General features: G+C 42.4%; 6 protein-coding genes across 6 annotated transcripts; 2 read left to right on the top strand and 4 right to left on the bottom strand.

Annotated features, from left to right (window-relative positions):
* Window positions 1-13,546: 13,546 nt before the first annotated feature.
* On the bottom strand, window positions 13,547-22,334 carry LOC308042265 (lipase member M-like; the record flags this gene model as incomplete). The annotated part of the gene is made up of 9 exons (XM_080347533.1): window positions 13,547-13,780; window positions 15,119-15,187; window positions 16,455-16,526; window positions 17,418-17,558; window positions 18,498-18,634; window positions 19,624-19,733; window positions 20,494-20,692; window positions 20,940-21,054; window positions 22,203-22,334. The coding sequence occupies 9 exons, from the start codon at window positions 22,332-22,334 to the stop codon at window positions 13,547-13,549; spliced, it is 1,209 nt and encodes a 402-aa protein (XP_080203659.1).
* Window positions 22,335-30,735: 8,401 nt separating this feature from the next.
* On the top strand, window positions 30,736-31,545 carry LOC308042638 (ankyrin repeat domain-containing protein 22-like; the record flags this gene model as incomplete). The annotated part of the gene is made up of 3 exons (XM_080348226.1): window positions 30,736-30,951; window positions 31,142-31,219; window positions 31,393-31,545. The coding sequence occupies 3 exons, from the start codon at window positions 30,736-30,738 to the stop codon at window positions 31,543-31,545; spliced, it is 447 nt and encodes a 148-aa protein (XP_080204352.1).
* A 1,659-nt stretch (window positions 31,546-33,204) lies between these two features.
* Window positions 33,205-43,711, bottom strand: LOC308042586 (lysosomal acid lipase/cholesteryl ester hydrolase-like; the record flags this gene model as incomplete). The annotated part of the gene is made up of 9 exons (XM_080348117.1): window positions 33,205-33,438; window positions 34,933-35,001; window positions 36,316-36,387; window positions 37,359-37,499; window positions 38,144-38,280; window positions 39,156-39,265; window positions 39,844-40,042; window positions 41,938-42,052; window positions 43,580-43,711. 9 exons carry the CDS (start codon window positions 43,709-43,711, stop codon window positions 33,205-33,207), a joined length of 1,209 nt encoding a protein of 402 aa, XP_080204243.1.
* Window positions 43,712-53,908: 10,197 nt separating this feature from the next.
* On the top strand, window positions 53,909-57,873 carry LOC308042639 (ankyrin repeat domain-containing protein 22-like; the record flags this gene model as incomplete). The annotated part of the gene is made up of 5 exons (XM_080348227.1): window positions 53,909-54,151; window positions 55,817-55,924; window positions 56,256-56,333; window positions 57,160-57,258; window positions 57,796-57,873. Exons 1-5 carry the CDS (start codon window positions 53,936-53,938, stop codon window positions 57,871-57,873), a joined length of 579 nt encoding a protein of 192 aa, XP_080204353.1. The 5' UTR covers window positions 53,909-53,935.
* Window positions 57,874-59,601: 1,728 nt separating this feature from the next.
* Window positions 59,602-84,115, bottom strand: LOC308042640 (lipase member N-like; the record flags this gene model as incomplete). Its single annotated transcript, XM_080348228.1, has 19 exons — window positions 84,020-84,115; window positions 82,755-82,872; window positions 81,844-82,042; window positions 81,026-81,135; window positions 80,199-80,335; window positions 79,493-79,639; window positions 77,333-77,404; window positions 76,023-76,216; window positions 72,841-72,922; window positions 70,737-70,795; window positions 69,048-69,186; window positions 67,660-67,774; window positions 66,383-66,581; window positions 65,802-65,911; window positions 64,370-64,506; window positions 63,680-63,820; window positions 62,694-62,765; window positions 60,809-60,877; window positions 59,602-59,835 (listed from the first exon to the last, which is right to left on the bottom strand). Exons 1-19 carry the CDS (start codon window positions 84,056-84,058, stop codon window positions 59,602-59,604), a joined length of 2,373 nt encoding a protein of 790 aa, XP_080204354.1. The 5' UTR covers window positions 84,059-84,115.
* A 20,281-nt stretch (window positions 84,116-104,396) lies between these two features.
* TMEM72 (transmembrane protein 72) lies at window positions 104,397-110,509 on the bottom strand (the record flags this gene model as incomplete). The annotated part of the gene is made up of 5 exons (XM_080347865.1): window positions 104,397-104,857; window positions 105,040-105,179; window positions 105,863-105,934; window positions 106,357-106,423; window positions 110,440-110,509. 5 exons carry the CDS (start codon window positions 110,507-110,509, stop codon window positions 104,397-104,399), a joined length of 810 nt encoding a protein of 269 aa, XP_080203991.1.
* Between the last annotated feature and the right edge of the window lie 33,670 nt (window positions 110,510-144,179).

Raw genomic sequence — 144,179 nt, forward strand, 5'->3', positions numbered from 1 at the left:
CCAAACTCAATGAATACATTCTTGCTTGATTTTATACCCATGTTTTCCATCTTCAAGGTGTTTGTTTTTTTTTTTTTCTCATCATGAGATACATCACAGGTCTGTAAATTAAATTTCAAGACCTGCTTTTTTCAAATTAAGGTATTCAAAATTCTTGCACAATTTGTGACAAAAAATGGAGCATGGCTTATATACCCAAGACATCAACATTAGTTGTGGCTGCAGTGCTAATGGAAACAGTTCTCTAAACTACTTAATTTTATAGACATGGATCTCTGGTGTAAGATCAGCTTGGCAGGAAAGACTATTCAGTGCCTATTCATGAACCGTAGAAAGGCCCCATGGGACTGAAATAATGAAATATTTTTGCTTTAGCCTACTCGAAGAAACATACTGCCTTATGGCCACTTCCACCCGAAACCCTTCTTAAGCTGGACTGCTGTAGATGTGGCAGACTATGAAAAGAGAAGACTAAAAGCTTGGCAGAACTCATGTTAGACTTCTGCCCCTGCAGCTCATATTCTAAGCAGAAATAAAATCTTCAATTTGAAAAGACTTCATATGCTCTATGTGACTCAGGAATAATGATTAAAATAAAAGGAAAAAAAAAAAAGAAAAAAAGAAATAAAAAGAGTATATATTTTAAAACCATTTATTCACTCACTTATCTGTCATTTGTGATTTCTCCTAGAAGCAACTCGGAGATCTACAATAGCTGAATGACAGGTTGTTTTTGGTCTCAAGTATTCATCCAAGTATGACAAACTGATTTTATTAAAAAAATATTGTTCAAAAGTAAAAGATGCAGGAATGTATTTCTATGCAATTCCCTATTTCAATTAGGAACTTTTGAGCAAGAAAACTGCTTTTCAAACACTTTCACACTTATGGACTTTCTCTAAAATCTAGTGAGGAAATGGACCTTTAAAATAATGCTCTTCAGATGCTTCCCTAGGGAGGACATGTAATATGGATCATATGGTTCTTTCAGCTATTACCACACCTTGAAAAATCTTCCAGCCTAGCTAGTAGGCAAGGAGAAAAATGTTAGTGCAGCAAGTGGGAAACAAAAAAGTCACTAAATGGTGTTCGGTTTTTTATGTGGGCCAGTATTCCCAAAGAGGTCTTTGTTAAAGAAACCTGTAGAACTGGCACAGGGAGACACCGTGGAACTCTTTACTTGCAAAGATTTCTCATCTTGATTGCGTCTAAGAATATTTAAGTTATATTTATAAGTTAATTTGGTGATTTTTTTTTTTTAACCTGACAAAGCATTAAAAATAAACAAAGACTGTGATACTAGGTATTTTAAAGAGGAGACATCTGGTAACAGAAGAAACTCATACTTCCTCAAAATTGTGTCAGAGCTTTGAAAGGATGAAGCAGCTCTGCAGAGAGCACAAGTCAAGTCACAGTGCAAGAGCTTAGCAGAAGAATTGCTGCAAATAAAAGAGGAAACAGACTTTTAAAATTTGCCTTCAGGGTCACATTAAAAACCAGACTCTACAAATAAAGAAGAACTACTAGGATGAATTTGTATCACCTTTACAAAAATGTCTGTTAAGGCTCAAATATATTAGCTATTATAGGTAGCAGTATAATTAAGAAAAAAAATCCTAAAAAGAAGGTAATCTGTCTTATGACTGCACTCCAATATATTATCCTTAACAAGTGGACACACTGGCCAGAATTATAAATTATTAAAATGCAGAAAGTCAAGCTTTACTAAAAACACCACCAGAGTCATGTCTGCCAGTTCCCTGGAATGCCTCTCTGCATAATGATCCTTCACAATCACCTTCAGCTGCTCAAAGGCCATGATGCTGCCCAGGGGCTCCCCTCACTCCCACCATCCTTCTTCACACTTCCACTTTGTTGACACCAGTGACTTCAAGGCTGGTTGTAGGTCATCCAAATTAAAATCAAATGGACTTTTAAAATTAATTACTTCCTTCTCAAACTCAAAATGTGAGGGAAGAGGCATAAACATGAAGCTAGCAAAACAGACAGACTGGGCCCTTTCTAAGGCAGTGCTGTCCTAGATTGGTATGAGCCAACTTTGAAAAATGTGCTCTCTGAGTTGTGCAGGGCCTGTAAGAATTGTGCAGTCCAGGTGAGTGACATTTTGCCTTCTGGAAATACTCTTATATTTTGCTCTACAAGAGCAAAGAGAAATTCAAATATCAAACCTTTCTGTGTAACTGAAACTAATTATATTCAAACATACAAAATAGTTATGCTAATACAGTAAAGTACACTCCAACCCCAACCACAGGGGATAAGCAGCGATGCTAGCTTGGAGCTATCTTAGTCTATTAGAGTGGAAAGTGCTCTAAATTCCAAGAGTAAAGATGCATTTTTCTGCTTTACAGTTTCAGGCATTCCAACTAACTTAGATGGACTTAGGTAACATTTTCCTAAGAATAAATGTCTGAACATTTGGCATGCAAATCAAGCTTTTTCTAATGATGAAATTTCTGAGAGTTGTTATGGGAATATAAGAATTTAACATCAATTCAACAGTTAGGAAACTTTATTTCATTGGTAGTGGCACTACTCACCAGATCCAATTTTTTCCTCAAAATCCACCTGTTTTTCTGTATCATTGAGCTTATTATACTATTTATTAATCTTTTGTAAAATCCAGCTTTATTAAATCAAAGGTCTTCAGCCACAGAAATGGAGCAAAGTGAGAAAAATCAGCATTTTAAGTGGCATTGAAAGTCATTCTTTCTGTTCAGGCTAACAAGCATGGTGCAAGTACCAGGGAAGTCAATAGCAGAGAGAGCAATCTTAACTTAAAAGTATATGTAAATAGTAGTACATGAAGATAGAATATGTATATCAAGATATATCAGGTACCTCAAGAGTAGGCTAATTAGACAGAGATGGTATGAGATCTGGAGAATGCATACACGAACTCTCATGGTTTTCTGAGAGGTATGATATCACAATTAATCAGAAATTCTACAATGTCTTCATAGTTCACTACATGTTGGTATGTTTCAAACAATTGCCAGGATGGATGGATGTGGACAAAGAAGAGCCCCTCTGCCTGTGTTCAGAGTCTGAGAGCCATGACCCAGCTAAGTTTGCAAACTACGTAACTGTGCTCTGTGAAGGAGGGAAAGCTGGTGCTCATGGCTGCACATCAAGGCTTATTAGCTCGAGTGCAGTATGAACTATTTAAGTTACACAGTTTGTGTTTGCAATGCCTTGCGTGGAGCCAGATCACAGTCTGGGCAGAAAGAGCTTGTGTCAGTCTATGCACCCCTATGCCCGGCTCCAAAATGTCTGTTGAGTATAAGTCTTTCACCAATATAACCTGACTATGCAAGACAGCTGTACCAGAAAAGACAATGAGGCCAAGCAGGATCATGCTTTGCCAAAATACGAACACAGTGACTGGTGGTACCCCAGCTGGAGTCGTGTTGCTTAAACTTTCTAAAGAAGGCACAGCCTCAAAGAGGGGCTCAGAGTACCAGTGCCTCTGAGAAACTAGTTGTCTGCAGAGCACGAGGACTGAATTGCAACTCATTGTCATAATCTCGAGGCTGCTTTTCCTTCCTCAGTTCTTCAGATAGGCTTGTAAATGTTGAATGACCTTTTTAGATTTATGAACAAGGAGTTGCCTGAGAGCAATAAGTATTAATCGTTAGTTTCCACATTGTAACACTGTTTACTGAGAAACATTGTTGCGGCCATGGGGAAACATTGTAGCACCCACTGTGAAACATTGTTGCAGCTGCTGTGAAACATGATTGTGGCTTTAATAATTTTTTGAGACATTGTTATTTGTTACTTTGAAACATTGTTATATAATCACTTGAAAACATTAGTTTCCCTTTGAAACATTTTAAAATCCCATCAGAATTAGTCATAGCACAATGCCATCACCGATGTCAGCAACATTTGTCAATATTTTGACTATTGGTCTTGCTAGAAAGCTGCATTGAAGAGGTCACTGGTAAAATATTCCACGTTTTCACATTTTTCATTCAAAGCTTAGCTTCTGTTAAAAATAATAGGGACTTGGGGCATTAGCAATGATTAATTATTTGCATATATTTTGATAGCGGATTATTTCAGAAATACCCTTTTGTTTGATATTTTGGTGGAATGAAAGCCCAGATGGGGTTCCCATCAAAATAATTCACTTGGGTTCATTGGATTCAGGATCCTTACAGTATATCTAGAAATAAAGCTTACTTCAATACTGTAATAAGAATTTAAAACAGAAATACCCTGGTTTAGTGCATTGTGAAGTGTGGCAATTATAGAAACCTAGCATAAAGTGTCTCAAACCATAAAGGGGTCAGGCCTCACTAAAACAGACAAATTAGCAAGTACAAAACATACCTTTTAATTATGCATAATGAACCTAAATTGTCCCAACAAATTTGAAATAATGCATATCCAATGATTGCCAGATGAAGATAAAGAACTGCTTCATGTTAGTAGGTCACTCATGGTGCAGACACCAGTACTTCTGTATTTTGAAGTGGATATTCAGGTGAATTTGGTGAAAAAATAGGTTAGAAATGCAGGCACCTAACTCATTCATCTCTTTTTGAAATGCCAGGCCATGTGTTGGCACAGCACATAATCATTTATACACACACTTGAGTTTGGTATAAAATATACTAAAACCCAGCCTAAGTAGCAAACTGCCTTCTGTTGGTTCTCTCCAAAAAGAAACAGCATGTTCATCTGTCAACACGTTTTTTTTGAAACAGCTGTTCACCATTGCAGTAAGTAATTCAGCTAGTATAGTAAGTAGTCTCTCCTGAAAACAAAACAAAACAAAACACCAAAACCAAAAACCAACAACAAAGCACTGAATGTCACGGCAAGATCATTCTCTTGTGCACAGAAAAAACCCTAATCAACCAAAAACAACAGAAAGGCTTTTCAATGAAAATAAACATTGCAAGGAGTCACTTGCTGACAACCCCACACCTTTCATTGGAGAAGTTGCTCTTCATAGTAGAAACTACCAAGCTTGGCTCTACAAAAACTGTCTCAGTAATGGTCTATAATTTAACACTGACCCTTAGCTCCATGGATCCATTGAAACAGCATTGCCAAGCCCTCCTCCCAGGGGCAGCTGCTGGGCTATACAATCATATATAGAAGCAGGCTGAGGTTACATCCTCTTTTTCACCTACTGTGAAGGACCAGTCCCAGTCACCTCCCAGCACACTGCCTAGAGGTCTCTGCAGACAGTGTCAGTGGCATTCAGACAGTACCATATTCACATCCTTGGGTAGAGAAAGGGAAAAATCATATGCAGAGGAGAAATTCCGCACACAGATTTGCCAAACCCAAGTCTTGGCTGTATGGTTGTAGCACTCAGTGCTGTATCTCACATCACAAAATTGAGCTTTATTTTCATGTAAAGAAAAATGTCTGTGACACAAGAGTCTGTTTTACTACAGTTAAAAAAGTTAGAAAAGTTATCTGAAGACTTAAAATTGTTGTGCTAATACTTGGATGACTGCAGTTAATGTTGCTGCTTAAATATCACTGACTGGCTGTTTTCTAGGGACAGTTTCTCTGTTGGAACAGATACAAACATTACTGTATTAAGAAGCGACATCAATAAAATTAGACTGCTCTTGGATGTGCTAAGGCTCTGATAAACCACTACAACATGCAGACAACATCCAACATGGCACATGCAAGAACCTGACTTTTACTCCCGACAGAGAATGTTAACGTAGAACCTACAGGCTCTTCCCATTGCTTCAAAGGACAGGAGAATTCTGACCTTCACCTATTTTCTCATTCATTTTTATGCAGACTATTTTGAAATCTAGTATGTTTGTGCTACTACAACATAACACTATGCATCGGAGCTGTACACATGGGTGATGGCTTGATACCAGACTGATTAATATGGTCTATCTACAAAGATATTAGTCGCTTTTAAGACAATGTCCTGGAAAAAAGACTGGAAATATTGAACATTGAAACATGGATTTGTGGACTGCCGACAGTTCTTTGTCTTGTAATTTCTTGTGTCAAAACAAAACACAGTCCTTCCCTCTCTCTTTTTTTGGTAACACCATTCAGTTTCAGCAGAAAAGCATTTTTTAATATAATGGATAAAGTATCACCAGTGTTAGAATGTCTTGGATTACAAACAACAGCCTTCTTAGGCAGTCACTGAAATATACTTATGCAACGCAAACAGCATCTTTCCAGTGACCCACTAAAAGGATGTTCTAGATGTGGTGTAGAAAAACAGTGTCATTTCCCTCCTTCATGAAATTCACAACAATTGCCCATCTAAAATTAGTTTACCAGGGCACAGTAAGCTTGACGAGGCCAGAATAAAGAGAAATAGCTGCTGTTATATAATTTATTCTTTAATGATTCAACTGAAACACTGAAAAAAGGGATACCTGCAACACATAACATCAGTGATGAAATTGACTTCCATCATGAAGACAAGAAGCTGTGTTGCTAAGGGAAACAAATGAGAGGTTATAATCAGCACAGAGGTCTGCAACACTTCATAGACTTACAAGAAACAAAAAAAGCATGATTCCTTGCAAAGTCTCAGGTTTCATAGATTTTTCTGTCCGTAGCCTTATTTCTCTCAGAGAAAAAGTCCCACTGGGATAAAAGTGTTAAGAACCTTTCCATTCTTTCTATAAAAGGTAACTATTTTTCTGGCAATATTTGCTAGTTAGTTTTACAACCTCTAATAAGGACACTTGTTAACTGGGTAACTGGTTGCAACAATCAGTTCTTGTTTCTATCTGATGACAAATTCCTACTCTGTCTTTCTTCTTATGGTTCATAAAGTAGGTGACAAAAAAAAAAAAAAGGGGAATTAAATTTAGTTGACATTTCTGACATACAAATTCACAGTACATCTGAAATCTCTTAAAGTGCCTATAAAGAATGAAGCTTGTCCTGTGGCCTCAAATCTAGAAAAAAAATAATCTAGGGCATTAGATCAATAGATTCCGATTATTTTGCACATTAATGGTTAAGTAAGCAAAGTGCAGGTAAAAATCTGATAGCAGTATTACCTACAGGATGGAGTGTGGTCAACAAGTACAAATAACTACCAGTTAATCTGGCATGTTTCTGCAGTATGATGCTTATATTTAGATAATACAGTTAGCTGATTTAATAATGAAGTCTTTGATCTCCTGCCCTATCCTAGATGATTCAGGATGTGTCATGCTATGAGCAGATGGGAGAAAAAACACAGTAATGTCTGGATCTATGGGAAGAATACAGCGTGCTTTAGACCATTTTTTCTACTTGGATAGTTAAAATATTTAATTTCTCTTTCATACCTTTGCTGAAATTGACAATGGTAAGCACATATTTTATAACAGCACTGACTGTTACACAGTCAGCTCATACGGCTGCTTGAAAGTCAGCTGAATTATCCAGAATAACAAAGCTGAGCACAATGATTTGTAGCTAACATTTTATGCACTTGCAGGCCAAGCAGCTATTCAGTCCAGTGAAGCTATGAGCAGACTGCCTTTGAGACTATTTCTAAATCATTTGCTTTTCCCTTCAGTATGAGATTTTGCAGCCTATCCAAGCTCCTTTCCATATCAGTAAACAGAGCTAGACATCTCTGCAGGCCCTTTGACAGTAGTTCAGAGATGTCAAAAGAGGAAGATACTTTCTAGGTGACTATGTAATGAGTCCACAGCTTCCCTAAATGCAATTCCCTGTGTTGTGTGCTGAACAGTGAGTCATCTAGAACTGCCACTAGGAAGTGGTAGGCAATGGGTTGTGTCTGAGCAGGTGCTTGACTCACAGCATTACCATGATATATCATCATTGCTGTAAGATTTAAAATGCTGTATTTTTGTAAGAGTGATGCCTCTGCAACAACAATATTAAGCCACTACACACAGAGCATTCAGGAACTGTACAAACAGGACCTGTACGAGCAAGATAATTTTCTTTCATGGACTTCTATTTATAATGGAAACTATGACTGGAAAATATGTTTTGTGGCATGGCAATCTAAATGTTACATTTTTATTAGAATTATATAGACAAAACCTTTCATTGCAAGGCAGCAAACTAAGTTTCAGAATACAAACTGGAAAAGTAACCTTTGATACAAAAAAAAAAAATCTCAGGAGTCCAATAAGAACAGAAAAAAACCTCACTAGGCATACAAGTTCGGCAAACAGAGATCAAATATTTATTTTTATACAGCATTTACTCAGTATCTTCACACATAAGTCACCTTGTTACTCCCTCAGAAGTTGAAGATTTCATGACAGCCCTCACCTTGAGCTATACTTTTCCTCAGCTTGATTATTAACTTCCAGGAAATGCCTTAAGGCCTGACCTTGAGCATACTTTATGCACACAAAACCACATGACAAATGCCTTCACAGTATTCCCATGGCAATATCAGTTCTACACGACTGCAGGATTGATCAAGACACTGAATACTATTTTTAAACATAATACTACAAAACAACCCCTATTCACTTACAGCTATTTAAAATACTATATATATATATATATAATATATATATATTTTATATATCTTTATATAAAATTGTGCCTACAGTACTATACAGCATTTGGAAATGATGCTGCCTACACTGTCCTGTGATCTATGAAACCCTGGATTTGACAACGCTGGCCTTTGGTTTAGTTATTCATATCTTTAGCATTTAGACATGCAATGTACTAGGCAGAAACGTCAGAAAATCCAGCTGTTACAGAGTAACACAATATGTTACCTCAGTAACACCTGCAACAACAAACCTGGACCCCATTCTCCTAGGAATATTTAATGAAGTTACAGGTCTGTATCCCATTTTCTAGGACAAAATGATCTAAGGCCATTTATCAAATATATGTTAACTACAGCTTTGGACAGTCTACCACTTTAGCATGCTATCAGGAGAACTCATTTCTGTGAAGACAGAACTTTCTCAAACCTGGTGTTTGCCTGAGGAGCTACAGTCCACCCGAGACCTCATAATCTCACCACTTTCATTCTCAGTAAAAGGTGAGGCTTTTATCTGCCCATGACTTCTCAGACAAGCATTCAGAACCATGTGCATATTAAATTAAAATAAAAAAAAAAATCCAAACCAAAAGGAATTCCCCCAGAAAATACTTTTTGCCACTGTTCCGGAACAGGACAGTGCTGAAACAAAACAGTGCATCCGTGCATGAGAGAAATGAATTATGTTCTTTGGTGCACTCTGGAGGGACACCTTAGATCCCACACAGGTCAGGATGAGGTACATGAGCAGAAATAGCTTATGAGAGAGTTACAGATGCCCAACTGACACAATTTCTTGTTTTACATTTTTTCACTTCCTGTTTCTATGATAATCTTTCACATGTATATGAAACTACTTAAAAATAGAATACTGTTATAAATTTGATTTCTCTCTGAAACACCATAACATTCCTATCTCTGCTCCCCACCATGTTATAATCACCTATTTTTGTAGACGCAGTGAAATCAGCAGCTTTACCCAGCCGGGGCTCGCTGCTCCCCACCCGCCCAGAAGTCGCCAGTCACACCGTGATGCCCACGCTGCATCCACGCACCAAGAGCTGCTCCCTCTCTCCTCCTCGCTCCAGCGCGCACCCCGCCTGGGGCTGTTCATACATAAAGTTCCGCCCTGTCCGGAGGAGGGTGATTTTCAACAGCCCTCCGGGATCGCAACACCTGACGCCCGGGGCGGGGGCGGGCCAGACCGATCGCGCACCGGGGACATTCTCCAAAGCAGTGGAGCTGATGGGGCTCGTACCGGTCCCGGCTTCAACGACTCGCCGGCCCCAGCAGGGGCAGCGCACGGCACGGGGCCATCGCTTTCTCGTTCTGTCCGCAGGCACCATTGGCGCAAGGCAGCGGGATGGAGGCGGGGAGGGAGAGCCCCACCAGCTCCTTGCCCGCGCTCCCCAGACCGGGGAAGGCGACGGCTGCTTACCGGATCTGGCATCCGTGTGAGCGGCCCCGGCGGACGGTGCTGGAGACAAAGCGAGGGGCGCCCACCCCGCCGCGGGACGGGGAAGCAGGAGCGGCGGGACGGCCTGGGCCTCCGCCGCTCGGCCTCGCCCCGCCGGGGCTCGGTGCCCTGGGCGCCCTGCGCAGGAGCGGCGGGCGGGGTGGGGCGGCAGGTGCCGGCGGCGCCGCGGAGAGGAGCCGAACGCCTTGCGCCGCCGCAGTCGGCCCAGGTTACGGTGCGGGACACAGGGAGGAGCATGCGCGGCGCGTGGCCGCCTGCAGCTCCCCTCCGCTCCGCGCGTTCGCCGCCGCTGTAGCCCAGCGGCCACGGGTGCCACCGCGCGTACGGGGCCGCCGTTGCAGCCCAGTGGCTGTCCGGGACGGCGCGGGGAAGCGGCGGCGAACGCGGAGCAGGGAGTTCCCTGGGGCGAGCGCAGGGACCCACAGCGGGGATTTGCAGCATGGCCCCTGCACATCTGGCATTTGTCGCCTCCACCTTTCCTACGTTCTTGCTGTCAGTCTAGCCAACGCTTAAGTGCGTACCTGCCCGAGTACAGTTGGGCACGCACGCCTCACCTGGGCTAATCTGCCCCTGGGATTTGGCAAACTGGTGGGAAACAGCACTGTTGCTGAGGAAGGTATCTGTGGGTAAGGAGGAAGAGGAGGAAGGTTTAAATGAAGGTGAGGTTGTCAGTATGGGGCTGTGATACCTGGGAAGAGGGATCGTTAGAAAGGAGAGGACTTTCTCCCCTAAAGCAGAGGAGGTGGGGGTTACAGTAGGAAGAGAGGCTGTTGGCCTGGGTTTCTGAAGAGGCAGAGCAGTGCAGTGCAGTGCTGTGGGCTGACCCAGATCTCTGCTGAGAATGTCTAGCCATCACAGTAGTCACTCTGTGAGAAGTCTGGATGACCTTCTTTGTGGCCTTCTGCTGAACTTTCTCAGCAGATATTGGTTGTATTGATGTCTTCCTGAGGCCCAAACTGGGACATGGAATTATAGATGTGGTCTAAGATATTTTTATTTAGCTCATCCTGCACTCCCAGGCATAATAAGAGCATTTCCCTTCCTTTCTTTCATTGTGTGCATTGCTGTTCTGGCTGCTTGGCATTCCAGCCTTGCTTGATGCTGGTGGCTGTGGTGTGAGGCTACAGGTCTTGGTCCTTGCTATAAGAACAGGAGGGACTGATTTGGGCAAGCAAGAAAAATCCAATTTGTTCAAATGCTTATCATGTTATCTTGAATTTTTCATAGAACACGGGTGGTTCACTGTTTTGGCTGAAAGTATAAAATAGACTCCAGTCTGTGCCATGGAGGGGTTCATTTGTGCTCAGTGGGGCTATTGAGTTAATCCCATCCTGAAACAAGGTGCAAGGAACCCTTACAGTGTTGCAAGGATGTCGCCTGGGTAGTTAGTAGTCTTCTGAGGGGAAGTGTGAGAAGTGAGTGTTCCAGTTGTCCAGACATTGGCCATTCCAAGACTGCGTTCTTAAGGGATGACAATAAGATAATGTTTCATTCCAGGAAACTGGCAAGTGAAGAGCCTATCTGGTGAGTATTTGGAAATTGTTGTCTTCCATTAGAGAATTTGGCAATCCTTTGTAAAACTCTGTTAGGTCAGAGGTGATGTTAAGTTGAACGTTAGGCAGATTCAGGTGTTCAGTATGGAAGATACTGCATGCTGTTCTCTTTCCCAAGCAGTGTTGGTCACTGGCCTGTGTATTTCCCTGTAACCTCTTGCAGGGTATGTCTGTGGCTGATTCTTCTTGTACATCACAGGAAGACCATCTAGAGAAGTTTGAATTTGATGTCATGAAGTGTTCTTGGTGGCTGCCTCCAAGCTGAGTGAGCTTAAACTCAGACCTGTGTCCACATAACCAGATTTTGAGGGACTGCTAGATTCCTCTTCATTCATCTCCCAGAAAGGGCAGTCCCCAGTGTCTGTCCTTTGCTTTCTTCAGTTGAGAATGAGTTAGTTCATGGGTAGCCCTTGGTGTTGCAGGGAAAAGGCACCACTGGTGAGGGTAGGAGGAGTTTGGTGTTGTGGTTCTTTGTTTTCCCTCGCTTCCATTGTGTTTTGTGCAGTGTTGTCTGATTCATAGAGTGCATCTTGTCTGAATGTTAAGTGGTGCTGCAGAAGTGTGAGTGAGAGCAGAAGTGAAGGCCTTTGCTGCCAGACAGGTCAAAGAGGCGCTCACTTCCCCTTTACCTAAGCTGGAGTTCTTGGTGCTGCTTCCCTTCCCTTCAGACCTAGAGCTCGTGTTTGTATTGGGTATAATGTTTGATGTGCTTGTGCCAGGTCTCCCCTGCTGTGTTTTGGAGGTGGGTTAGGTTTGTTCTGATTTCTCTGGGGTGGTCAGGACACTGGGGTTTATAAATAATCTGATGTGAGAGTAGCTGCTTAACAACCTCTGGGTCTTGAACTGTGAACCTGTCCAGAATATGTGAGCTCAGTTCTCAATGATACCACAGGCTAATAAAGGTGTGTCATCTTCTTAGCAGGTGTTTCTGCATGAGACAAACATGTTTTGCTTCTATGTTGATGTCTATCTCCCAGGTTATCATCAAATGGGTTTCATTTGCCACAAGTCTTGATTGAGAAATCTGGGTTTAAGCCCCCACCCAGAAACACCCACAGTGTCTGAGCTACCCTGTCTTGGCCTGCAATGGAACACCTTTGATGTGATCTTCACCTCCTGGAATAATATTGTAGGTGAGCAAGTGGAACACACTAACACAGTGAACTGGCAAGTTAGAAGAATTTAAAAAAAAATCCTTTGCTGACAGTGCTAGGAATATTTCTTGAGATGGATGCTGTTGTCCTTTGTGTGCAGGCTGCTGCTGTGTCTGCATCTCCTCAAGCCTCAGTTGCCAGGTTATGAGCGTGAAGACAGCTGTGTCCTTTGTAGTAAGAAGTTAAAAAAACATTAGTCAGTGTGAGGACAAGCAAGTATCTTCATCTGTCCAACAACTGAGTGAATTCTCTCTGACATGGGTTTTCTGATGTTAGATTCCTTGGCAGTTGGGACACCAAAACCAACTACCGTCTGCTTGGATGCCAGGGTAGTCTCACAAATGAAGGCCTTTTGGGTCTGACTTGCTACTGTTGGTAATGTGAGGAGAGGAAAACAAAACAGGAGAAACACTGTATCAAGAAGACGGATGCTTTAATTTAAACAAAGATTACTTGTACTTCAACAGAGAAATTAGCGTCTCCCATTTGGGGATTTTCACGGGATAACCCCTCTGTGTCAGTTGCAATATGTAATATTGATCTACAAGGGAAGATAAAATGAAATATTAGCTGTATCCAAATCTGTCTTATATAAGTAAAATATTCCAAAATAAGTGATCCCTGAAGTGCTTTTCCTAATATCAGCAGTCATCCCCATGTACCTCAACCTCCTCAGAGAGACTACAGTCACCAAAATAATGTAGCACCATGGAAAACAACATAAAAAAATTGCAAACTAATTGACAGTAGATTATAAATCCCTATACCAATCCCTACACCCATATTCTACTGCTAAATAGAAATCTTTGGGATTTTTATTGGATGAATTAATTCCCAGTGTGAAGCTTTAAGGATGTTTTCTTATTAGTTCAACGATTTTACGATACATTTTCTCAGTTGCATCAAGGCCCCAGACGAAGTCAAGATGTCCCCAAGCAGGAAAATGCTCATGGTAAATGAGATTAGTAATCCGAGGAAGTAGTTTTGCCATGTCTTTTGGATCTGCAAGTTTGTCTTGTCCACCACTCCAAAGAGCAACTGGTGTGGTTGTCTTCTCTATCTTGTATGCAGGAGGAGTAGACTGTAAGAAAGGGAAGAGACCTGAGTGAATGCTGCTGTGTCAGAAGTTGTGTTCAGAGAAAGGATTCTGTGTGAGTAGAATCTTTCCCTTCTGCACTCCGTACAAAAACCCAGTAATGATGAAGGCCACCAACCTAGTGTCCATTTCCCTAACCTCATTCCCTGTTGACTATGAAAGGAAACAACCCATCCCCTTCGTGTGTCTTTCTGTAATCAATGGCTCTGAGTTGTCCTGCAGTTTGACATCTGCTTGTGCCCTTCAGAGATGGGGATATGGAAAGAGCAGTGTCTGTGTTTATCAGGCAAGGACTGCAAAGTTGTTGTGTACATGTGTCCCATTTTGGGCTTATGTAGGGTCCTCTTCATGCCTTAAAGGGGTGTGGAGTGAAAGACTTTTAGTTGGGTTGTTCCAGACTTCACCTGACACTCTCTCGAGGTCACAGTGTTGCTACTGATGGAGTGACAGCCCGTGAGCATACTTGCCTTGGTTGTCATTGCAGAGGAAATCAAAGAAACACAGAAGAGTAGAATGGGGATCTGCTGAGACCTGAGCCAAACGACTTAATACAGGATTGTCAGTTGTCTATGGGATGGTAAGGGACCATGCACGAGATGGTTTTAAATTAACCCCTATTATTTATATGTGGTTCTGTCTTTTTCTCATTTTTGGGCAGTTTCGTAACCACCCGAAGCATTGGGAATAAACATTGCCCATTCCAAAATTTAAACTACAGTATTTAAAGGCTGTATGTGTGGATGGAAGGTATCTGAGAAAACTTTAGATTCATTCTCCACCTGTAAAATGATGTGTCACTTCTAAAACAACCTGCCCTGACTCAGAAAACTCCCTACAAGTCAACTGATCTGATCAAAATCCAAAAACTTGTCAGGCACATTATCAGTGTTGCAGGAGGAGTGCAGCACTTCGAAGTATTGAGGAGTCAGTGACCAAAGCTCATACAGAACAAGTTGTGGTTGTTTCCTTTTTTCCATACAGGATACATTAGTTAACCACAGCAGAAGCAGAAGTCTCCACTGTTCTGCACTGAATCATCGTGTCTGGTTTATGTTTGTGGTAAGCAGCTTCCCAAAACCAAGGTATGCATTTCCACTTTGTTTGTTTGTTTGTTTGTTCCCATTTCAGTATTTAGCTGAAGAGCAGACCTTGAGAATTATTGGGGAAGTGAAGAGCTCCATACTGACTCAGTCCTAGGACTTGAGTGTTGCGCAGACCACTCTCCCACTCCTTAGCCCTCAGAGGTGCTAAAATCTGAACTTTTCTCTTCTTAGTTTTGCCAGAACCCAAGGGTGAGTTTTCAGGAAAACTGCATTGCCTTACCTGGTTGTATTTCCTCATGTTTTCCTTAGAGCCATAGTCATAAGCTTGAAATTTGTCTGCATGTGCCATCTGTTGATATTGTAACAAGGACAGATAAAATGAAAGTGTTAAGAGACAGTGTGCAGGAGATGTTTTCTTGCCTGTGATTGAAACCAAGGCTCAGGCAGTGGGCAGACTTCCAGAGACACTGAGGATGGATCATAGGGTAAGCAGGTTCATCGCCTTTCCCATTGCTAACAATCCCTCCTGTTCCTCAGCCCTCATCCTTGGTATGTTCTGTTATTAATATTTCACCTGACTGTTGCAGTTAACTAAAGCTGGGGTCCCTGTTTGTGATACAGAGGTATGTCAGGGCTATTACTAGTCTAGTCTATATGATACCTCCTCACACATCTTGCCTTTTATGTGTCATTTTTGTCTGGTCTGCGCTTAGTTTAAGACTAAACTGTTGTCTTCTTGAATGTGCCTTGTCTAAAAGGAAAAACAAATGAAACCCAACAACAACAACATAATAAAAGACAAATCTGTCTTACTGAAAACATGTATGTATTTGTTTTTTCCAAACCTTTAGGTAAATGAGGATATGCTAGAAATCTGTTCGTTGGTCTCTGTTTTCTGGCTCTGGGTTCTGGTGATCTGGATCCTGGGAATTTTAGTCAGGGGTGTGTGCAGGAGCATGCATAAATTTAAATGTTGGCAGAAGTGGCCACGATTCTGTGCATGAATAGTGATGTGTTTCTGAGCTGTTGCTTTCTTGCCGTGGTCTGATTTCGAGCACAGGCAGGACAAGCTTAGGTCTGAGAATGGCATAAGATGCCAGAAGAAGAGGCATTTCCCCACATTGCCGTTGTGCCAGCAGAAGTGCTTGTGTGGATAACTGGCTTTGGGAGGTGATCCAGGCTGCAATTAGCCCTCTGGGAGAAAAGTTTAACCTGCATTATTTCTTTGTCTGGCTCATCCCCTGCCCGCTCAAGTTTCCACTATCCTCCTACTGCCTGCTAAGTGCCTGGATGATGCTCACGTTCCCTTCTGCAGCTCTCAAGGCAAAGATGTACATAAATAAAGCTGAAGCCTGGAAGCCATTGAAGCCCAACATGCAGAGCTGCCTGACGTGCCCAGGGGAAATCTCAGTGCCTGATGCCAAAGGGACAATTCAGGTAGAGTTTGGTGGGCCATGGGAAGCAGTGCTCCCTCTGTGGCAGGTGCTCAGGGTAGCATGTGAGAAGATGTGATGGACAGTTTCCCAGATCTGTTGCCTCTGGACTTCCCTGGGGGTTGTTGGCTGCATACAAAAGCCGTAGTAAGAGTCTGTTTATATGTCAGTACACAGTTATACCTGATGCCAATGAATAAAGTTTTGTACTGATGTTCCAGCAGGATGATGTGCTATGTATACATCCATTCGACTCTGGAGAGAAAGCAGAAGTGTTAGAAAGGCCGTGACTCTAGTGTTGTGACAGAATGAAGCTGTGAAGAATGTGAGACTCAGAAATACGGATTTTATAGTAGCAATAAGTATGTTTATTTTTATCCTTCCGGGAGCATCTTTCCCATGTTAGTCCTAAATTATACGGAAAACATCATTTGGGAATTGTGGATGACCTTTATTTTTGCCAGTTTCTATGATTCGTATGATGCTTTCAAACAGTGCTGCACTACACTGGTAGAGAAGGATTGTTTATAAATAGCATGTCTGCTTGTACCATAATCAGGCTACATATGTGGGAGGTTTTATGGGAATACTTGTTAAATAGTCTGAAAGACCAAAGGACACTGGAGAACAGAGATGTGGAAGGTCTACAAGAAAAAAAATGTAGCATCCAGAGTACAGAAATGAGACCTTGCTGTTGAGAGAAGTGTGAAGAAACAGCTTTGAGTTTTGGCTGGAAATGTATTGATGTGTGGCAACTAAAAAGAAATAAACTCTTACATTCAGATGTTCTGTGTGTCTTCCTATTTAGGAAGGAAAATTGTAGAAAAGAAAGAAGATCATTCTCCATTCATTTCTCCATTGTAAAAGGTTTGTTATCTGTCCAACTTTTCTTGGGCTTAGCCCCAGAAGAGGGGACACTGAGGGACGTTAATGAAAGTTGTGACCATTCTGAATTCTGCCTTTCTTCCTTGTGTGATTTTGGGTGGCACATCTCATCATTAGCTGAGGTCCTAGTTGGCATTACTTGAAAGACCCCATACATTTCTCTGTGTCCCTGCAACAGTATATAGGCATAAGGAAGAGAAATTGTTTGCCTTCAAAATTACTTTGCTTTAGTTGTATTAAGGTGTTCTTGGACATGCTTACCGTGTTCATATTTTTTATGCTGCCTCCACCTACGAAGCAGAGCAGACAGCCACAAACCTTTCCCAGAGAGTTGCAGAACTGTGTTAGAGGGCCTTTCAGCAGTTCATTCTGGTGAAGAGCACCTTTGCAGCCAAGTAGTAGCTAAGGAGAGGAAAAATGTACATTTTTTTTCTTGTTGCAGGATTGTTTTGTGCAGACAACTCTCCCTCCCTCTTCTCTAATAGCCTTGACTCTTAATTATTAACATTATAAGATGGCTGAAACTGCTACTCATCTTGGTGTCCTTTAAAGTGAGTTTTTTCCGAGTGCACACCATGTGTTCTTCCTGCTTCTTCTTATTAGGCAAGAGTCCTTGAGGTCACTATCCCTCTGGCTTTAGTGCGCTGACCTCAGTGACAAAGAGCGGCTGGCTGCACTCATGACTGCAGAGGAAAGGAAGTAGCTTTTTGACCTAATATTTATTCCAGGCAGGTGCACAGACTGTACCATGAGTATTGCTACTAAGTAAAGAGGGAGCAGAAAAATGAAAATTGTGTAGGTCTGGATTCTCTATAGTCCCATAATGGGTACAGCTTGGACATAGAGAGGATCTGCTCCTGCAGTTTGCCATAACATATAGCACCCAGAATTTCCACCATTCCCAGCAAATTCTATTAAATTGACAAACTCTGCTGTGAAATAGGTATTTCTCTTTAAGTGTCATGTATCATTTTACAAGAAAATGTTTCATGAGCAAAACTGAACTGCATGTCTAATAAAATTAAGATGTGAAATATCTTATTTGTAGTTTCCTACCAGTGCGTAAGGCTAGATTTAGTAGACTACGTTAGCCTCCTTTTATTTTGGTATTTGTGAGCTTCCTTCAAAAATGTTTGAATGAATAATGGTAGAAGTATGCCTTTTATTTTAAAGAAGCTGCAAAAGAGCTAGCACGTAAAGCCTTGCAGCCTAGCTCTTTGGAAAGTCTGAAGTCTAACAGCACTGTCAGAAGTCTGAGACACTGAATTAAATCTGTGTAGGTCAAGTGAGTCTGGTAGAAACAAAGCAGATAATTGTCTTTTAGAAAGAGGAATGACATACCCTGATCAGTGCTGGGGGAAGATTTGCAAATGTTATCTGAACACTGGTAGCATGTGTGACTGTAGTTACTGGTGCCAAAGCAAAGAATAATTTCACCCTTTGAGCCAACTCAGGAAAAGTAGAAAATGCTATGAAGCCTGTAAGCAGAGAAGACACAAGTCAATTAGTGAAGAGACCTCCACAGGTCAAATAAATTAAAAAAACACTGGGCAGCAAAGAAGTGAGACTAGATTAGCAGTCCATGGGCTGTTGTCAATCTCTGTACCGCAGACCTAAGGGAAATATTGGATTCTTGAAACTTTTATTTGGGAGATGGGATTCCTTCTAAGGATACAGGTTCATTAGAGCATGTCCAGATATAGATTTTTCTTGGAACTGACTATTTTGTGTTAAGGCCAGTTTTGGGAAGAAGATGTATGAATCAGATTGTCTTAATTCAAACACCCTCTAAAGTTCCCCAAACTCTAATAAAATAGTGAGTTTTTCAACTTGCAGACTCTATAAGAATGTATATGTTTTTTCTGGCAGGTAGTAATACAATTATTTTCTTAATTATTATATTAATTATTATATTAATTATTATATTAATTATTATAATCTTAATTACATTACTTATTATCTTAATTACATTACTTATGATCTTAATTATCTTAATAATTATCTGAAGATTAAGAGCAGAATTTTTGCTTGTAACTAAGTGCAAAGAGGTGAGAGTGAACGGACACATAAAGCAAGAGTGTGAGGCAGGAAGGAAGGAAGGACAAAAAGGCTGCATCCATCCTGTTTTCTGAACATGTCTAAATTTCTCCAAAGATGAATTTGGTGAGAAATTTAACTGGTTGCCTAAAACGTAAGGATCTAAAGACAAAGAAAGTAATGTCTTGGCCTAAATGATTTGTTCTGCAAAAAGATTCTTGAAATGCACAAAGGAGAAGAAAACAAAATAGTTGTCTAAGAATGCAGACACATGCTGCTTCCCCTCTTTTTCTTCTCTGTTTCTGAGTGTATTTTTGTAAAAGGACAATGGCACACCATGGCATAAACCCCAATACCTACTAATGGATCTTATATATAAATCATAAACACTAATAGCAACTGGTTTGTACCCAAGCGGTCTTAACATTACCTGCAGCTGAAGCCTCTGAGTGACCAGCATAATATACATGCTTCTGTCCTGTTTTATTCATGATGAAGTACAGCTCTGCTGGAACATCATATTTACCTATCTCATCGAAGCTACAGGGGAGAAACAGAAAAATAATAATTCAGTTGTCACAGTGTGAGTTACTGAATGTCACTTTTGTCCATTGCACCAAGCAGGACCCACAGAAAGACGAAGCTGCACGCTTTGTCTGCATTCTTGCTTGAGTTGGGGAAGTGGGTAGAGGAACACAGCTGTACTGCCAGGCTGCCTGACACCTTGGGCTCTCTGCAGAGGAGGTTTTGCCCATTAGCTGAGGCTCTTGCAGGACTTAGCTTAATTGTTGCTGCATGGGTAAAAAAGAAAAAAATAAAAATTCTCTCTCAGTTGTGACAGATCAGATTTTTCAACTGAGCTGAGCAGTCTCCTCTCATGTCTGCACTTGAGACATGGTATCTGGTGGGAAACTTCAAGGTTATAGATGCCTCCTTTTCCCTTTCCCAAGAAGAAACCAACAGCTTTTACGGACAAAGGTGACCTGTGTACTTCCAGCTTTGCTTTTGTATGTGCTGATTCCAGAAGGGCCTGTCCCAATCACATAGGCAAGCCTTTCTTCTGACCACCACACCCAGAAGAGGCTGCATCTGGGGAAAAGAGTCGGTCAAGTCTGCTTACATGTTGGATGTCTCACTGGAAGTCAGATTGTGTGAAAACCAGTAGGGTTTTCATCTAATCCAGAAGGGGATTTTTTCATATGACAAGAAGGGGAAAGGTGCTGCATTCCAATATTAACTGCCCAATCTTGCTAGTCCCCTGAAAGTTGCTCTCTTTAGTAATTCTTTCTCCACAGAGTACCTGAACTGCCAGAACTCCTTCTGGCAGGGCTTAAGGGTCTTGTGTTTTGAAGACCAAGTGTTCCCTCGACTGTTTCCCAACCAGACATCAAATCCAGCATCTGCAAGGATGAAGCCTAGGCTGTTGTTGGGCAGGTTAGAAATCCAGTGAATACAATCTCCAAAAGCTCCATGCTGTAGCAGGACTGCAGGCTTTTTCCCTGTAAAAGAAAAGGGTTTTCTTATACTATAGTAGAAAGAAATGTGTGGTTAAAACCAGGGTGCAGATTCTGGTTTTGCAGGATTTTTTTTAACTTATATAAAGAATTCAAGCCACTTCCTGTCCAGGTGCTCTTGCTGAGATGGAAAAATATGGAATATTCCATTGCATGTGCAAAGGGGAAAGATGGGAGACCCATGTAAGAGCTGGCTCTCTGACTTTCCTTCTTTCCCATAACTGTATCACACCTGTATTTTGGCTGTTCCTTCCAGCAGGAATTCTGAAGACGGCAAGAATGTATCCATCCTCTGTGGTAACTTGATATTCCTCACTGGGATATCCATGATATCTGATAATTTCACTCTGTGGGAAGACAAAGAAGAGTTTGTCAACATGCACGTGCAATATAGAGATGGGTGGAGAAGGTGTCTAGATGATGCTTCTGTCTAGGAATGTAAACTTAGCCAAGAACATACCAGGAAGATGAATATGATAACCTATCACTGACTTCTTCATTTCCACTCTGTGTCGTACTGGTAGGAGGGGACCCAAAAAAGATTCCTACAGGATAGCACAATCCATGCCTTGCTCTTTTGAGAATGATGATATTTATGCTATTTTTCTGGGTGCATATCTGTTCTCTTAGATTTTGGGAATGGTGCTATTAAACACCTTGGATAAAGCTGTCCTGCTTTGGACAGTAACCAAGCTGAGCAGCGTGGAAGTGGGCTGTTCTGTGACTGCAATGCAGGGCTTCTGGCCACAGGGAACATGGCTGAGAATAAATATTGCAGGTCTTGTAAAGTGATACATCCAAGTCTTCTTCAGACCTGCTTAGGTGGTAGTTATCTGATATTTGCCCCCATATTATAGGACAAAGCAGAATTGTCCAGAATGACTCTCCTTTTGGGAGATAGTTGGTCATGTTTTGCAAGGCTGATACAGACATGCCTTTTTAGAGGTTAAGCATGCAGCACTATCTGTATGTGGCAGTGCCCAAAGATGTGGGGTTTGAGCCATAATGAATCCTTTCTTTCCAAAGTGTGGATAGACAAGCCAGGCAGAGTGGATGTCACATTACAAACTTGCTCACAGCAGCACCTACTACACTCTTGCCACTCCCGTGAGGAAATCTGTGGAGATTCAGAGCAAGGGGTCTTGGATTCCTTTGTGTTGTCAGAATCTGCTGTTTGATGAAGGGATTCATCCTCCCTTGCTGCTGTACTGGGGAAACAGGTTGTTAGAAAAAGGGATGATTTTGGTTCCCTTGAGACTAGAAACCAGGCTTTGCCTCCATTGCAAAGGATGTCTTCTCTCTGGCAGCTCGGACTGTTTGGATAGGAGCATCAAGGTTTCTTCTCCGTGCGTGCTCTCTATTACAATGCCGGAGGGACCCCTTGGAAAGGGCCCTACTTTTAGCCTCCTGTCAGGGACTGTTAGTGATGGGGTAGTTGTAGTGGTACCTGGAGAGGGAATTTGGAAAGAATGGGAGAGAAAGTGAGCCAACTTACAACATTCATAAAGCATTCAGGGTTGCGAGTCTTCCTGTACTGTCTTTTGTCTTGATTCAGAGTGGAGGATGTTGTGAATCCTGCTGAAAAGGCAATTGCTTGGGAGCAGAGCAGCAGGAGGAGGCACCACATCTTGCAGCTATGTGAAAGAACATATGCAGGGATGTTTGCGTTAGGAAGAGAATGGTGTGGAATTCCACTCTCCCCCAAGTGGGGAGTCTCCTGAAGGTTGCCCAAGGTCTATTCCCCAAAGGGGCTGCCAGAACAAGTACCTGAGTGAGGAGGGGCTGTCTGCAGCTCACCCTATTTAGCAGAGGCCAAGAGTGAGTCAAAGGCTCCAAGAAGATGTGGAACCTACCTTAGGGGAATATGCTTGTATATCAGTACTAGTTTGTGCCATGAGTTCTTCCCTTTCTCTCTAGCTTACAGTCCTCCATACAGTAAATCTGTATTTTGGCCAGCTGGAGGAAAGATTGTATTTTCATGGTTTTCAGCATTTGACTGATAGTTACTGTGGAGATTTTCTGAATAGAAATCATGGAGTGTATTCTCTCTAGTTAGTGGTCTGCTTTATGGTTGTAGCTTCCATTGTAATCAGCAAAGAGGACAGAAAGTTCATAAAACCACAGTGTATTGACTGACATGTCATGGGTAAGACTTTTTAGATTTGGAGAGCTTGGAAATGTTAGCCAAAAGATTTGCTTTCTCTGAACTTCTTCATGAGGGAGGGAGTTCTCAATTCTTTTTATTTTTGGTTAAATCTATCATGCCCTTTGAGTCACTAGAACATTTGGATTAAACCAAAACTGGGATATACCCTTAATTTCAGTATTGGCATTCAAACTCACTGTAGTCCGTCCACTTTGAAGGAGAATACTTCCATTCTTCTGTCAATAGAATAGAAAACCTCGCACTTGTGTGATCTGGAAGCACCATTTTATAGTAGATACTTCACCACTTTCTCCTGTTTTATTCAGTTCAAACAGAAGTGAAACATGTTCCTCTAGTTCTGCATGTGAAACAACATTTGGGAACGAAACAGTTTGTTTTTGTACTAAAGGCGAGGCAATGGGGTAGCTATATGGTTGCCTTTTTCAGGGTATAGTCATATTTATTGGGTTGTCATGTAGTTTAGGCCATGTGTTTTAAGGCACTTCCAGATCAATACTTTCTAAATCAGAAAGAGTGTATCAATTAACTCTTGGCACCTACTGCCTCATGAATTTCAGTGTCTTGACTGTAGGACCCTTGAACATCAATCTAGTACTTTTATGTAATGAAACAAAGCCAAAGAGCAGCATTTACCATGGCAAACTGGAACTAACTGAAATATTTAATTAAAAAAAAAAAAAGTAACACAAGAGACCTGAAAGATACATGGAAAGACCCATTTCTGGAGACTTTTGATATTTAATGAAAATAAGCTTTAAGCCTTCTAGAAAATCATCAGTGTACTATTGAGAGGGTCATATTTTTTTCCCGCATACCGTGTAATTGGGACAGAGAGGCACCAGAGCAGTTAATGTGGCTAGCAGATGTCAGGATCTCCTGGTTAACTCACAAGCCAAGCTTAAATGCATTGGAACTATGAGAGCAAAATATCCCATTTATGCACATGCTTTCAATACAGAGATTTTCATGCATCCACAGTGATATTCTTAGAAAAAACCCTAAAAAGTAGAACATAATTAACTATCAGTTACTCCTTTTCCCACTTGCAGAGGTCAAAGGCTTCTTTCTCACCCCAACTTCAGCAAATATGCACTTTGATGCATAACATCAGGCTTGCAGGTCAGAAAGGAAGACTGCTCGTCTTTATGGAAACAGACAAGAGAGAAAGAGACCATGAACAGAAATGTACGTGCCACTTACCTCCGCTTTGACTGCCTTGCTTGTCTCTTCTGCTGCAGTTCCTAATCTGTCTCCACTGGAGCCGGATTCACTGGCAGAAACCCTTGTCAGCAGAAGGAAATAAAAATTCATTTACAAGTAACAGTAGAGTACTGTGTGATGTTTGTATGTATAGGATTGCATGTACAAGTAAGTGCTGATTTGGCAGTATTTAAGGAGTGGAGTCATTTTTGATAAACAGCTTTGTTATGTAATACTCTGAAAGATCAAATTGTGCCAAGAGCAAGAGAGGTAAAGAGGCAACTAATATAAGATTAGGATATTTAGCAAGAACCTGGGAATTCTTGTCCCCTGAGGATGTGACAGGTCTTGATTTGTATTGCTGCCTGTCTTGAGGAGTGCTGTGACCACATTATTTTGTGTTCTGTGTTGCTGTGGCTTGTACAGAAGCTGTCGTGGTCACTGGTTCCACACCTGTCACTTGTTTTCTGAACCACTGTTTGCAGGTTACTTGGGGGCAATTCTTTGTTGTTAGGTAATTTAGAATGAAAATACAATTGATTTTAAAAGTGCGTATTTATTATCACGCACATATTTCTTAATCTGTTGTTCAGAGAACAGCACAATGTGCAAAGACCAGTTTGTCCTGAGTGAGCGTGCTTCTGTAGGGATTCTCAGGTATTGAATTATGTTTGAGACCATTGTGTAAACTCTGACTCAGAGAGGACACTAACAAGATTATGTGCTTCCTGCAAACTGTTTTGATGAATTCTGTGAAAATACAGTATGCTTGAAGACCTCAGCCTACCTGCTGAATTAATTGTAGTCAACCTAGGGGCTAGGTCCTCCTTGAAACTGTCCTGGTGCAGTGGTGCAGCAAATTCTCTGGACTGTGTGCCAATGATAGAATCATAGATTAGTTTAGATTGGAAAAGATCTTTAAGGTCACCAAGTCCAACTGTCAACCTAGCACTGCCAAGTCCACAACTAAACCATGTCCCTAAGAACCTCATCTATGTGTCTTTTAAACATCTCCAGGGATGGTGACTCAACCTCTTCCCTGGGCAGCCTGTTCCAGCGCTTGAGAACCCTTTCTGTGAAGAATTTTTTCCTAATATCAAATCTAAACCTCCCCTGGTGCAACTTGAGGTCATTTCCTCTTGTTCTGTCACTTGTTACTTGGGAGAAGAGACCAAAACCCTCCATGCTACAACCTCCTTTCAGGTAGTTGTAGATAGTGATAAGGTTTCTCCTCTGCCTCCTTAACTCCAGTGTGAACAGCCCCAGTTCTCTCAGCCACTCCTCATCAGACTTGTGCTCCAGACCACTTACCAGCTTCATTGCCCTTCTCTGAACTCTCTCCAGCACCTCAATGTCTGTCTTGTAGTGAGGGGCCCAAAACTGAACACAGAATTCGAGATGCAGCCTCACCAGTGCCAAGTACAGGGGGACTTAGTCCTGCTGGCCACACTATTTCTGATAGAAGCCAGGATGCTGTTGGCCTTTTTGGCCACCTGGCCACACTGCTGGCTCATGTTCCGTTGGCTGTCAGTCAACAACCTCAGATCCTTCTCTGCCAGGCAGTTTTCCAGCCATTCTTCCCCACGTCTGTAGCATTGCATGGGGCTGTTGTGACCCAAGTGCAGGACCCATCACTTATCCTTGTTGTACCTCATACAATTGGCCTCAGCCCATTGATTCAGCCAGTCAGGTTCCATCTGTAGAGCCTTCTGGCCCTGAAGCAGATCAACACTCCCACCCAAACTGATGTCATCCACAAACTTATTGAGGGTGCAGCTGATGCCCTCCTCCAGATCAATGATAAAGATATTGAACTGAATTGGCCCCAGTTCTGAGGTCTGGGCAACACCATTTGCGGCTGGCCACTGACTGGATTTAACTCCATTCACCATCATCATCTGCTGTCTTGTTTGGGCAAATGAAGTGAAGTAAGTCTTTGTAAACAGAATCCAAGTGTCACCACAAAACCAATTCTGCTTTATAAAGTACAGTGTAGTCTGTGGAAAATTGAAGTAAGTGATTTCTTAACAAAAAACATTACAGCTCAGCAAGTCTGATACTCCTTATCAGTGAGTGATACAGAAGACTTTCCTCAGCTGCATTCCCAGCTAACAAAAGGGGAGGACAAAGGGGAATGCATGTGTTCCCTTTTCCTTTGGAAACCCTGTAAAACACAAAAGCAGTGTTTGTTTAAGAAATAGTCTGTATATGATCTTGGAACTCTCTTCTTCTTCCCAGTTACCTTTGTGGTTCTCATCAATTTTCTCCCTGCATTTGTCAGATGATTACCTGTTGGTTGAGCATGTATGGGAAATAAACTAGCTGTTTATCAAATGCTTCTGTCTGCTGAGGCGTTACCCAGTCACTATGTTCCTTGGACGGCTTTAAATTAAGAGTTACCATATAGGACAATAGTGATTGTGAAAATGCGTAGATGTGTCAGCGGGTTCGTGCAGATGTAAGGGCCCGCTGACTTTTACAGGACTGTTGTGTTCCACATTGTGCAGTGCTGCCTGTGAACTGATTATGGGGTCAGGATCTTGGGCAGGCAGGATCAGCTGGTTTGAGTGACGAGATGCTAGAGCTTAGCCACAGGGTGGGCTGTAACAGAAGTCACCCAGTAGTGACCACATGAGCATCAGGATGCAAGGGGAAGGCTGGGAAGTCCTGTGCTTTTCATGTGACACAAGTGGTGCACTGAGTTCAGCTTAAGGTTTTCTAAAACACAGACTCTGCTCTGTGCCAGGGAGGGGCTTGTTTTGCTTGGTGAGGATGTTGAGTTAATCCTATCCTGAACCAGAGGTACAAGGGACTCTTGCAGTGCCACAAGGATAGTGCCTGGGTAGCTACCAGTCTTCTGAGGGGGAGTGTAAGCAGTGATTGTTCCTCTTGTCCAGACAGTGGCCATTCCAGGACTGCACTTCTTGGGAATACATGTTTCTGAGGACTGTTCTGCACACACAACTCCAGCAGGCCACAGCTTTCTTTCCTGAGAGTAGTATAACTCATGCCATTTGGAGCAGTATTATCTGTAGTGCTTGGAAATTAAGGAGACATGCAATTTTTCATGTTCTTGATGGAATGTGCTGTTCTGAAATTTAATTGATATTTAATTTAAAAATTAATTACCCTTATTCCTTCTCTGGTGAATGCCCTTCTGACAAACTCTTAGTTCACTTCTGGCTCACAAGAAACTCTGAAGAGTTATTAAATTCTTTCAGAAAGTAAGAATCATATTTCCTCTGCAGACTGATTAGTTTGCCAATGCATTGAGTCTTGGCACCTTTTGGACAAAACAGCTTATTCAACAAAAATAGATTTAAAATTTCACAGTTCAGATTCTCTTATAAGCATGGTAAAGAACACTAAAGCAATATGTGAAGCAGAAGAGCTTTAACTACATAGATTTGCATGAGTCTTACACCTCATCATGGGTGGGCTGCTTATCTGTTCTCTAGCTAAAACTCGGACCAAAGTAGTCACTTAAGTAATTTTCAAGAGTGCCTGAGATGTGATGCTGGATTAAATGTTAATCTTCGGAGAGGTGTTGCCTGAAGCTCTCGCTGTGCTTACTGCAGGAGGTGGTGGTGGTTTTTTTGGTTATTTTTGTTTTAATATGTTTCCATGTTACAATGAACAAGTGCCAGCAAACTTAGACTACAGTCGGTGCTCTACTGCTTTAACCGGAGAAGGATAGAGACAATATAAGAGTTTTGTATTGTACTCCACCTCACTGGAGAATAAATGTGAACATTATATGGAAATAAATGTTCTCAAATGTAAGATAGAGGGCTTAGATTGAAGATGCATATATGACATGCATATCTTTTAATACTTTTTTTAAAAGATACTTGAAATACAGAAAAGATGAATTTAAATTCTAAAGGGAAAAGATATTTTGGGGTGTCTGCCAGCACTTGCAATACACATGCTCTACTCAGAAAGACTGTCTGAGTGTGCAATAGAAATACTATCAGCATCTTACCCTGAGAGCCACAGACACTCAAAGGGGATGGAAGCATCAGTAATAATACTCTTCCCAAGGAAGCTCTAATGTACAAATATATAAAATTAGCAGGTTAAAGATGAATAGTTTTATTTGGGCTGGGCTATGAAGAGAAGACTGAACAAAAGATGATGAAAGTGGCTGGCTGATGTAATAAGAGGCCGAAGCTAATTATACTGGGAACTCTCATTAAAGGTGTGGGATCTAATTGCTTCCCTTTTCCTAGTAGGCGTCTTGAGGTGTTCTTGCAGAGGGTTTGGAATATGTTTGATTCAGAAGGAGCTTGGGTGGCAAACTAGCTACCATTCATAGTTACCTCATTTAAATTTTAGGTGCCATGCTCTTTTTTTTCTTTTTTCTTCCCCCCCTCCTTGTCCCCCTACCCCCTTCTTCACTTGTGAAACTTTCTCCTTCTCTTTCTCTCCCCTCTCCTTCTCAGCCTGTTTTGCTACTTTCCTTTTAGGCAACTGGAGGCTGTCATTGCAAAAAAGACAAAGGAAAATGCTACTGTGTTGTAACTTGTTCTGTCAGTCTCCCGTAAGCTGCTGTTCTCACGTTTACCTGCCTGGGTTAGGTTTCTGAAGACAATGGCTACCAAGTAGAAAGCACTTAGGGGAAATGTAGCTTAAGAAAGAGTGATATTTTGTTGTTAAATATTAACCAGATTCAGACAAGCTCAAGAGCATTTCAAGTGAGGTTAACTTGTTGGGCTGGTGAACAAGAACGAAAGGGAGCAGTGAAGAACAGGCATGGGGATACTCTATTCAGAGGTACGTGAGCATTTTCTGTGCAGTAACTGAAGCTATTGAAGATATGGATATTCACCAGGTTTGGTTTATTCCCTTCGCACCCTCCCATATGCAGGTTTGAAGTTCTGGAAGTTCTTTTCCTTGGAAATGCTGTACTTTAGGTATTACAAACTGACAGAAGTACTGTTTGAGGACGTAAAGAAAATGCAATAATCAGTGGAATTATTGTGACTTCATAGAGAAACTATGTGTTCAAGATATTTATTATTCTTTGTTGAGAGCAGAATGATTCTGAGCATGGTGCAAACAACAAACAAGTTTGCTAACTGCGAACAAATCCTTGGCTGATGTTCAGTATAGGTAATAGAGTTAACACCTAAGGAATCATTCTCCCCTACCCTACAATTGTGTTAGGAATGTGATTTTTTTTAGCTCTTACTTTTATGGATTTGTTCGCAGATCATGGTCCATTTAGGATACCCCAGCTTAGTTAAAGTGGTGCTTAGAGAATGTTCAGATGATGTTCATATCTTCCATGCTTATTAGTTAATGTTTTAATGTACATTAGTTCTCTTTCTTTATAAAGTTTTCATGTCACCCACAATTGTTTTTTAAAAAAGCCCATTCTATAGAGGTATTGTCTTTCTTCCTGACAGTGAAAGCTTTTACTTTTCTTGCACCTCTTGTCTGGTGGTCTTTTACTGAGCAATCTCTGCCGTTAAAACCATTACCTGTCCTATGATTACTTCTTACCTTTCCTGAAGCATTAAATTCTGAGTGTTGAAATCCTCTTCAGAAGGCCTCGTTGAAGATTTAATAGTATGGTAGAGATATCCTAATCTAACTACAAAGGATTCACTTTAAAAAATGAATATTCAATTTTACTTGGAACACCTGACTTTGGGGAGTGTCACTCAGTCATTGGCATATGGAACCTTCAGAATCCAATTTTTCATCCCCATAATTTGCCCTTTGATTTCTTCAGTCAGGCAGAGCCATGTGCTTTAGTTCATAGTTAGCCCTGATGCTACAGCAGGGAAAAGACACCATGGGTGAGGGTAGGATTTTGGTGTTGTGATTCTTTCTTTTCCCTCCCTTCCACTGCATGTTTTGTGCAACATTGTTGGGTCTATTGTGTACGTCTTTTCTGAATGTTAGGTGGTGCTGCATGCAGAAGTGTGAGACCAAAAGTGAAGGGCTTTGCTACAAGACAGATCAGAGAGGCCTTCATTAGGCTTTTAGAAACCTATAGCACTCCTGTCATTCTCAACCTCTCCTTAGTCTGAGTTCTTGCTGCTGGAGAGGGAAGGAATTACAGGTCTGGTCAAGGGCAAAGGTTAGGTTAGGTCACTGAGCAAAGACTTGAGTAGCAATAAGTTCTCAAAATCCAAGCAGGGCTTTTGCATATGTTTTATAGATAAGAAGTCTACCTTCAAGCCCTAGAAAATAAACATTGGTGTGAGTGTGTTTTTTCAACTTTCACCCAAAGTGTGGTTCTGTTCTGGGAACTAACGAGTCAGGTGTAGTGCCTCTTGTTCAGCAGTGCTCATCCAAAGGGAAAGCCTTTTGTAAACTTAGAGACACGTGGGCTTGTCAGTGCTTGCTGCTTAAAACAGTGGCCAGCTGCTATGAGACTGGAAGACATTTCTTAAATGGCTGCAGATGAACTGGATTTATTTCTTCGCCCAAAATGAACAGAAAGTTCATTCCGCTGTGCAAGGGCTGTGAGTGCTGAGGCTGAGGGCTGAGAGGCGCTGGGTGGCACCAGCAGGAGTGTCTCTTAGCACCATCTGCTGGAAGTTGCCTAGAACTACAAGCTCTGCCAGAAGTGCTTGGCGGTGTCTTAGGGATGTGCATGTTATAACTCAGAACGGGAGGTGTGGATGTCCTAGTGAAACGTGTGCTGATGAATATTGTCTTCTCTTTTCAGCCCATTTGTCAGGCAGCTTTTAATAACGATTTCAATGAAGTTCGTCTCCTTTTGGAGTGCAACAGTAAATACCTGAACATCCAGGATAGCCGAGGTGGAGACACACCCTTAATTTGTGCGTGTAAAAAGGGAAACAACCGGATTGTTAGCTATCTTCTAAAAAGAAATGCCAACGTCAACCTCAGAAACAAGGTAAGTGGAGTGTATGTGTGGGGACACTGGCAAGCGCAGCCAAACCTGAGATTTTTTTCCACCTGAGGTGTACGTGTAACCCTCAAATTACAATTCAATAAGCCTATCTGTTTCTGTTTAGCCAAAACTACTTAGTACTATACACAGATAAATTGTCTTACTGTGTTACTCTTTCTCTTGCATGAAACAGATCTCAAAGACTAAACAGAATGAAAACTTGATCAAGATGTTGCTTAGAGCTGTAGCTGATGTTAATGCTACAGACTCTGTAAGTGGGTTTATACAAATGCAAATGTGGCTCATATGCATGCAACAATACTAAAACCAGATTTCAGAATCTTCTGGCTGGCATAAGTTCTGAAGACACTGTCATGGTCAACACTGCTAATGGCTGCTAAACTGGGTGCATGGACAAGGTAGTATATTTTTCCTGTGTTGCAGAACATTGATAAGTTTTTAAGTGTAACTATTCTGCTGGATGGTGACTCCAATTATGAAGGTTCTTACTTGAACAACAGGAGCAGCACCCAGAAACAGCCTAGGAAACAAAACTGCCCTGTCTGCATATATAAATTGATCACTTCGGTGGTGTAACCTGGGGAACCACACCCTTATCTACCAAATCAACCTGCAGTTAAGTAGATATGAGACACTTGCATGGATAATCAAGATGGTATCTCTTTAAACTAATGCCTGGAAAGGGAGAACAGCTGACTGCTTTTCCATGCTGTCGAAATTGCTTGAAAAAGGAACGGTCAAGACACAGGGTTATGGAAAATTCAAAGCTGATAGCTCAGAGTGCTCACAACACCTTCATTGTCACTGTCAGGAATTATTAATGGGGTGAAGCTGTACCACATGGAGTGGAGCTTGCCTAATGGATCTACATCTCCTTATCCTTCAGCTGCTGTTCATGATCCTTAAAACTGTGGAGCTTAGAGTGCATGAACAAAACTTGAGTGAGGTGTGGGCATGGTGGGCAGGAGAATACTTCTCTGAGTTTTTCTGAGGTTTGATGCCTTGATGTTTGGAGGTCTCTGCTCAGTTTCTTGTGTCTGAAAGTCTCTCAATTGTGTTGACAGCATAGGTAAATGTAAGGAGAAAACAAACAAATAAAGCCAATTTCTCTGAAAAACGGATAAAAGATTTAATTTAAAGAAAGGTCAGTTGTACATCAATAGAGAATTGAGTAAAACTCACTTTTGGGTCTCTATGGGAAAACACAAATTGGGCACAAGAATATCTCTTTGGTGTATGTAAAATATACATGAGAACAACAAAGATTAGCCTTAAAAAAATCAGTCTTGCAGAAATAAAATCTGTCCAAATCAATTGATCCTTGCAACATGTGCACAAATATATTCATGTTTTAAACGTTCATTCCTATACACATCAACCTTCTAAGGAAGACACCAGTCACAGTAACTCTATGGAAAACCTCTGACGTTGAGAAAAGCAAGAAACCAAAAAGACACCTCTACTGGTATCCATTACATGTGTCTGTGTGTTTACCTCTTCCCAAGGTATCCCCCTTATTGCCAAATCACAATTTTGAAAGATTTTATTGAGTGAATCAACACTCTGCATATAGTTTCAAAAGTATTTCCTTATTAGTTCAACAGTTTTATGATACAGTTTCTCAGCTGCATCAAGGCCCCAGATGAAATCAAGATTTCCCCAAGCAGGAAAATGCTCATGGTAAATGAGATTAGTAATCTGAGGAAGTAGTTTTGCCATGTCTTTTGGATCTGCAAGTTTGGTTGGTACCAACCTTACTGTTGGTAATGTGAGGAGATGAAAACAAAACAGGAGAAACACTGTATCAAGAGGACGGATGCTTTAATTTAAACAAAGATTACTTGTACTTCAACAGAGAAATTAGCGTCTCCCATTTTGGAGTTCTCATGGGATAACCCCTCTGTGTCAGTTGCAATATGTAATATTGATCTACAAGGGAAAATAAAATGAAATATTAGCTGTATCCAGATCTGTCTTATAGAAGTAAAATATTTCAAAATAAGTGATCTCTGAAGTGCTTTTTCTAATATCAGCAGTCATCCCCATGTACCTCAACCTCCTCAGAGAGACTACAGTCACCAAAATAATGTAGCACCATGGAAAACAACATAAAAAAATTGCAAACTAATTGACAGTAGATTATAAATCCCTATACCAATCCCTACACCCATATTCTACTGCTAAATAGAAATCTTTGGGATTTTTATTGGATGAATTAATTCCCAGTGTGAAGCTTTAAGGGTGTTTTCTTATTAGTTCAACGATTTTATGATACATTTTCTCAGTTGCATCAAGGCCCCAGATGAAGTCAAGATGTCCCCAAGCAGGAAAATGCTCATGGTAAATGAGATTAGTAATCCGAGGAAGTAGTTTTGCCATGTCTTTTGGATCTGCAAGTTTGTCTTGTCCACCACTCCAAAGAGCAACTGGTGTGGTTGTCTTCTCTATCTTGTATGCAGGAGGAGCAGACTGTAAGAAAGGGAGAAGACCTGAGTGAATGCTGCTGTGTCAGAAGTTGTGTTCAGAGAAAGGATTCTGTGTGAGTAGAATCTTTCCCTTCTGCACTCCGTACAAAAACCCAGTAATGATGAAGGCCACCAACCTAGTGTCCATTTCCCTAACCTCATTCCCTGTTGACCATGAAAGGAAACAACCCATCCCCTTTTTGTGTCTTTCTATAATCAATGGCTCTGAGTTGTCCTGCAGTTTGACATCTGCTTGTGCCCTTCAGAGGTGGGGATATGGAAAGAGCAGTGTCTGTGTTTATCAGGCAAGGACTGCAAAGTTGTTGTGTACATGTGTCCCATTTTGGGCTTATGTAGGGTCCTCTTCATGCCTTAAAGGGGTGTGGAGTGAAAGACTTTTAGTTGGGTTGTTCAAGACTTCACCTGACACTCTCTCGAGGTCACAGTGTTGCTACTGATGGAGTGACAGCCCGTGAGCATACTTGCCTTGGTTGTCATTGCAGAGGAAATCAAAGAACTGCAGAGGAGCAGAATGGGGATCTGCTGAGACCTGAGCCAAATGACTTAATACAGGGTTGTCAGCGGGGTGGTAAGGGACCATGCACGAGATGGTTTTAAATTAACCCCTATTATTTATATGTGGTTCTGTCTTTTTCTCATTTTTGGGCAGTTTTGTAACCACCCGAAGCATTGGGAATAAACATTGCTCATTCCAAAATTTAAACTACAGTATTTAAAGGCTGTATGTGTGGATGGAAGATGTCTGAGAAAACTTTAGATTCACTCTCCACCTGTAAAATGATGTGTCACTTATAAAACAACCTACCCTGACTCAGAAAACTCCCTACAAGTCAACTGATCTGATCAAAATCCAAAAACTTGTCAGGCACATTATCAGTGTTGCAGGAGGAGTGCAGCACTTCGAAGTATTGAGGAGTCAGTGACCAAAGCTCATACAGAACAAGTTGTGGCTGTTTCCTTTTTTCTGTACAGGATACATTAGTTAACCACAGCAGAAGCAGAAGTCTCCACTGTTCTGCACTGAATCATCGTGTCTGGTTTATGTTTGTGGTAAGCAGCTTCCCAAAACCAAGGTATGCATTTCCACTTTGTTTGTTTGTTTGTTTGTTTATTTATTCCCATTTTAGTATTTAGCTGAAGGCCAGACCTTGAGAATTTTGGGAGAAAGGAATAGCACCATACTAATCCAGTCCTGCTGTTAGCCTTTTGGGAATAGCAGGTGAATTGAAATTTCTTTGGACACATCCCTGCATCAGTAGGGAAAGCAAAACAAACTTTTGACAGCAGTTTGCAAGCATTTGTCTACATCTCATCTGTAACTAGACTATTACAGTTATGAATATTAGATTCAGGTGAAACATTACTTGAGATCACTCTCTGCCTCTTTAGCACTCATAGGTGCTGAAATCTCAGTTTTTCTCTTCTTAGTTTTGCCAGAACCCGAGGGTGAGTTTTCAGGAAAACTGCATTGCCTTACCTGGTTGTATTTCCTCATGTTTTCCTTAGAGCCATAGTCATAAGCTTGAAATTGGTCTGCATGTGTTACCTGTTGACATTGTAACAAGGACAGATAAAATGAAAGTGTTAAAAGACAGTGTGCAGGAGATGTTTTCTTGCCTGTGATTGAAACCAAGGCTCAGGCAGTGGGCAGACTTCCAGAGACACTGAGGGTGGATCACAGGGTGAGCAGGTTCATCACCTTTCCCATTGCTAACAATCCCTCCTGTTCCTCAGCCCTCATCCTTGGTATGTTCTGTTATTAATATTTCACTTGACTGTTGTAATTAGCTAAAGTTGGGTTCCCTGTTTGTGATACAGAGGTATGTCAGGGCTATTACTAGTCTAGTCTATATGATACCTCCTCACACATCTTGCCTTTTGTGTGTCATTTTTGTCTGGTCTGCTCACAGTAGTAGTAAAATTTCCAGAGGCTCTGTGTTTGGCTATTGGGAGCAGGGTGCGCTTAGTTTAAGACTACACTGTTGTCTTCTTGAATGCGCCTTGTCTAAAAGGAAAAACAAACAAATGAAACCCAACAACAACAACATAATAAAAGATAAATCTGTCTTACTGAAAACATGTATGTATTTGTTTTTTCCAAACCTTTAAGTAACTGAGGATATGCTAGAAATCTGCTAGTTTGTGTCTGTTTTCTGGCTCTAGGTTCCAGTGATCTGGATCCTGGGAATTTTAGTCAGGGGTGTGTGCAGGAGCATGCATAAATTTAAGTGTTGGCAGTTGTGGTATAAACAATGATGTGTTTCTGAGCTGATGCTTTCTTGCTCTGGTCTGATTTGGAGCACAGGCAGAACAAGCTTAGGTCTGAGAATGGCATAAGATGCCAGAAGAAGAAGCAGTTCCCCACATCACCGTTGTGCCAGCAGAAGTGCTTGTGTGGATAACTGGCTTTGGGAGGTGATCCAGGCTGCAATTAGCCCTCTGGGAGAAAAGCTTTAACCTGCATTATTTCTTTGTCTGGCTCATCCCCTGCCCGCTCAAGTTTCCACTATCCTCCTACTGCCTGCTAAGTGCCTGGACCATGCTCACGTTCCCTTCTGCAGCTCTCAAGGCAAAGATGTACATAAATAAAGCTGAAGCCTGGAAGTCATTGGAGCCCAACATGCAGAGCTGCCTGATGTGCCCAGGGGAAATCTCAGTGCCTGATGCCAAAGGGACAATTCAGGTAGAGTTTGGTGGGCCATGGGAAGCAGTGCTCCCTCTGTGGCAGGTGCTCAGAGCAGCATGTGAGAAGATGTGATGGACAGTTTCCCAGATCTGTTGCCTCTGGACTTCCCTGGGGGTTGTTGGCTGCATACAAAAGCAGTAGTAAGAGTGTTTATACGTCAGTACACAGTTATACCTGATGCCAATGAATAATGTTCTGTACTGATGTTCCAGCAGGATAATGTGCTACGTATGTATCTGTTCGACTCTGGAGAGAAAGCAGAAGTGTTAGAAAGGCAGTGATCTAGTGTTGTGACAGAATTAAGCTGTGAAGGACATGAACAACATACTGCTGCTCTGTTAGAACCCCATTTTAATAGGATATCCTTGAAATATCAAAAAAAAAAAAAAAAAAGTTGAGGAGAGACTCAGAAATATGGGAGTTTATAGTAGGAATGAGTATGTACATTTTTTACCCTTTGGGAGAATCTTTCCTATGTTAGTCCTAACTTATATGGAAAACATAATTTGGGAACTGTGGATGACCTTTGTTTTTGTCAGTTTCTCCAATTTGTATGATGCTTTTAAATACTTCTGTGATTATTTATTAGAGAAGGATTGTTTATGGAGTGTCTGCTCAAGCATAATGAAGCAACATATGTGGGAGCTTTTTATGGGAACACTTGTTAAATAGCCTGAAAGACCAAAAGCCACTGGAGAAAAGAGATGTGGAAGGTCTACAAGAAAAAAAGTAACATCCAGAGTACAGAAATGGGACCTTGCTTTTGAGAGAAGTGTGAAGAAACAGCTTTGAGTTTTGGCTGGAAATGTATTGATGTGTGGCAACCAAAAAGAAATAAACTCTTACATTCAGATGATCTGTGTGTCTTCCTATTGAGGAAGGAAAATTGTAGAAAAGAAAGAAGATCATTCTCCATTCATTTCTCCATTGTAAAAGGTTTGTTATCTGTCCAACTTTTCTTGGGCTTAGCCCCAGAGGAGGGGACACTGAGGGACATTATTGAAAGTTGTGACCATTCTGAATTTTGCCTTTCTTCCTTGTGTGATTTGGATGTGTCAGGTGGCACATCTCATCATTAGCTGAGGTCCCAGTTGGCATTACTTGAAAGACCCCATACATTTCTCTGTGTCCTTGTATATAGGCATAAGGAAGAGAAATTGTTTGCCTTCAAAATTACTTTGCTTTAGCTGTATTAAGGTGTTCTTGGACATGCTTACCGTGTTCATATTTTTTATGCTGCTTCCAGCTAGGAAGCAGAGCAGACAGCCACAAACCTTTCCCAGAGAGTTGCAGAACTGTGTTAGAGGGCCTTTCAGCAGTTCATTCTGGTGAAGAGCACCTTTGCAGCCAAGTAGTAGCTAAGGAGAGGAAAAGTGAAATTCTTTTTTTTCTTGTTGCAGGATTGTTTTGTGCAGACAACTCTCCCTCCCTCTTCTCTAATAGCCTTGACTCTTAAATAAGGTGTCTGGAACCACTTCCCATCGCAGTGTCCTTTAAAGTGTGTTCCTACCGAGTGCACACCACATGTTCTTCCAGCTTCTTCTTATTAGGCAAGAGTCCTCGAGGTCACTATTCCTCTGGCTTTAGTGCGCTGACCTCAATGAGAAAGGGTTGCTGCACTCATGACTGCAGAGTAATGGAAGTCCTTTTTTGTCTTAATAATTATTCTAGGCAGGTGTTTTCTAGTAGTGCTTAAGGCAAGATTTAGTAGTTTATATTAGACTGCCTTTATTCTAGTATTTGTAAGCTTCTTTCAAAAATATTTGATTTAAAAGAATAATGATGAAAGTATGCCTTTTATATTAAAGAAGTTGCGAAAGAGCTACCACATCAAACATTGCAGCTTAGTTCTTTGGAAAATCTGATGTCTAACAGCACTGTCAGAAGTCTGCTACGCTGAATTCATTCTTAACTCATCACCCCCTTAAAAATAGTGTAGGTCGAGTGAGTCCAGTAGAAATGAAGAAGACAATTATATTTTTTAGAAAGAGGAATGACATACCCTGATCAGTGGTGCAGGAAGACGTGTAAATGTTATCAGAGGACTGGTAGCATGTGTTCCTGTAGTTACTGGTGCCAAAGCAAAGAATAATTTCACCCTTTGAGCCAACTCAGGAAAAGTAGAAAATGCTATGAAGCCTGTAAGCAGAGAAGACACAAGTCAATTAGTGAAGAGACCTCCACAGGTCAAATAAATTAAAAAAACACTGGGCAGCAAAGAAGTGAGACTAGATTAGCAGTCCATGGGCTGTTGTCCATCTCTGTACCGCAGACCTAAGGGAAATATTTGATTCTTGAAACTTTTATTTGGGAGATGGGATTCCTTCTAAGGATACAGGTTTGTTAGAGCATGTCCAGATATAGATTTTTCTTGGAACTGACTATTTTGTGTTAAGGCCGGTTTTGGGAAGAAGATGTATGAATCAGATTGTCTTAATTCAAACACCCTCTAAAGTTCCCCAAACTCTAATAAAATAGTGAGTTTTTCAACTTGCAGACTCTATAAGAATGTATATGTTTATTCTGGCAGGTAGTAATACGATAATTATCTGAAGATTAAGAGCAGAATTTTTGCTTGTAACTAAGTGCGAACAGGTGAGAGTGAATGAACACATAAAGCAAGAGTATGAGGCAGGAAGGAAGGAAGGACAAAAAGACTGCATCCATCCTGTTTTCTGAACATGTCTAAATTTCTCCAAAGATGAATTTGGTGAGAAATTTAACTGGTTGCCTAAAACATAAGGATCTAAAGACAAAGAAAGTAATGTCTTGGCCTAAATGATTTGTTCTGCAAAAAGATTCTTGAAATGCACAAAGGAGAAGAAAGCAAAATAGTTGTCTAAGAATGCAGACACATGCTGCTTCCCCTCTTTTTCTTCTCTGTTTCTGAGTGTATTTTTGTAAAAGGACAATGGCACACCATGGCATAAACCCCAATACCTACTAATGGATCTTATATATAAATCATAAACACTAATAGCAACTGTTTTGGACCCAAGTGGTCCTAACATTACCTGCAGCTGAAGCCTCTGAGTGACCAGCATAATATACATGCTTCTGTCCTGTTTTATTCATGATGAAGTACAGCTCTGCTGGAATATCATATTTACCTATTTCATCGAAGCTACAGGGAAGAAAGAGAAAAAGCTAGCAGATAATTCAGTTGTCACAGTGTGAGTTACTGAATGTCACTTTTGTCCATTGCACCAAGCAGGACCCACAGAAAGATGAAGCTGCACACTTTGTCTGCATTCTTGCTTGAGTTGGGCTGAGCAGTCTCCTCTCATGTCTGCACTTGAGACATGGTATCTGGTGGGAAACTTCAAGGTTATAGATGCCTCCTTTTCCCTTTCCCAAGAAGAAACCAACAGCTTTTATGGACAAAGGTGACCTGTGTACTTCCAGCTTTGCTTTTGTATGTGCTGATTCCAGAAGGGCCTGTCCCAATCACATAGGCAAGCCTTTCTTCTGACCACCACACCCAGAAGAGGCTGCATCTGGGGAAAAGAGTCGGTCAAGTCTGCTTACATGTTGGATGTCTCACTGGAAGTCAGATTGTGTGAAAACCAGTAGGGTTTTCATCTAATCCAGAAGGGGATTTTGTTGTGCAGCTGGAAAGGTGCTGCATTCCAATATTAACTGCCCAATCTTGCTAGTCCCCTGACAGTTGCTCTCTTTAGTAATTCTTTCTCCACAGAGTACCTGAACTGCCAAAACTCCTTCTGGCAGGGCTTAAGGGTCTTGTGTTTTGAAGACCAAGTGTTCCCTCGGCTGTTTCCTAACCAGACATCAAATCCAGCATCTGCAAGGATGAAGCCTAGGCTGTTGTTAGCCAGGTTAAAAATCCAGTGAATACAATCTCCAAAAGCTCCATGCTGTAGCAGGACTGCAGGCTTTTTCCCTGAAAAAGAGGAGGGTTTTCTTATTCTATAGTAGAAAGAAATGTGTAGTCAAAATTGGGTGCAGATTCTCGTTTTGCAGGAGTTTTTAAACCTATATAAAGAATTCAAGCCACTTCCTGTCCAGGTGCTCTTGCTGAGGTGGAAAGATATCATAGAAACATAGAATCATAGAATGTCCTGAGTTAGAAGGGACCCACAAGGATCATAGAGTCCAACTCCTGTCCCTGCATATGACAGCCCCACAGTTCACTCCATGTCTGAGGGCATTGTCCAGTCTCTTATTGAACACTGTCAGGCTTGGGGATGTGAACATCTCCCTGGGGAGCCTGTTCCAGTGCTCCACCGCTCTCTGGGTGAAGAACCTTTTCCTGATGTTTAACCTGAACCTCCCTTGGCACATCTTCCTGACATTCTGTGCTGGTTTGACTGAAAATTAGTTAATTTTTTACATGCATTTAGAAACTTGTCTTTTTCATACTTATCACAGTCATTATTTGGATTCAGTTTGAGAACAAGAAGATAACACCCCAGTCAGAGTTAATGTTTTTAGTTGCTCTGGTCTGAGAGTCAAGAACATTCTGAGCTCTGCCCACAGGTGTGAGGCATCAAGGAAGTGGGGCATAGATGGGGAAGAGCTTGACTGACACCCAGACTGATCAATAAGAGTATTTCATCTCATTAGCGTCATGCTTTGTATTTAAGGAGGGTCAGGATCTTCTGGTATCTCTCTCACATTGTCTTCTCTTTGCTCTCAGGGAATTCTGTTCAGAACTTTAGTTCACAGAAGCCTCTGGGCCTTTCTGCATTTTTCCTCTTTCTTCTCCCTCTGGGACTGGCTGTTGGCTGGGTCTGCCTGCTTGATGTGTACGGAATTCATGAGAAATTGCATTAAGTATCTTTTATTTTGTATTCTATTTCTATTTCTATTTCTATTTCTATTTCTATTTCTTTCTATTTCTATTTCTATTATATATAGACATATATATATTTACTAGTAGTGTATTAGTATTTTGTTATTCTTTTAAACTGTGTTTATCTCAATCCAAGTTTGTCCTTTTCCTTTTGATTCTCTCCCCTACTTGTGGGGTGGGGGGTGGGAGTGAGTAAGTGGCTATCGTGGTAATATTGCTAATTCAGGTTAAACCACGACACATTCCCTCAGGTTCTGTCATTAGTCACCACAAAGAAGAGATCAGCACCTACCCTTCCTCCTCCCGTTATGAAGAAACTGTGGACTGTGATGAGGTCTCCCTTCAGACTCCTCCAAGCTAAACAAACCAAGTGATTTTAGCCACTTCTCATACAGCTTCCTCTCCAAACCCTCCGCTGACTTCATAGCCCTCTTTTGGACATTCTCCAGTAGCATAATATTTTTTTATCCTATGGCACCCAGAACTGCACCCAGTGCTCCAGGTGAGGCCGCACCAGTGCAGAGCAGAGCGGGACAATCACATCCCTTGCCCGGCTGGCAATGCTGTGCTTGTTGCACCCTAGAACATGGTTAACCCTTTTGCCTGCCAGGGCACACCATTGGCTCATGTTCAAGTTCTCATCAACCAGAATCCTGAGGTTCCCCTCCATGGAGCTTCTTTCCAGCACTTTTTTCCCCCAGTCCATATGTACAGCCAGGGTTGCTGTGTCCCAGGTGCAAAATCCAGCACTTGCCCTTCTTGAACTTCATGTGATTGGTGATTGCCCAGTTCCCTGATTTGTCCAGACCCCTCTGCAGGGCCTCTCTGCCCTCGAGAGTGTCAACAGCATCTCACAATTTAGTGTCATTGGTGAACTCACTTAGTATTCCCGGAACATGCCATTGCATGTACAAAGGGGAAAGATGGGGGACCCATGTAAGCATTCATTCTCAGACTTCCCTTATATCCTATATGTGTCACACCTGTATTTTGGCTGTTCCGTCCAGCAGGAATTCTGAAAAGACCAAGAATGTATCCATCCTCTGTGGTAACTTGATATTCCTCACTGGGATATCCATGGTATCTGATAATTTCACTCTGTGGGAGGCCAAAGGAAAGCTTGTTAACATGCATGTGCAATGTAGACATGGGTTGAGAAGGTGTCTAGATGCTGCTTCTGTTTAGGAATGTGGAGCTAACCAAGAATGTGCAGGGAAAACTAATATGATAACCTATCACTGGCTTCTTCATTTCCACTCTGTGTTGTACTGGTAGGAAGGGACCCAAAAGAGGTTCCTGAAGGACAGTACAATTCATGCCTTGCTCTTTTGGGAATGATCATATACATCTGTTATAACATAGCTGTGGAGGCTGGAGGATGCAAAGGGCAGTGAAAGCAGCTGAGTTGTGTTTGTGTGATATGATTTGTGTATGTTCTTTAATGCTGCATCTCTCAAATTGAAATACCAAGAGCTGCATTTGTTCAGGTAGAAGCACCTAGTTATATCTAGAGCTCTCCTGACGATATTGCTTAGGTTTTGGCAAGGTAGTAATTGCTGTAACACTGGTACCCAAGCACTACACAGGCTTGTAAGAGTGGCAGGATGACAGAGTTCACTTGTGCAGTAAAGAAGACTGTTCCTGGGGCCACCAGCTTGGTTGTATGTGCTGTCATGTGTTTGGGCTGTCCTTGGAATAGCTTTTCCCTGAGCATCCCAGTGCTCTCCACCACTTTTCTGGGTGCATGTCTGTTCTCTTAGACTTTGGGAATGGTGCTATTAAACACCTTGGATAAAGCTGTCCTGCTTTGGACAGTAACCAAGCTGAGCAGCGTGGAAGTGGGCTGTTCTGTGACTGCAATGCAGGGCTTCTGGCCACAGGGAACATGGCTGAGAATAAATATTGCAGGTCTTGTAAAGTGATACATCCAAGTCTTCTTCAGACCTGCTTAGGTGGTAGTTATCTGATATTTGCCCCCATATTATAGGACAAAGCAGAACTGTCCAGAATGACTCTCCTTTTGGGAGATAGTTGGTCATGTTTTGCAAGGCTGATACAGACATGCCTTTTTAGAGGTTAAGCATGCAGCACTATCTGTATGTGGCAGTGCCCAAAGATGTGGGGTTTGAGCCATAATGAATCCTTTCTTTCCAAAGTGTGGATAGACAAGCCAGGCAGAGTGGATGTCACATTACAAACTTGCTCACAGCAGCACCTACTACACTCTTGCCACTCCCGTGAGGAAATCTGTGGAGATTCAGAGCAAGGGGTCTTGGATTCCTTTGTGTTGTCAGAATCTGCTGTTTGATGAAGAGATTCATCCTCTCTTGCTGCTGTACTGAGGAAACAGGTTGTTAGAGAAAGGGATGATTTTGGTTCCCTTGAGACTAGAAACCAGGCTTTGCCTCCACTGCAAAGGATGTCTTCTCTCTGGCAGCTCGGACTGTTTGGATAGGAGCATCAAGGTTTCTTCTCCGTGCGTGCTCTCTATTACAATGCCGGAGGGACCCCTTGGAAAGGGCCCTACTTTTAGCCTCCTGACAGGGACTGTTAGTGATGGGGTAGTTGTAGTGGTACCTGGAGAGGGAATTTGGAAAGAATGGGAGAGAAAGTGAGCCAACTTACAACATTCATAAAGCATTCGGGGTTGCGAGTCTTCCTGTACTGTCTTTTGTCTTGATTCAGAGTGGAGGATGTTGTGAATCCTGCTGAAAAGGCAATTGCTTGGGAGCAGAGCAGCAGGAGGAGGCACCACATCTTGCAGCTGTGTGAAAGAACACATGCAGGGATGTTTGCGTTAGGAAGAGAATGGTGTGGAATTCCACTCTCCCCAAAGTGGGGAGTCTCCTGAAGGCTGCCCAAGGTCTATTCCCCAAAGGGGCTGCCAGAACAAGTACCTGAGTGAGGAGGGGCTGTCTGCAGCTCACCCTATTTAGCAGAGGCCAAGAGTGAGTCAAAGGCTCCAAGAGGATGTGGAACCTACCTTAGGGGAATATGCTTGTATATCAATACTAGTTTGTGCCATGAGTTCTTCCCTTTCTCTCTAGCTTACAGTCCTCCATACAGTAAATCTGTATTTTGGCCAGCTGGAGGAAAGATTGTATTTTCATGGTTTTCAGCATTTGACTGATAGTTACTGTGGAGATTTTCTGAATAGAAATCATGGAGTGTATTCTCTCTAGTTAGTGGTCTGCTTTATAGTTGTAGCTTCCATTGTAATCAGCAAAGAGGACAGAAAGTTCATAAAACCACAGTGTATTGACTGACATGTCATGGGTAAGACTTTTTAGATTTGGAGAGCTTGGAAATGTTAGCCAGAAGATTTGCTTTCTCTGAACTTCTTCATGAGGGAGGGAGTTCTCAATTCTTTTTATTTTTGGTTAAATCTATCATGCCCTTTGAGTCACTAGAACATTTGGATTAAACCAAAACTGGGATATACCCTTAATTTCAGTATTGGCATTCAAACTCACTGTAGTCCGTCCACTTTGAAGGAGAATACTTCCATTCTTCTGTCAATAGAACAGAAAACCTCGCACTTGTGTGATCTGGAAGCACCATTTTATAGTAGATACTTCACCACTTTCTCCTGTTTTATTCAGTTCAAACAGAAGTGAAACATGTTCCTCTAGTTCTGCATGTGAAACAACATTTGGGAACGAAACAGTTTGTTTTTGTACTAAAGGCGAGGCAATGGGGTAGCTATATGGTTGCCTTTTTCAGGGTATAGTCATATTTATTGGGTTGTCATGTAGTTTAGGCCATGTGTTTTAAGGCACTTCCAGATCAATACTTTCTAAATCAGAAAGAGTGTATCAATTAACTCTTGGCACCTACTGCCTCATGAATTTCAGTGTCTTGACTGTAGGACCCTTGAACATCAATCTAGTACTTTTATGTAATGAAACAAAGCCAAAGAGCAGCATTTACCATGGCAAACTGGAACTAACTGAAATATTTAATTAAAAAAAAAAAAGTAACACAAGAGACCTGAAAGATACATGGAAAGACCCATTTCTGGAGACTTTTGATATTTAATGAAAATAAGCTTTAAGCCTTCTAGAAAATCATCAGTGTACTATTGAGAGGGTCATATTTTTTTCCCGCATACCATGTAATTGGGACAGAGAGGCACCAGAGCAGTTAATGTGGCTAGCAGATGTCAGGATCTCCTGGTTAACTCACAAGCCAAGCTTAAATGCATTGGAACTATGAGAGCAAAATATCCCATTTATGCACATGCTTTCAATACAGAGATTTTCATGCATCCACAGTGATGTTCTTAGAAAAAAACCTAAAAAGTAGAACATAATTAACTATCAGTTACTCCTTTTCCCACTTGCAGAGGTCAAAGGCTTCTTTCTCACCCCAACTTCAGCAAATATGCACTTTGATGCATAACATCAGGCTTGCAGGTCAGAAAGGAAGACTGCTCGTCTTCATGGAAACAGGCAAGAGAGAAAGAGACCATGAACACAAATGTACGTGCCACTTACCTCTGCTTTGACTGCCTTGCTTGTCTCCTCTGCTGCAGTTCCTAGTCTGTCTCCACTGGAGCCGGATTCACTGGCAGAAACCCTTGTCAGCAGAAGGAAATAAAAATTCATTTACAAGTAATAGTAGAGTACTATGTGATGTTTGTATGTATAGGATTGCATGTGAAGTAAGTGCTGATTTGGCAGTATTTAAGGAGTGGAGTCATTTTTGATAAACAGCTTTGTTATGTAATACTCTGAAAGACCAAATTGTGCCAAGAGCAAGAGAGGTAAAGAGGCAACTAATATAAGGTTAGGATATTTAGCAAGAACCTGGGAATTCTTGTCCCCTGAGGATGTGACAGGTCTTGATTTGTATTGCTGCCTGTCTTGAGGAGTGCTGTGACCACATTATTTTGTGTTCTGTGTTGCTGTGGCTTGTACAGAAGCTGTCGTGGTCACTGGTTCCACACCTGTCACTTGTTTTCTGAACCACTGTTTGCAGGTTACTTGGGGGCAATTCTTTGTTGTTAGGTAATTTAGAATGAAAATACAATTGATTTTAAAAGTGCGTATTTATTATCACGCACATATTTCTTAATCTGTTGTTCAGAGAACAGCACAATGTGCAAAGACCAGTTTGTCCTGAGTGAGCGTGCTTCTGTAGGGATTCTCAGGTATTGAATTATGTTTGAGACCATTGTGTAAACTCTGACTCAGAGAGGACACTAACAAGATTACGTCCTTCCTGCAAACTGATTTGATGAATTATGTGAAAACACAGTATGCTTGGAGACCTCAGCCTACCTGCTGAATTAACTGTAGTCAGCCTGCAGGCTCAGTCCTTGTGGAAACTGTCCTGGTGCAGTGGTGCAGCAAATTCTCTGGACTGTGTGCCAATGATAGAATCATAGAATAGTTTAGATTGGAAAAGATCTTTAAGGTCACCAAGTCCAACTGTCAACCTAGCACTGCCAAGTCCACAACTAAACCACGTCCCTAAGAACCTCACTTATGTGTCTTTTAAACATCTCCAGGGATGGTGACTCAACCTCTTCCCTGGGCAGCCTGTTCCAATGCTTGACAACCCTTTCCATGAAGAATTTTTTCCTAATATCAAATCTAAACCTCCCCTGGTGCAACTTGAGGCCATTTCCTCTTGTTCTGTCACTTGTTACTTGGGAGAAGAGACCAACACCCTCTATGCTACAACCTTGTTTCAGGTAGTTGTATGTATCCTCCTTTCAGGGATGTATCATATTTTTTCTGGTATTGTTAGTAGGAATAGCGTGAAGAGCAAAACATAAGTAAACCCACCTGAAGAGGGAGAAGTGACAAAGAAAGTAATGAATGTAAAAAGAGAATAGGAAAACACAAAACCTAAAAGGTAAGCAGAAATTTCCCAGGATGTGCTGTCCTTATTTAGAAAACCATGCCAGCTGAGATAGGAAATTTCAAAATGCTTCAAAAATGTTGGAATGAAGCTTTAATATCTAGGTGATCTGACCTACAGTTGTACATAGCAGGACGTGCCCAAGTTTGTCTTAACCCCCAGTGTCTGCCAGCCCTCTCTAAGGTCCCCCCAAGGTATCCTATGCCTTGAAACATACGCCTGATGATCTGCAGGTGCAGATGGAGCAGGAGGATGAAGGAAAATGCATGTGTTCATTCCTCCTTTGGAAACCCTTTAAACATGAAAGTAGTGTTCGTTTAAGAAATGGTCTGTATATCATCTTGGAATCCTGTTCTTCTTCCCAATTACTTTTGTGGTTCTCATCAATTTTGTCCCTGCATTTGCCAGATGATTACCTGTTGGTATGGGAAATAAACTAGCTGTTTATCAAATGCTTCTGTCTGCTGAGGCGTTACCCAGTCACTATGTTCCTTGGACGGCTTTAAATTAAGAGTTACCATATAGGACAATAGTGATTGTGAAAATGCGTAGATGTGTCAGCAGGTTTGTGCAGATGTATGGGCCTGCTGACTTTTACAGGACTGTTGTGTTCCACATTATGCAGTGCTGCCTGTGAACTGACTATGAGGTCAGGATCTTGGGCAGGCAGGAATAGCTGGTTTGACTGATGAGATGCTAGAGCTTAGCCACAGGGTGGGCTGTAACAGAAGTCACCCAGTAGTGACCACATGAGCATCAGGATGCAAGGGGAAGGCTGGGAAGTCCTGTGCTTTTCATGTGACACAAGTGGTGCACTGAGTTCAGCTTAAGGTTTTCTAAAACACAGACTCTGCTCTGTGCCAGGGAGGGGCTTGTTTTTGCTTGGTGAGGATGTTGAGTTAATCCTATCCTGAACCAGAGGTACAAAGGACTCTTGCAGTGCCACAAGGATAGTGCCTGGGTAGCTACCAGTCTTCTGAGGGGGAGTGTAAGCAGTGATTGTTCCTCTTGTCCAGACAGTGGGCATTCCAGGACTGCACTTCTTGGGAATACATGTTTCTGAGGACTGTTCTGCACACACAACTCCAGCAGGCCACAGCTTTCTTTCCTGAGAGTAGTATAACTCATGCCATTTGGAGCAGTATTATCTGTAGTGCTTGGAAATTAAGGAGACATGCAATCTTTCATGTTCTTGATGGAATGTGCTGTTCTGAAATTTAATTGATATTTAATTTAAAAATTAATTACCCTTATTCCTTCTCTGGTGAATGCCCTTCTGACAAACTCTTAGTTCACTTCTGGCTCACAAGAAACTCTTGAAGAGTTATTAAATTCTTTCAGAAAGTAAGAATCATATTTCCTCTGCAGACTGATTAGTTTGCCAATGCATTGAGTCTTGGCACCTTTTGGACAAAAAGGCTTATTCAAGAAAAAAAAGGCATTCAGGATTCAAATTCTCCTTTATAAGCATGGTAATGAACACTAAAGCAATATGTGAAGCAGAAGTGACCTTGTAACTACGTAAATTTACTTAAGTTTGTACCTCATCATGGTTGGTGTTGGTTTTTTGTTTTTGTTTGTTTTAAATACGTTTCCATGTATTTATATATTGATGAGGATTAAGTAATCTACTAAGTTACTTTATGTAACAGCTGAGTGATTTGGGGTTTCATTCAAAAAGTTGTAGTTTAGAAATTCCAACACCTTGGGCAATTGATGTAGGAGGATATCCATTTCTTAGTATCTGGATGTGAAGAAGTACTGGCAAGAAATACCTTTTCACCTTTGAGGTGTTACTCCTCTGTGTATTTAGGTCAACAGAATTCAGCGCATGCTGAAAAATCAATCTGTTGGGAGGATCCTAGTGAGATTTGTCACAGGTAGGTGTGTTATATGCTTTCTTTACAAGCCAACCTAATTTTCTTCAGCTAAACAGCCGTTAAAAGGGTTAGAACTGACGCCAGCAAACTAACACTACAGTTAGTGGTGCTCTACTGCTTTAACCAGAGAAGCATAGAGACAATATAAGTTGTTTATATTGTACTCTATCTCACTGGAGAATAAATATGGAAATTATATGAAAATAAAAGTTCTCAAATCTAAGGTAGAGGGCTTGGACTGAAGATGCATATATGACATGCATATCTTTTAAAACTTTTAAAAAACTTTTTTAAAAAGATGCTTGAAATACAGGAAAGATTAACTTAAACTGTAAAGGGAAAAAAATATTTTGGGGTGTCTGCAGACACTTGCAATACACATGCCCTACTCAGAAAGACTGTCTGAGTGTGCAATAGAAATACTATCAGCATCTTACCCTGAGAGCCACAGACACTCAAAGGGGATGGAAGCATCAGTAATAATTCTCCCAAGGAAGATCTAATGCACAAATATATAAAATTAGCAGGTTAAAGATGAATAGTTTTGTTTGGGCTGGGCTATGAGGAGAGGACTGAACAAAAGATGATGAAAGTGGCTGGCTGATGTAATAAGAGGCCGAAGCTAATTATACTGGGAACTTTCATTAAAGGTGTGGGATCTAATTGCTTCCCTTTTCCTAGTAGGCGTCTTGAGGTGTTCTTGCAGAGGGTTTGGAATATGTTTGATTCAGAAGGAGCTTGGGTGGCAAACTAGCTACCATTCATAGTTACCTCATTTAAATTTTAGGTGTCATGCTCTTTTTTCTTCCTCCCCCCACCCCGCCCTTCTTCACTTGTGAAACTTTCTCCTTCTCTTTCTCTCCCCTCCCCTCCTCAGCCTGTTTTGCTACTTTCCTTTTTAGGCAACTGGAGGCTGTCATTGCAAAAAAGACAAAGGAAAATGCTACTGTGTTGTAACTTGTTCTGTCAGTCTCCCGTAAGCTGCTGTTCTCACGTTTACCTGCCTGGGTTAGGTTTCTGAAGACAATGGCTACCGAGTAGAAAGCACTTAGGGGAAATGTAGCTTAAGAAAGAGTGATATTTTGTTGTTAAATATTAACCAGATTCAAACAAGCTCAAGAGCATTTCAAGTGAGGTTAACTTGTTGGGCTGGTGAACAAGAACGAAAGGGAGCAGTGAAGAACAGGCATGGGGATACTCTATTCAGAGGTACGTGAGCATTTCCTGTGCAGTAACTGAAGCTATTGAAGATATGGATATTCACCGGGTTTGGTTTATTCCCTTTGCACCCTCCCATATGCAGGCTTTTACAGATCTGGAAGTTCTTCTCCTCTGGAAATGCTGTACTTTGGGTATTACAAACTGACAGAAGTACTGTTTGAGGACGTAAAGAAAATGCAATAATCAGTGGAATTATTGTGACTTCATAGAGAAACAATGTGTTCAAGATATTTATTATTCTTTGTTGAGAGCAGAGTGATTCTGAGCATGGCGCAAACAACAAACAAGTTTGCTAACTACAAACAAATCCTTGGCTGATGTTCAATATTGATAATAGAGTTAACACCTAAGGAAACATTCTCCCCTACCCCACAATTGTGTTACGAATGTGATTTTTTTTAGCTCCTGCCTTTATGGGTTTGTTCGCAGACCATTCAGCATACCCTAGCTTAGTTAAAGGGATGCTTAGAGAATGTTCAAATGATGTCCATATCTTCCATGTCTTGTCTTTCTTCCTTACACAAAAAGATTTTTACTTTTCTTGCACCTCCTGTGTGGTGATCTTGTACTGAGCAATCTCAGCCATTAAAACACTTGCCTGTCCTATGGTTACTTTACGTTTAATGCAGCATCAGATACTGAATGTTGAAATACTCTTCTGTAAGTCTTGTAGGAGTACTGTAGAGATACTGTAATCTAACTACAAAGGTTTTACTTTATAACTGCATATTCAATTCTCATTTGAATACCTGACTTGAGTGAGTGTCATTCAGTAATTGGCATATGTAATTTTGCTGAAGGTGCTTTAGCAGGTCAGTTGGATTAGATGTTCTCCAGCGGTCACTTCTAACTCCAACCATTCTGTGGTTCTGTAATCTTCAGACTCCAATTTCCAGTCTTCATTTTCTGCCCTTTGGTTTCTTCACTCAGGCAGAGCCATGTGCTCTAGTTCATTATTAGTCCTGATGCTGCAGAAGGGAAAAGGCACCACTGGTGAGGGTAGAAGGAGTTTGGTGTTGTGATTCTTTGTTTTCTGTACATTCCTTCTTATGTTTTGTGCAAGATTGTGTTCATTGTTCATTGTGTGCATCTTGTCTGAATGTTAGGTGGTACTGCAGAAGTGTGAGTGAGAACAGAAGTGAAGCCAGACAGGTCAAAGACGAGCTCGCTTCCTCTTCACCTAAGCTAGAGTTCTTGGTGCTGCTTCCCTTCCTTTCAGACCCAGAGCTTGTGGTTGTATTGGGTGTAATGTTTGATGTTCCTGTGCCAGGTCTACCCTGCTAACCTTATGGAGGTAGTCTTGGTCTGTTCTGAGTTCTCTGGTGCAGTCAAGACCCTGTGGTTCATAAATAATGTGGTGTAGGCGAGTGTGGCCACTCTGTGTCTCAGGCTGCCATCACCCCTAGAAGTTGTGAGCTCAATTTCCATTTATGGGGACCACTTAACTTCAGGGCTTTTTCCTGTGGGAGCACTGGATTTTGTTTCTCATGTGTGCCTAAAGGAGATGCCATAGACTTTATGTCTGTGCTTCAGCTGCCAGTGCATCTCTAACGAGGGAAGCTGCAGGGGTTCTCCTGGCTGTCCTATGCTACTGTGAGTCTCTTGCAGTCATAGTCCTGCTTCTCTCCACAGCTCAGCCTAAGCCTGAAATGTGGACTTCAGATTCTCCTGATAATGCTTCTGTCTTGCATGTGAAGCCTGGTTATTCTGAGTATGTATCGCATAGGTTTATTTCCCACTTGTGTATGATAGGTGGATAACAATAATGTAATAACTATAACATGAATCAGAAACTGGCTGTTAAGCTACGGTGTTGCTGAGGTGGTCGTCTAGCACTGTAGAAAACTGAGTAAGGTTTCCAGGCTTTTAGCCTGCAGGCTTTTCTGTAGACATAAAGGAAATGTCTTTTCTTGGGTTTTAGAAGGAATCTACTGCTTGTGCATAACATTGTCCTGACTCTGTAATTTTGGAGAACTGCTACTTTGGACTTTGAAGAGCAGACTTTGATCTGTTTAGGAGACTGGTTGTCAGAATCCCTTGGGAGACAGTCGTGAAGGGCAAAGGAGTCCAGGAAGGCTGGTCACTCTTCAAGAAGGAAATCTTAGAGGCGCAAGAGCAGGCTGTCCCTGCATGCCAAAAGATGAGCCAGTGAGGAAGAACACGATCCTGGCTGAATACAGAGTTTCTTCTGCACCCTGGGAATAAAAGGAGAATTTATAACCTTTGGAAGAAGGGCCAGGATACTCAGGAGGATTACAAGGATGCTGTGAAGTTATGTAGGGAGAAAATTAGAAGGGCCAAAGCTCAACTAGAGCTAGCTTTACTATTGCTGTAAAAAGGAACAAAAATACTTTTATAAATACATCAGCAACAAAAGGAGGGCTAGGGACAATCTCCACCCCCAGTGGAGGCAGGGGAGAAATATAGTGACAGAGGATGAGGGAAAGGCTGAGGTACTAAAGGCCGCCTTTTCCTCAGTCTTTAATAGTCACGACAGTTGTGCTTCAGGTACACACCTCCCGAGCCAGAAGACAGAGATGGGGAGCAGAATGAAGCCCAAATAATCCAAGGGAAAATGGTTAGTGACCTGCTACACCGCTTAGACACACACAAGTCTATGGGGCCAGATGAGATCCACCCAAGAGTATTGAGGGAGCTGGCAGAGGTGATCACTAAGCCACTTTCAATTATTTATCAGCAATCCTGGCTAACCAGGGAGGTCCAGTTGACTGGAAGCTGGCAAATGTGACACCCATCTACAAAAAGGGTTGGAAGGAGGATCTGGAAAATTATAGGCCTGTCAGTCTGACCTCAATGCCAGTGAAGGTCATGGAAAAGATCACCTTGAGTGCCATCACGTGGCACATACAAGAAAAAAAAGTTATCAGGGTCAGTCAGCATGGGTTTATGAAAGGCAGGTCCTGCTTGATCAGTCTGATCTCCTTCTATGACAAGGTGACCCCTTAGTGTAGGAAGGAAAGGCTGTGGATGTTGTGTACCTAGACATCAGTAAATCCTGACACTGTTTCCCACAACATTCTCCTGGAGAAGCTGGCAGCTTATGGTCTGGACAGGTGGACTCTTCACTGGGTAAAGAACTGACTGGATGGCTGGTCCCAAAGAGTCATGGTGAATGGAGTAAAATTCAGTTCGTGGCCAGTCACAAGTGGTGTTGCCTTGGGCTCAGTATTTGTGCCAGTTCAGCTTTGAGTGAATGAAAAGCTCAGTACTGAAGACAGAATAAAAGAAAGAAACTTAATCTCTTTTCAACTGGAGAACTTAAAATGCTGCCAATCTGTCACAGTTCACATAGCTATTGTCTGTGTGCAGTAGGATATTAGAAACCCGTAGCACTCCTGTCATTTTCAGTCTCTCCTTAGTCTATGTTCTTGCTGCTGGAGAGGGAAGGAATTGCAGGTCAGGCCAAGGGTCTATAGAAACAAAGCAATGACTTGAACAACAAGCAGTTCTCAAAAGCTGAGCATGATCAGAGCTGTGGGCATACATGCACATGTTTTTTAGGTAGGAAGTTTAACTTCAAGCCCTAGAAAATAAACATTGGTGTGAGTGTGTTTTTTCAACTTTCACCTAAATTGTGGTTCTGTTCTGGGAACTAATGAATCAGGTGTGGTGCCTCTTGTTCAGCAGTGCTCATCCAAAGGGAAAGCCTTTTGTAAACTTAAGAGACACGTGGGCTTGTCAGTGCTTGCTGCTTAAAACAGTGGCCAGCTGCTATGAGACTGGAAGACATTTCTTAAATGGCTGCAGATGAACTGGATTTATTTCTTCGCCCAAAATGAACAGAAAGTTCATTCCGCTGTGCAAGGGCTGTGAGTGCTGAGGCTGAGGGCTGAGAGGCGCTGGGTGGCAGCAGCAGGAGTGTCTCTTAGCACCATCTGCTGGAAGTTGCCTAGAACTACAAGCTCTGCCAGAAGTGCTTGGCGGTGTCTTAGGGATGTGCATGTTATAACTCAGAACGGGAGGTGTGGATGTCCTAGTGAAACGTGTGCTGATGAATATTGTCTTCTCTTTTCAGCCCATTTGTCAGGCAGCTTTTAATAACGATTTCAATGAAGTTCGTCTCCTTTTGGAGTGCAACAGTAAATACCTGAACATCCAGGATAGCCGAGGTGGAGACACACCCTTAATTTGTGCGTGTAAAAAGGGAAACAACCGGATTGTTAGCTATCTTCTAAAAAGAAATGCCAACGTCAACCTCAGAAACAAGGTAAGTGGAGTGTATGTGTGGGGACACTGGCAAGTGCAGCCAAACCTGAGTTTTTTTTTCCACCTGAGGTGTACGTGTAACCCTCAAATTACAATTCAATAAGCCTATATGTTTCTGTTTGTCTTCTCATTTATTTTCCTAACTTGACAATGCACACAATATAATAAACATTGCCAGTCAGAATTTCTATCTGTGTCACTTTGCACATTTAGGTAATGCTGCACACCATGCCTGGTGCCCTGTGGGTTCTGTTTGCTTACCCATGCAGCATTCTGCATTTGTCTTGCCCTTCAGTTAGTATCTGTCTCTTCTGTAGCCTTTCTTTCCCTCTGTCTTTTTTTTCACCCTGGTTAAAAGAAAGGTCTGGGGGAGAGCCTGTCCGTCTCTCACAGATGCATCCCTGACGATAGACTGACCTTACAAAATACTTCCTTATTTCCCCTGCAGACCTGCTTTTGTCATGTTACAGACCGGGAGCAGTAAGTGTTTGTTTGTTTTTTTTTTTGTAGTAGATTTCCTTGTCAGTTACAAGTCAAAAGTAGATGGAAAATGTGTGTTCTGACTTAATTTGTCATTTATTCTTATGATGTTAAAGGTGATAAAGAGCCAAGAAAAAAACCCACGACACTGTAAATTCTCTTGTATCCCCTTGTACTCCAAGGCAATATTTAGCAAGTGCCTACATATTTGTGGGCTATCTCATGTCTCTGGTTTCCAGTGCATGTGTTTATTTCATAGGAAGACAGCAAATGTTTGTGAGGTCAGTGGTATATTCTATCCCATTTGTTCTTATTGCGTGGGCTTCTCTGTCTTACCTCAAAGTCCCTTTGAAAAGGTGCAGTATTTTGAAGAAAGGTCATTTTAACTGCACTGGTAGCCCTTTTCTAGCTTGCCTGGCTTTCTTGAGTGCCCTGCTGCCTCACCTTCACAGATGGAATCAGGCCCTTGTGTGCAGAGCTCAACTGTGGTGCTCAGGACTGAGAGTGGGGAGCAGAGGATGGCACAGAAAGGCTTCTCTGCTTATTTTGTGCCCCAGCACAACACCGTAACATAGTTTGTCAAGCTCCAGTTTGAGAACATGTAGGAGGTTTAACACAAGTGTTCTTAACACACAAGATTAGAGGTCTGCTCTTTAGTTGCTTTGTTTTGCTCAGTATTCAATGATTTTTTTAAGCTGTGTTTACTCTAGGGATCTGCTGGGGGTATTGCTACTTGCCTGTGTTTCTCAAGTTTGCCAAAGGAGGTGCCATAAACTCTCACATCTTTTCTTCAGTAACCATCACCTCTATAAGAAGAGGAGCTGTGGGGATTCTTCCTGCTGATTTGACTTGCTGAGCAGCGGTAGTAGCTACATGAGATGTTCACTCTACCCTCTCTCTGCAGCCATGTTCAAGTTTGCAGGCATACATGTGGAATCCTTTGGATCCTACATCCTTCTTGCATGTGTAGCCCAGTTTCCATGAGCCTATATGTGTTTAATGTGCTTCTACTTGAAGGAAGCAAAATACATGTGTCTGTTTCTGTTTGAAAAAAAAAAAAGGGAAATCTTTCTAGTAGATTACCTAAAAGAAAGCTTTTGAAATATAATAGTTTACTATTGTTGATAGTAAACAAATATAAAGAGATCACTGAATCGTGTACTAATCAGAGTTATTTTGTGTTTAGAAGGACCGCACTTGTCTGCATTATGCAGTGAGAAAACGGTTTAGCTTCCTTGACTATGTGCTCATCATAATCCTCATGCCAGTTATGCTTATTGGATATCTTCTCATGGTGAGTCTGGATGAAAGCAGGAAAGATCCTGTACCTTTTCCTTTACCCTTATCACCTTCTTCATGGAAGTATTTTGGGCCAGGAACCTGTACAGAATCTGGACTTCTTTTTTTAAAATCAGGGACTGATGGAGAGCATCAGAAGGAGCAGAGATTTTTGCTGTGCCTATATAGGTGGTGAAGGAACAGAATTTTACCACTGCATCAGTCTGGCATTTGCAGAAGCCAGACACTCTTCTGTTTGGAAAAACTGCAGCGTTTAGCCAAAACTACTTAGTACTATACACAGATAAATTGTCTTACTGTGTTACTCTTTCTCTTGCATGAAACAGGTCTCAAAGACTAAACAGAATGAAGACCTGATCAAGATGTTGCTTAGAGCTGGAGCTGATGTTAATGCTACAGACTCTGTAAGTGAGTTTATACAAATGCAAATATGGCTCGTATGCATGCAACAATACTAAAACCAGACTTCAGAATCTTCTAGCAACAGAGACCTACTTTCAGAGTAGGATCAGGGATTGAACTGACTGTGATGTACCAGGAGGATCCAATATTTCCCCTTGATAATTAGTTAATACTCCATTTCTGACAATTAAGGCAATCCAGGAAAGCTGGGTTGAGACAGTTATGTATTACATACCTGAACTTATAGAAATTCAAGCGATATAAGCTTCCATGGTTGTCACCATTTATGAGTCCTTGGAGTGGAGCAGATTTGTGGGCAAAGATCATTCCACAGTGCTAGACCCTGTATATTCTCTTGATCTTCAGAGTGTGCTGCTCTACCATATGTAGCATTCTGTGTCCACTATCCTACTTGGGTCTGGTAAAGAGCTCCTCTACTCTACTAAGGCAGAAAAGGACAACCCCCAATTTTAGCAGTAACCAAATTCCAAACGACTGAAGTGTGAGCAAACATATTGCTTAAGACATAGCTGTTGAGATCAAGATCAAGGAATTCTCTGGAATCAGTAAAGAACCATTGGCCTCTTGCTGAAGGTATCAGACCTGTTTTAGCAGCTGCATCCTGAAGAATGAATGATTTTGTTGTTCTTTTTGCTCTTATGAGAATGTATTTGTTTAACCATGTAGTACTTTGTGACAGGAAATGTTATATGTCTTGGGCATCCAGCTGTTAGGAGGAAACTGATAAGGTTACAGGTAGTCATACTTGGCTATGGTCTGTTAAAGAAGTAATAGAACCAAAATTCATCTGCTTCTGTTTCCCTTCAGTCTGGTTGCACACCCCTTCACTATGCTTGTGAAATGAGAAATCAGGAAGTAATTCCCCTGCTGCTTGAAGCTCATGCTGACACTTCTGTAAAGAATCAGGTAAGAAGGTGACCTGGACAACTGTATAACTGCTTCCTGGCAGCAGACTCATTAGCTATGGGGTATAAAGGAATGTTTGCTCCATTGCCCGTTTTGGTAATAGCAACTTTTTGTGCCACTGGACACCATTCTTTTGAGGGGGACTAAATTAAGCTCCTTCTGTCATCAAAAAAGCTCAAATATTGTCCAAATAAATACTGGCCTGGGAGTATCAGCATTAGTGAGTTGAGGTGAGCAATGTGTTGCCCACGTTTCTCTTGAAATCAGCTCTTAGCTTAGCTCTGCTCTGCCTTTGGACATATTTCCCAGGAAACAGTGGAATGGGTTTCACTACTGGAGGGGAGGGAAGGACTCTGCCCCTGAATTCAGGGAGAGTAGAAGTGAACCCAGCACGTTTTGAAACTTTTGCTTCAGAGCAAGGACATGATAGTGAAACTTAAGCAGGAGACCGCTGCATCTGGGTGAGAAATTTAGGAAAGCTCTTTGTACTTGACCCACATCTATCACGTTGCAATGTATTTCTTCTGTTTCTTTCAGGATGGGGAGACTCCTTTAGATATAGCAAGAAGATTGCAGTTCCACAACATTGAAAGCATGCTAAGGAGAAATTTGTAGTCAATAAGGACTCTTGAACATGTGGAAAAGTACCTCATCTGGCAATTCATCTTGCACAGGAGCAGGAGTTCCGCAGAGGGTTGAGGGCTGTTACTTCATAAAGACTTGGTTCAGATCTGCCCATTCCTTGCTGCAGACATTGACTATTTTGTGTGAGACTTGTCAGTACTCCCAAGGCCACTTGGGCTGAAAGGAATTAATTTGATGTTACTAAGCCATGAATGATTACAACAGTGTTCAAAATATTGCCTTTTCCATTTGCGTCCCCACTTTTATTGCTTGCCTTGTTCAGTGTGTGGATTTTGATAGCTTGCTATAGTATTTGCAACCAATGCAAAAATAAAACATCCTTTAGATTGTGTGTTACTTTTTCCAAAGGGATACGCTTGACAGCTGCACAGTATGCCACAGCAGTTTATACAAAGTCTGGTAACCTTCTTCATACTATTTATTTTCTTATGATGGCAGTGACTGGGAAAATAGATGTTTCAGCTTAGCACTTCCTCCTTCCATACCTGCTACAAGTTTCACACACTTTAATTTTCACTATGTTGCTACAAGGGAAGAATTATCTTCTCTTTTTCTTTTTTGTCATGTAAGAAACAGCAAAAAATATTCAATGAGTTGCTGGAGACCTCAAAGGCATGAAGAAAGCCAAGTCCCATGTGACTTTAATGCATTAAGGAATAACAATGAAAATATGTTTGGCACAGTAGAGAAACAATTTTTTTTTTACTACCTTTCTAATATAAACAGTGTCCCAAAGGAAACAAAAATCAATAAATGTAATGCTGTGGATGAGAACCAGATGTATCCTTCCCATGGGACTGGACAGCATAGCAAGCTTTTCACAGTGGTGTATGCAACAAGGGATGTATAGACCAAAACAACAGTAAATTCATGAGTCTTCTATAGGTGAAGGCAGAAAAAACCCTGCAGTGGTAAGCAATGTATTGAAGTGGTCTGATGCTTTGTGATTTAATAATTCAGCAATAAAGGGGAATCTCATTTCAAATGTTGCTGTATCCTGCTTTCTTGGTCTAATGGATCTTTATTTTTGTTGACAATTTTGGCCATTTCCTGTAAGCTGAGATAAGTTGCGAAGACAGATGCCACGGTCAGCACTGCTAATGGCTGCTAGACTGGGTGCATGGACAAGGTAGGGTATTTTTCCTGTGTTGCAGAACATAGATAAGTTTTTCAGTGTAACTATTCTGCTGGATGGTGACCCCAATTACAAAGGGTCTTACTTGGACAACAGGAGCTCTATGTCCCATCCAGAAACAGCCTGAGAAACAAAGCTGCCCTGTCTGCATATATAAAACGAACACTTTGGGGATGAAACTTGAGGAACCACACCCTTACCTACCAGGTCAACTTGTAGGTAAGTGTGTAAAATATACATGAGAACAACAAAGTTTAGGCTTAGAAAAATCAGTCTTGTGGAAATAAAATCTCTCCAAATGAACTGATCCTTGCAGCGTGTGCACAAGTATATTCATGTTTTAAACTTTCATTCCTATACACATCAACCTTCTAAGGAAGAGAGTAGTTGTAGTAACTCCATGGAAAACCTCTGGCTTTGAGAAAAGCAAGAAACCAAAAAGACACCTCTGCTGGTATCCGTTACATGTGTCTTGTGTTTACCTCTTCCCAAGGTATCCCCCTTATTGCCAAATCACAATTTTGAGAGTTTTTATTGAATGAATTAACACTCTGCATATGGTTTCAAAAGTATTTCCTTATTAGTTCAATGATTTTCCAATACATTCTCTCAGTTGCATCAAGGCCCCAGATGAAGTCAAGATGTCCCCAAGTAGGAAAATGCTCATGGTAAATGAGATTAGTAATCCGAGGAAGCAGCTTTGCCATGTCTTTTGGATCTGCAAATGTGTCTTTTCCACCACTCCAAACAGCAATTGGTATGTTTATCTTCTCTATCTTGTACGCAGGAGGAAAGGTCTGTAAGAAAGGGAGGAGACATGAGTGAATGCTGCTGTATCAGAAGTAGTGTTCAGAGAAAGGATTCTGTGCAAGCACCTCTCTTTCTCTTCTGCACTCACTATGATAAAATAGTAATAATGAAGGCCACCAACCTAATGTCCATTTTCCTAACCCCATTCCCTGTTGACCATGAAAGGAAACAACCCATCCTGTTCCTGTGTCTTTCCTTAATATATGGCTAAGAGTTGTCCTGCAGTTTGACATCTGCTTGTGCCCTTCAGAGGCGAGGATATGGAAAGAGCAGTGTCTGTGTTTATCAGGTAAGGACTGTGGATCTTATTCACGTGTATATTTATAAATGTTGTTGAAGTATGGAGTTCAGCTGTTGGTCTTATTTGTTATTCTTCGTACTTAAGTGGCAAGGAAATACTTTGGTTATTTATAATTTCACTCCATAAAATTTCTGAGACAATGTGCATGGATAGAAACAATTGATTATATGCTGGAGCCTTTCCATCTGTGAAAAACAGCTTGTCCTGGTACAGCACAGGACACTATAAGTCAAATGTGTTGCTTAAAAGTGAAATGATAGTCAGACAGTTAAACAGGTGACCATAGATGTGAGATTCATTTCCTCCCTTAACTGAAAGACAAACTTTGAGGATTTTGGGGAAAGTAAAGGGCTTTATAATCATCCAGTACTGGGACTTGGATGTGGCTCTTAGGTTTTTGGGAATGGCATGTAAATTGGCATGTCATGGGACACAGCCCTGCATCAGCAGGGGGGGCCAAATGAACTTGTTAGCTGTCTGCAAGAAACTGTCTATGCCTTGTCTGTGAATGGACTTTTATAATTCTGAGTATCAGATTTAGGTGAAACATTACTGCAGACTACTCTCTCCCTCTTTCTGTAGCACCTGAGGTGCTCAATTCTGAATTTTTCTTAGTTTTGGCAGGACCCAAGAATGACAGGAAAACCATACTACTTTACCTGGTTGTATTTCTTTGTGTTTTCCTTAGAGCCATAGTCATAAGCTTGAAATCGGTCTCCATATATTATCTATTAAAAGAACAGATAAAATGTAAGTGGTGAGACACCAAGAGGCAGAGTGCAGGAGGCATTTTCCTGCTTATGATTGAAGCCAAAGCTCAGGCAGTGGGCTGTGAGTTACTCCCGCCCCTTCCTCTGGTTGCAGGTAGACTGAGCGGCTTCATTACCTTCCCTCCTAACTTTCTCTCCTGATCCTCATCCGCTACCCTTGTGGTCTGTTTTGTTATTAAAATTTTACTTGTCTACCTTAGTTAACTAAAGTTGGGGTCCCTGTTCGTGATGCAGAGTTTGGTTCAGTTGTCACATGGAGAGAGGATGTGAATGTTTAGAATGTGTCAGAGCTGTTACTAGACTAGTGCAATATAAGATCTCGCCCTACACATCTTGTCTTCTGTGTCTCAGTTTGTCTGGTCCATTCACAGTAGGGGCAACATTTCCAGAGGCTCTGTACTTACATGAGTTTGGCTATACATGGGTTGTGCTCTGACAGCAATTTTGAGGTGTAACTTTAGATACAAGACACTAGACTTCTTGAGTATGTGTTGTCTAAAAGACATCAATACATGATCTGCAGGACTGATGAGTGAAGAGTTAAGTATACAACTATTTGGTGGTTTTTGTTTGGTTGTTTTTTTGTTTGCATATTTTGTTGTTGTTGTTGGTTTACTTTGTTTTATTTTTGCAGTAACCTGACAAGTAATTTCACTGTGAGTCTTTGTATGTAATACAGGGTGAAGTCAGTGTCAGTTTAGAAAAGCTTGATTTCAAGGCTTCAAGTAGCTAGGAATGTGCTAGAAATCTGGTTGCCTTTACTATTTTCTTCTATCCTGCTGTATCTGCATTTGCTTTGTAGCCACTTGACCTTGTCGGAGACTGGTCAAATAAGCTGTACAGCCACTGGCTGTCAATGGTTTGTTCCTATTTCCTGGCTCTGTCTGGTGTATCCCGTGGGACTGACTGCTGGGAAGTTTTGTCAGGAGTGTCCTCAGGACAACACCTATATTCTAAATGATATTAACTGTCTGCAGAAACGGGGGTTCTGCCTGTAGGATGTATGTAGATATATCCTGGCTCAGCAGTTGCACCTGGACACATGCAGTGATGCTTCTTGGCTGGTGCTTTCTTGGCCTGTTCTGATCAGACCATATGTAAAACAAGCTCAGCTTTGCCAGTGTGTAAGCAGAAACCCACCATTAGAGAACTGTAATCCAGGATCTCGACAGTGGCAAGAGTGACTAAAAGGATTTTGTAAAAACCTGGTTATTGGGAACAGCCCTGTGGAGAAATGTTGTTTGTCATGTACTGGAGTAGTATAAGGTAGTTCTCTACATTGCCGTTGTACCAGCAGAAGAGTTTGTGTGGTTAACTGGCTCTGGGAGGTGATCCAGGCTGCAATTAGCCCTCTGGGAGAAAAGTTTAACCTGCATTATTTCTTTGTCTGTCTCATCCCCTGCCTGCTCAAGTTTCCACTATCCTCCTACTGCCTGCTAAGTGCCTGGACCATGCTCACGTTCCCTTCTGCAGCTCTCAAGGCAAAGATGTACATAAATAAGGCTGAAGCCTGGAAGCCATTGGAGCCCAACATGCAGAGCTGCCTGACGTGCCCAGGGGAAATCTCAGTGCCTGATGCCAAAGGGACAATTCAGGTAGAGTTTGGTGAGCCATGGGAAGCAGGGCTCCCTCTGTGGCAGGTGCTCAGGGTAGCATGTGAGAAGATGTGATGGACAGTTTCCCAGATCTGTTGCCTGCGGTCTTCCCTGGGGGCTGTTAGCTGCATACAAAAGCAGTAGTAAGAGTCTGTTTATACATCAGTACACAGTTATACCTGATGCCAATGAATAATGTTCTGTACTGATGTTCCAGCAGGGGAATGTCCCACGTATGTATCTGTTCGACTCTGGAGAGAAAGCAGAAGTGTTAGAAAGGCAATGATGTGGTGTTGTGACAGAATGAAGCTGTGAAGGACATGAGGAACATGCTTTCTTAATGAAAATGAGTCTGTTCCATGAAGACAGTACTACTGCGGGATCCTGCAGTTCAGCAACAGTATGGAAAAAAACTTTCAGTTGTTTCAGAGTAGATTCCTCACCTCACACTGAACACAGATGCATACATAAGTCTTTTGAAGATTTGTTTTCCTCTTCACTTTACTCCTAGAGCTAAAGAAGCCAGCCTATAAAGCAGATTGTTTTTCCTTCTGTTTGCATTTTTTTAGTTCTCTTAAGGAGATGTTCCAATTCCATCTCCTTGGACGCCTCCTCAGACCTGCTATCTTGTCCTGAGAACCACATTAGTGACTTAACGAAAGTCAGGAAAGATTCTTAATGGTTTAGCTCTGCAATTCAGAAGGGCTGCAATGGAGCTTTTTGCTGTCTTTTAATTATTCCGGTGTTCAGAGGACACTGGTGTCTGCATGCTAAGGAAGGAAACTGGGAACTGTATTACCAAGAAAGAGTCTGACTCCATCAGCCATTGGATCTTTTAAAAGAGCATCTGTGAACTACCAAAATGTAGTTGGCTTAGCTCCAAAAAGGGCTCGTTTATTGACACATGCAGTACAGCTCTGGAGCATATTCAGTCCTGCGACTGGAATGTGTCCCATTGTTTATCCCATCCATCATTAACTCTAGTCCTGTTTGGCACTATATGCACCACACAATGTCCTGACATTCCTTCAGTCTGCTGAGAACTATGTTGTCATTTATATATGTTTACATGCATGACAGTTACTATATAAGAACAGAGTGCATGAATGTAACTTCCAAACTCACCTTATTTTTACCTTGAGTAGGTGTTCTTGCATATACTTACTGTGTTCAGATTTTTTATGTTGCCTCCAGCTATGTAACAGAGTATGTGTCCACAAAGCTTATCCAGGTTTGCGCATAACTGTGTCACAGGTCCTTTCAAGGATTCGATTTGGTGAAAGGCTCCTTTGTGGCCAAATAAAAACTGAGGAAAGGGAAAATGCAACTTTTTTTTTTTTTTTTCCTTATTCAAGGTGCACTTCATGCAGGAAACTGTTGCTAATAGTCTAGCCTCCTAACTCAGTATTCAAAGATTGCTGGAACAGTTTTCCCTCCCCGTACCCCTTAGAACACATTGTTCCCCACAGTGCATCAAACATACTTCCTTCTTCATATTACTGCATCAATCCTGGAGCAAGTCCTCCTTCCATTTCTATTGTAGTGACCTCAGAGCTCACTCATTTCTGAAGTCACAGAGATTGTCACGGCTATTATTGTGGCTCTGATTTAGTTCCTCATGCATGAGGAAAATAGCAAAACATTAGTTAATAGCAAGAGTTCTATGATGAGACAGAGTTTCACAAGTCTTTTACTTTACTGGGATCTGCTGCTATAAGTTGTATAACTCTGACATTTTCCACACAGAGTTTTGTGAACACTTCATCTTCCTCTTTGGGGACACTTCATCTCAGGTTGAGTGAACCCTGTGAAGGTAAGTCAGGCATTGGGCCTCTTAGAAGGAAAAATGACATACCCTGAGCAGTGGTTCAGGAGCTTTTGCTATCTTAACCAGAGGGCTTGTAGCATGTGAGCATGTGGTTACTGGGCCCAGAGCACAGAACATTTTCACCCTTTTAGCCAGCTCAGGGTATGTAGAAAATGCTATGAAGCCTGTGAAGACAGAAGAGACAGCCTGAGTTAGTGAAGACATTTTCCACAGACAAATAAGCGGTAGGTAGCAAAGAAGTGAGACTAGATTTCCAGCCTGTTGTCTATTGTCCATGTTTGTCTATACTGCATGTTTTACCTAAGACAAGTGTTGAAGCTAAGGCCAGAAATGAATTTTATTTGAGAGGCAAAGTTCTGAGGTTTAGAGCATGTCTGGACATTGCCTTTATCAAAAAAAAGATTTTGTAGGCAATGTGCCAATGAGGTTTTCATTATAAAATCAGTTCCCCCTAAAGTTCAAAAAACTCTCATAAAAAATAAGTTATTCAGATTACAGTCTCTAAGGGTCTATGTCTTCTTATGCTTCCATGAAACTGTAGAATAATTAGCTGAATACTGGGAGCTTTGAATGTTTTCTACTGATCGTTTGCATCAAAAGCAGCTGTAGAAAACCTAGATGGTCAGTTTGTTTTGTCATGAGTGTTTTTAAATACTCTTATGAAGGGAAAAGAAAGGGAAGGTCTGGATCTGTGACAATATATGATTTTCCCCCATTTTCTTCTCTTTTTGTTTCCATTAATGAGTTGGCAGTTGCTAATCAATGTCCATTAATGTGTCTTACACATAAATCATAAACATCAGGAACTTTCAGCAGATGCTAAAAGAAAATTGCATTCAGAGGCCAAGAAGCGAGTCAATGCTAAAGGCTGGCACTAAGAGAAAGTAGGTTATTAATGTTTTTTCTATCCTAATTTTCAGTCTTTGGCAATATGTTTTGAACAGTAATGTGGCCGGTAATAGCCACTCATGAACTATGCTTTAAATTGTAATATCTCCATTAAGTCACGTCACTTAGTAATGTTCAGGTTCTTTTTCCTTGTCTTGTGTTATTTGAAATTATGTATTCCATGTGTTATTTGATCTTCTTACTTTTTCCTTCCTGTTCACAAGGGAAATAACTGTTTGTCTTAATACAAAAGATGAACTTAATGAAAATTTCTGTTGCTGAGAATTTAAGAAAAATGCCAAGTGCCAGTACCTGAAGTACCTGGTAAATGACCACTAGTATGTCTCTACTTATTTTAAAAGTTGGAATATATATGAATCTGCTGTTTAGTTTCTTTGCTTATGAAGGGTAACCAAAACCATTTTTAGAAAAGTTTCCATATTTTCAAAATCTCAACTCAGAAGGCACTTGTAAGTTTACTAACTCTACACAAACTGAAACAATGGGGAGACCCACCTACTGATCAGATACCAACATGAATGATTGTGAACAGTGAGTGTCCTTACATTACCTGCTGTTGTGCCTTCAGAGTGAGCAACATAGTAGACATCCTTCTGTCCAGTTTTATTCATTATGAAGTACAGCTCTGCTGGAATATCGAATTTACCCATTTCATCAAAGCTACAGGGGAGAAATACAAAAAACTAGCAGATAATTCAGCTGCTACAGTGTGAGTTACTGAATGTCACTTTTGTTCATTGCACCAAGCAGGACCCACAGAAAGACGAAGCTGCACGCTTTGTCTGCATTCTTGGTTGAGTTGGGGAAGGGGGGTAGAGGAACACAGCTGTACTGCCAGGCTGCCTGACATCTTGGGCTCTCTACAGAGGAGATGCTGGTTTCACCTGTCAGTGGCAGCCCTTGGGGAACTGAATTTAATTAGTATCTCATTTCATTTCCCAGTGTCTGAAATCTCTTCCCCAACCAATGCTCTGAACTCTGAATAGTAGGGAGCATTGTGCTTTATCTTCTTTACTCTCCTTGGTTGGTGTAGACTCTGTTCTGATGCTGGTTTGGGTAAAAAGTCATCAGACTGAATCTGTCTAGTCCCCTCAGAGTTTCTGTCATGAGTAATTCTTCCTTAAAGAGTACCTGAACTGCCAGAATGCTTTCTGGCTGGGATTAAGGGTCCTGTGTTTCAAAGACCAAGTGTTCCCTCTGCTGTTTCCCATCCAGACATCATAGCCGGCATCTGCGAGGAGGAAGCCCAAGCTGTTGCTGGGTAGATTAGAAATCCAGTGGGTAGCATCTCCTAGAAAAGCATGCTGTAGGAAAACTACAGGCTTTTGCCCTGGAAAAGATGAGAGTATTCTTACATTGGAGCAGTAGTTAATGTGTATTTGAGATTGCGGTACAGATTTTAGTTTGTGAGAGGTTTTAGATGTTTCCTTCCTCAAGAAGATCCCAGGAGAATTATGCATAGGTATTGGTGTGAGAAACCTGAAGGATTTGATTTGTTCCATGCAAGCAGGAAATGTTTAATTACACTTCATAAACATTTCATTACAGGACTGACAAATAAAGAATTTCATGAGGAGGCCTGTTCCCACCTACTTTTGCACTGGAAAGCCAACTTACAAGTGCCTATATTGAAACCACCTACCCACAACTGAAAGCTGCCGAAGGCATAACAGTGTATGGAAGACAAAGAATAATTCATCCAAAGAAGCATATCTACCCTTATGTCTATTCAGTAACCAACTAAGCAGGGCTGAGAGGCCCCTAATCTAACTTGGGTTAACATTAATTTGAATGTGAGGCTGGCCCAAATGATCTTCAAAGGATGAGATCCAACTAAGAGGAGCCATTCAAAATAAATTATTCTATAATTCTAACAAAGAGTCACAAAGTAACAGTATCCAGAGTATCTAGAATTCTAGGTAGAAATTTTTATGTCACTCAGAAAATGTTATGAAACAGATTAATGCATTTGCTTTTCATTGATAACCTGATTTTCCTATCACCTTTCTTAAGAATATCTTTGTCCTTCAGAGGGTTGGGAATTAATATTCATACACATAACCTGAGAGGCTTTGTTGCCAGGCTTCTACTTTAAATATCTATTACTTAGGGTGTTAATACAAAACTTCCCCACACCCAGTCTACCAATCCGCTCCCTCCCCGCCCCCTGCCAAGTCCACATGAGGGGAAAAAAAAATGGAATATCATAAAAGTCTGAAATAAGGACAGAAACACTGAATGTATGGACTTCTGATGAATTCAGAACTCAGGCCACATTCCTGACTAGGTGCTCTTGCTGAGATGGAAAGGTATGGAATATAATCATTGCATGTACAAAGGGGAAAGATAGAGAACCCATGTAAGAGCTGGCTCTCAGACTTTCCTTATGTCCCGTAACTGTGTCTCACCTGTATTTTGGCTGTTCCTCCCAGCAGGAATTCTGAAAACACCAAGAATGTATCCATCCTCTGTGGTAACTTGATATTCCTCACTGGGATATCCGTGATATCTGATAATTTCACTCTGCGGGAAGCCAAAGGAGAGTTTGTCAACATGCATGTTGTCCTGTTTTGGAGGGTAACCAAGCTGAGCAGCATGGAAGTGGGCTGTTCGTGATGGCAATGCAAGGCCCCTGGCCACCGAGACCATGGCTGGGAGTGAATGTTACTGGTCTTATAAAAATATGCATCAAAGTTATGGGACTAAGCAAGGCTATATTGAGTGACTAAGTTTTTAGGAGTTAGTTTGCCATATTTTGCAAGTCTGATAGAGAGTAAATATGCAGCAGTATCTGTATAAGACAGTATCCAAAGATGTGGGGTTTTGGTCATAATGAATCCTTTCTTGCCAAAGTGTGATTAGGCAAGCCATGCAGGTGAAACAAAGAAAGGTGGAGCTCTTGGCCTTAAGGAACTCATGAGACCATCTACACCTAATTTTCCATGTATTGTGAGGAAATCTTGGGTGATTCAGAGCAAGGAGTCTTGGATTCCTTTGTGTTGTCAGAATCTGCTGTTTGAAGAAGGGGTTCAACCTTCCTTGCTACTGTACTGAAGAAACAGTTTATTAGAGAAGGGGAGCATTTTGTTTCTCTTGAGACTAGAAACCAGGCTTTGCCTCCACTGCAAAGGATTTCTTCTCTCTAGCATCTCGGACTGTTTGGATATAAGCATCAAATTTTCTTCCTTCCCTATCATAGTGCTGGAGGACTCTTCTTCCTCTTGCCAAGACCACACTCTTCCCTTCTTTCTTCTGTAGCCTAAAATACCAACAAGTGTTGAGAAAGGTGACTGCAAACAGGAATCATGAGTTGTGGTCCAGGCTTGTGTTCATCATATATCAGTTGGGGTTCACCCCAAACAGAGGCAGTGAAATTCTGTTGTTCAGTTTGGTATGGACTGGAGCATGTGGTCTGTGTTCTGGCCACAGTCCAAGCCTGAGTCTTGTTGTGGGGTCAAAATTCAGTAGCTTGGATGTCATTGCCCCTCAGGAGGTTCTAAGGAGTTGCCTGTCCTTGGAGGCAAAAGCAACAGCTGGTGCTCTCCATTGCAGTACTATGTGTCTGACTTCATGCAATGTGCAAGTGTCGCATCTGTCCCTGGTGCGCTCGGAGCTGGCCCTCATTGCAACAGTGACTCAAATGCAGCAATTTTGGAAAAGGCGGGTTGGAAAAATGGGAAATGTGAAAGGGCCCCTACTTTTAGTGTCCTGACAGGGACTGTTAGTGATGGGGCAGTGGTAGTGGTACCTGGAGAGATGATTTAGAAAGAATGGGAGAGAAAGTGAGCCAACTTACAACATTCATAAAGCATTCAGGGTTGCGAGTCTTCTTGCACTGGCTTTTGTCTTGATTCAGAGTGGAGGATGTTGTGAATCCTGCTGAAAAGGCAATTGCTTGGGAGCAGAGCAGCAGGAGGAGGCACCACATCTTGGGGCTGTGTGAAAGAGCACATGCAGGGGTGTTTGCGTTAGGAGGAGAATGGTGTGGAATTCCAGAGGAAGACCCAAGTGGGGAATCTCCTGAAGGTTACCCAAGGTCTGTTCCCCAAGAGGCTGCTAGAATGAGTACCTGTGTGAGGAAGGACTGTCCACAGCTCACTCTGTGTAGCAGTTAGGGTTGCAGAACAGGTGAGGAAAATACTTGGAGATACCATACACCAATATGTCTGAGCACTCTGCAGATGACAAGGAAGGTGTGGTTGATAGATAGGGCTACCTCTTGAGTCTAGAAGAAGCTTGACAAAGAAGCTTGAGTACCTGAGACGACCATCACCAAGCTTGTTTGTCTTTCTCTGCCTCTACTCCTCTGCCAGCAGGAGAGGTGAAAGGAGAAGAAAGCACTGGTTTTTTTCCTGTCTCCACAGGTGTGAGGTGAGGGAGGTTTGGTGTGGGTTTTAATTCCACTTTCCTTCTCCTCCTTTGGGATCAAATGCCATTCTTGTTGCTGGCCACTGGTGTGCTGAGGTGAAGGATCAGTCAGTGAAACTCGTGAAGGTTTGTGCAGGGGCCAGAAATGATTCAGTGACTCTGGGAGGAGATGTAGTGGGCTTAGGGGAACATGCTTGCACCAGATCAGTGCCAGATGGTGAATTCATCATGGTGTGATGTGCTCCAGATAAGGTTCAGATTCTGTTTTGCATCAGTTCCTCTGAGAATATGAAGTGAACAAGATGACCATGTGTGGCTTCTCAGAAGCCCCATCAGTCAGTTCCCAGTCAGCCTTGCCTTTCAGGTTGAAAGTCATTTAGGTCTCCATTTACAATCTCCTCAGGCTTCTTCACTAGGCCCTTGCATTATTTCAAGAACCTGCACTGCCATCCAGATAATTGGATTTTTCCTGCTGCTACTTTGGAGCTCAAAGTTTGTGGCTCTCAAAATCACTGGTTGCCACTAGCCAAGAAATCATGGAATGATTTGGTTTTAAAGCAGTAAACAATAGATCCTAAGCCTGTCTCCTTTATCTCTCAGAAACAGCTGTGTAATATCACAAATCTTGTCTTGATCATGGGGAAATGACGCCTTGCCCTTTCCTGGGTTGACCGATGGTACCAGATTAACTTTTCTGAATAGAAATTGCAGAGTGCATTCTATCTAGCACAAGTTTATGCCAGCTCCACCTACAGTTGACATGCTACCAGGTTTTAGTCTTTATTTTCCAGAACTCAGTTAATGAATGCAGGAATGGTACTCTTTGTGAGCTTCCCACACCTTCTTTTCAACATGCAAATTTTGACTCAAATGCTCCCTAGAAAAGGGAAGAGCAGGTACTGTGTCCCAGAAAGTTAGGGGACATGAATTAGTTAAAAATGTTTGGAGACCAAGAGAAGTGCTGACATGTTCAGTGCTCCTTGCCTATAGGAGAGCCACAAGGTAGGCTGGGATTTTTCTTGCCAGTCTGAAGACTTGTACAAAAAGGATTAATCCATGAAGCTCAGGACTGTGCTTATACATTCTGAAAAAGCCCTTATACATCTAATTGTTCTACGCTTTGCGTGCTTGTGTGAGGAGAGAATGAGGGCTGTGAAAATAAAAGTAGCAAACATTCTGCAAGTGGATAAAAAAACATAAAGATCAAGCAGGTTACATAAATGTTCAAAAATAGAATCCATGAGACAAAAGGGACACGTAATGCAATGTAACACTTCAGCTCATCAAGGCGGTCTTGTAAGACTGCCTCAACAGTAATTACTAGGAACATTACTTGTGTAGGCTTTGTTTCCTCAGAAGAGGGTATACTTCTATGACTGCAGCTTGTTTATGTTAGTTTGCCATTCTGTCCATCTTGTAATTACCTTTTGATGTTATTGGTAAATATCTGCCAAGTTCAGCAAAAACACACGCCTGGAAGGTGATGGGGTTTGCAGAAGATCCTGAGGACTATTTGCTGGGGGAGAACTATGGAGTGGGGTTAGTGCCTTGCTGGGGATGATGCACGCTGAGGGCGGCTGTTGTATGTTCTGCAACCAGCTGAGTAGGCAGCAAGAGTGAACTAGCCAGCTAGTTGGTGTCCATGTATCTTCAAAGTGGCCACAGCATGCATGGATGGGCATCAAGGTTTGTGAGAAAATTTTGTAGGAGACCTACTTGCATGATAGTCTGCATTAGGAAGCTGAACAGACTCATGAAACAAGTCTTCCTGAAATGAGGCATTTCTAGGTCCACTAGACACAAATAATCCAATTTTTAATGAAGGACAGAGGTTGTCATGCAGCTACATGTTTCTGGAGTCTGCTTCTAGCATAAGACATCTGCTAATATGAGACATGCTGCCCTATGAAGGTTTTTTTGACTTGGAAATGGAGTTACAGACCAAGAGAAAATAAGAGAGTGTGGCAAGTAATGGCAAGGACTTGTGGGAGTGAGGGAGGAGTAACCAAGAGATTTTTTGCACTCTCTAAACCTCCTTACAGGAGGAGGTTTGACTTTTTCTGATCTTTGACTTAAGCTTTAAATTTGACTGAACAAGTTTAAAGAAGACAAACCTCCCAACTCATCAGACAGTTGGAATGAAGCAGCATTCAGAAACACCCAAAATTTTAAACTTCAGAATGAAATACACTCCATTCAATTCCTTTTGTATATCAAATATTTAATTTTTGGTGTCAAAACAGGAAGCCTCACAACTACATATTCAGCACAATACTTCTTTTTTGCTTTCTGCTGGCTGTTTTACTCTGTTTTAATGGCCTTCCTCTCCATGTGTTGGGAATCTCATTTGTGAAGAAAAAGTTTTGCTAATGTCTCAGCTCATTTTCAAATCACTACCAAGACTAGTTGAGGCAATGCACAGGCTAAATTATTCCTCTTGTTAGGGCAAACTTTTCTTAATGCACTCTACAGTCACCTGGCTTAGCTGTCATGGCTCATGGACTTCCAGGTATTTGCCTTTTAAATCAGATACAGAGGGCTAAGTAACATCAATCTTGGCAGGCTACTTCTCCCTTAAGCTTCAGGAATAAAAACAGTTACGAGACATGAACAGCCGTTTTTATCTAGTTAGATGAAGTCATAAGGAAACATCAGGCATGATAAAGTGTCATAGAAGAACATACTTAGAAGGAAAAAAGTTCAGAGAGAGAGACGCCCTTGAAATTTCGGTAGGTACTTTTAAGATTTAGTGAAACTAAGATACGAACCCTTCAGAAATCTATCCATTTATCCTTGTACTTTACGCAGTCTAAAATTTATTTCATATATGCTGTAAGGCATACACATGCCAACCAGAGAAGCAACTGCGAATAAATGCATATGAGAATCTGCTGCAAAGGATCACTAACAAACCATACATATGTATTAAACTGCAAGAGGAGGTTCAGTTTACACACACAGTTGTGATACTGGGACTTTCATTCCCTTGTTCTCAAACTGAAGAAAAAAGTAGGGGAAAAGAAACATTTGCTCTTTTTCTTCCTTCTGTGCAATTCAAACTTCTTTGCCTTCTAACTTCAGCAAACTGAAGTTCTGTGTATAGCAATAGGCTTACAGATCAGAAAGGCAAAAATGCAAAGGCAAATGCACAAAACCAAGACTGAACATCTTTATGGAGACAGGCAACAAATACCATGAACCCATATGTACAAGCAACTTACCTCTGCTTTGACTGCTTTGCTTGTGTCTTCTGCCACAGTTCCTGGTCTGTCTCCACGAACAGACTGATTCACTGGCAGAAACCTGCACCGATAAAAGGAAGTCAAACCATAATGAGCACTTCAGGGTAGTAGCCGTGAGTGTCATGAGTTGGCAGCATGTATTGTAGAGCGTGTTTGAGTGCTGACTTGGCAGTGCTTCAGAAGTAGGGAAATCTTTGTGATGAAGCAGATCTTCCAGTTAAATTCACAAACCCAAAATGCACCATGGAGCAGGGGAGTTTAAGAAATATCTACAAATCAGTGGTTAGGGTGTTTAGCTGGGACTTGGGTGTTCCAGCTTCCTGACACTGTGGCAGACCTTGGCCTGTGTTGTTGCTCAACTGAGAGGCTGCTCTAAATGTAATCTTTTAGGCTGAAGAGGAGAAAGTATCCAGCTTCTCTCAACATACTCTCTCAAGAACACTGTCTCTGTTATCACTTTTCATTTGCTTTACATTAAGTTCAGCATTATACACAGACTCCTTAGTCTGTTTTCCAGTAAGCAGCACAACTCATGAAACCCATCTTATTCAATATTAGTCCCTCAGATTTGACATGGCTTCTGTAGAGACCTTCTGGTGTCAAAGAAGGATTGAACACAACATGTAACCCTTCTCCTAGTTAGGTAACAAACAGGGATTCTTTTTTCTCCTAAGACATTTACTGAAATGTTTATAAAAACATAGTATCTTTGGAGATCTTTGCCTAACTGCTGAATTAGTTGTAGTCAGCCTGGGCACTCTGTCCTCACTGAAACTGGTTCAATGGCCATGGGTAGAAGGACATGTTCTATGTCCTTAGGCAACTGGGCTACAAAGGAGAATCTTCCTACATGAGGACCAGCATTTCCAGCCAATTAACTCATAAATGTCTTCAGAAGAACTTGTATTTCATCATGGGCTGATGAGCATTTAGAAGAATACCAGATTAAAGATATGTGTACTTGGGAACGTTGTTGCATTTAACATGATGCCTTTGGGTGGCTGAGGGAGAAAAGAGGTAAATTAAGAACAGGATGTCAGTGCAGCCACAGTAACAGTTCTGCTTTATATACAAAGTAGAGAACATTTTTTGCAATGGTGAAAAAGGTAATTTGATAATTTTTCAGGGAAAATCATTGTAACTTGGCTGCTCTGATGTCTCTAATTGACAATAACTTCCATTAAACCATAAACTAATCAATCAGAAGGACTTCAGCAACAAGCTGTCTAGTCCCTCATGTCTCAAGGTAGGATCAATAGTTCCCATGATATTTCCAATGCTGCTTGCTCAACCTGTTTTTACTGATTTTCCAGAAAATTCAACACCCTGCCTCCATTACGCTCTCCCAGATTGTACAATAGCTACACAGCTACAATATCTTTCTTAGGTGAATTTAGGGGATTCTCTGGCTTCTTTCAGGTACATTGCTATTGCATTTCCAGTCGTAAGTATTGTGAACTCATAAAGTAGGTCTCAAGTCCTCACGCATTTCCCCTACAAGCAGTGAATTAGTTGAAGAACTGACTCTCTGGAGGGTATTTGGCTCCAGGAATTTGTATTGGGTGTAAGGCATGTCCTTGCCTAGAGGGGGGCTGTTTTGTTTAGGTCAGGCTCTATTTACATTCATGGAGCACAAGGAAACAGGATAGGATTCAGCAGTGAGCTCAGGATATGAAACAGTCCTGTTGTTTTTCTTGGAAGGGAAAGGGACAAAAGCAGCACCAGCCATGGTTAATTTGTTTGGCTAATGAACCATTTTGCAGAGTGAGACACTGACCCTTTGGTCATATAGTGTCACCAGTGAACAGTCTTAGTGTAACAGTTGTACCTGCTCTGGTTAGCATCCTAGACTTGGCCCATGTTAATATTTGAATCAAATGGAAAATAAGGGTGTCATACAGAAAGGAAACTCCTAAATGCGCTGTGTTTCTTTCCACAGATAAGCTAATGACTTTTAATTGTGGAGGGACAGTGACCCATAATACTGTAACCTCATAACCATGGAGGCTACCCTTCAAGTGAGTGTATTTCTGCAATAACTTCCTATTTGAAACAAGACTGATAGAGACAGAGCTCCCCCAGGAAATAAAATAGGATGACAGTTTCTTCGGCACTGTTTTCAAAGCAGCCCTCCCCACTAATGGACAAAGTGACCTAAATACTCATGGGATGGAAATAATGGATTCTTTCTAGTGATATCTGGCTACTTTTCATTTTAGTGTTCAAACCCCAAAGAGGCTTCTCAGAACCATGATAAAGGTTAGAAAAGATCAAGTCTGTGGTAGCCAGTACCTTCCATGTGAAAAAGCATGAGATGTGAGATTTCTATTTGGTTCAGAGTGTAACTTTGAACAGAAGTGTCCCACTGAAGTGCTGTCACTGTTAAGATGAAATCAGCTCCTTTCTCCCACCCTGGTGAGTTTATGTGCACAGATCCTGAAAGTGTCAGCACAAATCAAGCCTGACAAGATTTCTCTGTCTCCAGGTTTGAACACAAGTTTCCTGTCTTCCAGGTGCATGCTTGAACCACACGACTAACTACTTTTTTATGCTGGGTCCACCCTCCCTATGTCCCTTGCCCTTCCCCATGAAAAAGGTGAGCAGCCTTGTTTCAAATGAAGACAAACCATCTTCTTTTCAGGAGTGAGCTTTTACTTTATAGTCATTGTCTCATCTAACAAAAAAATTAACCAATAACATAACTGCTAGAATTAGTCTTGCCTTACACTGTGTCTTTCAGTAACTTTCAGCCCAATAAACTGAGAAATAATATGAATGGAAAATGTCTTAGGATCACTGACAGTATCCAGAGAAAGTTAGTGCTTTCATTACTGTTAAGCAGAACAGACTGCTAGGAAAAGCCTGTTAGCAAAGTACAGTTATTGCAGAATCTATGCTGTATCAGTTAAAAAGTGATTATTGACCCATAAGGTTGTCAGAAAATATGAAGTGCACCATCAGGATGCAAAAGGCATTGTAGTGACACATGATGTGAAAATAGTGTCAGGAAGAACCTTCTATCTGACTCCAGCAGAAACCATCTGATGTAAAATAAGGTTTTGTTCAGACCCAGTGAAAGCTAGTGTCATTAAATGAGTCAGATATGGCTACTGGTTGTGAGTTAAGGAAACCTCTGCATGAGGTAAATAATTTCATTGTACACATGCAGAGGTGCATCCAATCCCCAGATAAAATCCAGATGTGCCCATTCAGGAATTCTCTTGTGATAGATGAGCATCTTAATTTGAGACAGTAAATTTGCCACATCCTTGGCATCTGCAAGCAAGTCTTGTCCCCCAGTCCATAGTGCAGTTGGTACAACCATCTCTTCTACATTGTAGAGAGGAGGAGTAGCCTGGAAACATGAAGCAGTACAGGAATTAATGTCCAGAAAAGCACAGCAAGTTTTAAACATGCATTTGGGGCTTTCTTCCATCACTGTTCGAAGTAGAGGTGCCTAAACCAAACAAGAAGAAAGGGGCCTTTTCTGTCTGTACTTGCAAGGATGGCCCAGTCAATAGCATAGGCAAAGGAAATTGCCTCCTGAGTTGACAAACAGTTACTGTTGGGTCTTTGTACTCTCAGCTAGAAATTCATAGGGCAGGAACCTGGAACAAGGTGGAAAGTGTCAGGATGCCTCTGGATAAACACCCATCTTGATCCTTTTGGAGTATTGGTCAGTCCCAGAAGACACAAATAGTCTAGTTAGAAAACACAACACATGACAAGGATGTAAAGGAGCGTGGAGTGATTTCTGTAAGAGGAAAGAGGAAGTAGCTTAGGACTCCTGAGTTTTGAAAATAGAGGCCAGAGCAGGGACAGGAAACGGGCTTATACAATCACAAGTGGTATGAAGAAGGAGCACAGGAAGTAATTATCCCATTACTTCTCATAACACAGAACCTAGAATGCATCCAGTGACTTTCCAAGGGCAGGAGAATTCAAGACAAATCAAAGGAAGCTGTGTTTTATGCAAGCCATCATTAAAACATGTAACTTGTAGTAACAGGCTATTATGGAGACCTAAAGGGTAGGAGGGTCAAGGACTGGAGCAGAAACTTGAACAGAGGAGAGGTTCCTCAAGGACTACCTGAGGACAAAGCCCTTTTACCTCCGGCTGCCAGAACCTAAGGGGAGCTATTAGGTGTCCAGTTGCCCTCTTCCTAATGTTGTTTCCCTAAGCTCTCAGACATTGCAACTCTTTCAATCATGCTACGAGGCAAGATGACTCTTTGGTTTTAGCCACTAGATGTACTCTTCTTTTTCAAAATAATTTTCTATCTTTCCTGCCCTTACTCTCTCTTATTTCTATTGACCATTTGACTTCCAAACTAGAAAGTAGTAATACAGATGGTGGTGGCTAAATTAATCTACTTGTATTCTGAAAATGTGTCTCCTACTACATCCTTACTCTTTCCCAGTGGGCTCTTCTGTTGTTCAAGGGTGATAATATTGTTTCACCAAAATATACCTGTGCATATTTTTTCATGTTCTTCTTTGAACTGCCCCAGTCATAAGCATGGAACTTCCCTGAACGGGCCTCCTAAGAAGATAAACAAGAGAAGGCTAGTTACAAAGTCATCATTCAGGAAGTTTGTGGGTTCTCCTACTGAGCTTCTGACTCCCATTTAAAGCCTCAACAGAAGTTCTTCTAAGAGCAATGGAAAAGCCAACAGTAAATTAAGTTTCAGACAATGCGAAGGAGTCAAATGCTTTTGTCAGAACAAAAAAAATCATTGCTCCTGCAGAAAGACCCAGGGATGCTCTCACAGGCAACTTGTTTTAGTTTGTAAAATCACTATGAACAACTGCCTCCAGCAAGTTCCCTCATCGCTACTGCAATATCCTCTTCTGACAGTCATGTTACCATCACTTAGCTCTGTGAGTGGCTCTTCCTTATGTTTTCTCTTGCCTCTCTGGTTTGGATACAGAAGTCACTATTTCTAGTTCATCCCTTGTGCTCCTTGGCTTTGCCTATAGCGTGGCACCATCAATGGGATCTTAATATTGAAGGTAAGGTGTCTGTTAACTCCTTTAATATTAATAGTAATAACAACAATGACAATGAAGGCTCAGGAGTATTACTCCTGCATGTTTGTACTTGCCAGTTTGCCCATGTGTTTGCTGTGTTGAAAAGTTCATTAACTCCCTAGCAAGATCAGTGTGCTCATAGCTGCTTCCCGCTCCACTGCAGAGCCTGCAGTGCTGCCGGGAGAGCTGCCCTGCATGCAGCAACTGCTGTGACTGAGCCCGGACTTCATGAATCCTGAAAGCATGAGCCGAAACACAGAAAGGAAGCTTCCATCAGCACTGCTGCTGAGGATGTGCTGTAAGGGATATAATGAGTTTAATAAACAGACAGACACTGAACGCTTTGAAAGCAAGAGATGAAAATGCAAGGGCTTTTACTAGTGGCAAAACGGTCTATGTCTTGCTCATTTTTTAACCCCAAATTGGAAATGTAACTAGTTACTTAAGGTAAGATCTGTACGGAAGTGTGGGCATCATTTATAAAATGTACTAAATGCATGGTAAGAAGAGTGATATATACATCTGCATACACAGCTTCCAGCATACACATTTTTACACAAATATCGAATTTAATTGTTGGCTTTAAATGTACCTATTATCACATAGGGTATTTCTTTCCTGCTGGCAAAAGAAGGATCAATTAAAAACAGTGATTTGGATTGAGATTTCGATTGTAAACCACAGGTTGCATGTGTTTCCAAGAAATTAGTAATGGCTTTGCAATAGAATATCAGCTATAGCCCCTCTATACCATTCACCCAGAAGTGAGTATCTATTTTGTCTTCCAGGAGTTTGCTAGTACCTGACTCCAGTGGACCATGTTCTGCACAGAAGTTCCAGCAGGGGCATGTGCCATATACACATGGATTCGGTTCTGAAAGAAAATATTCAGTGAGTATCATCTTCCTCTCTTCTATTCAGATGTACATCAAAACATATGCCACAGTAGTGCATCTATAAAACCAACATAAATTGGAGTGGTGTGATTGGAGACTCCCTCAGTATTACTCCAGATGTGGCAATGTGTCAGGTTTGGAGTAGCACTGAAAGAACAACCCCCAACCAGAACATTTTCCAAGATGACTAAAAGAATCTAACAGGTGGAAGAGGTAGAACAGAAAATCACCAATTTAGACTCTGAACTAGGTGGCTTTTTTCAGGAGTTTGTAACAAATGCTGTGTGAGAGAGCATAGCTGTTGGACGGAACAGCAAAAGGAACTGCAGCTGACTGAGGAAAGCACAACTATTTGAAATAAAATACGTAATAGTCCTGCAGGCATTTCTTAACAAGTTGCTCTGTGATCCTTCCTCAGAGAGCAAACTCTGAGGCATTTTTGGGAAAATGCTGAGGCAAAATTTTGATGCCTAGAAGGTTTGACCTACAGCTGTATATAGCATGAGGTGCCCAAGTATGTCTTAATCCCCAGTGTCTGCTAACCCTCCCTCAGGTACCCTGAGGTACCTGTGCCTCTGAGTACATGCCTGATGGTCCAAGGGACCCTGTAATGTAACACTGACTGATTCACACCACAGGACAGAAGGTAAGTTTTGAGAGCAGAAGCTTAAACTGTCAGTAAAGCTGGTAGGAGTCATACATACCTTGTCAAGGTTTTTCAGATTACAGCCACCCAGACTGAAGAAGACACTTCTACAAAGCCTGGCAAAAACTCCGTGACTGCAGGCAGGGACTAGTAGCCTTTTTAGAAATTTGGTCTGGGGAAGGAATTCTCTCTTGCCAAGAAAACCCTGTGAAATACAAAGGTAACATTCATTTAAGAAAGTACAATTGTACATTGTGTTGTTGTTTTTAAAGGTGTTTGTGTCCTGTTCCTCTTCTCTAGCACTTTCAATGATTCCCACTTGCTCTTTCTTCATTTACCAGATGATGTTCCCACAAACAAGAGAGAAATTAGGTGTTTTTCTATTGCATCAGCCTACTCAGGTATTACTTAATTTGTGTTTACATCACTTTTAATGAAGAGATATGTTAAATGTAGACTCCGAGTCACATTTTAGCTCTAAGTTTGCACATCAGTTGTGGCTTTGTCTACTGGAATCTTGGAAACCTTTGAGGATCTGCTTCTCTGTATCTCTCTGGGTGGCCCATCCCAGTGCTGCACTATTGCCCAAGATAACAAGTTTCTCTTCATGTCCAGTCTGGACTTCCAAAGGCTTCAGTCATAAGGTAAATCTACCCACATGCAAATGAGTAGAGGCTCTAAAGACCTACACTTACTGTTTACCCGTTTTAAGAGCTGAACAAACAAGTATATGGTTAAACAGTTAAAACCAAGATATCACATACCCTGAGCAATTTTTCAGGAAGGTATAGAAGTTTTGTTACTGGGCTTCTAGCATACTTAATAGTAGTGACAGGTGCCAATGCAAAATAGAATTTGATTTTTTGAGCCAGTTCTGGCATTGTTGAAAATGCAATGAAAGCTGTGAAAACAAAATGAAACAAACAAACAAAAAAAGGAGATAAAAGAATAATTATTTGTACATTACACTGCTTTTAGTATTTATAAATGCTAAACCTACAACCTTCTTAGTTGTTCAGTCAGTCGTTCAGCCCTATTTTCCATGTGTTACCAGCTTGTAGTTTTATTTCCTTCTTCAGAGTGAAATTTCTTTCTATATTTTGCCTTTGCAGATTTCTTCCAAGCCCATTTAAACATAAATGCACTCTTCTGATGTGCATTCATACATTTCATACACTGTTGGGAGGAGCACTTGTTTTTATTCCACTCAATACAATATATATATATTTTTTATGTGTCCTGTTCAAATTAGCCAACTTCTCTTTCTGTATTCTTATCTTCCTGTTTTGTTTATTTTGGTCTACTGACCATCTACTGTTGGGCACACCCATGTATCTTGGAAACAAACAATTTGCATGGTCCACAATAATTTCCAGTGTAATTCTAAGCTGATAGGTTTATAGCAGCTGTGCATTTGGCCCATTATGTTTTATTGTCTTTATAATAAATTAAAAATGAAAACAGCTGAAACAGCTAATCCTATGTTTTTTACACATACAAAGAGTTAATGAAAACCCTAGGTACATTCAGTATCTCAAATCACATTTTACTCCTGTTTTCCTGAAACGTTGGTCTGTTGTGTGTAACTTACCAATGGTAGTGCCTTGTGAATGGCCAATATAGTACAACTTTCCTTGTCCTGTTTTCTCCAGAATGAAATTTATAGCTGCTGGAAGATCAAACTTTGCCATCTCATCGAAACTGCAGGCAAGACATAGAAAGGCATGTGTAACTTAAAAATCCATTTGAATTCATGTTTTTATTACAGGCTTGTCAGCAAAGAAACAACATGAACTATTCAGTGAATCATCCAGATATTTTAGGTTCTGTGTTTTTCTGGCAATGGGTATGGAAGACACTACACAAGGTTTTCTGGTGTACTTTCTCCCTGGACATCAACAGAAGGACTGTAACATCAAGAAGTATCAGTTTGAATTGTGATGGTCCACACAGAAGGAACGGGTGGTGATACAGTAACAGAGCTCCATCCATGGAATCACACATTTTATACAATTTGGTATTAAATAAAATATCTATTTTAAAATGTTCATTAAAATAAGTGTAAAAATGATTTAAGTTTTCTCCTTCTGTGATTTTAATGTTATTGTAATATACAGACTAGTGTTTCTAAGTAGCCTTCAAAACCGCCTCCAAACCTGAGGAGTGGCTTGGACAGGACCTGTGAAGGTTCCTCTGAGTTGCTGCTATACCTCTAGTTGGAAGAACTTTTTCTAGCAGTAATTAAAGTAAAATAGTATCCACCATTATTAAATTTCACTTGTGTGTATAGGGACACCTCAGCAAACGTGAATGTAAAGAATGCTTTTTAAACAGTAGCATATGTAGATCCCTGATTTACCCAGCTTAAATAAATAGTCAATGGAGATGGCCTTCAGTGGCTCAGTCTACCTGAAAGCCCAGAATTCATCTTGATCAATGGAATACTTCTGATGTTTTCTGGACCAGCGATTCCCTCTGCTATTTCCCATCCAAACATCAAAGCCAGCATCAGCTAGTATGAAGCCCAAGCTGTTGTTGGGCAGGTTTGCGATCCAGTTACTAGCATCTCCCAATAATCCATGTTGGAGAAATACAGCAGGTTTCAAAGCTAAAAAGCAAATCAGAAATAAACAAAAAAATTATAAAATTTCTTGATTTTCTGCTACTTCAGGGACTTACTGTTTCATATTCAATATTGGGATTTATTCCTGTACCAACTTAAAGGAAGACAACTAATCATAAGAACAAAACATCTCTTTGTGTAAAAAGAGAACAACTTCTAACCTTCTGTGAAGATTTATGAAAAGATCTGCCAGACACCAGCAAAAACTAGCTTGTCTCTCCCCCGTCAATGTTTGGATAGGTCTGCCACATTAGCATGAGATTCTCACCACTGATCTATAGAATGAAGGTGGGGGATTGTTTGCAGAGCTTTCCTTCACTCAAAATCTGAATCAGTTACTGATATTAACCAGGTGTAAGCAAAGCCAAAACAAAATTAAAAGCTGGAACAGCTTTGTCAAAACACGTGGACTGGACAGATTACAGCCTTTAACTTTTTGTTTGTTTGTTTGTTTGTTTTTTTAATTTTTCTTCATCAACTCTTATTATGAGGATTGTGCTTGGTATTGTAGTGGATTTTTATTATAAATGGGTGTACTTGACATAAATCATGTTGATATTGCAGGCTGTTCAGTGCAGCCAAAATTCTCTGCTAAAATGTCACTTGCATCTACAAGCTCAGATGGACATTGTATAAATCAAAGACTTCTTCCAGAACATGCTCTATCTAGACTGTTTTTGTCTTATGTTAAATGTACCTGGGTTTCCCTGATTCTGTATACCATAAGGGATTCTGTTAAGGGTAATGATATAACCATCTTCTGTTGTCACTTCATACTCCTCACTGGGGTATCCTTTGTGAGCAATGAGCTCATTCTAGAAGAGAAAGTACAAATGCATTTGCTTGCAGAAGTCCATTTCATATATTATAAGTTTCACAATAAAGAAATGTTAGAGAGTAGATACAACAAGGGATTTAGTCAACATGTATTAAACATGTGAATAAAGCAATATCAGACTGGATATTGTAATTCTAAAACTACAACAGATTTCCTCCATTCTTTGTGTTATATCCAGGATTTGACTGTTCAGTTAAAATATGTTATTAAAAAGACTGTATTATACTACTGACATACAATCACAATCCCTTGTGTTCTGGTGATACAAGAATCACTATAACCTCATAGCAGGACTTTTTAATTTTCACAGCTGAGATGAGGAGCTGCCTGGGTGCATACTCCTGATCTGCTGCAATGCAAAGTGAAACCCATTTATTTAAACTACCTTCAGAGGAATCCAGAGAGCTTCACAACTGTTTTTGTGAATGGCAGATATGCAATGAGTACCACTAATAATTGACTACATTATGGAAAACACAGGAACAGCCACTTGCATAGTCACAAGGGAAATCACTGCCACAGCCAATCTTAAGCTCTGAAATAAATATTATTTTTTGAACTGTAACACTCAACTTATTTTGTTACAAAAGAGGACTGTTTTTTAATAACTTGTACTAAGAGAATTACTCAATGTAATTTGTCATAAACCTCAAGATTTTAACAAGTGACTAAAAATCTAAACGAACTTGAATGGCAAGAGCTGCTTTTCTGAAAAGCTGGCCATTTCTGATGTAAGATGGTCATTCCAAAAAAGAGAAAACAGAAGTCATTGGTTATTTAGAGCCTTCCTTGATGACAAAATACTGACATTTGAGATAGTTGGTTTTTTTTTTCAGATAGGGGAATACTACCAACAATAGCAAACTGGTAACTGATATTTAAAAGGAAATAAACTCTGGAGATTTACTAAGTAAAGGTGTTTACCTTAACTTCTTTAAAACACAAGAGGTGCTCTTACACATGCAGAAAAGAAGAGAAATCAGTAGTATATAGAGTGATTAGAGAGGATGTGTTAAATAAAAGTAGCTTATCCCTTGTTACAGTATTTCCAACACCTAGAAACCCCTCTGCTGTGAGACATGAGTACCTTCCCCCCACCCAGGTCACTCTGTTGAGCAACTTACAATATTCATTGATGCTTCAGGATGCACAGCTCTCTTCATTCTCCTGAGTTCTTCTGAATAAGTAATTCCCTGAAATAAGTATGTCACAGCAAAAAACAGCCATATCTTCTCTCTGGATAAAACAGTATATTAATCTGTCAGTAGACCCGATCTTCACTTCTAATCCAGACAGGTTCAGTGATTTTCTGATGAGAGAAGTGCTCCCTAATACTAAATGGAGCTAGTCTTGTACTCTCTAATTGTTAGTTAAAGAGAACAAAACCGACTTTAAAAACCTCTCAGAGGGGGGGTTTGGCAGCAATCTAGGTTCTCTGTTAAGGTTAGGTTCTCTTTTAGACTAGGGCACTGCTCTGAATCAGGGAAAAAGTGTCAGCAAATCTAAGGAAAGGAGCAAAGCTTTTGGAGAAATGGATTTTACTTATTCTTCTGAGAAGCAAGTCATTTGCATTACCGTGCCACACATTTGTTCTGTAGGTTAATTAGGAATAATTTCTGGCTAACTCTGGAGAACAATGCAATTATTGGGCAACTTGTAACTAAATCATTATCAAGATGAAGTTTTCAAAGTGGAGACAAACAAGCTGTTGGATAGTTAACTGAATAAACAAAGACAATTTAAAATAAACATATAAAAATCATATAATTAAGAACTCAAGAACCTAAATAAAGCATATATTTATAGTTGACTAGCATAATGTATACAAAGATGATCAGTGGCAAAATTTACCCATTTCATAGGATGAAGATGGAGAAAGGAAGGGAAAGCTTTGCTAAATGTAATGATAGGTAGAGACTGAGTGTAGGGACATCCAGTTTTGTTCAGGTAATGAGGAACAAAAAAAACCTGAGAGGAACCTAGCCTGCTTATCTACACACACAGCAGCTCTACATTCTGTGAATATCTTCATACTACTAGCTCAAAGAAAATGCAGAGTGCTTGAATTACCATTCCCTCTATGCCATGCAAACCCCTGGAGACCTTGTCTAAACCTGTGTTGTCCCAAAGCTCTCAGCTAGACTGAATTAGCCAACAAATCTACTGCATTTATGGTTTTCCCAATCAACAAGATTTTGTAACTTTTCCCCAAATAATATGAGTAGTTTACCTTTTCTTATCACAGAACAATTTCTATTCTAACTTTCTAATACTTCATTCTGATAGAATCTGTATCTTGAAAATATTTGGCTCCTTTTGTAGTAAAAGGAACAGACATTTTATGAACTTCTTTTAACTGATCTTCAGTCTCCATTCTCTTGGTTGAAACTCACTGCTGTCATAATCTCGCACTTAACATTTTCCCATGCTTCTCCAGTTATTGCAGAGTTACCTAAATTCAGGCTACATGAGTCAGGCTACTCGTCTTCAGCTGAAATAAATCTTTCAAGAAATATCCCTTCTCCTATGTAAGTTACAAACAAAACAATATAACAAAATGTATTTGTTCTTAAATAATAAAGCAACTCCTTAAGCATCTCCCACAAAGCCTTCACCAGTTTTGGGTCAGAGAGAAGTTAAAGCATTACCAACCTTGTGGCAGAAATCATGTCTGGCTGAGCAACTGCGATGACAGAAGACTGGAAACTCAGTTGCTGGGTGTTTGGAAGCAGTGCTGGGTAAAGAGAGCAGCAGCACCACGGTCCTGTGTTGGTTTTGTCACCAGACACGCAGCACCTTGACAATAAACATCTATTTATTTCCCACTCCTCATTCCTTCTGCTTTCACTTCAGCTTTCCCCTGTGTTAACAGCAGAGAGAGGCAACTCCTTTTATTCTCAAGCCTCCTGTTTTTTGTCTCCTTCACCATCACAGCTACAACAAGGTCCTTTTTAGTATCACAAATTGCTGGATTTTTAAGGATACCAGTCTCTGTGGAGTGGTAGTGCAGGATTAGGAATTTTTAAAACAAATATGTTAATAGATATGCCTTATCATACCTAATGAAATGGTCAATAAACCTGCAACGATTTTCTCTTCTACTAACAACTTGCCAATTCCAGCTTTTCATGTTAGGTGGAAAGGATGGAAGGAACTTTGACTCTTTGATACTTCTATAGATGTTACTGCATCTATTTTTCTTTTATTCTTTTAATGTTGTTGTTCTGTGAGTCTACAATGTTGCAGGAGTAGTTTCAGGAGATTTTCCTTTATTAGTGATATATCACCTCTAAAATGCACTAGAATAAAATGCGTATTACCTAAATATATAGTTATGAAGCTAGAATGCTTTTCTATATGGACCCAGGAAACATTACCATAATGGCCATTTCTCTCAGTGGTCTCAAACATACTGATTCTTGTCCAATACTGCCAGCAGTAGCAATCAGGTAGGTTTGAACAGATTGTTAGTTCTTCAGGATAGTGAACTTTGTAAGGGTCCTTTTTTCTTTCTTTTTTTTTTTTTTTTTGTGGAGTACAAGAATGACGCAGCCATGTTCCCTAACTGGCATCACAGCTATTACTATGATATGAACTTTGCAGAAGTATGATTGTAGCTTTTTTTGACAAAGCTGGTGGAATCTGCATTCTGCCTGTTCCAGCTTGATATTTTTAAACCTCAAATTTCTATGTATATCATAGTTTGTATACTTTCTCCTTGCAATACTGGCTCTGGTTAGGACAAGATTTATTTAATGTATCCTCAGAAATTATTTTCTTTAATAGTTACAGACCAGAAAGAAATATGAAAGAAAGACTCAGAAGACCTGTTCCTACAAGAGAAATATAAAGGTCCAAGTTCAGTTTCTAGCAGGGAAGTAGGAGACGAGATTATTTTCAATGAGCTTCCAGAATGTGCTTCCGAATATTGAGTACTTGTGAGTTTGTTGTTGTTATTTTTGTTTGGTTTTTGCTTGTTTTTTGGGGTTCTTTGCCTGTTTGTTTTTTAATCTTCTGTTTAATCCCTTCCATATACTTTAATATCTTCATCTGACTTCTAAGAAAAGCAGGTTTCCTCCGTTTTGAACTTCTAGTGTCTTTCAAAGCACAACACGAATTCCACAAGCAAACTGTTTAAATATGTACTTGCCTTCGAGTACTTCATGCTGTTCTATCTGTTTAAATATGTACTTGCCTACAAGTACTTTGTGCTAGTCTAACTCATTAAGATGTGCTATTAACTCACTCTGAACATAGCCAGCTTCATTTGATAGTGTAAAGCAATAAAACAATATTGAGTAAAACGGAGAACATCTAAATGGCATAATACCATAAAGAGCAAACTAGTGGATGAAGCCATCATTGCAGTTGTTGATAGCATGTGTTCCAGGCGAGTGTTTGAGATCAGTAGAAAAAACATGAACAAGGGTGAGTGTTGGGCTGGTTTTTTAAAAAACCAAACACACACATTCTGTTGTAAGGTGACAAGTTTCAGGGGAAATTACTCACACTATAAAGAGGTGTAGAATTCAGTGGAAATACTTAAAGGTTGAAGTGCTGCCGTCAGAGGTGTGGCTGCAGCTTCACAAATATGGCTATATGCAAATTAACTTTAAACTAGTAAGCCTAGGTGCCCTTGTATAAATAAGTGCCTTTGTATAAATTGTTGACTATACACTCCATATATGAAATCTCACTTCCTTCCAGTACTCTTTCTGGATAATAAAACCCAGCAATTCATGGGAGATAATCCCTAGCATTGTGGTATTTTCTGCAAACTCTTTGCTCTCCCCATTACCTCTGGCTTCAGGAATTAGACAGTGCCTCTGACAGTGACTTAAGAATGGAAGGTATTTGCAAGCAGCTAAATATAACTGTTCTTCATGGATCAAATATGTTCTTTTGGCTTCTTCATCCATCTAGTGTACGTAGCTATCAGAAACATCTACTATTTTGAGTATGTTGAGGAGGGCCTTTACAGGAAGATATGCTTTACTGAGAGACAGACTTGTTTTTGTGCAAGCTGCCAGCCAGGAGTCTCCAAGGGAACACACAGGAGCAAAAACAGAAGGAACCCCTCCATGCACTAATATGGCTTTAAAAATAATTCAAGACATAACAAGGAAGCAGTTGTTGACAGTGAGCAAAACACTGACAATTAAGAACAGGATCTAACAGTACATTCTCCATGGCATCCCTGGGACACTACCTGGTTTCTGGCAGTGTAGGTGCAATGCCTGCCCTCAGCCACCCCACCTCATGCTGTTGCCTTGGCTAGAGAACTGTTGGCTCCCAGCACAGCCATGTCTGGGGGCTTCAAACATAGCCCCCCTGTCCAGCAATGGCCCATACACCTACAAACAGTGAAGGAAATCCCTCCAATGGAGTTCACACACAAAAAACCACAAGTGCAAAAGCATAAAGCACTAGTGAGAACAAGTGCTGGTTAGGTGAGAGATTCTCCTCAACTCTGTCAGGCCTGCAGAAATATTCCTGGTGCTCATCATCAAGGCAAATGGAATGGGCTTGCCTGGAGGATTTTCAGCAACAAGGCTGAGAAGCACAGTATTCTCAAGTGACGAGTGAGGTATCTCTGAGTTGGCACTTAATTACGTAGCTTTCATGTGACAAAGGTAAAGTAAGAAATGTAAAAAGGAAGGGCTCAGGAGGGACAGAGAGGGGTGCATGCCTGTCTCTTCTGCTCATACTGCTGACACCTTGTCTGGGAATGTCAGGCAGCGCTGCCCTCCTGTCCAAGGTTCTTAGAGCCTCAGTTACATTTAGAGGGGGACCTCAGTCCTGGCCTCTCTGTTGCCTTATCCAAAAGAAACACAACTTCTGAAAACAGGAATCATTTCCACAGTACTTTTTGGCTGATGGCAAAGTTTGTGAATTGTATGCAAAACAGGATTTCTTCATCTCTGAGGGTGGGTGAAGATTAAGTGTATCTTGCAATTCATCAGCTTTGCATAACCATTCAAATAGTTTTGCCCCACAATCCACATGTAATTATTTTTATATTTCTGCTAATTATGTAGTAATATATTCAGCAATAACTCCTTACTCCCATATGAATCAACTGTAATTAGGAAAAAAAGGGAATTCACATATCTGCATACACATGCCTGGAAAGCTGAATTAAGTACAGTTCTTTGCTCTTGCACTTGTTACTAAATGAGAGTCTTGGGAGTGTGAACTCAAATCCTCTGGCAGAAGAACTAGAACCTGTACGAGCACTAAGCAGGCATTACACTCAGGGTGCACCGGTCAGTGCTAGTCAACATGAACCAGTCAGTTCTGGTGAATGTGTGCCATTAAACACTGGTAAGCATGCACTAATGAACGAGCCTGGGCTGGGCCACACAATTTGCTCTGGTCACTTTTGTGCTGGCATTCACAGGAGCTGCTCAGCTAATTTTAAGAATGGGTTAGAAGGTCTGTGGGCAGAGTGGCTAGGGTTTTTCTTACAGCTAAGAATTAAAGTAACGGGTTTACCCTGGGACAGAAGGAGAATACTGGGGGACTAAAGGTGGCATCGCAAAAACTTAGTCCTCTGTTCAAACTGGGATTTTTACATACCTGTAGCTGGGTTGGGCTGGGGTGGAGTTGACTGCAGCCCAGAATGGGCAGTGAGCTGAGGTCGGGGCTGGGCCCTGAGGTGGCTGGCAGCTGGGACTACTGGCTCTCTCTTCCATGAACACCTTTCTCCTTGCCTGCTTTCTACTGAAAAATGATCTTCAAATATGAATTCCATCACTAATTATCTCTGTCTTGGCTTGCTGAATTTTTTCATGCATAAAAACCAACTTCCCACTAACTTCTGCTACGTCAAAAGCTTGGATAATAATAGCACTGTCTTTCCAATTGTAAAGTACTTCTTTTTTTCCTCTTACCTTTATACACAGTAAGAATTTATTTTGAAATGGTGAAGGTATAGCTAACTTGTAGATCTGTTCCTTTTTCTTTAAAAAGCAAAGATACAGTTACCAATACAAATTGCTGGTCTGCTCTGAGCATCAACATTAATTTTTCCACATAAAATAAAATAATAAGAAAATAAAATAAAAATAATTACAAAATGAAGATTGTTACTTTGCACTTAGAATATAATTTTTATCTTTTGTAAGGAAAATGGAACACAATAAAAGTGTTTTAACCTTAGCTATAGAAATGCACTTTAAATAGCAAAGCTGTGTATCAAATATAGCCTGTGTTTTCAATAAAAGTTTTCTCTTACAAAGACAAAATTTGCCTGCTGACCCCAAAGTGACACTTCTAAAAACCAAATGAAGAGTCTACACATTCTATTATACTTATGTCAACAATATTTTGTTCTCTTGAAATGTGAAGGAAGTTCACTTCTAAAACATTAGTGCCAACACATAGTTTTGCAACACTGCACAGAAAAAGGACAGATGAAACTTTCAAGCTCTGCTCTATTTGGTGGTTGAACTGGACTTTCAAAGTTTCCATTAAATAAGGGAATATTCTTTCATCAAGTGAAGCAATATCAGACAAGGGCATAAATGTTGCCATCACAAAGGAAATTAATGTCTTTTGCATGATTGGGGTGTTCTCTTTGCTTTGGAAGCATTTTGTGAAGTGGCTTGATGCAGGAAGATCCCTTTACAGAGTGAACTTCTGTCTTTTTCGCTTCCCTGGAGTAGGTAGCAGTGGCCATCTGAAAACAGGTGAATACTCACAGTCTGTGTAGGACCGTGACATGTCTCTCAGCAGGAATGTCTTGTGTCTCCATGCTCTTTGCTAGTGGGGCCGCCAATCTGTGGCAAAGGAGCTCCAAAGTTTAGAGGAAAACCAGGTCTGAAATGCTGGTAATTTGCGTTATACTTTAGAAAGCGAACAGAAAAACTGGTCACATATTCACTGCCCAAAAAGTTGTGGTACAGTGATGCCCAGGCTGATTCTGATCTGAGCTGGTGGCATCCCTATAGAGCAACCTACAGAGGTGCCAGTTCATACCTGGCTCCAGCAGAACCATCTTTTTGGGTCCATACTCCTCACACTTGTGTGGGTCTGTACCCCTTGCACTGCACCTGCACCTCAGATGGCGCATCTGGGCTGGCGTCCCCCTGCTGCCTCCACCGGCACTACTACAGCACTGCTCAGCTGAGGTCACGGCTGGGCCCTGAGGCAGCTGGCAGCTGGGACTACTGGCTCTCTCTTCCATGAGCACCTTTCTCCTTGCCTGCTTTCTACTGAAAAATGATCTTCAAATATGAATTCCATCACTAATTATCTCTGTCTTGGCTTGCTGAATTTTTTCATGCATAAAAACCAACTTCCCACTAACTTCTGCTACGTCAAAAGCTTGGATAATAATAGCTCTGTCTTTCCAATTGTAAAGTACTTCTTTTTTTCCTCTTAACTTTACACACAGTAAGAATTTATTTTGAAATGGTGAAGGTATAGCTAACTTGTAGATCTGTTCCTTTTTCTTTAAAAAGCAAAGATACAGTTACCAATACAAATTGCTGGTCTGCTCTGAGCATCAACATTAATTTTTCCACATAAAATAAAATAATAAAAACAAAAAAATTACAAAATGAAGATTATTACTTTGCACTTAGAATGTAATTTTTATCTTTTGTAAGGAAAATGGAACACAATAAAAGTGTTTTTTAACCTTAGCTATAGAAATGCACTTTAAATAGCAAAGCTGTGTATCAAATATAGCCTGTGTTTTCAATAAAAGTTTTCTCTTACAAAGACAAAATTTGCCTGCTGACCCCAAAGTGACACTTCTAAAAACCAAATGAAGAGTCTACACATTCTATTATACTTATGTCAACAATATTTTGTTCTCTTGAAATGTGAAGGAAGTTCACTTCTAAAACATTAGTGCCAACACATAGTTTCGCAACACTGCACAGAAAAAGGAAAGATGAAACTTTCAAGCTCTGCTCTATTTGGTGGTTGAACTGGACTTTCAAAGTTTCCATTAAATAAGGGAATATTCTTTCATCAGGTGAAGTAATATCAGACAAGGGCATAAGTCTTGCCATCACAAAGGAAATTAATGTCTTTTGCATGATTGGGGTGTTCTCTTTGCTTTGGAAGCATTTTGTGAAGTGGCTTGATGCAGGAAGATCTCTTTGCAGAGTGAACTTCTGGTTTTTTTCGCTTCCCTGGAGTAGGTAGCAGTGGCCATCTGAAAACTGGTGAATACCCACAGTCTGTGTAGGACCATGACGTGTCTCTCAGCAGGAATGTCTTGTGTCTCCATGCTCTTTGCTAGTGGGGCCGCCAATCTGTGGCAAAGGAGCTCCAAAGTTTAGAGGAAAACCAGGTCTGAAATGCTGGTAATTTGCGTTATACTTTAGAAAGCGAACAGAAAAACTGGTCACATATTCACTGCCCAAAAAGTTGTGGTACAGTGATGCCCAGGCTGATTCTGATCTGAGCTGGTGGCATCCCTATAGAGCAACCTACAGAGGTGCCAGTTCATACCTGGCTCCAGCAGAACCATCTTTTTGGGTCCATACTCCTCACACTTGTGTGGGTCTGTACCCCTTGCACTGCACCTGCACCTCAGCTGGCACATCTGGGCTGGCGTCCCCCTGCTGCCTCCACCGGCACCACTGCAGCACTGCTCAGCCAACTCGCTCTTGTATCCACAGTCTCAGCTGGTCATTCACACGTCTTCAAATAACTGATGTCTGAGTTTAACAAGTAGGACACTGAGCAACTTACCACTGCTGTGAGATTCTGCCCAAGTCATTTTGACCTCCAGGGCATTTGTTTTCCTCCTGTTGTCCAGCTGGCACCTCCAACTATGAGGATTTTGTGCAGACTGTCCCTAATACTTGTCTGAACAGTCTCTAAAGGATATTTTAGTTCAAGCTGTGTTCCTGTTAATCTGAATGAATACTCATACAAGTACATGAAAAACATGGCTGAAATCCTTAGTTTGATGCCCTAAGGCAGGGATGTCAAACTCATTTTCACTTAGGGCCTTGTGGTTGCCTTCAAAGGGCTGAATGTGATTTTAGAAATGTATAAATGTAACTACTTCTACATTTCTATGGTCTTAAAATTACATTTGGCCATTTGAAAGCAACTACAAGGCTGATGTGGCCTCCAGTGAAAAGAAGTTTAACACCCCTCCCCTAAGGGATATCAGATTTTTTCATATGAGCCATAAAGACAGATATGTCCTTCCTGCAAGTTGTATTGACAGAGACTTAAGAAAATTGACTACTGGAGATAAAGAAGTCAGTGAGGAGTTTTTGCTTCGAAAACCAGAAAGGATTATCTGGAAAAAAAAAAAAAAATTAGTCAGGTTTTTAACAGGCAGGTTGGAGGTAGCAATGCTTTCAAAATTTTCATTCAATTCTACTAGAATTCTTCTGTGTTTAAAAAATTGTTCCCTGAGCACTTGATGTAGCAATACTTGTTTCCTGTCGGTTTGAACCTTACAGTTGATTGCAAGCTCCGGTTAAATATTTCCAGTGATTGGGGTATCTCTCTTGCTCTTCTGCTTCCCCTTCTATTTTCCTAGTAATATTGCAGTCTTACTGGTCAGGACACTTTTAGTCTCTTTCTTGTACTTGATCATCTTTTAAACGAAAAACATGAAGCCTTAATTGTCTTGTAGACACTATGCTGCTATCAGTGAAAACTGACCAGAGGGCTCAAAATTTTCCAGGGAACATACAGACAGACACATGGACAGCATAATCTCCTGAGTATTGTTCCCTTAGGAAGGCAGCTTAATCTTCCTCCCTTGAGCCTTTGAATAAAATTCCTATATGGTTTTGGATTTCTCTTGTCTCCGTGTCTTAAAAAGAGATTGTGTCATTGTAAAACAAAATTATTTTTTATAGTAGTATGATTTTCAAATTAAATAGACAAGTACAAATACTTTGGAAGATAGTATTTTGCATATTATTCTTCTGATATTATAGACCCTCTGATGCCACAGACTCTCCCTTAGCCTTATGGGCAACATACGCATGGTGCATATAATGTGTGCCTGCCCTTTTAAATTGCACGAGAAAGCGTTTGTTTTCCACAGAAGGCACCAGCTGAGAAAGCACCCTGTGCCACTGCTTTCTGCACAACTGTGCATGATTCAGTTTCAACAAGGAAGGAACTGAAACTAGACCTGTTTGGAGAAAACCTCTTGAGGCTCACCTAAAAATGGACAGGAGGTCTCCCTGTCTCCAAGGTTTTTGGCACATACATAGAAAGATACATTACTATTTAGTGTAGCATGAATTCTCCCTTGGGATGTTTGACACCTTGGAGATTCTTCTGGGTTGTCCAGAAGTAAACAATGTCACCATGTCATGTCCTTGTCACACCTTATGTCCTAGTGAGGGGCATTGAGGAGGACCATTGTGATGATCTGTGAAAGGAGCCAGCCTTCCCACTGCAGGACTACCTAGCTCAACAGATCTCCCACCTGATGCCTTCCCCACACGTGATGACTTTCCCACGTGCGATGCCTTCCTCACGCTGTTTGCTGCCACAGGCACCAGGAAGGGGGAGCAGCATCAAGGGCAGGTCAACTCTGAGGTGGCTTCTGTGACCACTGGTCTGTAATTTTCATTTGGGACTCCAGAGAATTACAGCCTTGGAGTTTATTTATTTGAAATTAAAATCAAAGCCAGAGCTAGGTAATTGCTCGCTGCAAACCAGCTTTTCTATGTGGTACACCAGCTGTAAACTACTAGTGGGTGAAATAATAAATACAGGGTGTATATACATACAGGGTATGCACATGTAGCCCTCTATTCACAATGGCTATTTCCCCCTTGTTTTCCCCTTAGATGATAACTCACCTCAGAGGGAATTTTGGGAAGATTTTTTTTTCTGCAGAATCACCGAATCTCAGCCACTAATCTGTCTGCCTTTTTTTTTTTTTTTAATGTATCTTTGGTCACTGCTCCCTATGAGACATTGGACAAATAAAAGGTATGTAGCAAGATAAGGGGCTACTTCAGATGCCAGTAATCAGTCCCTGGATCCATCAACAAAAACAGTCAAGCATGGGGTTTAGTGCCATTTGAGATGTCCTTGGGCATCCTGCCTGCCTCTGGGATTTGTCCCAGGCTTTATGTATGTTTATTTTGGTTGAACCGGTTTCTTGCTGGATCACGTCTGGAGGGTGTGAAGTGTTTTATCTTCATCTGTTAAAGATAGCTTTATTTACAAAAGTATTAGTAAATAATGAAGACTGGATTTGCAGGTACCCTCCACTTGGTTTATGCAAAGCAGCAGCCAGATTTTCAGATGTAGAAGCAGCCTTCCATCTGTGATGACTGATGGGCACAAGCTGGTTAAACTTGTGAACATCTGTTGTCTGTAAAATGTTCACTTTTGGTAGATGAACATTATAAAAAAAAAAAAAAAGATGAATGAGAAGTGGGAAGTAATTTAAAAGAGGAATGCTAAACAGTTGTCTCTTTCACAAGCAATGCACACTAGCCAGTTCTCTGCATAAAAAGCCATGAATGAGCTCTCCAGAATCACTAGGAACTCCCAGTTTTCAATATTTTTCTCAATGACTGAGGAATCTCTTTGAACAGGAGCTGAGTGTCTGATAATCTAACATGACTACAGAAGAAGCAAGTCAAATGGAAATGCCAACCAGCCTTTCAATAAAATATGAATGACACCATTATAATTTAAATTATGGCTTTTCATAGCTACTGCAAGCATGGTAAGTGTTAGTATGAGCATATAGGATTTTATATTATCCTTGGACTTCAGAATACTTGATAATTGTTTTTGTAGTTTTTTATCTAGTTCTTTGATACTGTGCAGGTTGGAGTGGTGGTGAGTTTTGTTTGTTTGTTTTCCCCTTTACTGATATATTTGGGTTTGGTATTAACTCTGGTGGTGAAGCTACTTTATGTCCAGACTTTTCTAATCAAGGCATGTTGCCTTACATGCAACAGGTCATTGTGCTTGCACAGATCTGTACAACACATGGAGTGTGTATGTAACTGAAAAACCTATACTGTAGAGGTACACTCTATTAGTGTGCTAATCCCAGATGGTTTGCTGCCTTTGAAACATCAAATGCAATATGTGTCAGCTACCCAGAATGCATGCACACATTTCTATCTGGGAAGTCATAGTCTAGAAATAGTGTAACTGCACCTAATTGGAGACAATAATCCTGATATTTCCTGTCAAAGCAATGTGGTTTTACCAGAGTGACACAGAATGAAACAGCAGGTTCTTACTATGCAATGTACATTTGTCTTGTTTATTAGTAATAGATAGAAGAGGTCATTTAGGACGAACCTGGTTTCCTAAAAACAATAGTAGCATGAAGAGGTGTGATATCTCCCATATGAGCTGAGGAAAAGCTGGTTAGCTGCAATTGTAGTGCTACAAGAATGTGCCATTCCCATACACGCCCTAGTGTGCCATGTCTCTAAGTCCCATCCAGTGATCTCCATCTGCACTGTCTGGTGGTACACTTTGCCCTGCTGTTCCTCCCATTAAACCAGAAAGCTATGCTGCAAGAAGCAGCATATTGCACAATGTGTTCAAAACATCTCAGCTGATAGAAAAGCTATACAGGTTAATTATTTATCATATATACACATGTTTGCTTATGTTTGCTATATGTTTGCTTTTATCAGTCTGTCTTCTGGTCTTTAAAGGGCTAGGAATCACTCCTATATAATATATGTGACAATTTCAGTTCCAAATTCAGCCATATATTGACATACTTCTGCTCAGGGTGAACAAAACAAATCTTCATTTACCGTCTCTTTGTTCATGAGGTGAGGCCAGATCCTAACCTAGTCAGTCTCCTGGCCCTTTTCCACTCTTCCATACTTCAGGCTTCTTAGCAGTCCTGTCAATGTCCTCTACTCCTGCTGGTTTCTTACATGTCTCTTGGCCCTCATGTTTTCTTTTTCATTTCAGTATCTTGTTTTCTTATCTACCTGTCCTTTTTGATCTCTTCAGTCTTTCATAAATTCCTCCTATTTCTCGTCTTTCCTGTGTGCTTTTTTATATTCTGCCTTCATGATCCTCATACATATTTTCTTGCCTCACAGCCATTTCTCTTTATCCACCATACGCCTTTACATCATGTCAAGTGCTCAGTCATATCAATACCCCAAGTGAAATCCTAATGTTTCTATTAATGGAATTTCTTCTACTAAATCAGATTACTCATCTGAAGAAGTAACATTTTTCAATGTCATACCACCAGTTTCTTTCTTTGGACTATACAGCAGTTTCCATGGCCTTTTTTAGTTTCTGGAGAGGATGAGAAGATATGGGAAAAATGTACATTTGAGAAACTACCATAATTTTAAAATAGAATCACTAACTTACCTTTGGACTTCAGCCCTGGTCCATCAATGAACAGCCCTCACCAATTCCATTTTTCTAGTAGTGGCAACTTGAAATTACACCTACTTCAGAATTACATTTATATCAGCTGAAGGTATCCCTTTTCTTTCCTTTGCATTCCAGTGTAATCTGGTGTAATCCTCTCCATCTACTCTATTCCCTGACCAATTTATCCTCCTGAAACTCAATATATTCTTTCTTATAGAGGAAACTGTAATGCAACTTTTTGTCCTAGGTATTTTTCTGAATATCTGGCATGTATAGCAGATGTGATTTCTGAGATGCTGATCATAAAACTATTTCCTCACTGTCTTTCATACTCATCCATTTGTGAGTGATTAATTCAAGGCAGAGTAAATGTATAGACTTGTGAACTCACAGGTCTGTTAAAGTTTCTCATGACTATTTTGAATAAATTCAATTTTGAACATGATTAGATAGATCAAATGTAGTTTAAACCACAGTATAATAAAACAGAAATTCTACTTGGCTTTAGTGCAACAACTTCTTAACAGCTATCCTATGCAGGTATTGAGCCGTATACAAACCTACTCAGCTTCATAAGAAAACTTTTCAAAGATGTCAGACTTTTTCCTAAAGGGACAGAACAAAGGCAAAACATTATAAATAAAAATATCTTTCATCTCAGTAACTACAGCATTAAAAAACATTGAAACTGCCAAAAGAAATTAATGTTTTCAGAAATATGATTTATCTTGTAATTTCTAATTACTGTTACATGAAAACTCTGTAAAACTTGATTACAAATTATTAAAGATTTTCTACTTGTGAGTAGCTTTGATTGCATCCCATTCAACTTGTAATTTTCACTGCCATTGCATGAGACACACACCCTTTTTTAGCAAGAAAAACAAAACATTTGGATGCCAGCAATATGGGAGTTAGTGTCTAAGCCATTGCCTAGGCTGATTTTTCTTACACTTCTTGGTTTTACCAACTTGGCTGCTTGTGGGGAAATAATTCCAATGAGTACTTTTGTCAATAAAACTATTGAGTAATAAAACTAAGCTTTTGCTTGGTAGCTCCACTCAGACCTGGGTGGCTCTATGAGCACCTCACAGGTGTCAGCCACATGAGTGGAAGCCACAGAAAATGCAAGGGTGGGCAGGCAGCTGGAGCTGAACTCTGGGTATTGCTCTGCTGTGATTTACTCTAAGCAAGTACAAGAAAGGAGAGAGTCTGTTCAGAATGGCACACAGGACACTGTTTCATGCCAGAACCAGCACAGTAGCTCCAAAAACATTTCCATGGTAATAGCAGTTCTGTATGGTTTGTTTTCCTTTGCCTTGTCTAGTAGTTTGCTTTGCATGATCTGTCACTGTAGCTTTTCTAAAAACAGAGTGTTCACTATTGACGGAGTAACTCATACATGTGGTGCTATTTCAGGAAAGAGCTATGCTATAATTAATGGGTTTGGGGCATTTTGAATTGCAACTGCAGGACACAAGCAAAAAATATTTTTCTATGTTGTGCCAGCTTTTTCATGGCTTAAAGTGTTATGTAAGTGGAAAACAGTGTCACACAGTAAAAGCTACATTATGGATCATATCAGGACATGAAAACTAGCGATGATTTGTATTTATCAGAGGGATTATGTTGTGCTTTCATTTTGAATTTTGATTTAGGAAGAATCAGCTTGAATGGGGGAATGTTTGTGACTGTGATTAATAGTTGGCAGTGAAGAAATCATAAAACAAGTTAGCATGGGGTTGATAAAATAATTATAGCATAGATGACATAGTTTAGTACTGGATAAGAGCCAGGAGAAGTAAAGACAACAGCAGAGCCTTCTCCATTTCCAAACCAGTTAGAAGGAATTTGTTTGCAATTTCCTTCTTATGGCACTTCCACATGAGAGATGTTGTCAGTAAGATTGTCATTTTTTTACACTGTGACCACATGCAATCCCAATGTAAAACACATAACATGTCTATTTCTGGAGAAGACACTTTGTTTTCTGTTTATGCAGCTGATGATTTCTTTTGAGCATGCAGAAACAGATGCTGAGAGGGAATAATAATTAATCTGAGAGGAATAAGATGGAGCTAATTGTCATGATTGAGTCTGGGTTTTTAAGAGGAAGATACAGCTAGAACCATAATTCCCATCCCAAGCCCTTCCCCTTGAGAACCCCGTAGATCAAGCTTCCCTGCCATGCTGCCACAAATGTATGTGCACACAGAAGAGCTTCAGGTTGCCTGGCCCATCTGACTTCACCCATCAGATTTGGGAGCATGGAGGGGATCCAAGCATTGTAATGCACCTGAGAAGCTGAGCAGAAGGAAGAAATGAGAGTGAGATGGGGATTAGTGTTAAGATACTCTTCACAACTTCTCCCTGTGCCATCTGAAGTGCCTTTTAGTTAAGTACAGGCTGGTATGGGGAGCAGCTGCCAGGAAACATTATGCTTCCTTTATTTTTTTCTTGTTCTTTTTTATTTTTTTCCTGTCTGAAATTTGATTCCCTCTTTAGTCTGTGATGCAAAGACCTGGGTTGGAAAATCAGGTTCCTGATGTTTTACATAGACCCTCAAAATAGGATTCAATAAGGTCACATGCTGAGTGAATAGCTTCCTAGAATTAGTTTCCTAAAGGTTCCTTAATCATTTACTAAGATACAACCTACATGCAGCCATTTTACCAGTGTTATGCAGCTGATGTACAGTGGTTGGAAGCCAGATTCCTACTTTTGCCTACACCATGTCAAGCAGATAAAGTAGCTGACAGCTATGAGAAATCCCAGGTAGGTTTGGGACCTGGTTTCTGGTTCATGTAACTTCCTACACAGCACAAAATGCAGGAGTCCAGCCAAAACAAAACCTACATTTTTAGCCCAGCACATGGGAGAATCTCCTGAATGGGACAGGAAAAGGTGCAGAGCTGAGGAGTGGTAGGATTGCAGTTGTGTGAGCACGCAGTGCTTGTAATAGAGTGGAAGCAGATCCTCTCCTGCATGTGGCTATGACTCAATATTGAATCAGGAGCTGCCCATGCCACTGATGCCGATATCAGTGTTTGCTGCTGCAAGTGTTGTGTATGCAGGTACGAGCTAGGCACTTCTGATTTTGAGTACTGACACTGCAGAAACTGAATGTTTTTCTCTCCAAATATACATTAGTCTCCTAACACTGCTATTGTATGGGTAAAACATTCACATCCACAATTCGAACAGGGAGCAGTGCTCTGAGAAACCAAGGCCAGGAGCCAGGGAGTTTGGAGGGTGACTGTGTGAGTGCCTAGTGTGAAATGGGAGCACTGTGGTAGGGCAGGTAACATACCTGCCCTTGGGGCTGTGCAACAGCTACTCCTGCTAGTGGGCACTGGAGCCAGAGACGAATTGTAACTAAAGCCTGCACTGAAATCTATAAAACTTAAAATGGAGTAATTGTTTGCAACATACTATTTCCCTAAGCTTTGATGGTGGCTGTCAGGTGGCATTGTAGAGTGTTTCCACTGTATATGTACATGCAAAGCAGGCAGATTTTTCCTCATGCAGGGAAATCTTCTGAGCCAACTTTGAAGAAAAATATTTCTACCAGGATTATCTCACAGAGCTTCACCTTAAACTTGTATTTATTTTGGATGTATTTCTCTTTTCTTGAATCCATAGGAGTTTATGGCTGTATCATGAATTAACTCTAATGCAGGAAAAATTACAGTAGTGTTTATGTGGTGCTGTGTGGACTTACAGCTCAGGCAGCTGAAATTCATGTATCATTGCATTGCACAGTTAATAGTGTCTAGGTTTTCCCTCTTTTTATTTTCCTGCAGCTACCCTGTACATGTGAGAGATTTCACATACAGGCCCACCAACAGCTCTCTACAGTGTCTCTAGTGCTTTCCATAGCGCCTGGGATGCCTCTCACAGCTAGATGTAGGGAGAAGAGCCAACACAGAAGTGCACACTTGAGCAAATAATCTCTGGGCTCTCTGCAAATCATATGACACCCCCTGAGGCTGAACATTTCCTTTGCTCTGGGATATTAAAGAAAGCCCAAGGATGCATCTCTTTAAGCACCTAAGCTGTCTCTGAAAGGAGTGCTTTTATCCCCCATCCCCTTCATTTTGTAGCTGCTCTTCCTTCCATGAATTTATTTGGCTCATTACCCTAGAAGATAGCCACCTGCTTTCTTTTTCCTAATTATTTTCCCTCTGAGCTAATGAGCTCTGTCAGCCGGTTGAGCTGGCATATAGCACCAGGGGTGGGATGAGTGGTGAGGAGCAGAGTGGGGGAAGTATGAACAGATACCTTGGCAGGGGTGACCCCAGGAGCAGCTCAGCCCTCATGGTGAGAGAACACCCATCTGCTGTGGTTTGGGGCACAATTTGGCTGCCTCTGGAGCATCCTGTCCCCAGCTCTGTCATCCTAGCACTTCCCTGGTGCAGGCTCTTGGCAGATTCCAGGGTGAGCCAGACATGGACATTAACTTAACAGGCAATTTAATACCACAGAAAAAATAAGAAGTTTTTTTCCAGCCTCCATCTCCTGAGCCAGCTAGCTGTGGGGTTGGAGAATATCAGGGCTGACACAAGGGAGCAGGCAAAAAAAGCAACTGGGTCCAATGCTGTCTCCAAGAAGGCTGAACACCCACCTCACCTGTAGCTTCCCCAGTCATGCTTCCTAAGGTAAACCTACAACAGACTATCAAAAGATGAACCTAAAAAGTGAAATACCTAATTTTGCAGACTCTAGTGATTACAGACTCATTTTATGCTTTTCACAGGGCAATGAAATTTGCTCCCCACACACTCCAAGGTGTCACACTTGCTCTCACTGCGTTGCTTCTCCCTTTGCCAGCTGGCCATGCTGCCCCACCATTACAAACTGTGGGGCTGACTGAGTAAGGGCTGAAGGATAACGTTTGTCAAAAGCAGCTGTTCCCATCCGGGCTGCCCTGGAGCTTTGCTCAGGGCTGCAGGGGAGGCTGCAGAAGTGCGGTCTTTCTCTCGTCAGCAGATCGCTTGATCTATTTGGAGCAATGCCTCTTCAACAAACCTTATCTCTATGTGAGTAATTAGTTATGCAATGTTCAAAGAAGAGCGTTGGATGATACAGAAAGCCAAGCTTGCTAATGAGAACAGTTTTAATAGCAGAGCAGATATGCGATTGAACTGGGGAGTCAGCTCTGAGCACAGCCTTTTGGGTCAGAGTTGGCAAGGGCAGGTTGAGACTTTTGTTGCTGCTGGTATGCAGTTTGGATGCCAATTTGAGGAGAAAATAGCTTTATTTTTCTTTCTTAATGTGATGAATACACAAGACTGAAGGTGGAGCTGTGGATGGATCCTGGGCTTGCTGCTATTAGTCATGCAGTGTTAGGCTATAGATGGGCACAATTTTCTGTGTAAAATGTCCCTAAAGGCAGATGTGCTGTTCCCCAGCATGCAATTATGGGGTGGAGAGTTAATTTGTGCAGACAGAAGGAGAAGGTCTCTAATATGTGTATTGTGTTTAGAGCAGATTGATACCAGCTATCATTTTAAATGCTGGTGATGCAACAAAAAGCTTTTGGTTCATGTCTGGTTGTAGGAATGACAAGTGTGTGCAACCATTCATAAGTTGCTTTTGTGGAGAGAGTTTCATTATGAAACACAGGCTACCAAATATTGTGAGTCAGTATCTTGTTACTTCTTCCCCATCCATCTCCCAAATCAGGAGTCACTTTGAAAGTTTTAATTTAAAAGTAGCACTAGGTTCTTATCTCAGTCTCTTTCTGATATTAGAACACTTACACTTCAGATTTTCACACTTCAAACTACATTGTTTTCCTAAATGAACATATTAATTCTGACTCAGAGAGCTGAGATTTTGAAAAGAAGAACTAATGTATTTCCAAGGAAAACATCCAGCCCCACTGACTTCTGCCTTAAAAATAGTCTAAGAAAGGTCTCACAGGGAACTTCTCTCCTTATCAGCATCTTACCCCAAAGCTTTGTGTTTGGACTCAGAGCAGTTACAACTCTTAATCCCAGCAGCAGTGACAGCGTGGCCTCATGGCCCATGTCTGAAAAAAAACCAATCACCTGAGTGCTTTCCCATGGGCAGCAGAAGAGTTGCCTGATGCTGATGTGACAGGTCTTCGTGATGGTATCTGCAGGCACAGATGGCATTTGCCATCTGGAAGCAGAAAGTCTTAGTCCTCAGGCAGGTGAGAGCCAAGGGGATGAGTTGGGTAGAAGAAAAATGCCTGGTTATAGGTAAACAGCCCTCAAAGAGCAGAATATGCAACAGGATTAAGCCAGAAGTGAAGGTTTCAGGGAAGAGCTGTCATGGAGGGGACTGGTGGAACAACATTGTAACTTTATTATTGCCTTTACCCTCTGGGGCCCATAATTAACACACATAGGGAGTTATACAAGGTCTTCTGTGCCGACACGGTGCTGAATCTCATGACCTGAGCTGCTATATCATCCCAAAGCTGTACCAACTCAAGAGGGCTGTCCAGGCAGGGGACATCAGGAAGCCCCAGGCTCCTCCCTGCTCCTGCATAGGTCTCCCCAATGTCAGAGGTCATTTTCCTGCTGGGCTTGAAGCGTGTCTCAGGAGAGGGCACTTATCAGGTGCTAGCCCCAGGGGTGTGCTTGGTCTCAGCACACCTCCAGAATGACATTTTGGATGCTCTGGGACTGCTGCTGGCAGTGCAGATGCTGAGAGGGAACCTGCAGGCTGCAGTGTCATGGGCTAGATGTGTCTGTCCCAGCTGTGGGCGCTTTCATGCACAGCAAGGGCAGGAGGGAGGCAACTGCCTGCAGCAAAGGCTGCTCAGGGTGGATGGTGGTCCCCACCTCCTCCTGACTGCAGCTTCCTCCTGGGAGGCACAAACCGCAGTTGTGATGTTAGGCAGGAGCAGCCACAGTGATGTGTAGCGTTGTAACAGAGGGATGACCCACACATGAGGCCACGGCTGAAAAACCACCTGTACCCTGGGCACGGCACTGCAGGAGCTGGGGACCGCCATTGTCCCTGTCACAAGGTGTGGGACCATGTAGTGTGGGCAGCTCCTTGAAATGGAGATGACACAGTTGTCACCCTGGAGGCAGGGAGGGCAAGGAGGGGCACCTCCTGGGCTGCTAGAGTGACAGGGAGAGATGCCAGTGGCAGGGGTAGCAAGTCTGCCCTGTTCTTGTTCCTGCTGAGGGCTCAAAAGAGGCCAGTGGAGCTGAGAGGTGTGAGGATGACGGGGGCATCGGGTGGCGTGAGAATGGGTGTTGTGTCCGACGTGGTCTCTTCAGCCTCGCTCTCCACGTCCTCCAAGCTCTCGCTGACAGAGGGGATGATCTGAACCACCTTCTCCTGGAAGTGCACTTGCTTGCGTGGGGTTGGTGGGGCCACTAGTTCGGCAAGAGCTGCTGGGGCTGGGCTCCTGTTCTTGCTGCCCTTCATGATGCTCTTCATGTGACCCAGCAGTGAGCGATGCTGCTCCCTCTGGGCCGCACGGAAGGTGTAGGTCTGCTCAGTGTCACCAGTGATGGTTGGGGCTGCCATGGTGGCTAAAGGGTCCACGTACTGGCCCACCTGGGGATGTGTTTCTTTGTGTCCTGGGCTCTTCCTCCTCTTGCTCAGCAAGAAGTAGGCCAGGGCAGTGAGCACCAGCATGGACCCTGGGGAGAAGACCATGTTGACTGGGGCAAAGTGAAGAGCTCACCAAGCAGTGCTTAGTCCAGCTAGCTCAGTATTCCCCTCAACCAACGCACACCACACACATCCCCACCCTCTCTGGCCCCTGACAGACCATGCTCCTCTTCCATCTGTGCTGCTCCCCACCCCAGCATGGGCTTCTCACCAGGGATGGTGACGTGCCAGACAAGGACGGGATGCAGGAAGCAAGCCACTGAGAGCAGAGTGTACCCCAGGAATTTCTGGAAGCTCCCTGGGCGTCTAGCTTGCTTCCAGCAGGTCTGTGCCAGGGAGTCAGGCTCATGTCTGTGGAGAGAAACAAAGGTCCTTGTGGGATGGGGCACCAAGCACATGTCAAGAAGATCTGGACCTAACAATCACCCATCTAAAGCTTCAGATCCTCACTCTGGCTTGCCAGGCAACCACTGTGTTGGTCAGAGAAGGTAAGCAAAGCCTGAGCCCCTCCCATGGGGGACAGAGGCCAGGGGCTTCATCTGCCAGAGGTCAGCATCTCAGGCCATCTCTTCGTGGTGTGTTTACCCACTTGGCAACTAGGTGAGTGCCTATTAGCTTGAGCAAGGCATTGCCTCTAAGCTATCAGGGCTTTTGAGTTTATGCTAAAAGACAGCAGAAGTGCTCAGCCTCTGAGTATATAAGGATTTTCTACATTCTAACTTAAACTTCAGTGCCATCTCTGTGAAGGTTTGTAGGGCATCATACTGTGTGTTGAGCAGATGCTGTAGACCAGGGTATGTAGTGCTGGTGATCAGCAAACTATGGCACAAGTCTGGGTTAAAACACAGGTTTAACTGGCAGTGGACGTGGCCCCACTTACCTCCCCCCTGCCTGAATGTACTTCCCATGGCAGTAGGGGCAGGACCTTTGATTAGTCACTTGCAGCTCATCGAGGTCTGGTGTGGCCTGTAAGGGGCAAATTGCCTTAGGGAGGTCCCACCAAGGCTAGAGAAGACTCGACAAGATCTACTCACGTGAAGCACATCTCCAGGAACAAACTGATAAAGAAGAAGCCTTCACAGACAGTAACTGCAACCCCTGAAAAACTGAAAGGCAGAGCTGTCAGGGAGCAGGACTGAACCTGAATACACTCTCCAGGTGGAAGAAGAGGCATAGAGGGCCAGGATTTACTACACAGTTCACAACAGATTCTGTGTGCCAGGGTCTGAACACTCTCTGCTCAGCTGGTTGATGGACAACAGCTCAAAGCTGACTCCTAGGGTCAATTTGCAGCCAGTGTCACCTCTGGCCTACCTAAGTCTGCAGTAGCATGGGGGATGCAGTAGCATCATTTTTTTTTTAACAGAAATAGCTTATTTATATGAATCCCAGAGATGGAGATCTGAATTCCCTGTGTCCTTGGACACCGCTCACTACTGCTATTGCAGTCTATTCTGGTGGTACATATGGTGAAGGAATCAAACTTGTCACCCCCACTGATTCTGATTCCAAGAGCAAAAATACTCACAGCAGATAGAACGCCAGGCTTTTGAACTGTCCTCGCTGCAGAGTTTCTACTCCCACACCAATCAGCACTAGAAAGAAAAGGCAGGAAAAACGCTGACTGCAGGGTTGGTTCCTGTCTCTCTGGTGCCCAGCAGCTCGCAGGATCGATGCCCCGATTTCTCCAGGGGCTGGTGAGGCTACTCCTCCCATGTTGTGCAGCATGTTAGGGCTTCCAGCACCAGCGATTCATGCTGACACACCATCATAGAAGGGTCAGAGCTGAACGCTGACCTTGACACAAAGTCCAGAAATCCATCCCAGCTGCATCCCTATCATGGCAGCTTTGCCACTGTGTGGGCTGGGGAAAGGTGCTCTAGGGATACCAGCTGGTCTTGGACAGCTGGGGGAGGTGAGCAGTGGTGATCTGTGTCCCTTCCACCCCCTGCCATGCTGCCTCATCACGGTTGCCACAGGAACTTCCCTCACACTGCCCCTTCTGCTTCTGCCCCTTCGTGATCTGGGGACCTCTCTGCTCAGGTCCCCTCAGTGCCTGCAGCTCCTCTCCCCTGCCCTCCCTGCTTGCCCAGGCCAGCTGCACCAAACAACTGTCTGCAGGGTAGCAGCAGGACCAGGGAACCATGCCAGCTGCCTTCACAAAGGGCCGTAGCCATGACATCAAGATCCTTTGCTAGCCAAACAGAAAAACATATAAGGGGGGCAGGCAGATTAAATACAAGGAATGAACATCCCTTCAGTGCCCCGTCCTGCACAGCACACTGGGGAGTCAGTTTAAAAGGGATTAAGAGTATTAGCAAGGCTAAAATCTTCCCTGAACTGGCTGTTTGGGGCCAATAGCTTCAGGGGATGGAAAATTTCCTTCAACATTCTTCAGTTCTCCACAAAACTGTTTCCAAAATGGTGCAAAAATGAAGTGCCTCACACCAACTGAGCAAATTTATTGGTCCACAACCAGCTGGTCACAGTGGTGTGGGGCTGAGAGAAGCCCTGGTCTCACAGCCAGGGCATCGCTCTACACAGTCACTGCACTCCTGTCTGCACTTGAAGTCTCCACATCTCAGCGGGCAATCGCTGCCCATCCACTGGTGCTCAGGAAGTTCACTGCAGGTCCTGCTTAATGCATGCTAGCCAAGGCTTGAGGTGCTGGTTGGCTTCATCTACCTGAACTGTGGTTTGCCCCAGCTGGAGAAGAGTACCGTGTTCGCAAACAGGGATGCAGACCAGTGTCCATCAAGCCTGCAACACAGGTCAGTGCTGAGGGTCTGTACCTGAGCACACAGCTCTCCCGTCCTGGTCGAGCAAAGCCCCACTGGGGTGCTCTGTCTTGCTTGGGTTCCCCCTGTGTCACCTGCAGCTGCTGGTCCCTGTCAGCCAGGAGAACACATGGGGCCCACATGCCGCTTTCCTCCATGGAGGCTGCCTCTCTAGCCCCAAGCTGAGGTGCAGGGAAATCGGTCTCATCAGAGTGCTGTGGAGCTGTGTGAACTGTGTAATCTTAGATGCAAAGTATTGTCCTTCGCTATCTTGTGACTGAGAACCCTTCTTTATAATCTTCCCTACAAACGTGGAGTTCATTCATTCATTCACTCTCTGCGGATGAATGCGGAATTCAACAACTCAACTGTTATGCTCAAATCTCTGCTCTGGATGGGAGGTTTCCTCATTTTGCACAGCTTCTGCTTTATCCACAAAGCTGTTTTGATGAAGAATATGCAAGAATCAAAGGACTGTTTCCGAGGTGTTTGTTTGGAGTAGTTGCTGCCTTGATTTGGATCTTATCCAAACCATGTGCCTAAAGGCACATGATTAGGAATTAAATGGTCGAAAGCATGAGAATTAAGAAATAAGTAAGGACTATTTCCTAAAAACAGAAATCACAAGGCCTAAAATCTCTGAACTATAGAGATGCCCCCAACACCGCAGCAATTTGTGAGGTTGTTTGATGTCTGTCGATGGCAGGGCTGTCCAATTTTACACACCCAAGAAACCCTATAGCCCCATCATTGCAGCCAGCAATTGCACTCCAAGATCCTGGGGGAAGGGGAGATTTATATTATGTGGTGGGTAACCTGTGTTTGCAAGCAGCTTATGGTGCTGGCCAGCCCTTCTCAGAATCAATTAGTGAGGCTGATGCACTCATGCACTCTCCTCTCCCTTTCATACTGGTTTTTTTTTTTTTTTTAATTGTTTGTTTGTTTGTTTGTTTGATGTTGTTGGGTTTTTTTGTTTGGTTGTGGTTTGTTGGTTTTTTTTTTTCCCAATCAAAACCCATGGGATTCTCTTCTGCATAGTTTCCATTTCATGAAAAAACCTCACACACCTCATCAGGCACTAAACACTGCATCAAGCTGGTTTCTTACTCCATTGAGACACATAGAGGAATAAAACACAGGTACTTCCCATTCTCCACTGGCCTTTTGGGAAAGCCATGCAATACTGGGAATGCATCAGAGCTATGAAAAAGCACACAAATCAGTAGTGCAGCTGTTCGTGCTCTGTGATGCTCAGCAGAGAGAAAACTGTTCTGCTATTTCAAGAACTATAGAAAGTGGTACAGATGATGCAAAATGATAGAAAGAAAACAAGCAGGAAAGAGGTTATATTCCACTAATACACTTCAAAATTGTAAGCTACATTCAATTTTGCTGTTCTAGCTTTAATTTTCCCATGGCAACAAGCTTGTGTTTTCTCCCAGGAAGGTCTCTATGAGTTTCCTTGGAGCTTGAAGGGAGAGTATGACCAGCATGGGGGTCATGAAGGCCTGATGTGAATGGGGATAAAGAAATGAAGAGATTTGCATTTGCTGGTTAAAGCTGTGTCCCAGCTCCTATCTGTTGCAGTCTTACCACGATGTGCACATGTCTACTGGGAGTTTGTGTAAACTCAGAGACTCAAATCTCTGCTTGTTATCAGTCATTTAAAGCACATTCCAGAGGACAGCCTCCAGTGTTGCAGCTGGGCTTTGCATGTCCTTGGGGACCTGTGCTCACTTCAGCTGAGCTGTGTGCTTTCTGTTTTGCCCCTGACTTGAGCAAAGTGTCCGTCATGGCTGTCTGAAGCTGATAAAGGAAATGAAGAGGTAGGAGGGCCTTCTCTGCAGTGTCTGAATCTGAAATTCCCAGGTGTCTGACACAGGAACCACAGACACCACTTCAAATCACTTCTCATGAAGAACTTTTGGTTCACACCGCTAGCCTCTAGGCAAACCAGGCACTTAGATCTCTGCTTTACGGATGGGGAAACTGAGGCAGAGAGCACTGTCATCCTGTCCCGTAACAGTGAGTCAGCAGCAGTGCTGGAGTGAACACCTGAGCCCTCTGCATTAGCTGTTTCCCAAAGTCCCGTCTGGAGATGCCTGATGTGATGGGTTATTCACCACACTTCCGGGTGAGACTCTGTGCCTGACAGATCTGGCTCAAAACATCTGCATTTCACCTGAAATCAAGCACTCAGATGCATCACCCAAGCCAAAGGATGCTGCTCCTGAGCAGCCCCTGGCAGTGGGTGAGAGGATGCAACTAGCCAGGTGGATGCATTTATGATGTTTGTACTGCAGTTATAACCTGAACTGCTTCCTGAGCCTGCTCCCTGACAGGTTGCTAGAGAGGCAGAGCAGCACTTTGGCAGCAGCTGTGTCACCGTGGCTGGGATCTCTCCATCCTGCCTGGCACAGGACAACTCACTGTGCACAGTGCAAGTTGCTTCTTCTTCATTTTCACGTCCCACAGAGCAGTCTGGCAGTTTTGTGCAGCCATGAGTATTTTGCCTTTCAGTCTCACTCACATTTTGCCTGTTCCCATGTCTGTTTTGTGATAATATAGTTCAGTTATATTTTCCATTTGTGCCTCTGTTGTACTAAGTGCTAGCTCTTCCATTCTGATGTCTCCCATAGCATTTGGAAAGAGCCTGGCAAGGCACCCAGCACTCTGAACTCCGTGGGTCCTGAAGCAAAAGTGATTAAGTTTCCCTGTCCCCCTTGCAGGATGGGGCAGTGGCTGCACCTGGCCAAAGGCAGGGAGACAGCTCAGAGTTCCCAAAACCCATGCAGAGTCTTTTAGAGCAAAAGAAAAAGAGAGCTTGCACTTACCTGCTGCGGTGGAGATGCCCAGCAACCGACAAGTGTACTCCAGGGCACTCCAAAGTGCCTTGTGCTGCATGGTGAAGAGATGAAGACTGTGATGCTGACAAGGCAGAAGCTCCCTCTTCAAATCTCCTGTCTCATACGTAGCCGAGTGGCTCCCAGCCACAGGCAGAGCCTCCTGCGCCCAGGACCAAGTGACCTTCCTGAAGGAAAGAGAAGTGTCTGCAGGACTGGTCACCTCCACCGGGGCCTCCCAAGGGAGGGTGGTCGAAGAGCAAGCTGCCACCACAGGGAACCGGTCAGCACCGCTTCTCACTGTTCCTGCAGGAGCTGCGGGGACTTGGCCCTTTCCTGCTTGCTTGCCACTTGCTCATGTTGCTGGCCCAGGGGTGATTAATGATTGGTAAGGGGGGGTGCGGCTTTGGCAGCATTTGCACCCGGGGTACACGGCCTTTCCTGCTCCTGAGGAGGAGGAGGCTCTGGAAGCCCAAGCTGATTAAATGCATGTGAAGTCATTAGTGCTGTGCAGCTCCCGGCAGGTTAACCATTTGTGAGGATGGCGATGTTTTTTCTTGGCAAGATCGCACCACATTTCTGGCAGGTGGCAGGGCTCCCATGGCACCCCAGCCCTGCTGCACCTTGCAGCTGAGCTCCCACCATGGCTGCTGCACTCCGTGCAGATTTTGCCAGGCTCTGACTAGTACAGCTTGGGCAGTGTCTGAGCAGATGTGTGAACACAGGAGCAAATACATCAGATCTATTCCCAAGGGTACTACAGACCCAGGCCAATCATAACAGGGGAGATGTGTATTTATCCTCTTGGGAACATCAGTGAAACATATTTTTGTGTTGTAGTGACCAGAGACATTTGAACAATACTGGGGTCACACAAATGTCCTGACACAGGCAGTGGAGTGCATACATACTCTGATCTCTGTATTGGATTTGATAGAGAGTTTGAAGGTCCCTGGCTTGTCTCTTAGGATGCAGCACCTCTGGAGAGGAGCAGGCCTAGACATGTCTGAAGGACAGGATGGGAGAGCACTGGGCAGTTCCCCATTTCCACATGCCTCTACATATGAACACAGTGCATCTCACTGGGGGTCACCAGTGTGATCCCCACCTGCTCCTGCCCAGGGAAGAGGGGGTGTTAGCAGCAGCGTTTGGTCCTTGCGGTCCCAGCAGGAGGGGTGCATGAGCAACAGCTCAGTGCCAGCAGGCAGCAGGGATGTCTGATGTCTGCAGGGCTGTGGGCTCACAGGTCACTGAGCTCACCTTGTGCTGTGGGCAGTGTCAGGGGGGGCAATGCAGCCCCTGCCTCTCTCTGTGCTTGCTGTGCCACCAGCAGTAGGGCAGGCAAGGGTCTGGGTGAATCACACTCATCTCACACACAGGCAGCCCTGCAGGGAGGCAGCAACTGGCCGAACCTGTCTCCCATGATCCCTTCTCAATTGCGTGAGACCGCAAAGCTGAACCTGGCCAGCATGTGTTGTACTGACATGTCCCAGGGTAGAGCTGACTTGGTCCAAGGGCACAGTGGCAGTTTTTCTCCCACAGGTCCCAGGCCTGTATTTCAGGCTGGGATTTTCACAAAACAGCCAAATGGCTGAGCTCAGGAAATTAGTCCCTAATTCCTGTAAACAACTTCAGAGAGTGTTTTTTATGACACAAGGTAGTGGGTGGGGGGATTTTGCAGCAGACAATGCTGACAAGTTTTGGGGGCAGAATATGTTTCCATGTGAACACTTCCCACCAGAGAAGGGCTTCCAGAGCATTCTGAGGGATCAGCCCTGAATGATGCAGACCCAAAATATGTCTTTGCATTTCAGCACTGTTTCTGCATTTGGGTGTTCCCATTTCCTCTTGTCCTCCCACACCACTATGGGTGTTTGAAGGAACTGACAATTCAGTGGTGTGTCAAACTTCCTTTTCAAGAGAGACAAAGAGGGAAATAGAACCAGTAGGGAAGGACACATGAAGGCTGGGGAAGAGCCCAGATGGGGCAGCCAATAGCCCTGCCCCCTGTGGCTGGGCAAGGCAGGAGTGAACTCTGCACGTTGCTTCAGGCTCCAGGAGCACCCTCTGCTTCCAGAGTTCACACAAATAACTTAAGAGCTCTGCCATTTTACAAGCAGTCTGGGTGCCTTTTTTTCCTTACTGTCCTTTTTTTTTTTTTTTTCTAACATTGATGTATTGAATCTCAAGCATTTCTTTACAAATGTGAAAGCTAGAAAACAAAAAGCAAATAGATTAAAGGAAGACATAAGAGTATTTCAGAATCACTTAGAACCATGAGCTTAGGCTTGAAGAAAAGTGGCAAACACCACAGTGCAATCCTGAGCACTCTCAGCAGCCACCCAGCCCCTCTTAGTGCAGCAAGCCTCCTCCGGTGGTGGGCAGTGCAGCGTGCTGGGCTGTTACCCTGGAGCTCCTCTGAACTGCATTGAGCTCTCGCCCAGAAACTAAATGACTCTGTCTAAGGGCCCTTGACAGCAATGTTTCCTTTCTGGAAAGCAACAAGCCCCAGGGTTTAAAATAAATGTAAATGTATTGGTTGTGGTGATGGAAGAACAGAATCCACTTGGGAAAAGCAGATTAATATGTTAATACCTTAAACCTCCTGTCTCTCTCCCATGTTCCTTTAGCTATTGCCCAACTTCCACCCTCTGAGTTGGCCTGCATCAGTCTTCCTGAGGGTCCTTGTCCCCGCTTGGGGAGACCCTTAGGCTGGGGTAACATAAGGTCTTCTCCACTTACTATTCACTGGTGCACTAGTGCTTTTCTCACTCCAGTGTCCAGGAGGGGAGCATGGACTGAACAGCACAGGTATCCTCAGACTTGCTTTCTACCAACACTCTTTTAGCAGCTCCTTCCTTCTATTTAGGAATTGTTTGGCTAGTGCTCCTACAAAACAACCAAACACAAACCTGATTTTTCTTGGTAGAGGGGTCCCTTCCCCTTCTGCTTCTGTTCAGGTGGAAAGATGATACTGTGAGTCACTTGAGTGTGTTTTGGTAAGGTTCTTTGGAGTAAGTTTATGCAGTTAGAAGGAGAATGAGAAATTATGACCTTAAAGGGGTTTAATCACCTGTAACCAACACTGCGAAACCTATGCACCAGCACAGCCTGTTCTGGGACACATAATGTCAGTGGTCCCCACTGTCCATTAACCCCCTCCCTTGCACAGAGGCTTGCCATTTGCACTTTGGCTGCCAGCCAGGATCACATTTGCAGGCTGCTTCCACTGGTATACAGTTCAATGTGAGAGGATTTTATTGCAGTGTTAGGTTTTCATGGTGAGGCTAGTACTCATTTTCATACCTCTCTCATGCTTTGCCTGAATCATTTTGCTGTTGCATGGCCACCGTGGCCAGTCTTCTGTGAACAAGGCCACAGTGCACCGTCTGTGCTGTATGGCCACTCTTGCAAGGCTGTGGGGGTGCAGCACGCACCTTGTGCCTTGCCTCTGCAAAATGGTGATGCTGCAAGAGTGGTGTGGTCAGTGGAGATTCCCATCATGGGGCGTGGGGCACCACAAGACATGCTCTGGAAGAAACCTATGGGAACCTGCTGGACTTAGCTGTTCTCCCTCCCTGCCCATCATGTAAACACAGTTCCCAAACTGCATTGCACAATGATTTAGAAATCTATTTCTGCTTCCCCCAACTCCTTTCTCAAAGCCCTCAGCTATAACCACCATGTCAAGCAGCCTTGCTTGGCAACCTTGGTCCCCTCTATAAGCAGTTGCAGCGAAGGTGGGATCTCCTTCCACTAATGTGTCCATCTGAGACTGACATCAATGCTTTCTCTTAGCCACTGAAGGGCAGGCAGCTGCTCAGAACCTTTGCAGTGGTGCTGTGTGTTCCTTCCCTGTACCCTGATTCCACCAGGTCACCTCTCGTGGAAAGGAAACTGATTTTCATAATAGCTGGCTGATGGTAGATGATCCCAGTTGATTGGAAGCACCAATGAACTGTAGCTGTGGGTTCACTGGGTACAAACAAGTCCTTACAGGCAGCAGGAGTTTTGCTCTGCCTTGTATCACCGGTGGTGCACAGCTTTCCAAACCAGTTTGAATGAACTGAGAGCATCCTGAGGTGAACTTGGCAAACCTCCCTTCTATCCTGGGGCAGGGAAAAGACATGATACTAAACATAAACAGCAGAGCTGGAGGGAAAACCCTACGTGTGCCCCTTCTTCCTTTACTGTAACCACTGAATTGTGCCCTCTGGAGTCTTCACATCAGGGGCAGGGCTGCAAGCCATGCTGGGGCTGCCCGGCAGGGGACAGCAGGATGCCTCGGCTGCACCACCAGCTCGGCTGCTCCTGTGAAAGGCAGACTGTAGCCAGCCCTCTGCAAGGCGGTGATGAAAGAGCACCACGAAGTGTTACTGTCTGAATAAGAAGAGCATGATAGACACCACATAGACCTGAAGGGGGCTGGGGAGACCCCAGGGCTGCAGTGAACATGAATCAATAACTGGCCTGTTTTGCATTATGCTATGTGATCAAAGGTTTTCTGATGTGCTGACAAACACTCGCCTACTCCTCTGGGAGTTTCCCATTTGGTCAGGCATGGAGTCATGGCTTGCAAGTGTACTGTCCTGGTTGTGCCCCAGCAGGACAGCCAGCCCCAGAGGCCTCCGGTGGCACAGCCCCGGTGTCAGAGGCTGAGCCAGAAGAGAGGGTGTGCTGGTGGGGCTGGTGGAGAGCCTTGGTGCTCACACCCTCTGCTGGGGACCTTCTCACTGCTGGCATGGATGGAGAGGCACTGCATTTCCCATGGAGCCATTTGCACAGGCAAATTGCACATTGCCTTGTGCCAGGCAATGGCTAGGAGTGACCTCTCATCCAGGTGTCCAGTGTTAGTAAAGCTCATCATAGTGTGGTGTGAGATGGTGTGGAGGTGCTGCCAGGGGAAGGGGACAGAGGTTGCTGTCCTTGCCTACACATACAGGAACCTCCCACCATGAAGCAGTCAGCCTGCAGCAGAATTTGGTGAGGCTTATCATGCTGAAGCTGGCATCAGTGATTCTGGATGGACTGCTGCAATAAAAATAGATCTGTCTCCTTTTTTTCCACAGAGTCTGCATGTCTGGGCAGACATCTAAAATGCTCCAAGAGTATATTGAGTTTGATGTGACAAAGCACTCCTAGCAGGTGGGAAATGTTTAAAAGGCAGATAGAAGTGACTGGTAAGGCAGACACAGGCAGGCAGTGCAAATGAAAAAGCCTATGCTTAGCATCTCTTACTGCTATATAGATGTAGCTTGCGATCTGGATGTGAAGGCCATGGATTTCAGCCCCATGGGAGGGTGTCATTCATGTAAGCACGTATGCACTTTTCCTGCTGGCACTAAGAAATTCCTCAGCCCACAAGAAATCCCATGGGACCAGAATGATCAAACAGAGAGGAGAATAAGGGGCTTGAAAGACTCATCTCCACCTTTAATAGTAGCATTTTGTGTGTAACAGTGGCATGTAGTAAGAGAAGTCCAGCCCCAAGCCACAGGTCAAAAGAAAGCCCATGGGGTACCAAAGATAACTAAACAGGAGCAGGTGCAGAGGCAGAAAAATGACTCATGAGATACTCCAGAGCAGCTTCAGTCTATTTGTATGTAGCTGAAGAAGGGATGAAAGCAATCACAAGTATTCTTTCTGAATCAGCAGTTCAGCTGCTGTTGGGACCCCTGAATAAAGATTGTAGGCTGCTCCCAAGGCCAGCCAGTTCTTTCCTGAGTAGCTGCCAGTGGACACAAGCTCTGGGCTGTCACACAAGGAGGTGTTTGAAATGCTGTCCAAGCTGTCTAAGGCTCTGTCTCCCCCCTTCCAACTTCTCCATCCCTTCAGCCTCCCTGCTACATAAACGTTGTTAACATGAGCTGTCACCCTGGCAGACAACAACTCGTAGCAGCAGTGTAGGAGCCATGTGCAGGGGTGAGAGGACATTCACAGGGGGTTGCTTTCCCTGGAGAAGCATGACACGTTACAGTGTACTGTACATGAAGGCTGACTTTTGTCATTGAGACCTGACAAGATGGCCAACAGGAGCACGGTGTCAACATAAATGCTCTTAGTTTTTCTGTTGCACTGACTCATTTTCATTTTGAATGGGGATCTGAGGCAGGGTGAGGTCTTAATCCAGACACTATTACACAGCATATCAGCAGCACAGCTCACTCAAGAATGATGAATCTTGCCTGCCTGTCAATGAATCTGCACATCCCTTGTGAAATCCACGGGTAGTTCTTAATCAAAAAAGCTACTCGGCTGAAGTGAAACCCAAATGGACATGATTCATTCACAGGGCCCAGAATAAAGGCTAAAAGCTGTCCTGGGCTGATGAAGAGTGAGACCTACCTCTGTGCAGAATGAGTCTGTAACAAGGCTGAAATGCCACCTTAACACCACAGAATAAGGCTGATGTTTTACTTATTCCTGTACAGAGAGGAGTTGCCACCACAGGAGGAAAGGCAGTAGAGTAAAAGGAGCTCACGAGTAGATCAAATATTCATGTGCAGGCTCTTTGTCTGGAGTATATTTCGTAAGGATGGATCGAGGAGGAGTATTTTATCAGCCGGCAGGAGGAGGGAGTGCTAGCAACTCTCAGTATAAACAAGCTCTGTGCATGAGGTTCAGCCCACAGACATTTAGCCATTCATCAAAACCATTTGACTTTTTGCCCTCTTTCTGGCAAAGGGGACTGGTAACTTCTCCCTGCGTGGGAGCAAACAAGGTGTGCACAGCAATGATTGATTCACCTGGTGATTGAGACATACATCAAAGAACCTGCTTGCTGCATTTTGAGGCCCAGCAAGCAATTTATAGAAGGGTTTATGTATATAAATAACCAGAGAGATTTATGTGAAACAACACAAAACACATGGTTTTGGCTGCAGATATGTAGAAATGTTCAAGTACTTGCAGGCTGTGTAGCAGAGGTTATTTATGAAAAAGTTCCTGTTCAGTAGGATTTATTCTGGGTGTTCTTTTTACTTTGCACTGCCTCCAAAAGGCTGCAAAGCAAACAAGCACAGCAGGATCCATCACCTCTTTTACTATGTTGTCTTAAAGGGTTTCATGTGTATAGGTTTAAAACCAGGAAGTTTATCACATCACCCCTAGCTGGGGCTGGGAATAAGAAGAAGCTGAGAGCAAGGAGAAGAACAGCAAAGGAGACAGACCTCCTGGACATGGGGTCAGATAAGTTGAGATGAGTCCCTGGAGGAACCCTATAGGCCAGCTACAGAGAGCTGGGGACAGAGTCCCCAGCCCAGACACTTGATCAGAAAAGAGGAAGCTTTCTCTGCAAACCCTGTGATCTTGTCACAGCTGGTGTGATTTGGAAGGAGAGGAGTAGGCTGTCTTGCTCTCAACTGGAAAGCTGGGGTGTAAACTTGAGTTTGTCAAGCACATCAGATCTGCAGGTGAGAAACTGCAGGTCTGGGCAGAAGTTTCAGGACATGTTCAGGACATATTTTTCTGGCTTGGGCATCCCTGGTGATACTGGGTACCACTGACTGTGTTGTAACTCTCTTTGCACTGAAGTCCAGTCACTGAAGCTGCCATGGGCTCTTCTGTGCCTGCTGGAAAGTAGGAGCAGGCTCAGTGCTGTGTTAGTGTGACAGCAAGTCAGAGCTTGGGTGTGCTCCCTGCAAGCTCACCCTCTTAGGTGGCCATGTGCCCTGGACCACCTTCCTCCTGCCCCTTTGCATCTGTGGGTAGGCACAGAGTACTTTATCAGAGCTGGCAGCTTGATGAAGAGCTCTTCTATCAGAAAAGACTCACCATGGGGCAGGTCTTCCTTCCAGTCTAGCAGAGGTGTGCATCAGTGAGAGCTTGCAGTTCTCACACCCAGTCCCATCATGCTATATGCAGCCTCTGGCACATCTGCTCACCTGACAGGGGCTCAGATCTCCCACAGCCACCATGGGAGATGGAAAGGAGATGGACAGGCAACTGTCTAGCAGTCTTCTCCTGAACTGGCCCCCTGACCTAGTTTTCCAGTCTGACCTGCTTCTCTTTCAGGAAGGAACAAGGGAGTCAAACAAATACCACTCATCCGTAAAATTCCCTCTCTATATGTCCTCCTGTCCCCTGACCCTCTTTCCTACAGGTCTCCATCTCCGGGTGCTGGAGGCAGATCTCAGCAGTGACAGTAACTGACATTTCCCACCCCAGGTACAGAAAATGATCAGTTGTTTTAAGCAAAGTTGTGACTGCTCCTAAATCTTAGGCTCCCTTTCTCTGTGCAAGGCTTGGGACTTGCTTGGCAAATCAGCCTTCCCATCCATGGGAAAGAGCACCTGTCCTCATGTATGCTCGCCACATGGGCCATTTTATTTACATAGCTGAGTCTATACATTTATATTTAGTGAGTTTGAGAGGCCATTGCAGACTTCATAAGCTAAAAAAGTGGATTGAAGAAGATACATGAAGGATAGGGAGGGGCGATATGAGTGAAAACCGATGGCTGCAGATAACTCCAGTGCTTGCTTAGCTGTGTGGCCATAAATGCCGGTGTCTCCTGCTGTGAGCAAAAGGGCCAGAAATTGAGGTCAACTTTGGATGTGAACACAGGTCAGATTCAGGCCCTTCTTTAAACATTCTCTCAGGGTAAACTGCACTTGAATATGACTTGGCTTTGCCCAGCCCAGAAATTGCAAAAAGAACTCAGTTTCATCCACCCAGTCTTATAGACTATAAGATGTCTACATATATCTCTGTAGAGATATGATACAGCCTTAATACTATTTTTATCATTTTTGGTTGTCATGTAAGTCTGACCAGAGTCAGCCCTGAGGTTTCTAGATGCAGTCCTTTAAGTCAGGCCTCTCTTCATGCGAGCTCCTGGGAGATTTGTCTCTGTTCCCTCAGTGCAGACCCTCCTAGAAGGAGAACCCATGTGATGACAGCTGGGACCTGAGGATGCATTCCTCTTCCTCCCACCCCCCTCATGTCTGGTGAACATTTGTCTTCTTTTTTTTTTTCTTTTTTTCTAGAAACATGTTGTGGGGTAGCATTTGATTTTCAATAAGGGATACATATTAAAAATGCAACATTAGACAGGACCCTTGCTCAGTTGTTGTGGGCAGGGTGCAGCTGCTGGGTTATCCTTTCCCTGTGCTCCCTGTGCCAGTGCTCAGACACCTGTTGGGGACAGCAGGGCAAAGATCTGGTCTGCTTGCGGGCAAAAGGTTTGAGTTTGAGGAATAGCTTCAGACCAGGTTTTGGTACCAAATAAGAAGTAACTTGTCTCATATTTGCCTCTATCTTCTTCATAGGAAATATTTGTGTCAAGTTGGTCAAAACAAACATTGAAACCAGCATTCATTATTCAGAAATTCTCAGCTAAGATCGGGTGGGAAGTGGACAGGCTGCAGCAGAGGATCTTTTCTGTAAACGTGGTACTGCTGGGCTTGTGCTGCAGCTCACAGTATATTTTCAAGTCAAAATTGCAAGAGAAAACAGACTAAAACCTCTAAGGATGCATGAAATTTTCTCACCTCTTTCTCCAACTCTACTTCATGCTTTTCTAATTATATACAGCCTTTTCCAAAAAAAAAAAAAAAAAAGTCAGATGAATGACTTCCAACTTGTGGATTGTTAACAAGCTCTTTTTTTGGGCTGTCCCCTTTCTGCTGCTGACTATTTGGGGGATGTCATGAATCAGCTAACACTGCCTTGTTTCTGGATGGCAATTGCTTAGAAAGGAGAATCATTCTTATTAATTTAAAGCACAAAGTTATAACTCGTTTTGAGGTATAAACCCTCTGCCAAATTGCTCCCTATAACTAGAAAGCAATGTTTCAGGCATACTGTTATGCAAATAGACCATGTGCCTGAACATGACATATTTGCATTTGATTGTGAACTTCATTCACTTAATACTGTGCACTGCAGCAGCTTGCCGAAGCATGACTTGCCATTGCACCCTCCAGAAATGTTCTCAGTATGTTGTGGGGATTATCCCAACTCTTAAAGCTGTGATCTGGGGCTACCAATAGAGGCTGTCACCCATCTACTGGCTAGCATCCATGTGTTTGTTTCTTCCTCAGCCTTTTTCCTGCTTCTCAGGCTGCACCTGTGGGAATGGCGGTTGGGGTTTTAGGAGCCAAGATCAGGTTCACCTGGGAGAGACAGGGAGGAGGTCACCTCTCAGGTGAAGGGTGGGCTTGGCTGGTTGTGGTGTCCTATGGGAGTACAGCAGGATACTTGAATATCAAAAGCAGCAGCTAAATCGGTGATGGTGGTAGGTGATGCTGGTCCCTGGGAAGGGGGCAGCTCTAAGCTGGAGACAGCCACTATGGTTGGGAAGTGGGCTTTGATGTTTCAGGGAATGAGCCCTGCCCCTCTGTTGTTGCTGTCATTTGATGTCTGGGTTTGGAGGTATGTGGGTGTGTGCCCAGAGCAACAGTGTTGTCTGCTGTGTGGTTGCCTCTTTTTTGATCTTGTAGTTTTCAACCAAACTGACTACTTCATGGAGATTGATTGATTGATTGATTGATTTAACTTCACCACCGAAACAGCACCTTACAAGCAGGACCTGCCTGGCAGTAGGAGCTTGAGACACCTGGATGACAGGCTGGCTCTGAAGGTGGTTGTCCCTTCCAGAAATGTGTGCTATCCTGTGGGTCAGAGCTGTACTGCTGAGCTGTGGGCAGAATGGGCAGGAGTTTGTGATCTGCCTGTCTCTGCTGGAAACTGGAGAACTCAGTAGCTGAGTAGGCTGCAATGAGCAAGTGACTTTGGTGGAGTCTGGGACTAGGAGATAGCCTCAGCTGTAGCAAACTCAACCTTGCTGCTGCAGCACATGCACTCTGGGTATGCAGCCCGGCTTGGTGGCATTTTCCAAGTGCTAGTGAGGTGCTTTGAGTGAGACATGAGTGTTTTGGTGCTTGCCAGTGGGTCTGCTCAGGTGTAAGCCTTGATTAAAGGCAAAACAGAGGCCTTGGGTTTATGGGCCTCAGTTGAGTTACTGCTGGGACTGAGGTCTGGTGCAAAGATAGGGGAGAAAATAAATTATCAGGTAGTATTAATTAATAAGCTAGGCAGTGTGTGATGTCATGAGTTTTGGTGCTGTCACTAACTTAGCATCACACAGCTGCTGGTTAGTTGGACAGAGCGAACTAGTCCCATTTTGCTGCTGTTTAAGGCTTCATGTCTGGTTCTGCTTCTAAATTGGAATGAAAAGAAGTTAGTCAAACATTTTGTTCCTACACATGTGGCGGGAGTGGAGTGGATCTGTTCCTGCCAGCATCTCTGGTGGCACACAGCCTCCTGTAGCTCTAATGACATTTCTCCTGAAACGTCTGCTGGAGCTAGTTTGTGTGCACAAATATCTTTGTTCCCACCTGAAAGGTTTTTTTCTTACCATAAACAGATTTGGTAGAAATGCTGAGTTCAGTGCAACTCATTCCTTCCTTCAGCAATTACAGCAGAGTAAATTCTACTTTTGTGCTGCTCACCCAAGTGACGGTGTGAACGGTGTTAAATTCCTGCTCAGCAGTCTCATCCACAGTGGACTTTGTGTAGCTGCTGATGGAAGCAGTTTGTGAATGTAGATACTGGGAGCAATGAGGGCAACATGCTGCTTACCTGCCATGGCTGGGATTGCTCCCTGCACAAATAAACAGGGCTTGTGGACCACCCATTAGCCAACAGCCTGTTTCCATTAGCTGAACACCAGCAACCGCCTCTCCTTGAGGAGGTAAATTGCCCTTGTGCCTTCTGATGAGAAGAGCTTTAATTATGAAGAGAATGAAAAAGTACCTTTTTTTTTCTCTCCAAAAAACTTGTTGACTGTGCAAAACTCTCTGGCCTGTTTTGTGCTTTGCTGGGAAAAAAAATCAGGGGAAATAAGCAGGTTTTTGAGGTTCAAGCAGGCTCTGCATCTGACTACCAGCTTCCCTGGAGCTGGTGCAAGCAGAAGTATTTCCAGAGAGCTAATTGCTGAGTGTCTGGGCTCCTAATGCCACAGGACTCTGGTGAGAAAAGGTGCTGAAACCCTCCCCTGCTGCAGACGTGCCCCCTGTGAGCCCCCAGCACCCCCCAGTCACTCTGCCCTCATAGGAATGGAGACTTCCCTTCCACACTGGGGTCTCCTGAGCCTTGAAAGGAGCTGGAGCTTAACTTGCCTTTCTGGGTCTCTCAGGACTGTCAGGAGATACAAATTTCACATACTGGTTCAGTGACTTAACACCTTTATGGGATAGCCATGGCGGCATTTTCAATTAATGGGTATGAAATTTCCTGTAGTGGAGACTGCAGAATTATGAATCTCCTGTAGCCTTTGGTAAAATTTTTTTCAACTCTGGCACAAAATTCAAAGGAGATTTTAACCTTTTTCAAAAAGGCAGAAAAAGGGATATTTTAGGAGGAGGTTAATTTATCTTTTAATTAATCCGAGTTCTCTTAATCTCATATTTCCACTTGTAACTGAAGTTATTCTTGCTTTAGATTCATATCTGTCTGCTTAACTTTCAGCTTTAACATGGCAACATTTTATTATGAGAGAATGTTGCATTGTGCAGCTTTAGTCAGAAGCCACCTAATTTTACTCTCCAGAGCAAGTAAAGTGAACTGTGGGAAGATGATACCCTTTTTAAAGCAATGTCATTTGTGCTAGTGAGAGGGATTCTGGGGGATTAGCCTTCCCCTTGGTATGAGGAGAGACAGAAGTTGAGGCAAGATTTTGCTTTGGTGCTCTGTGACCTTGATAAATCAGGCACCATAAATCACTGCTGTTTCAGATCTAGGACTTAGAAATTTCACATCCTTTAATGGGTGGGAGGTGAAAATACCCTATCTTTTGAGAGGATCCTCCTGTTTCTTACTTGTCTGTTAATTTAGAAACTCCCAAAATAGCAACTGATAGTAGCTAGATCCATAATTCATAATTAAAACTACCAGTGTTCTGGCTCAACTGTTGTTTTGACCCCTATGCCTCTCTTTGAGCATTCATTTCAAGGGGTGCTTGCCCTCTTTTTGGGGAGGGCCCTATGACTTGTCCCATCAAGTTAACAGAAGGTCATATAATAGTAATAAAAATATTATGGATCCCTCCCACATTCTTCACCCATGGCAAAATACTGCAACAGGGAACAATCAGACCTTTCTAGCTGGGCATCCAATAAATCTGGTGAGGTATTAGGCAGAACTGAAGCTCTACAGCTGTTGTGGTAGAGGGTGAGTGCAGATGGATGGCTCCAGAAAGGGAGTCCTTTTCTCCTCTGTTATTGTTTGGAAGCAAATCTGAGCTTCAGGAATGACTTTAAAAAGTGTAAATGTTTCATTTGTTGAAAGGTATTGTTTGCTGTTTATTTCTCAGCTGTATTACATAGCAATGTGAACTTTGTGAAATTGAAGTAAGTTTGCAGAAATGCTGTTCTGCTCAGTTCCTTTCTCAATAGTGGCTGTACCAGTGAAGAGATTTATTCTGCATGTAAACAACTCAATAGCAATGTCTCTCTCAAAGCCCTGTGCTGCTCCTTGCTGAAGTCTCACTGCTGCCAGATGAGCATCTTTCAGCTTTGTCCCTTGGGTCCCAGGAGCAGAGCTTAATTCAGCCTTTCTGTACAGAGGAACTGTAATGTCTCCTACAGGTTGTCCTACACAGGTCCAGCTCACTGAGTCCTTTCCATTTCGCTGCTCTCTTGGGCTCTTGCAGCTGATGGCTGAGTCCCGTTGCCTTGTCAGCCCAACAAGCAGCCAGGGCATATCTTCTCCCTGTGCTTCCTGAGATTGTCTCCTTGACTCATTTCTTACCCTTCCTAAGCCCCTGTGGAAGGCCTGAAGGAATGTAGCTCTTCCTATACATTTGTTCTCTGATCTGCCTCGGGTGTGAGCTGCTGCCTGCTCATATCCTCAGGCTGGGCTATTTGGGGTGAGAATAGTGCCACATGCAGTGTGATGATACTTGTTGCTGCTCCTGCTTAGGCCAACACAGGCTTTAAACTGAAAGAGGGTAGATTTAGATTAGATATAAGGAAGAGACTCTTCACTGTGACGGTGGTGAGTCACTGGAACAGGCTGCCCAGAGAAGCTGGGGATGCCCTGTTTCTGGAAGCGTCTGAGGCCAGGTTGTATGTTGATTTGAGCAACCTGGTCTAGTGGAAGGTGACCTTGCCCATGTCAGGGTGGTTGGAACTAGATGATCTTTAAGGTCCCTTCAAACCCAAACCGTTTTATGAAAATACCCTCAAAGCATATTGGGCTTTACTGTGAACGAGAGCCCTTGAAGGCTTTACCTACTGTTCTGTTTATCAGGGTTTTTTTTTTTACATAAAAAAACTATTTTTCTGTCAGATGAGTTAAAATATATGCAGAAATGAGTTGCCAAAGTTTACATAGGCATGAATAGTTGTGGGTTTTCTGCAGTCTGACCTTCACCTGCCTGTATTCTGAACTATAATCATGCTTCCATCATCTTGCTATCAAGTGTGCTGATTGTGTTATATGGTTAAGTGGGCAGAAAACAAACCTTATCTAGCCTCAGCGGACCCAGCTGTGTCATAGTCAAGAAACACAGCCAGTAGCTAATACATCCTTGACTCTGATTTCTGCAATGATACTGCCTTTCAAGGTATACATTTATCTTTATGGGCTTGGTTTAAGTGTGTTTCTCCCAATAAAGTGTGGTCTTGGCTGTATTCCCAAATAATATATCTAAGGATGGCAAGTAGCTGGAAGATGAAAGATATCACAAGTGTCCACAGACAGAAGTCACAATTTTCAGAAACTGTTGTATGCTCTTGTGATTGATAGTATTGCAAAGTCCATGTAAGTATTGCATGAACAAAGGGGAAGGATGCCAGGCCTTGTTGCCATTGAGAAGCATGATTCTGATGCTGGAGACCAGAATCTATTCAAACTTTATCTTGAAGTGAATTAGTGTGTTGACAATGTGTTCTGGGGTAGGGTCACACACAGTCACTAGGTTTTTCTCAGGAGCTTATTTTGCTGCTCACACAGTTTTCATCCTGAAATTATGTATGTGGATGAGGGCAGAATGAGAAATGACTCCAGCTCCCCCCACATGAGCCTTTTGGCTAAACTTCAGGTTTTGGGGTGAGGGTGTCATCCACACCATCCTAGGAGGGAAGTGGTCTGATTTCCTACATCTTCAAGCTGGTGGGATGCTGTGCAGCAGCATTGGAGTGCAGTGTGTGAATGGGGAGTCTCAGCCTCACAAGGGACTCTGGGTCCAGGCTGTCACCTCTGGGATGTGCATATTCACTGTCTCACAAGGATGCACTGAGGCCAGCTCCTGTCCTTGTGTCCCTCTCCAGAGGGAGCAGAGTGAGTAACTCCAAATCAGCTGCTGTGCAACTGCCTTTTCTTTGAGGGTGTTTGACAGCAAGATGCTGCCTGATGCAGAGTGAGGCTGGTCTCTGCAGATATCCTGCAGCCTCAGCCTTGCAGACCTGAAGAAAAGGCTGGGGCCCAACTGTAACCCTTGCTCAGGCAAAGGCTGGGCATGAGGAGAAAACAGACCTCAATGAAATAGCTTCCTTGAGGAAGTTCCTGCAGTGACAAAAAGCTGAAGCCTCTGGAAGAGAGCCAGACATTGATGAAAGGGGAAAAAACCTAATTTACCCTTCTTGTGGGGCTTGTAGTACAGGAAATGTGACCCTCTGGAATAAATGTAAAGTTAGGCATGTTAACTAACCCAGTGCCCTACTTGTCTGAGAACTTCCCAAGAAGTCCAGGATCTCCCCATTGAGCAGTTGGCTGTTTGTAATGCAAGCTGTTGAGCTGGAGATAGGGTCTACTTCTTCCACACCTTTCCCACCAGTCTGTCCACAGTGCAGTAGGTGAGGGCCAGGAGCATTGTAGAATAACTGGCGTGAGCTTTCTACATAATGTGCTGATGTCTGTAACCTCCTGGGTGTTTCTTCTGCTATTGCTGGAAAGGGGTATAAAATGGAGCCCTTCATGCCCTGCTTCAGGTGTGGGAAACTGCCCTGAACAGAAGTCTGTGTGTCTGTCCATGCTCCTTCTTGACAGTGCTGCACCTCATCCTCAGCCAAGATCTGCCTCAATTTGAATGAACTTGAGAGCACAAGACTTGGGTCTCTTGGTATCCTTGTGATTTTACTTGTGATCAGGTGGTTTGCTGCTGAAGCCAGAGTCATGAGAGCTGGCAGAGATTGCTGGGTTTGCTTTCCAACCCTGCCTTTGTGAGCAGGTGGGGTGGCCCTGGGATGGTCTGTGCCTCGGTTTCCACAAAGGTGTACAAGGACTGTTGTATCAAACTGCTGTGAGGAATTTTGGTGTAGCCGTATAAGAAGAGATGTTGGAATGCATCAGACTAAATGCCAAAACCTGTTATACTGTCACTCATCAACTGTGATCTCTGTAACTGTTTCTGCAGTGCAACACAGACAGTCACTTAGCAAAGGCTTGCCAGTGAATGGAATCTGCTGGTTGTACCACTGTGGAGAAATTACTTGAAGAGCCCATATTGTTAACTCGAGATTTATTTGGTTATCTCAACAAAAAGTCTGTGTCTTTAGGAAGTGGTGTGTTGCCCTAGATGTGCGAAGGAGTGGATAGATAAGTTTTTCTTGTATTAAGAGAATGCATGGGATAGAAACCCAGAAGATGTTGGCTGCAGGGATAGCATTTAGTATGCATGCAAAATACAACTTCCAGATGTCTTTTGTTGTGCTAATTGACTGTTAATCTGAGTGTGTTTTCTCACCGTGTTTTTGAGGAGCAGCCTTGCCAGATGCAAAACACTGTTCTTCCTAGATGAAGGAGCAGCTGTGTGTGCTAGCTGGGTTTGCTTGGTTTTCAATCCCAGGGAAAGGGGAATCCGAGTGCTCAGCTGTTCCTAAAACATTGCCGGTGAAAAAAACCCACAAACTAACAGACACAGCAGGGATCTTGAAGCAGACAAGTGTGGAGCTGAGATCTTTTTTCCTAGCAGAGCTCAGCACCTGTGTGCTCACAGCCTGCAGGCAACGTGCTCTGCGGCAGAGGCTGTGCCCAAAAACAGCCCTGGAACTGCCTCCTACCTTGGGCAGTGCCTGCTGGGGAGAGGGCCAGCTGTCAGCCCCCAGTAGCCCCAGGGCAGCACCTGGAATGTAAAGGCAAAGAAGATCTGAGTCCAGGCAAGTGGGTTTTGTAGTGTTTGTGATTTTTTTTTGTGTGTGTGTTTGTTTGTTTTTCCTGTAAGGTGTATGCAGGTTAAACAAGAACTGATCCCACCTTGGTCCATGTTGCAACACTGTGTCCTCCTGCTCCTGCAACAGGTGGGGAAACATCAGACTGCTACTGATGGCAGAGGATGGGGCAGGAGGGAAGTACACAATGCTCAGTTGTGAAGGCTCATTTCATTTCCTGCTGAAAAATTGCCAGTCTGCCTTCAGAGCCACGTATCCCCTGAGGACCAGTAGTGCCAGTTTCTGCAGTTGCATGAGTCCCACTAGCTACATCAGGCTGGAGCCCTCAGCACAATTGCTCTGTCACGTTTAGATGAGGGAGAGCAGAAGTGGGTGAGGTGATGTTACCCAGACCCCTGTTGTTTCAGGAATCACCCAGGGATGCAGGCAGCTCCCTGTGCTTAAATGAAGCTCTTGGTAGCAGACTGATTTTTATCAAACACTCGGTGCCCTGGCAGCACTTCTGAAAGCCCAACTCAGAGTGAATGACAAAGTGTTTTTCCATTCATTGCAAAGAACGTACTCCCAAACTGCTTTCCTTTTCACTGCCCCACCATTCACTGCACATAGAGGATTTGTTTATGTTAGGCTGCGGAAAAAACCAAACAAATAAACAAAGAAAAAAACCAAACCACAATTAGGTGTTATCTCAGAGCTGGGCAGATTAATCCAGAGGAAGATTTACATGAGTGTAAATCAAAGGCTTTGTTTTCTTGGATAGTTCTTCAGTGTCTTGAGTCTAAATCCATCATGCTATTCCTGCAGCACTCCAGTATTTCAAAAGAATTTGGAAACTTTGTAGCTGCAACAGTTTGTAGCCAGACTGGAAGCACTTGTTATATTGCTGCCTTTTTTTCTGCTCTTGCCGCTTCTGCTCTACTACCTTTATTTTTATTTTATTAATATTGAAGAGCTCTGAAGACCAGATATGAGGGCTGTACAAATAAAAGCTACAACCTAAATCCATGCCATATACTCCTAGTTCTGTGTAAACAGATTCTGAGCTGAGCCTGTGTAACTGCATGTAATAGGTGTCCCCAGGGCTGTATGTAACCAGCCTCTCTCTGCCCAGATGCAGGCAAATATTCCCGTGGTTCTCTATACTTTTCTAGTTTCAATACCAGGTAGATACCAGCATACCTGGTGTGCTATCATGCAGTGTCTGCACTAAGCACTTTAGGGAGTTGTTGAGAGCAACAAACTCTCCTCATGCTCAGCAGGTTTTTTTACCTGTGTAATGAGAATGGTGGTGAGCTGCTGCCTGCTCTGACACCTTGCGGGTCCCTCTGGGCAGGGAAGGCTTCAGAAGTGGGTGGCACTCATTCCCAGCTTCTGCTTTTGCAATATGAATGTATGGGGTTCATATATATATATATATATATACAGGTTTCAATATATTGACAGCTGGAAATGGGTGGTCCAAGAAACATAGGCAGAGTTCTGGAGATTCAACAGAACAACACTATGGCTCTGGATTATTTAGAAAGTTGGGCAGCATCAGTTCTGGCTGTTGACAGATACTTTATGGTTTGTATATAACATCTTGGCTTCCTGGACTGATTCTTGTGTCCAGTGTGATCTGGAGACATTCCTGTTGAGAAACAGAGTCCTCTGTTGCATCCACAGGACAACATGGAGACTTTTTTTTTTTTTTTTTCCCAGCAGCTGTGAGCACTTTTCAATTGATCACATGTATGCAAGTCAAATGGTTAAAAAAGATGTAACCAGATAGCTGTCAGTTACTGATGCAGCTCTTCAGTCTGAGTGAAAAGGAAAGCAGAGTGGCCCTGAGGCTGAGCTCCACATCTGGCTGTCAGGCTGTAGGCAAGCAGAATGCAAAGGGCTGGGAATTCAGACTCTCAGCCAAAGGCACAGGGATCACAGGGAAGGATGGACAACCAGGTGCAGGAGCAAGAGCAGTGTTTTCATGGTGCAATTCCAGAAAAAGGGCAGAGAGCTTTAGAGATAGAAGGTTAATTAATAAAAGCTCTGGGTGATGTTTGGTATGTGTCTTGTCTTAAACAAAGCCTCTTCCTTTGGGACATAAATGCTGGGTTCATATAGCAGTCAGACAAGAAGTTTTGTTTCCCATGTCACATCAAACTGGAAACAGCAGGATATCCAAACCAATTGGCTTCTTGCACTGTCAGGTGCAGCAGGCTGAGAATTACCAGCCAATACTTTCCCTGGGCTGTTCCTTTAATTTCCTCAAGTTGCTGGTCTGTAAAGTTGCTGTCTTCATTATTTTTGCTCTGGGCCCCTATGGATCAGTTTATCTTCCTTTTGGCTTAGGGATCACCAAAGCAGAGCTCAAGTGACAAACCACCTTGTACAGCAACTTCGTAACAAGACAGCTTTCTCCTCCACGTTTTGTGCAGCTGCAGGCAGTCATGCACACTCCCAAATTTTTTTCATTCTTTATTCTGTCCATATTTCTCGTACAGGCACCATAAATGAGAGCTGGATATAGTATTGTTCCTGCATTGCTGCTAGAGGTTTCTGTCTTGGCTCTGATGCTGAAATAAGGTTACTATTCTATGCTGGTGTGAGACTCCAGAAATCAGCACTTGCCTTTACCTCACAAAACATACTACTGCTGTATTTTCAGTACTAATAAAAGGTGTTTTCACAAAAGTGACCTCATAAGCTGTTTGTAAGGTGTCTTTATCTATTATGATGGGATTGCATATGGATTTAGTGTCTTCTAAAACCTTTATCAACAAAATGGTGGATCTGCTGCTGCATTTGTTATATCAATTGCACGTGAGTATATTTGAGAGACAGACTGTTAGGCGTTTCAAAACCTTTCGGCAGTTCTCCCAGTGATTTCCTTTTCCATGGTACAAATCTGTCCTGGTGAAGTCAATGGCAATTCAGATAACTAGTGTGAGCAAGATCAAGTCAGTTAATTTCTGCTCAGAGAACTTTATGGCAACTTTATGGAATGCCTAGATAAATAAGAAACCCAGAATCTGCTATGGAGGCACTGTCTACTTTGCTAAAGATTTCTTGAAAGCAAGTTAGCTCTGGACAAGAGGTAGCTCTGAGATATTCAGTTTTTTCATCAGTGTTATTGAACAAGGAGAAAATGTTGCCCGTGCCAGAAGGAGCAGATTAGTTTGATTCTACCTGTAATTCACTGTCAGGTTCACTGGGGATGTGGACAGTTAGTGCGACTCTATGCTCATTGCAATTTCTCAGATATTCGCACTTAGGTAGTAAGTTGCCCATTCTCTTGTTTAATTTTTCACAGTTTGTTCCCTTTCTACAATATCTAGGGGTGATGAGTTCAGAGCTGTGCATTCTGCTTTTCATGTTGTCTTCTAGATCCATTTTTATCCCTGCCAAGATATTGTTGGCATAGTTCTCTGTGCCCGTGTGTGTGTGTTTTTTGTTTGTTAGTTTGTTTTTTGGTGTTGTGGGTTTTTGTTTGTGTTTTTGGTTTTTTTTAACCTGGCCCAAGGGAATATTTTTTTAGTGAACATCAGATGAACACCAGTTATTTCTGTGATGCAGACCCTTTCCAAATAAGGCAGACTATTCCAGTTAATGTAAAATTCATTGCTCTCGTGACTGACTCAGCCACTACTTCCACAGGTTGCACCCTGTATTTCTGGAGTAAGCTGCACAGAGATGCTGCTCCCTTTTACATGGCAGAGGCATTTTCAAAGGGGACTGGGATGGAGAGCTTGTTGCTGTCTCCAGTCTTTGTGATGAGCTGCATTCATGGACATGTGTGGACATTTGCAGACCTCATGTGACTAGTCAGACAAGGTTTCCATTAGATCTGTAATTTGTTGTCATTTGCCTGCTTATCTATGACTGGACAAAAGCAGCCACATGGGATTTGCAGGTATTCCAAATTCTTGGAAGAGTTTACTTCCAGGGTAAGATCTATTTGAAGAAAAAGAAGTTTCCTGTTGTCTACTATTTCCTTGAATTCTGGTAAAGATGGCACGCTTTATAAATTGTCTAAGCCACTTGTATTAACCTCAATAAAAAATTGCAGTGCAATTTACCTGATCTCTACTTTCCTTCTGATTTTTCAGCTGGTCTCCTCTATCCAGCCTCTGGTTTTAGATACTTCCATGTCACTTTCAGCTTCTGATGTTAAGCACTATTCAACACTTTTCAGCATAGTGAATTTTCTAGGGAATTTTTAAGCTCAAACAACTTATTCTGCCTTAACAATCCCTTTTGAAAGCTATATTATTTGTTGTCCTGGTTAGTGCTTCATCAAATTCCCTTCCAGATATTCTCTCAGGCTTCATCCCCTAGGAGGTGCTCTGAGATTATTTCCTACTGTTGATGCTTCTCAAATATTTGTTTAAACTACATCAGGATGGTGTGCTAGTTTTCTTTTTTTGCTATAATCTAAAATGTGACAGCTGAGAAACTCTTACTATGAAGGAGAATCTCTCCAGCTAGTTATTTTGTGATAAAAGCTTGGGAAGGATGAAAAAAAAAGCTTTCTGGAAAGCATGGAAGTTGCAGCCTGAACCTGCTAAACCAAAAGAGTATATAAGGCATTGTTGAAACTGTAAATCCCAGCAAATATCCTTTCAGAATTTGCTCTGGGACTGATGCTTGGCAGCAAATCATGGCTGAAGACAGTGATATTTTTGGCCCTAGTTAGGATTTCCCTTCGTTTTGTAGCCAAGTCCAAAACCATTCAGCTACACTGCTAGATATAGCACTGAGCCTTTAATCTTATGGACCGCGGTTTGACTCTTAATTGAAATTGCACTATAATTACATCTTATGTCCAATGCACACTTGTCTGTCTTGTAAAAGCAACACAACATATTGGAACAATCTGTTCTCAAATGATACAGACCAGGCTCTGAGGAACAACTGCCTCTCATCTCTGCTGGTGGTGGTGGCAGCTCCTCCAGGACAGCACGGCTGTGGAAGTAGGTGTACACCTTGGTCAGCAAGGTTGTGGCTGATTTCAAGAGAGTTGGCTCCTCCCTTTAGCTGAGCATTCAAAACATTCCGATGAAGCAGAAGCAAAATCCCAAGGTCACTTGAAAAACTTCCCTTGAGATCTCACAGCAGGAAGAAGTTGCATCTGTGGAAATCATGTGTTCCTTCAAGTCTGCTGTGACATTAGCACAGGTCTGTAGAGCAATGTGTCTGGGTTCTGCTGGTACACCCTGACACTGGCTTCAAGACTGGTATCTTTGTCCTGACTGCATTTCAACCCTGTGATAGGAAAAAGCATCAGATCCCATCAGCTCCACTGCCACCTCCCTTGCAAAGGCATCCTGAAGGGCAGAAGGTGGCTGTTATATGTTTGGCTAGGTTCCTGATTTAGGCAATTAGAATACCAGGAGCATGAGGACATAGATGTGCTGTTTGTTTTAACATGTTTACTTTTGTTTCCTGTAGTTCTGATGCTTTCCTGATTGAAAGAAAATGCAATTTACACCAAGAGGCTCCATGAACTTTGTTCCAAGGAATATAGTGATACTTATATGGAGGCTCACTGCATTTGCATTCTATACCTTAATGCTCTACCTGGGAACAGGGTTGTGGAAGGGTTTTGTAACACACTGCAGACCCTGTCCGCAGGGAGCAGAAGGGGCCTGGCTGATTTTGAAGGTCAGGTATGAGTAGGATACTGCTTTCCACCACCTAACTAGACTAAGATGTGTAAAAAACATCTTCTCTGTGCAGCTGAAATGATATCTGCAAAACAATGTCACAGAAAACAAATGCTATATCAGCAAGCCAGTTCTGCAGCATTGTGCTGAAGTAATAGTTATTTGGCATGTGATGCTTGGGAAAACTAAGGGCAAATATTCCTTCCTGAACTCTGTTCAAACTACCTTTAATGGTTTTAAATAGTGGGAAATCTGTCACTTTCCTGAACCTCTTCTTGGTCTAGGAGTCATTTTTTCCTCAGTCTCTGTTCACTTTTTGTCAGATTCATGCAGTTGTACATGCTCTGGCTGTTCTTTCTTTCACAGGTTCCTCCTCTTTGCTTCATACACGCATGTGAGAGTGCCCAGTCTACCTCTAGGAAAGCTGCCTGCCCCAGGAGGAATTTCCCAGTGCAGAAGATGGGTTATCCATCATTATAAAAATGCCTTATGGAGATGAAGTGAGGAGTCTTGGGGACTTGCTTGAAAAGTTGGTTAATTGGTTGCACATGAGGCTGGTTAATCACTGTCATCGACTTGTGTGTTGAGTGCACAAAAAGAGGGTCCTGTGGTGGCTTGAGGCTGTCTGGAGGGGATGTCCAGTGTTGCAGAGCAGTTGGGAGGATGCTGTTACAAGATCAGCATGGCTAAATGGTTAATGCTGGTTAAAACCTAGGAACACAGTACAAAGACTGTGCAAATCATGTCCCAAAACACATGCATACATTCAAGATGGCATAGGACTGACAAACATAGGTAGATGTCTGCCATTGGTGCTAATTTAAGAGGAATGTGAAGGCACTATGGTGACCCCTCTTCAATTGGGTCTCTAAAACCAGAGCCTTGATTTCTCAGCATGGCTGCTTTTGGCCTTTAGCTCTGTGCCTGGCTGATTTATCTGTAAATTGGGGGTAATGCTGCCCTACCCTCACAGGAGGTTGTTAAATTTAACGTTTGTAGGGTACTGAGATTGAGCAGGATAAATTAAGGGGGGCAGGGGCAGTGTGTGAAAGTAATAGCACTGTGCAGACCGCAGGACTTACGAGACCATGCTGAGCCATGGAGGTGGAAGAAAATAGTAAGAAGCTGTTAACTCCTGCCCTTCCCATGTGCTGTTGTCTGTGGAGCAATAGTTCCTGTGTTTTAACATTGGCTACGCTGGGAGGTTTTCTTTGCTGATATAGTGGTTGTTTTGTGTTTTCTTTTTAATTATAGCTCAAGTGGGGATGGTTGTATAAATTCTGTGTGAAAAAGCATATGAGAAGGATGCTGGGCAGATGCTCTCTGCATGCAGACTGCTCCAAGCATCTGTCCTTTTCAGTGGGTTGCAATGGGTCAAGCTAGCTGTGTGAACATCGGGACAAAGCGATCAAGAGTAAATCACTTCCTAAGAAATGGCAAGCCCAGAATGATGGATGTTACTTCTCTCCAGTGAACTTGTGGAGCCTGGTGGCACACTGCTGTTTTGTCTGTTCATGGAAATAATTTCCCTGATAAACTATTACATTTAGTTGGTAATCAGCTTTCTCCAGCTCGTGTCATGCCATCTGCAAATGGCCAAAGCCTGGCGGTTAACATCTGGCTTCTCAGCTCAGCAGAAAGACTTTTGGCTCCTGATTTGCTAATCAGAGAATCGGACAATCAGTGCTGCTGCTGTCTGGTCTTGCAGTGTGAAATACAACACGCTTACAACTGGTCTTGGCTGCTTAGGGCTCAGCTCAGGGCACTCCAGATCCCAGCAGCATTCTACCCACCCTCCTGTCTATGAAGAGTGACCTGTGCACACCCATCAAGTGAAACAAGCTGTGGCTGGTTCCTTCCCCTGCCCAGCTGGGGACTATTTATGTTTGGGATTGTTAAAGGAGCTTGGGGGATGCAGCATCCTGCTTCCACAGCTGGCTGGTCCTGAACCATCCTGCATGCAGTTTGAAAGGTCCAGGTAAATCTTACCAATCTAGAGGATTAACTTTTCTTGAATTTCCTTGTCTTTCCAGAGAAGAGTGGGAATTCAAAGTTCTCAGTAGTTCCAAAAAATGTGTCACAAAAAACTGCAGAATTACTCACAAAGTTACACATCACTTTGCCCAGGAGTTCCCTGTGAGGGTAAGCAAATAAACATGTGAACTTTCTAAGACAAGATATTTGTAAGCTGCAAATTCCCAAGGAAAGCAAGGATTTTTTTTTTCCAAATGTGAGTGGTTTGAATGTCTTGTCTGAGTAGCCACAGACTTCAGCTACAAAAGAATTTGGCAGGAGACCACACAGCATAAACTTTAGGCAGAAATCATTCCCTTTGAGGGGGAGCTCTTAAAACAGTACTTCTGGTTGGAAAAAAAAGAAGAGTTAAAATTGTAACAGGATAGCGACTGTGCTTCCAGTGCAACCATTCCATAACATAACAGAGCAGAAGGCATAATCCCCTTTGCCTTGTTCACTACACGTGGCAAAGGTGCCAAAGGCTGACCAGTGTTTATGGAAATGATGATGGCACCCACAGACTGGTTTCCTTCAAGAATCTCCAGGTGATGTTGAAGACAATAGGAACAGGGAAACAACACATGTTAAATCTTTCACTTGTTTGGATATAGAACCAGACAGTTATTCCTCTGTCAGAAGTGTTGCAGGTGTTTAATTGAGAGATTTCTTTAATTCAGCTCCTGTTCAATGAAATCTAGTTGCAAAGCCTAGTGTCTATTATAGACTGCAAATTCATAAGGAAGATGATGAATAAATCCCATTTACACTTGGCTTACATGTGCATTTTCAAAAAGAAGTGTATACAGTTAATTCTACATCTTTGCAAAAATGACTAAGCCATGTGGAGCTCAGTTTTCTCTTTAAAATCATTATTTAGAACAAACAAAAACACCACCATTGGCGCTTTCCCTTTATTCTCCTTCTCAATTTTGAGTAGATTTGTCTGGGACAAGTTTTATAGGCTCTTACTCACCAAAATGGTTAGATACATGGAAAACCATTTGATTCTCTGTAATGCAAACAGCACCCAGGCTGTGTTCAGTGTCTACAAGCATGTCCACAGCAGCACCGTGGTCCCAGTTTGCATTGACACAAACTAGTCTCATCTTTCCCTTCTGGAGAGTCCTTTCTGCTGGGCTGCACCTGTGCTGCTGGCTTGTGGGGGCATAGAAGGTGAGGAGATGTGGCAGGAACCGCTCGGGTTCTTTCATATGTTTTATTAAGTAGCAAGGCTAAAAACAGAAGCCAAGATTCTGATTTACTTTTCTTAACACTTACTCTGGACAAGAAGTCCTGCATGTTGAAGAAATAGGGTGAAAATCACAAGGCTTGGCAACGCCAAGGTAACTTCTTCTCAAATTTGGCCTGTGTTTCAGAGTTTTGAAGAATAGCTTTTATCAGTCTTCCCAAGAGAGCAATTCTAAACGAATAAATGTTTTTCCACTGATGTTTACAATCAGAAGGGGCAGCCACAGAATTTGAAACTGGTGAAAAATAAATTAGTTGGTGTCTTTGCCAGTGGGGAAGTAGAAGAAAATAAACATCTGTTATGGAAATATCTTTTATTTGAAAGCTGTTGTCCAGTCCGGATTCTCAAAGACTATTAGCACCAGTATTGAGGACTTCTGGCTTATATCTTTGATTCATGTTTCAACTTGTTCACATGCATCTAAGCATTGAGAAATGGCCAGTTTCACAAAGCCCTTTATTCGTAGCTATGCAGGGTTCATATTGCAGTTTTGTGTGCAGATGATTACCTTGTGTATCTTGACATTATCGTTTTTCACGCTTGTTAATAGTTGCTATTGTTTGCCAAAAAGTAGAGTCTTTCTGGAGCCTTCACTTTTCCTGCAGGCTGATTCAGCGAAGCACTTACAATTTTGAGCATAGGGTACCAGCTATTGATGCCAGGTGTCTGTCCTTAAGTTTAACTTTGAGTGGGTCTGTGTGTTTTACTGGATCATAGCCTAATTGGGAAGTGATCTCCAGCACAAGCAGTCCTGAATAATTAATAGATCATTTAGAATTTAAAAAAAAAAAAAGAGGTGCAAATCAGTCTAGTTAGATCTTTGGGGCTGCAACTCAGTAGTACTGGTGCTTGTAGTGCTCTGAGATGAGGCATCTACTTCCCTTGCAGGGTCAGCTCTTTGTATGTTTGCTGTTTGGGCAGTGTGTCACAGGTATGGATGTGAGAACTCCTCTCTAGACCTGGAGTCAGTCCCAGAAATATTCAGAAGGACAACAGTGAGGCATTAATCTCAGTGATACTCAACATGTTCAACCACAGCTTGTGATTCAAGAAAACATTTGCATTGTAATAAGTGCCACTTACCTTCAAAGTGCCTTATGAATGATACTAGCACACAAGGCCTTTGAGGTATAGGAAGTTTGTTTTGAAAGACTGAATTTGTTTCTCTTTGCATGCTTCAGGACAGGCCTTGTTGCAATGAAGAGGATGCTGTTTTGTGATGTTTGCAATTGATTATGTTTTTGCATTTGCTTTATTTGGATAAAACTTTTTACCAAACCACTATAGAAAATTCAGCGAGCTCATCACTGCTAAGTCAAGGGTCCACAGTTTTAAGTGCAGTTTAAGATATGCATTTAATATCCCTTGTTTTGTGTGAGGTAATATCCCTTTTCACACCAGTCAAAATATAGGATGTTCCATCTTTAAATCTTGTTTTGAGAGTGCTCTTATTCTCCCCTTCTGATGCCTAAAGGTGCCCTGGTATACAACAGTAACAACTCAGCAAAGGAAGATGCAGACAAACCACCATCTGTTCAAGCGACAGATAGACATCCTTCCAACAGGAATGGCTTTTAATCAGTGAGCAAGTACTGACCACAAGCTCCTTAGTTGCTTACCGACATGTTATCACTTCAGAAGCTCATTAATGAGCTGTGTATGACAGGGCACTTACAGCACTGATATAAGGCATGTCTCTCTGCCTGACAGTTTCCCTGCAGAAGATACCGCAGCGCTAGTGCTCTGTGTGGTTGAAGAGGTAGTTGGCACACCAGGGCAGGCTCTCTCGTGTTAGGGTGGGTCTCCAGAGCAAACTCTGGTGTCCCTAGCAAACTCTGATGTCCCTAGCCAGAATTCCCATTAGCTGATGCATGGGGAAAGTGAATCCTGTGTGACCAAAAAGAATACATCTTTCTGCACAAGAGGGGAACTGCAGTTTAGAAGTAAATACAACCAGACCATCCTTCATTACTATATGCGCTTCATACTTTGCTAGTGAGCAACCTATTTACTTTAAAAGCAATAGGCATCTGTTCAAAGACCTCCCCTTCCCTGGTCTGTTGAATTTCCAACACTCCAGACAATGTACTATACCTTTCTATCTATAGGAGAGGAAAAAGGCAGAAGGGGATATTGTTGGAATCTCTCCTCTTTTCCCATTGCTTCTGGCAAATGCAGTTGTTGGACCTTGTCTGTGGGGAGGAGGATAGTTTTAGGAGTATGGCAGCCCACCAGAAAATCCTGTCAGAGTTTTCCACCAAATCTCATCAAGTTTCCCCACTAGCCTGTAGGAGAGTTTGACAGACAGTGATTCTTAGCTCAAAGGTCGTAATACTGGCAAACAGGAGTTTTGAAGTTAATCAGAGCATCTTGGTTTATGACCCAACCATGGACTTCAAATGCATGCAAAAATCATAAACTTGTCCCTTTGTTCCTGGCAATGATTCCACAACTGCTTTACAAATGTCTCTGCATACTTATCTACTGTATCTTGGATAAGACTTTTGTCTTATCACCTCGCCTTACATGGTGTGCAAGCAGGAGTGCTGCATGCTCAGAAAAGGATAGTTATTTTTGTCCTTCTAAGGACATGGGAGAAATTTAAGTGCATCTTTGTCTTGTGACTGATCACTTAAGAAAGTGATTAGGCACCTAATTAGGAGCTTAATTTTCAATGAAAAACAATACATGCATATGTGACTTACACCAGTTGTCTTGATAAAATGTTTTCATTTATTGTACCAATCTGAGTTCACTGGGCCATTGTTCATTGTACGTGACAGTAGTAATCAAGTGTGCTAAATAAAACACAATTAAGTTTTGAACTAAGAATTAAGTTTTGGCAGAGCTTTCTCCTCTGTGTTACATAATAACATTTGAGTAACATTCAATTTAATCTCAAGTTTATGCTCACTGTGTGCTATAGGCTGATCAGATGTGTTCATCAACTATCTAACACTCAGAAAACATCACTGCAAATGAAAGGAGTTTTACATAACTCTGAATGCTAGTTAATATAGAAACAGCCTGGCCAGTAAATTCTGAGCCCTTCATCTATGTCTGCATGCATCTCTGACCTGCTGAGCTGTGGGTAATATTGGGGGAGAAACTGCTTCAGCAGGCCAGTCTGCACAATGACCATTAGTTATTGAAAATGGGTGGGCATGAGCTACTTCTGAATGTTGTGTGTCCTTTCTTCATAGCTGAGAGTTTGAGAATGGCCTCCGTGTCCTGTCCAGGACTATTATAGGAATCTCTTCTACTGACCAGCAGTCATTTTGTAGAGCCAAATGTGGGATACTGACAACCTTGACTAGTACAGGTTTATTGGACTAGCCATATAACAGTACTCTGAAAATTTCTTTCAACAAGAACAACATTTTGAGGTTTAGATTATATTGCTGACAGAATATTCAGAGCTCTTGGTCAGCTGGGAAATGAGTGAGATCTTTTTTTTTAAAGGTGTTTTTTGTATTGGTTGCTCACAAATGAAATACAGATGCAAGACTGCTTAAGCTATAAATCTGGCCTCAATCATTCCTAACATTTCAGCATCATACTGTGCAAAACGGCCTCCACTTAAGCCATTTCCAAATGACTGAACCTCACATTTGTCTTCTGTTATTGTCATCAACCTCACCAGATGTCATAATCAAGGAAGAGCCACTAATGAGAAGCTGCTGGTCATTTTGGCATGTCTCAATCATTTCCATGTGAATATCTGGAACAGACTGTGCATCTACAACTGCCAAGGTGAATAAAAAACAAAACTAAGAATGAGAGCATGGATGTTAGCTGTTATTTCCAAGTGTTCCATACAATCAAAATAAATAACCCTATCAGTGTATAGAAAGGCAACAACCTGGCTCCGGAACAAGGTAAACTTTTCCAGTCCTGCAGTTCTTTAATTATGCATTATAACTGGGGCTGGAGACACAGTTGTCTTTTGCACCAAACTGAGCTTGCTAAGCAGTGACTGTTTTATAACCCAGCCTTAGTCTGTTATTTTAAGATATTATTCCTACAACTCAGGTACACCATTGGCTAATATAAATATCTTGCTGCTCCAGTAGATGTCTTTTCTTTTAAGATCATATATATCAAGTGGTGAAGAACCATCAGTTTAGATTGTTTTCTTACTGTAAATGATGCAATCATTGGCGTCATTAACTCTTTCTCCTTATGTAGAACAAACGTTTTCCAGATATTTGCATGGCTCAACATGCATTTACAAATTTCTTCATCCAGACAGATCTTCTCACTGATTGAATCTGAGAAAGCCAATGGAGAGATAGGAAGAAAATTAGTAAGAAATGAGTGCAAGAGATTTATCTTGATGTAGGTTTCCATCACAGCTGCTATTGTAACAGACATATGTCTGAGAGCATTCTGGACACAAGGAACTGTAACCTTCAGTGAATACAACCTATCCCTCATACGAAGAACTAAACTTGCTTGGACTAAGGACTGTTGTCAGCCACACTCCAATGTGCAAGTTCCTTTTATGTGGATCTTCATCATGAAACAAGTCAAGAGCCAGGTATGAACACCCAAATATCTTGGACAAAAATATAACTTCAGGGCCACTTGTGGCAGCCCTTTATGATTGCACAGAGAGGTGGCTGTAAAGCTGAAATCTGATTCAATAAACTGTTTGCGAACAGAAGTGAAGGTACCATCTGGTCCCTTTGTGCAACTTTTCCTTTTTGTTGTTTTACAAGTTCTTGCACATGGGAAGATTTAAATTATTGATGGAAAGTGATTTTTTGAGCATGTGGCCAACACACATTTAGCTAAGAAACAGATTTTTATTTTTGCTGTTTAACTTTGAAACAAAGGTAATGTATTAAAGTTGAGTAAGGTCACACAGTGATGAAAAATCATGCCATGTTCTCTGTATGACTGAGTACAAAGGCTAAGCACTCCATTGCTTACACTGGTAGATATGTGTTAAGAGCAGTCTGGGAATCACCTGATGCCCTGCTCTGTTGGGAAAAGTTGCTTTGGGATCTATTAAATGACAAGATGGATAAATCTCCACAATCTGCCTAGAAGAAATTTGTAAACAGAAGGTTTGGAAAAAAATGTTGAAAAATTGTTCAGCAGTTCTAATTATTTAACTAACATGGTATGGATTCTTCAGTAGTGGAGAGGATGATGGGACATGTGTGTTAGAGAAGGCTGGATTGAATCCAGACATTCAGGATGATTTTCTGTGACAGTTTGGTTAATTATAAGAACCACGTGAAAAAAGGCACATAAATTTCATCCTGTTCTGTTTTAAAATTTTCCCCAGAGCATAAGTTCTCCTTTAAAGGTTACCCTCTGATATGTAACACATCCGATGTTGTTTTACTAAGCTATGACTCCGTAATAAGTGTTTGAAATTTACAACTTGGGTTAGTCATAGACTTAAGAAGTGTTTATTTTTTCTCAGTTGTTCTTGCTATGTAATGAATGTAACTCACTGAGTACTCTCAGCCTCCAGCTCTGGACTCTGGCAGTCTTGTTATTTCCAAGAAATAGCACATCAGCTACAGTACACTAGTAATATGAGTCAGGTCCTTCTGCCTATTACAGGATAATAATTTGCAGACTGAGGAGAGACTAGAATTGAAGTCACACAAGGTCATTTCTGGCTGCATTGAAAATAAAGCTCATGTTTTAAAGACAACTTAATAAAATTGCAGCCACTTACCCATATTGGTTTACAGAGTCTGTCTGCCTATTTGGATGTGGTGGTTGCAAAATGGGGGGTTCCTTTTCCATAAGTAACTAATTTGTTTCGGTGAGTTAAAATTCCCTATTTGGATAGAGGTCTGTGACTGCTGGCGGTGATTGTGATTAGTACCATGTTTCAAACATCTCAGTGTTTCTTGCAGGCAAAATGGGAGCTGCTGTGCATGAAAGATTCTACATCTTTTTCAGGGGACTTTGGAAGTATTTGTTTGGCTTCTGAGAAATATTCAATATACTTTGTGGGAAAAGGAAAAGACATCATTAATGCAAGATGTGTTCAGTAAATTACTAATACAGCAATTAAATTCCAATTAAAACCATGCTTCTGTTCATCAAGACTGATTAGCAAGTGTTTACTGCAAAGTACTTGATTTATTTGTGAATAGTATTTCCATCGTGTTCTAAACAATAGCAGGGTAGTACATATGCAAAGTTTTATTTAAAAAAAGCTCTCAGAAACCTTTTGCTGTGCCGAAAAGCTGAGGCACTGAGCCCTTGCCTCCTGGTGAGCACTCGCTCTCATGCATGGCAGCCATGGGCTGTGCTCCCCATGTTGTTGCCCTGGGCAGTGGTTGGTAGCCCCAGACAGTGGGTGGTTGCCAGTGAGGTGGCAGGACTGTGCTGTGCTGTGGGCTGCAGACCCAGCAGCACTGCCTACAGACTGCACAGATTCTGCTGTCAAAAGCTGATTTTAATTTGCTGGTATCTTTGCCAACCTCTTGCTGTTCGAGCTGAAACTCTTTGCTAGTGCCTGCTTCAGCCCAGTGTATACATTTTTCTTAATTGATAAAAATAATATGGATTTTATTTTTATAGTTAGTTAGGGGAAGTTTGCATTTCTGCCTGTGTTCAAGGGTGGCAGATCACTGGTTCATTTTTACTGGTGTTAGTTGGGACGCATTTAATTTTCCTTTTTTGTTGTATTTCCTTTGGTATTCTTAGTCTGGGCTGGATTTTCTCATTGGTGAGTCAGCCTCTTTTCTGTCTGTCTCCCTATACCATTACCTTACAGGCTTCCTTTGCAGCCCCTGGGGGTTGGCAGGGCTGTCAAACAGTGTGGAGGGCTGAGGCAGAAGTGTTTGAATTTCCTGTCAATACAAATTGCCCTTACCAGGAGAGATGGACTCCGGGGTTCTGCCTCCAATGTATCCACAACTCATGCACCCTATGCACGAACATTGCTCAAAGGTGACATGTGCCCCAGTCCTCAGCTGTAACAACCACTGATGGTGCGGTCAAGGCCCTTGAGAAGGTTTTCAGCCTTTACTGTAGGGAGGTCCAGATTTAGTGGTCTGTGTCCAGCAATGCTCTCGAAAGTAGTGAAGACTGAAGTACATCCTGCCCTTTTTTGAGTCCACAAAACACCACAGGAGAGCTCTACTGGACCTACTTAAGGTAGTAGTCACTGCACTCATCAGGATGACCCAAGGGGCACCAAATCTACTGTGCATGCCTTTACCTCCTGCTAAGCTGATATAAAGCAGCATGCACAGGTGGGTCTTCTCCATGGATTCCATCTGGTATCTCCACACACCGGCACCATGCAGGTTTTCATTAAGGTAAAGTAAACCTCAGTCTGTAGGCCATTTTAGAAGTGAAGCGTGTAGGCTGCGAGCATGGGCTCCTGAAAATGCTGTGGAAGTTTCATGTATTTACTGTGTGTCAGACTCTCTGCTCTGTACAGTCTTCAGACCTCATCTGCCTTTGTAGTGATGTCAGGCAGAAAAACATGACTGGGGCATTTTCAATGTAGTGGCTCTACCACATTTCCTATAAAGGGCTTGAAACTGCCTGCTTGGGGTTTGGCAGCAGCCTGAACTGACAACTCTTGGCTACACAGCCTATGGGACTTTTGGGCCTGGGTCATGGGATCTACCAGGAGTTCAGGGCTCTGGGACTGTTGTCACAGGCTGTATTTCAGTGTAAATTATTTCCGTATGAAAGTATGATTTTTCTCAGAGCTTTACT

This window comes from Nesoenas mayeri (genome assembly GCF_963082525.1).
Source record: "Nesoenas mayeri genome assembly, chromosome: 7".
Taxonomy (NCBI): domain Eukaryota; kingdom Metazoa; phylum Chordata; class Aves; order Columbiformes; family Columbidae; genus Nesoenas; species Nesoenas mayeri.